This window comes from Uloborus diversus, chromosome 2 (genome assembly GCF_026930045.1).
Source record: "Uloborus diversus isolate 005 chromosome 2, Udiv.v.3.1, whole genome shotgun sequence".
In the NCBI taxonomy this organism is placed as follows: domain Eukaryota; kingdom Metazoa; phylum Arthropoda; class Arachnida; order Araneae; family Uloboridae; genus Uloborus; species Uloborus diversus.
Window position 1 is genome coordinate 154,737,635 of NC_072732.1, and position 144,179 is coordinate 154,881,813.

Genomic DNA, 144,179 nt, shown 5'->3' on the forward strand with positions numbered 1-144,179 from the left:
TTCTATTTTCTTAATTCTTTAGCTTGGATTCTTGTGTTGAATGCGTACTCAGCATATTACAGGGATGTGCCTGCTGCGCCAATTGAGCCAAACTGCTTCGAAAGACCGCTAAATGGACTTTTCTGCGGACAAACTTGCGCTAAAAGTGCGATTTTGCATGTAATGTTGCAGTTCCTTCAACATATTTGGCAGTTTTTGCAGATTATCATCAAGTTAATGCATTTGGAACTTGTTTTTATGGTTTTTATTTTCTTCTATATCTAATATATAGGAGAAAGTATTGTGTTCTTTCGACTTTTGACGGATTCGAACGTTTTTTGCGGTGTGCTAAGTCCATTTCGACCATTTTTGGAAAATGTCCGTATGTCACGTATGTGTGTGACCAGTTTTTTTGTGACCGATCTACAGCAAAAACTACTGCATGAAATCGAACAAATATGTGTCCCTATGTGAACTTGTGCCCATTGTTTTTTGGCGCGAATTCCTCCGAGGGGTCTGGAGCAATGGGACGTTTCTTGAGTTATGCGTGCCTGCTATTCCCCAGGAAGTACCTGGCTGAATCAAACAAAATTTGGTCCTTATGTTGCACTTAACAGGTACAGGTGCTGATTCAATTTTGGTGTCAATAACTCAAACGAGGGTTGAGCTATAGAACGTTTTTGTCGTCAATTGTGACTGCTGTATCTCAAGAAATAATGAACGGAATCAAAGAAAAATTTATTGACAAGAGACTTTTAGAATGTATAAGAGCTGATTCTATTTTGGCGTCAACATCTGAAATGGGGATGGCAAAATCGAACGTTCTTTTTTTCCCACTGTGAGTGCCATATCTCAAGAAGTAATGCTACGTTCTGGATGAAATTTGAAATAAATGTGAATCTATATGTAAACAGGCGTTGGTTCAATTTTGGCGCCAATCACTCCATGGGGAGCTTTTTTTTTTGAGCAATTACGATTGTTTATTGTTCTCACTTAACCGTCTTTGAGGTCCGGTTCCTTTTCAGCTTGGACCAGGGGCGTCTGCTGCACTCCCGCCCACCGTCCTCTGCAGGCTCGGCTTCTCTGATCCTAAGCACTGTCCCCCGGAATCTGCTTCTCCTAGTCGGTGGCGTCCATGTCCTGCACACACATACACATACATCTACGTGCATACACACAGGTTTACACATACACACAACTATACCAATGTAACCACCCAGGAGGAGGGGCAGGCTTGGAGGAACAGGTGCCGTTTCTAGAAACAATAACTCCAATGAGTAGGGTCCTGTCGCAACTCTTGATTGCGAAACACATAATTTAAATTCAAATTAATTTACTTTTTTTTTTCTTGTGTGTGATTAAAAATAGCATTATAATTACAACAATAAGAAAGATAAATCGTAATAGACTGTCGTCTGCGTATTTCGCGTGATTTTAATTGCTGGAAAATAACCAGAAAATCGTGATGATTTAAACTTATTAACTGTTGCCATCTTGTGTTTGTTAACAAATAAATGTTTGTAATTATTTTAAACAAGGCTTTTAAAATAATTTTCAATTTTAATTATTTGCTTTGCTTTTGAGATAGATCGGGAATTCGCAACTCCAACAATCTATAGGGGACGCTACAGCCACTGTTTAATGGCGGATGAAAAAGGTAAAACAAACGCACGCAGTAACGTATAAATTGCTTCTAAGTTTAGTAATGACAGAAATTTTTGATCGTATGTATGATTTTTTTGTTCATCATTCTTTTGAAAAGATACGTCTTTTGGATATTCTGACCCATGTAGAAATAGATGAGAAATCAAAAAGTATTATGAAAGTAAAAAAGTAATGCAAAGCACAGTAAGTTGTTTTGAAGCAGCTATTTTCACGATGTTGAATTCGATCATGGCCCCATTTCTTATTTCTTCGAATCAGGGGCGGATTGAGGCAGAATTCTCGGAGGGGACCATTTGGAAAGATATGATGCTTTATAAAAATTTTGAATTTAAAAATATTAATATAGCCCATCTTTAACTAGAGCATTTTTTAAGGAATTTTCACTGGGCGACACAAGTTATACATAAAGGCTGTAATCTTCCCAAGAATTTTCCTCTTAACAAACGTGTGCAGTGCATATATCGTCGCCTCAAAGTGGTACCCTGTAATCAGTACTGTGTTCTGAGGCAACTGAACAGGACTTCTGGTTTAAGAGGAAGCCGATGGAATCAACCGTGAAGGCCATGTCACACGTAGCGAAATTCGTTCAACCTGACGATCAACTTCGGTTCGACTCAACCACGAGAGCGAATTCCGACCGGAAAATCCCCGTGTGCTATGCTTTCCGAGGTTGAACCATAGACTAATAATAAGAATAGACCGCGCTTTCCCAGACTTGCTGATGAAAAAATTGGTTCATGGATACATCATGTGACTGGTGGGAGGCTTGGCGAAAACTTTGGCGCCATGGTTGCCAGATGGCAACATTATCTATAGTTTGGCACTCGACATGTATTTTAAGACGTAATGTGTTTTCATTATAATTTTTTTTTCCAGGTGCAGAGATTGAATTTTTTTTTTCTTTTAGTTATGCATTATTTTGATATTAGTAATTAGTTTTTGATCACAGTTTTCAGTAACTTTTATTTCATTCGGAACTGCTACATCAGCGTTGGCGTAAACGTAATGGTGTAAACGTTTTGCGTAAACGCAAAAAAATGTACTAATCGGTATCTTAAATTGAAATTTTAGGTAAAAATCTTACCGTTTGCCGATTCTTTTTGGGCGCTTGCATCTTTAACTGCTTAGAGTGTTATTGAAATTGAATAAAGAAAATGCACAGTACTATCTAAACGAAAAACTCACTATATTAACAAAATATTTACAACTTAGAATAACAAATTTACAAATCGGACACCATAAAAGATCATTCTTCCGTGTTCCATCAATTCTATTTATTTTATTTCTCGCGGGCGTTGATCGTCTGCTCGATCAACGGCCGCTGTTGCTAGGATATCCACCAGTCACATGGTTTGGTTCATGAGCAGCAAAGGGTTGCCATAGCTCGGTCTATTCTTATTATTAGTCTATGGGTTGAACGTATTCCATTCAACTTTTTATCTTCTCGACAAAAAAGTTGGATCAACCTCAACTTTCAGCCAATCAGGAGGAAGCAATCCTCTGACCTGTGACGTCGAAATACAACATGGCCGCCTGTAACAACATCAACAACGCGTGCAAGGAATGGAATAAACTGCTAGAATAACTTCAGGTGAGTTATTATTACTATATTTTTGTTAAAAACAAATATAATACGTAATATATCATAAACCTCCACCTTATTATTGTGTTAAAAGATCGATTTCTAGTTTAAAGTCGTCGTAAGAATTTCCTTGCCAAATTCGCCAATCTCGTAGTGTGTAATCTTGCCAAATCAATGAATAAGGTAGGTGCGGGTATTAAGGCCTGTCGGGTAATAAGGCCTAAACAGCGAAAATATAATTTAAAATGGTTGTGGCCGCTCAAAAACGCTATCGTAGATAGTTTACACTCCCAGATGGCACCTCAAACTGGTCGCAACGCCATGCTCAGTTGTTTTGACCAGCGAGCCCAGATTCATTTCCACGGAACGCTTGTAAGACACGAATAATAAAAAATCGTCAGATTGAAATGTAAGTAATTTTTGTAATATCATACTTTTATGCATAGTTTTGCGCTACAGTTATCTGTCGTGAATGCTTCTATCGATATTTCATGTCTGAGGGAAATAATATGATCGAATTATTGTACTTTTTTGTATTTTTTAAAATTCGACGTCAGCGGCTAATAAGGCCTACGAAAGTTGACCGTAGGCCTTATTATACTCCTTTTTTTTGTAACGTAGTTTTTCAGCTGTGCATCTTATTTTGAACCTTTCTCAACATGGTATGAGTGTTTATTAGTAATTGCGGCTGTTTACTACTTGGTTCATTCTTATTTTAGTGCCTACATCACGATGCCCCCCAAACGAGCACTGTGGTCTGATAATGACTTAGTGTCGGCTGTCCAAGCAGTAAGAAGAGGTATGCTGAGCTCATATAAAGCAGCTGTGAGGTATAATGTTCCCAGGAGAACCATTAGAAACCATCTCCAGACCGGAAGTTTGAAAAAAAAACACTTGGTAGAAAATCTATTCTCAGTGATGACCAGGAAGCTGATCTTGTCATCAGAATTTTGAGGTTTGCTGAAGTAGGGTTGCCTGTGACACCACGTATTCTCCGACGCTTGGTTTATAAATTTTGTGAGCTTAATAACATAAAGCATAATTTTAATAAACTTGCTAAAGTTGCTGGTAAAGATTGGTTTAAAGCATTTATGAAAAGACACCCGGAAATATCTAGACGAAAAGCTCAATTTATGAACCCGGCCAGAGCTCAAAAGCTTAACAAATTTATCGTTAATGATCACTTTAACAGACTGAATGAAATTTATGATAATCTGGACTTGAGAAGTCATCCTGAAAGAATATACAACATGGATGAGAAAGGCTGCCGTCTCACAGTTCACCACCAGCAGACTGTTTTGGCAAAGAAGGGGACTAAAAGAGTGCATTTACAGTCTTCGGAACACGCCGAAAGTGTCACAATAGCTGGATGTGTAAATGCAGTTGGTACTGCTATACCACCAATGATAATATTTAAAGGCAAACGGTTGAAGGCAGAATTATATGATAATTTGCCACCGGGTTCTTTGGTAGAAAAATCTACAAAGGGTTACATGACTAATGAACTTTTTACAGAATTTCTAAAACACCTATCTAGATTTAAAAGTGCAGGAAAGTCCCTTTTAATATTTGATGGAGCGGCTTGTCACCTAGACTTAACAATCGTTGAAGTCGCCGATTCTCTCGATATATCATTATACTGTTTACCTTCGAACACCACTCATGAACTCCAACCCCTTGATAAAGCCGTCTATCGATCATTTGAACACCACTGGGATGCAGAAGTTTTATCATTTATGGAACAAAACCCAGACAAAAAGCTCAACAAGGCACGGTTTAATGTTATTCTTTCAAATGTCTGGTCTAAATGCATGACACATAGCAACATTACAAGCGGCTTTAAAGCCACTGGTTTGTATCCATTGAATCCACAAGCTATTTCAGAAACATTGCTCCGTCTGTATTAACAGAAATTCCAGCTCCCGAAGCTGACAAATTTCAAGAAAAAAATTCGCAACCTCGCACCTCCCTCACGCCAATAACCCCAAGGCCTTCCACATCGACAGCACAAGATGAAATAATTAACAGTACCCCAAACAAACCTCCTGGAGCGACGTACGGCATGGTTTACGGTTCTAGTTCGGACGATGAAGAGGACAATGTACCACTAGCTCCACTAAAACAAAAGGCATTTCAGGAGCTTATGCGTACTCCAGTGAAAAATACTGAAAAAACATCAATTTTAAGAAGAAAATCTATTAATTATCGAGGAATTAAAGTCACCAAAGAACTGTTTGATGAATATAGAAAAGAGAAAAAAGCAAAAAATGACGTCAACCCTCAAAGAAAGACGATAAAAAAAATACCAAAAAAAAAAAAAAAAAAACGATGCTAGTTGGTACTGTCACGCTTGTGAGGAGGATAAAATGATTGACATGAGGCCCTGTTCAAAATGCAACAGGTGGTATCATGAGCAATGCGTCGGTTTGACAGCCGATGACAAAGATATTTTTGAGTGCCCTGACGGCTGTTAATTTTTTTTTTTTATTTTTATTTTGAAGATTTTCAGCATGAGTAATGCTTAAGGATGTTACAAATGATCTCAATTACCAATATTAATAGCTTATTTTGACTATTTACGAGTGTTAAAATATTAGGCCTTATTACCCTACCGTAGTATAATAAGGCCTAATTGCAAGGTTTTTTTAAATAATTAATTTTATGTTTGTTTTCGGCAAGAAAGGCCGTTTTTTGTTATTTTCGTGTAGTAATTGAATGGTACTTTAATTAAATTTGCAATTTGCTGATTCGGATCCTTTTCTTTCCATTTTATTCCAAATCTCCCTTAGGTAGGCCTTATTACCCGCACCTACCTTATTTGTAAACAATCTGAAGCAAGAGCAACGGTAATGGTCAATCCAGTAGAAATCACCCAGGCCATGTTGCTCGGCATTTTTGATTTTCCTAATTTTTTTATTAGTTAATTCTCACTATTAGGTGAGTTCAAAAGTGTTGAAAGAAAATTTTTTAGACTCATACTTTTTTTTTAACCCGCCATTTTTAAGTTTGTTTAGTTGCCGTTTTTTTGGACCAAAAACAAGTTTTACGTAAATGCATCTAACTCGGTTAATTTTACAGCTATCAGGACAAAACAAAATCCTGCATAACCAGAAGGATACCCTAGATACGATTTATTTGCAAAATATTATTTAAATGGTGAGAAAGGTGAAGAAAAAAATTAACAATTACAAACTGAAAATTATCATTTAATACGAGTTTTAGCGCTACAAAATTAGTAAAAGGAGGAGAGTCTCAGCTCTAATTTTTTTCATTGTTTAGATATAACATAGGACTACTTGTTGTAGAAATTTTAAACTTGAGAACTTCGTCCTTTTTTTTTTGCAAACTTTTTCAAAAATGGAAAAAATCGAATTTTGGCAACGTTTAAAGTCAAATAAATATCTCAAAAGGGACTGAGTGAAAAATTATGAAACTGATACAGGTAACACCTTTGGCATGAAAATATGATTACAATTTGATGACTGAGACTGAACTGGTACTAGAGTTATAGGGCATTAAAGTTGGTCAAATATTGCATTTTCGCAAAGTTTAAAGCGAAATATTTCAAGAGGGACCGAGTGGGAAAAAATGAAATTAATACAGGTAGCACCTTTTTATGATATGAACCTGTGATTACAATTTGGTGACTGAGATTCAACTGAGTTACAGTGTTACAGTCAGAGTTATGTGCATCAAAGTTGATATATTGCATTGCACATACACAAAGTTAAAAATTAATTCATAGATAAGCTTCACTTTCCAAACATTTAACAGCAACAAAAGTTCCTCTTCTTTAATAAATCAAATTCATGCAATAGAAATGTGCACAAAAAATAAACAAATGAATAAATGAAATAAATGTTTAGCTCCTGTGTCCGAAACATTTAAGTATATACACATCATAGATCGATTGTTATTAATAATAACACAATTTTTGTGCTACAATTTATCATCTTTTGCTTAAGTTTTCTTCTGCATGTAAAATACCAAACACCCGGTTATCGCAACCAGAGACTGGAGGCAGATGTTATCGTTGCGATGACATCTGCCTCCAGCTCAGTTATTCGCTCTTCCGGACTGATGAGTTCTCATAAGAACGAAACTGCAGTCTCTGGATATGATAACCGGGTTGTCTGGTAGATTACATGTGGTTCTGACTTAGCTCTGGGTTAGGGGAGGTAACTTACTGGTGATCAGTTTTCTTCTGACTTGAAATGTTTACTTGATTTTACTTGATGTTCCTTAGAACAGTAATCAGAGAAGAGACTTAGTTGAAATTGGTTGAATATCTACTTATGCTTGAAACAAAACCTTTAAAAAAGCTTTTCAACTAATGTAATACATCTGCATTAATGCTTGTTCTTTAAAATGTAGCTTTTTTTTAACTTGAAGTTATTTCTTTAAATCGTAGACACAGTGAGCTGTTATTGCAAATCATCTTTAGACTATTACTTTTAATATTAAGTAGTACATACATTTGCCTCCCCTGCCCCTAGAAGAGGTAAACGCATACTGCATGCATATTTCATCAAAATGAATAAATAAAATGAAAAATTGCATTTTGACATATTGAATTCAAATTATACTTTTCGCAAAGACGAGCTGTGTTAGGACCCTACTCGTTGGGTTTCTTGCTTCTACTACTGGTTCTTGTTCCCGAAATCAACTTTATTTATATCCGATTCTCTCTATTTTACACAATCAACCTCTGCGAGCATGTTCCTCCTCCTGGGCGGTGGCGTAAACTCACATGATCCTGGATCGGAAAATCAAAATATCCATCAACTGCGTTCAAGTGAAGCAATTGGTTGATTGTTTAAAAGCAGCACACATACCATGCCTATACTTTACGGTAATACATTGATTTCATAGGGCAGTAGCAGTCAGCTGCTTTTTGCATAGCAACGGAACCTGGCAACCGTTCCTGGTGGACAAGCAACCTCCAGTTCGCCGTATTAGCTGCATGTTATTTGCGAGTGCGATGTTATTCTTTTATGCTTTTTCTTTGTATAAAATGCATTCTGAATATTGTCAAAGCCATAATAACGAAGAAAAACGATGAAAAACTGAAAAAATTAAGATAATCAACAATAAGGACCAATATTTATTGAGTAAAAATGAGCTTTCAACAAAGCCATCTGACTTGACGGACTTGAATCCTGAATTATTCGATTTATGGCTTCAGTGCCAATGCATTAGAAGAATTTAAAGCGTACTGAAGTTTAAAAGCTTATTACCTTTTCTCTTGTGGATGTATTTCGGATTTTTTATATGTGAAATTTCGGCGATATATGTACGGTGACTGAAACGATAAGTAAAAATCATATTTAGCATATCGGCGTCTGTCCAAATATTTTTGCAATGACCTTGTTTTGTGCGCGTTTAATTATCTTATACATATAAAATCTGAGTATCTATCTATCTATGTCCAAGCTTCTTCTCCCGAACGACAGTGAACTGACCATCGAACCAGGTATCGATGGATTCGTCATCTTCCCGTCTTCATGTTTGGCTATTTAACATAATCCTCCGATAATAATTGGCGGAGATATCAATTAAAAGCTATTAATTATGATGCTTGGATTTCGACATAAGATCCCTAATTTTTGAAGGCTTTCCTTCATTCAAATTATTATTCAGTGTTTCAACTCAACTTTCCGTAACAATGCTTTTATTAAAATTTGTAGCGTGAAGAAAATCCTTGAAAAGAAACATCTATTGCCATTTTTTTCTCGAACATGAAGAAATAAAATTTGGCTTTTGTTTTAAGACTTTTCCTGTAATCGGAAGATTTAAAATGTTTAATTTTTGGTTATTTTTCCGCAATTTGCCGCAAAATTTTACTGATATTTTTTTTTTTTTTTTTTGTTCAAGCCTGATTGTTGAACACGCGTCACTTCACATAACTTTTATTTCCGAGGTAGACCGTGCAAAGCCGGGCGACGCAGCTAGTATAAATATAAAATTCGATTCATTTTCTAAAGGATTGATTTTTGTTTCGAATATCATATTTTGTATGAAATTGATCCCAGAATTTATGCTAAACTTGGTCTCCTAAGAAATACAAAATTTTTAGTGCAGTTTTTCAAGAGCAGATTACATGTTGAATTGTTAGAACTTCATGAGCAAAAAAAGACAACACACCAGAGACAGATTCAGTTTTCACACTTGCTAATAAAACTGAATTATTGGTGAACATTTTAAATAAATGGAAGAAATTTTTGGCTCTCAAAAACTAAACATGCCTTGACATAAAAGTAGTAGAAAGCATAAATAATAAAATAATTAGTGTTTTTACTGTTTAGAATACATGCTGGATATTGAGTATGTATATTATCTGCAAAGATAAATGATTATTCTGATTTTGAAATATTGAGAAAAACTTCCTTTGCCAACTTTTCAATCCTCTAAATATTGATAAAAGTTATCCTTCTCGTACAACTCAGATTTATAACATGAATTGTGGAGTATATCTGCTAATTTGCGTAGTAAGTTTTCAGTCATGGAAGTTTTTAGACAGACCAGTCATTTAAGGGTTAACTGCCCCCCCCCCCCTTCAGGCTTGTCATTTCGAGTTTTCCAGGGAGGAGCAAGCAATGCAAAACCCTTTTACATGTAAAAACATTAATTTTTCAATGGCCAGCTTTGAAAAATTAATGTTTTTTTCATAAAAGAGTGCAGGTTTTGTTGTTTTCCAATAAAAACTTGCATTAAATATAGCCCTTTGCCCCCTCCCCGAAAAATTCAAAACGACAGGCTTGTTTTTTGAATCTTTACAACAGTCCTAAATAAACTGTTATTTATTGTGGTAAATCAATTACAATTCGTAAAGCAATATGTGATTCCATTTTGAGCGGGATTATTTTTTGTAGTTATTGTAGAAAATTCGTTTTTGATCTCTTAAATACTTGGTTTTAACAAGGCGGGTAGGTGCCCTTGTGCAAGTGTCTTTTAGGCACCTTTATGCTGTGACGTTCAGGAGAATCCAGTTAACACCTGTAGTGAGGTTTTGTCGACAAATATAGCGAGGAAAAAATACAGTTAAATTTAGGTGTATGTTTTGGTTCATAGCTCGAAGTTCTCTCGAGTTCAGTAGCTCACCTGAAATGCTAATGCGTTTCCGGAAAATAAAATACAGTGCACCATTTATACTTATCTTTTTTATATGTTCTTATCAATTATACGTTTTTTAAATTGGTCCCTGCAGAGTCTAATACACATTACCCTATACTTATAATACATTTTTTTTCATTTGTTTGCTTTTTTCATACAGTCCCTTCAAAAAGGTATAAACCGTGCTTTACTGTATTCTAATACTGAAGTTAACGCCACTCTAAATTTCTCTCTAATCTTTAACTGATGAATAATTAATCAAACTTTTATGACTGTCAAAACATAACAGGTGCTTTACTACATTCTAATACTGAAGTTAACGCCACTCTAAATTTCTCTCTAATCTTTAACTGATGAATAATTAATCAAATTTTTATGAATATCAAAACATAACAGGGTACTGACTATATTTCAAAATTGAAGCATAATAATATAGAGGATATTTCACCTCAAAAACTGAAATTTAATTTTTTCCTGCAAAATAATTCTTAGGTACGGAATCGTTAAAAAGGCGTTGAATTTAATATCTAAAACAAATGCATTGTGCAAAGCTATATTTTTTTAATGCGATATCCAAATAGTTGAAGAAAACGGTGGGGGAGAGGGAGAATCAAGGTTTTTAATTTTTGGTCAAGTGGTCACTTTATGGAACTAAAAGGTTAACCAAATTATTGTCTACAGTATTACAATATATAAATATTACACACAAGTAAATAATATGGGCAATTCCATGATAAGGTCAACCAGATGATCAAATTTTCAAAATTAAAATATGTAAACAAATGAGGTGTCATTTTAAAGGTAAAGAGTTGTATATTTTGAAATGCCTGTCTAAAATTTGATCACTTCAGTTATAAATAAGTTACAGCAGGTTAAACCAAGGTCAGCATCTTGAGTATTTTCAAACCATATTTGTAGACTCTCGAAGAAATTCTGTTTTTTCCAAAAAATACATGCTAATATTATGAATTGAGACGAATAACCATTTAAAGATACAGAGTGTTGCTGGTGATGTAGCAAAAATACGTTTATACTTTAGGGATCTATTTTGAAAAACTAACATGATTTTTTATTCAGTGGGATGTAGTAAGTATCTTGTAAATAAATTTGATCATTTTGGAACAGTTTATATTTGGTAAATGGAATTAAAAGCTGAGAAATTTTTCTTCATTTTTTACGTCCGACACCATGGAATTGCCCATATGTAATGTGCTTACTATATTTTTATATATGATAACATGAAGCAGCCAAATTACCACAAATGATAGTTAAAAATCTGAAAAATACGTATTGCACAGATTATAATGCAACATATCCACTACAAGCAATGGCACAGCCAAAGGTAGATCCAGGGAGTTAGAACCCTCTCCGAAATGAGAAAGAAACTTCAAAAATGGAAAATGTCCATTTTTTACATAGTTTTCTTACATAGCACAAAAAAAAAAAAAAAAAAAAAAAAAAAACTTATTGGAGTGCGTAGAATTCCATATACAGTGAAATCCCATTACAATGAAATTTTCGAACAAAAAATACAACGAACAAAATGTGCGGTCCCATTTTAAAACGTATTAAGATGATGTATAAAACATCTCATTTTAACGAAGAAATATTTTTCAAAAATTTGTTCCATGAAATATTTTTTCCAACGTCAGTTTGAATATTTTGTACTTAATGCTGTTTTCAGAAACTAAAAAACAACTTTCACAAGTCGCTATGTGAAAAATCCATTTGTACTTTCAAAACAGAGCCATTCAAGGTGCAAATGCACTCATACTGAAACATGGGTTTATGTGTGGCAACAAAAGCTAGTGTCTATCCAAGCGCTGTCGATTTCTGCACACCAAAACGCAAGGCACCTTGCGAATTCGGAAAGGGTTCTTGTGGTCAGTATAATAACGATTATCAATTAGAATCTTTTATAATGTCTACTGGGACCAAATGTCTCGCATAAAAGAAAATAGCAACACTTTTTGTGATGACGACCAGTGAATAAAAGTTCAGTGTTCAATATTTTAATTTTTTTTTTCAGAATAATGTGTTAATTATATTTTAGTTTTTTGTAACTGTAAAAGTTGCATGTTTACGTATATTAGGGTGTAGGTTTGTAATCGATCGAATTTAAAAACAAACTTTTTCCTCCTTTTTTCATTAAAAAAAAAAAAACCTAAGCATTTCACAAAACAATGATGTTACGACTAAAGACAATTATTCGATAGCGATTATGGGAGGGAAGAAATTATAGGTCCGAGCCTAGGCCGGACATATAAAGGTGGGGTAGATTATTGCAAGGCCGTAGCTAGGATTTTATTTCGGGGGGGGGGATTATAGCGAAGAAAGTTTATAGATAAAAATTCAAAGGGCAGAGGCCCGGTAGCAGATGTTAATTTATTCTGTTAAGTCCTCTCTCTCTCAATTGCCGGACTGTCATCAAACCCGTTAGAGTTATAAAGGTAGGGTACTCTGTTCTAAGGAGAAGAGGTGGTTTCTGTGCCAACTCATTCTTTTTACCTCCCCAACAACTGCTTGATAATTTTTAAGTTATCATAGCTATGGGCTTACAACCCATAAAATTCGACATAATCATAAATTTTTCATATGAGGGGTGATTTTCACTTATAACATATACACGTCAGCAGTGCTGCAATTAAGAAAAAATGTTTGAGGGACTCATTAAAAGAAAAGGTGGTTTCAAACCAATTGACATCACATTTGCATTTATTACAGTAAAAAAAACAAAACAATTATACTACAACTACAGCATTGTGTGTAAGTATAAATATGTATGTAAAAAGGAGCAATAGAAATTTTATTGGAAATAAAAGTTTTTATTTGAATGTGTTCTTTTTGTGCCTTCCATTCAAAATTATTTAATTGATTTTGATGATTTTTGAATGATAAAGCATCAAAAAGTTTTTCTCCCACTATGGGCACTTAAATTGCAGATACAGTGGAACTCCATTCTGCTGGTCTCTGAAAAAGACTGTACTGATAAGTTAAAATATTCCGGATTTACTGTACCCTTTTTCAGAAAGTCCACATGATTGTTTTTCTACAAACAGATCAAAATATTTTTTCAGCTACAAGACACAGAATTTTTTTTAAAGATAAATGTTTTATAGCTGTTTGAAGCCGCTCTGGCATCCTTTTTGCACTGTCTAATTTTTCTTTGTCTGTGAGAAGGATTTCCTCTGACCGTCCATATTCCTTCATGGCAGTTGAGGACTAGAGCTGCTGGTACCCTTCTTGAAATTTTTCCAGCAGTTGGTGACACGTGTCGTCTCATTAAATAACAAAGTCCTTCAAGATCAGATTAACTGAACGCCTTTGATGATAATAACGAAAACAATGAAGATATAATCGAGAATGTCCCCACAGATGATTAAGCAATTCTAAGTACAAAAACTCTAAAGCTATTTACAATTATAAATGCCAACCAAGAAGTGAATTTGTAAAAAAAATGTTAACGAATCGTGCTGTAAATGAAATTGTTTAAAAAAAACAAGTAAAAAGGTTACACATTTCCCCCCTACTTTATTGAATAAGAGTCGATTTTTAAACAATGTGCTCAGATTTTGAACAAGGCCCGGATTTTAAGTTTTCCCCCGCTTGGAACGTTTTTCATCACTGGTTCTACAGAAAGTGTAAAATCAAGTTTTCACTAAACCATAATTTTCTATTCATTCTGAAAACTTAATACAGTTATCTCTGACTTATATGTCAGCACATGGGATCAAAATAAAAATAAGTGGCACATTCATTAATGGAATTCACATTTTAGATCAAATTAAATTTCAAACCAGTTAAAAGAGTTGACACAGATAAAGCAAAATGAACTTAAAATTTTAACACGAACCATGAACTATTAAGTTTGACTTTATTTCTGTCCATGTGGTAAAAATACATTATGTGGTAATCGTATGGTCTAATTTAGCGAGAAACTTTATATTTAGAATATACCACTATGTTGTTCCGTATTTGGTAGCAGAAAAGAGTCCATATTTCTGTTGTCAAATCCAATGCATCCTTATGAAGTGTAAATAGTTCTTCCAAATTTTCATACCAACAAGATCATTCGCAGGGCAGAATTTTAAAGACTAACTCTGTCTCTGAACAAATGATCCAGCTAGTGAAAATTTTCCTTGTGTTTCTGATACAACTTTTTTGGCCCTTCTCATCCGTAGAGAATCATAAAAAGCTTATTAAGCTCGCGGTAGTGTTTGCAATCGGGTACGAGAAAAATTACCATCGTAATGAAAAAAATAAAAATGGGGAACACATAAAAAGACTCAATGTAATTAAACAGGAAAGCTGTTCTGATCAACATAATAAAAAACTATTAAATTTATTAATAGATAAAACATTTCAATTAAGGAATTTTATTCATCTATTCTCAGTACTCATATCTGAGTAACATTAAAATATCAGTAGGGGAGTTACAGTGAAAATATTAAGTGCCTGAACATTAAACAGGACCAAAGCCCCCTATAAATGATCGCTTAAATTTTTATATTAAAAACCGCATTTTTTAAGCGCTACAGGGGCGAAACATTTGCGAGACTGTCCCGGGATTACATTCTTTTTCGATAGAACATAAAGCACATATCCTTTGCCTCTTTTGGGAATTGTCATAACTATACAAACGTTCAAGAATAATAAATTTTTAATAAAGAACATTTAAGCATAAATCCAAGGGGAAATTTTTAACAACATGATCTGTAGAATTGGAGGGGAAATAAAAGAGTCCGGCAATTTAGAGCCTTCGATTCCGACTCCTTTACCCCAAAATCAGTCCCACTCCGGCTCCATAGTCCTGATCAAAATTTCTTGCTTAAGAAACACTATGAAAAACTTAATAGCAGCAGAAAATAATACCTACACTGCAAAGCAAAAGAAATAGTATAGAAGGCAACAAATGTCAAACAAACAATTCCCAAAAATAAAGGGAGGAGGGGGAGAGAGTTCATAAAATTTGTGGAAAACTGTTTATTTTGTGACTTTGACTTATCTAATCACAATGTGATGAGTTTTACTGAGAGGAAAAAGTGCAACGAAGTTCGTTTAGCATGAAATTGAATAGCAACACAACGCGGAGCAAGTCGGTTCAGTGATTATAAAAAAATTTTTAGAATCTAAACATTGCGTATTGTGGTTAAACGTAACACGAAATGTAATGACAAAATTTATGACAAGGCAAAAAAGTTATATGATGAAGGGATGGAAAAAAAGAAAAGCAGAAATAACACCCACACTACAGGCAAACGAAGTTGTGACTTTGACTCGTCGAGAATGCAAATAATTTTTGATGCAACGCAAACGTAACGTAAACATCGTGGATGAGTGAGTGAAGTAAACAAAAATTTAATCTCACTCTAAAAAAGAATCTGTACATAAAATTAACAAAATACTGGTTGTATTAGTCACTTCAACTTATCTAGTATTAAAATAAATGCTCGTCAATGCCAAGAAATTAGTTGAACAGTGCCTAATTCAACAAAAATTAGATCACACGCAGCATTACGACGTAAAAACATGGAAGCGAAAGAGATGCTTTGACAGCCGAGCGAACAGCACGTTTAGTTGTCAGCAGCACTTGGAGTTGGTTTGTCCACCAGGATGACGTCGTCTGCTACTGCCCTATAAAAGCTAGGGGGTACTTTGCCTGTCCTCCTCTCTGTATAATATTCATGTTATATATATGCTTGTCTAATTTGTTTTCATAATTTTAGATTATGGGAGAAAGAATTTCATGTTACTGTGTACAGATGCAGTTATAGAGGTTGCAGTCAAAAACTGTTTGTACCAGGTCGAAGTTAATTATTGTTGAACTTTGAAATGTAATTGAAATTATATATTAATACTTATGAGTGTATGTGTATGTAACTTATTGTAAATAAAGTTTATGTATAAATTTTATGTGTCAGTTTCTCTAAAGAATTGAATACTAAGAAAAATGAACTATTTTTTTTTTCCTTTCTTGGTATAGATTATAAAAGATAATGTTTTTTCAGTATACTCTGTAAAAACATCTATGAAGCATTGTTCTTCTCAAAGAACAAAAATAAAACAACTCACAATTTCTTACTTAATTGAATGTACAATGTACCTGCATGACGCAATTTAATCAATAGAACCATTTTAAGTCCAATGTTTCAAACTATGAAAAATAGTACAAACCTGCCTAAATCAGTAGAAAAGTTAGTATTCTTACGTTCTATGTAACTTATAAACTATACAATAAGTACTTTATACTCTTCACTATTTAAAAATTTAAGTTTTGATTTTTTTTAAATAATAAATTTCATGTGCATGTGTTGGGAAGATAAAATAGAATGGGTCATGTACAGAGGTTTCATATAAAAATAGTATATATAAAAGTACAAAATTTTGTTGTTTCACTTTTTGTGCATTGCTAAAAAGAGTTCTATTTTAACAACTACACTTGGTCTACATTCAATCTTACTAATATTATATATGCGAAAGTTTGTCTGTATGGATGGATGTATGGATGGATGTATGGATGTTTGTTACTCTTTCACGCAAAAACTACTGAACGGATTTTGATGAAACTTTACAATAATATAGCTTATGCATCAGAATAACACATAGGGTAGTTTTCGTCCCGTTATGGGGGGCAAAACCCCCTTAGGGGGGCAATAAAACACAATTTTTGTATAAATTCTCTAATATTGGGATGAAAAAATACTTGCACATATTTACATTATATGTCCATCGAAAGCTCTGATTTTTCTGCTGAAGATAGCACCTGTTCGAAATTTCTAAGTAGAATAAAAAACGAGTTATGAGCGTTTTAGATCCATGTTCGAAGGCTTTCCTCAATTCAATACAGTATTTAATGTATCATCTCAACTCCCTGTCGATAGCGACAATTGTTGTATTGTTGACTTTCTTTGCTTTTCGTGATTGTTCAAGGCTTTTCTCAAGTCAAATCTTGAAGTAAGATTTTTGCACAAGATTGGCAAATAATATATGATTTGGCTGATGATTTTCCATTTAAACGGAACTTTAATGTAATTAATGGTTTTTATTATTATTTATGCTGATTGAACACTTACTCATTATCCAAACAACCAGCAGATCGCCAAAATTTTTGCAGAAAGATTTCCGTAGCTGATGCATTTGGCTGTTTTTTCAACGTTGCTGTTTTTGAAGCCGAAGTCTACGTCATAATGTTTCTCAGCTTTCACCATGTAAACAAAATATCGCTAATCAAAGAATTTTCAAAAGACTTTTTTTACTGTGTTAAATAATCCAGCAACTAAATTAGGCAAATCCATAAACAGCACAAAAACTTCCATTAATTTTCCTTTTTGCACAATTTCAAACAATCACCAAATTTTATTACTTATTTTAGTAACATTTCGGATGAAACTGTTTAGCGTCATTTTATGGTGACCAAAAATATCTCAACATCTGGCGACGATATCTCTGTAACGAAAATTAATATCATATCGTTTTACAAAGTAAGGAAAGAATGGGGGAGCATCATCGAAGGTACCCCGAAACGACTTTCGCAAATTCGGTAAAATCGCACCGAGAGTGAATCGCACCGAGAAATGATTGAAATTTCCCGAAATAACTAAAGCAAGTATAAGGGGATAACGAGCGCAGCTACTTTTTTTTAATCACTTCGTACTTCATTAGCCATACAGAGAAGGTTTTAGACTCCATGTTAAAAAAAAGTATCAACAGATTAATCTTTTTAAACATGAGAAGATTAATTTCATGTTTTTTAAATTTGTATATGCTTAAATATAGTGCTTTCGTTTCTAAATCAATACTACTTTGTTCTTTATACTTATTGCTATTTTAGTTTTATGGGTAAGGAAGAAACTCGATTTTTAATCACGTCAAAAAATGTGTTTTAAATTCTTTCACTTAAAACAGAAAACAAAAGCAAGTAACGATTTTTTCTAATAATTATTACTGACCCAGGCAACGCCGGGTATTTTTGCTAGTAGTAAAATAATAATACTTAGACGAAGTTGAGTTTTTGATAAAAAAAAAAAAAAAAAAAACAGTGTTTAACATGACATTTGTTACACTGTAAAAGTAGTTATAGATATTAAAACTGTTACATCTTGTTTTCAACGTAGTTTTGTTTGAGATTTCGTAGAGATTTGAGGGCCCATCTAAGGAAATTTTTTCTGATTTGTAATCTTAGAAAATGCATTTTAACTGTCTTTCGTAATATTAAAGGCTCGTGTGTGCCCCCCCCCTGCCAAATTTTCGAAATTGAAACTTTAAAAACGCAAACTTATCTGCAATAATGTTTAAAAAAGGGAGATTCGGTGTTCTTTGGCAATTTTTTTTTTTTTTTTTTTTTTTTTTGCTATTGTAGAGCCAAAAACGCAGTTTAATACGATCTTTTCGTGATGAACGTGGATTAGAAATTCGAGGGCCCATATAACAAGAAATTTTTCTAATTTTCAGGCTTAAAGATGCATTTTCATTATATTTGGTAATGGTAGGGGGGAGAGGTTTGAAGCGCCCCCCCCCCCAAACTGTAGCATCAAAATGGCTGTTTCAGACTATTTTTGGTGATGTTAAGGAGGCAGAGGAGAGATTAAAAGGTCCATCCCAGGAAATTTTACCAATTTATAGCAGCGGTTCCCAACCTTTTTAGTCGTGCGGCCTACCAGTTTTGTTGAAAACGTCAATGAGGCCCACTAACTACTATATATTACTTGCACAGTCAAAACTTACTTTCTGTGTGTGTATGGGGAGGGGGGGGGGGGCTTGGCATCTCTTCGTAACTGTCCTTTAGCGTAAATATACCGTATTATGTGAAATACACCGCCAGTTCAGTCATTCCAGCCGTGGACTGCAGTTTCTTGCTTATTAGCGCTCATCAGCCCGGCATAGGAAGTGAATGAGCTGGAGGTGGAAAACCTCTTAAGGAAGCCAAGAGTGCCAAACAAACTGGTAGCTAATATAGAATCAACACTGACGAGACAAGTAACCGATGCAATGGTTCGGTTCAACTCGAAAACTGAAGGCAAGGCATGGTCATGTAATTCTGCCTTAGCCCTGGCTATAGGGTGGTAACTTACTGAAAAAATACCGTATTATGTTTGAAAGTGTATTAAAAACAAGAGTTCTGGAGATGTTAATCCCTTTCTCCCTTCTGCACCACTGGTATAGATATACTGTACAATAACACTTTTCAAAATAATTTTTACTAGCAAAAATACCCGGCGTTGCCTGGGTCAGTAATAATTATTAGAAAAAATCGTTACTTGCTTTTGCTTTCTGTTTTAAGTGAAAGAATTTAAAACACATCTTTTTGACGTGATTAAAAATCGAGTTTCTTCCTTACCCATAAAACTAAAATAGCAATAAGTATAAAGAACAAAGTAATATTGATTTAGAAACGAAAGCACTATATTTAAGCATATACACAAATTTAAAAAACATGAAATTAATCTTCTCATGTTTAAAAAGATTAATCTGCTGATACTTTTTTTTTTAACATGGAGTCTAAAACCTTCTCTGTATGGCTAATGAAGTACGAAGTGATTAAAAAAAAGTAGCTGCGCTCGTAATCCCCTTATACTTGCTTTAGTTATTTCGGGAAATTTCAATCATTGTGGCTCTTGGTGCGATTTTACCGAATTTGCGAAAGTCGTTTCGGGATACCTTCGATGATGCTCCCCCATTCTTTCCTTACTTTGTAAAACGATATATTAATTTTCGTTACAGAGATATCGTCGCCAGATGCTGAGATATTTTTGGTCACCATAAAATGGCGCTAAACAGTTTCATCCGAAATGTTACCGAAATAAGTAATAAAATTTGGTGATTGTTTGAAATTGTGCAAAAAGGAAAATTAATGGAAGTTTTTGTGCTGTTTATGGATTTGCCTAATTTAGTTGCTGGATTATTTAATACAGTAAAAAAAGTCTTTTGAAAATTTTTTGATTGGCGATATTTTGTTTACATGGTGAAAGCTGAGAAACATTATGACGTAGTCTTCGGCTTCAAAAACAGCAACGTTGAAAAAACTGCCAAATGCATCAGCTACGGAAATCTTTCTGCAAATATTTTGGCGATCTGCTGGTTGTTTGGATAATGAGTAAGTGTTCAATCAGCATAAATAATAATAAAAACCATTAATTACATTAAAGTTCCGTTTAAATGGAAAATCATCAGCCAAATCATGTATTATTTGCCAATCTTGTACAAAAATCTTACTTCAAGATTTGACTTGAGAAAAGCCTTGAACAGTCACGAAAAGCAAAGATAGTCAACAATACAACAATTGTCGCTATCGACAGGGAGTTGAGATGATACACTAAATACTGTATTAAGTCGAGGAAAGCCTTCGAACATGGATCTAAAAAGCTCATAACTCGTTTTTTATTCTACTTAGAAATTTCGAACAGGTGCCATCTTCAGCAGAAAAATCAGAGCTTTCGATGGACATATAATGTAAATATGTGCAAGTATTTTTTCATCCCAATATTAGAGAATTTATACAAAAATTGTGTTTTATTGCCCCCCTAAGGGGGTTTTGCCCCCCATAACGGGACGAAAACTACCCTATGTGTTATTCTGATGCATAAGCTATATTATTGTAAAGTTTCATCAAAATCCGTTTAGTAGTTTTTGCGTGAAAGAGTAACAAACATCCATACATCCATCCATACATCCATACATCCATCCATACAGACAAACTTTCGCATATATAATATTAGTAAGAAGGAAGGAAATAACTTTATTGCTATCACTTAGCTGGCATAGCTGTAAGTAAACTCAAAAACCATATATCAAAGTTAAAGCTCAATTGGGTTTTGACGCTAATTTTCCTCTACGAGGGAGTTGATACCTGGATTGAAACGGAATAGTGTTAGTCTCAAATTACTCGCAGAATTCAATGCATTTTGTATTATTATTATTTTTTAAACTGCAATGAAAAGTCTCATTCAAATTGGTAGGTTGTCGAAAAGCCCCTCAAGTGTTTTAATTTACTAGTCTACTAGTTAGTTCAGCAAAAGAGGAGCATTTTTAACTTGAAGCTAATCCTAGTTTCTTTTGAAATTTTCTGTAGAGGTGTTTCTAATTCATTAGATTTCATCTTCAATTATAGGGGAAAGTTCCCAAGAAATATAAAGAATCTTAACCTTAAAGTTCTATAGTGGTTATGAGCCAGGGAGAATTTTTTGAGTGACGTTACATCTAATAAGTGAATTTTTGCAAAAAATGTAATTTAAAACACAAAGAGATTTTTCTCGGTTCAGATTCTCGACTAGTGTCCACGGTCCAGTGAGACGCTGTTCGCGGCCCACTTGTGGTCCGCGGCCCATGGGTTGGGAACCGCTGATTTATAGACTTAAAAACACATCCTAGACTATCTTTGGTAAGGTTTGGGGTTGAAGAGATTCTAAGGTCCACTTCCAAAATTTTTTCAAAATTGAACTCTTTAAATTGCAAATGTGGCCAAATCCATGATTTACAAGTAACTTTTATAGGACCTGCAATTTTCGAAATTGAAGCTCCAGAAACGTATTTCTTGAAGACTTTCAATGATGCTTAAAACAAAATTTAGGCCGATCTTAACGATGTTGGCGAAAATGAGAGGTGGGGGACCCTCCCCTGTGGAAACTTTTACAAGTTATTTTTTTAAATGTGATTTGTAGACCAGTGTTGCCAGATGGTCAAATCCAGATTTCCCCAATTTCCTTCCAACTTTTCCCCAAAAAGCGATATTTTCTATCAAAATTCCCCAAATTCAAAAATTATTTTTTCACTAATATTTTCATAAAATGAATCGACTTCCTCTAATATTTTTGTCTCTTGAAAAATTTTTTTTTCTCCCCAAATAGCCAAATTTTCTGATAAAATTCCCCAACTTTTTTTGTTCTTCCCATTATCGCTTTTTTTTTGTCTTTATCTTTCTTCATCTTTACTAATAATAAAGCTGAAAGTCTCTGTCCGAATCTCTCTCTCTCTCTCTCTGTCAGGATCTCTGTGACGCGCATAGCACCTAGACCGTTCGACCGATTTTCATGAAATTTGGCAAAGAATTAGTTTGTAGTATGGGGGTGTGCACCTTTAAGCGATTTTTCGAAAATTCGATTTTGTTCTTTTTCTATTCCAATTTGAAGAACATTTTCCCAAGCAAAATTATCATAAGATGGACGAGTAAATTACCACGCTATCATAACTTGGAACCGTAACGTGGGCAAACCAATTGGCGAAAAATTCATCATGCATTGTTTGTAAATATACAGAGGAACCGAAAGATCTTTTAATTTTCTACTACGGGCAAAGCCGTGCGCGTGCTACTAGTCGTAAGCGCCTGACCGAGAGATAAGAAATAGCTAAATGTTTTTTTTTCCTATTTGCATTTACTACTCTGCTTCTGTATGTACATTTAAACTATGATTTTTGTGTATCAATCCATGAACATTATTTATCCATGAACATTCTTCATAACACTTATTTTTACCTGTGTCACGTATCAACTAGTTACTCACGCAGAACATTAATGCGAATTCCGTAGCATAATATTCCACATAATGCGAATTCCATAAAGTTAAGCAAAGCTAAACCAACGCTATTTGATACAAACAATGTAATTACTACTTCTTGACGCGAATCTAATTACGAAAAAAATTCTCTCCCCCCCCCCAGGTTTTTTTCCCCAGGTTTTCCCCAAGAAAAAAATTTTTCCCCGAAGAATTCCCCTCAAAACCCATTTCTCCAAAATTTACCCAGAGAGCACCAGATTTCCCCAAAAAGGGGAAAATTCCCCCAATCTGGCAACACTGTTGTAGACGATCTTTGGTAATATTAAGAAGTGGACGAGGAATGGTTTGGAGCGTCCCATATTAAAAAAGGAATGAAGAATAATTACATAGCACTGCATAATGCCAGGTTAAAACTGAAATCTAACTTTAACTTAATGCGCAATAATTAAATATATAACTTTTTATCTGACACTTAACTAACGCACTCCCTTTTCTTTCCCCCATGGGGGAAGTGAACACATCTAACAAGATGAGCCCGTTATGCTAAATGAACCCAAATATTTGGTATACACTTGATATTTTTGAAATTTTCGTGGGGTGGCCATGCCCTTCCTCTGGCATTGTTTCCATTCTTGTTAGACTTCACATGAACTATAATAAAGGTTTTTTTTTTTTTCAATTTAAGCTAGGAAAGAGGGTTTAAAAAACTATACTTAAAACTCCCTCAGTGTGGATTTATGGCTCCCCGGCGTTGTTTTTATATTCTTGTTAGGACTTCGAGGAATAATAAGGATTCTTTTTATTTTTAGCTCTAAAAAAGGTTTTTGATAATTTTTGAAACTTTCTTAGGGTGGCCATGGCCCCCCTTTGATTGTTTTCCTTATTGTTATACTTTTTATGTATTATAAGAGACATTTATTGCAGTTTTGCTGAAAAAAGGGATTTTAACTATTCTTGAAATTTTCTCGGAGGAGGCATGGCTAGATCCGCCCATACTTCGAATCGGTTTATTTTAATTCTCGCTTCTTCATATGTTTCTATTTCTCAACTAAATGACAGAATTCTGTCATGCTATGCTGTGTGAATCATCTACAAAATGCTCACGGATATGTAGTGGCAGTTCTGTTTTAAATCATCATGTTTTTAATTCATTCATCATGGAAATAATTTAACTGATAAGCGAAATATTGTCAAGATACATTATTCTTTCACACAATACTAAAACCATAACCCTAAACAGAAATTTTTGGTGAAACTCTTCCACTGATGACAGCTTTTGCAGAGCAATAAAGTAAAGTAGGCGCAATATTTTAGCGATAAAAATTCCAAGCTTTTATTTTTTTATTGTTCAAATTCATGACATTCTTTCAGGATTTTTCAACCCGTTCTTCGATAAATATTTTCAAAAATGTTTATTTGCATACTGTCCGTTACAGTAAGATGATGGTTATTTAAATAAATTATGTCGAATTAGGTTCAGGAAAAGTAGTAATTTTTCAGCATGACCCTAGTGTCCAGCCAATGTCATTAAGTCCGCTTTTTTACATCGAAATGAAACACTAATATTTATTCAAATTCACTCAGAACAAGATAAATAAAATGTGTACTCACAGTTTTTTAGCAGATATTTTTGAGTTCCGCTGTTGCGATTGACGATTCCAAATGATGAATTAAGCAAATAAAAAAATACACATAATTGCTTGTTTTGCACAAAATGGAACACGTGGAACGCAATGTTTTACCTTTTTCGGCAATTTTATAAATCACGGCAAGGTAAAGAAAGATATATAGAAGAAAGTTTGGTGATGACGACAACGTACTAGTTTTGATTTAGTCCCGATTTTTTGCTCATTTAAAAATCCGATGCATCCACTTTTGAAAAACTCGATCGTTTTAATTTATTACTTGCTTCTGTTCCTTTGCAGGGCCGATCCTAGCAGGTGTGCAGCGTGTGCACCGCACAAGGTCGGCCAAAGCTATAAGATGCCGATAATTTCGGCATCTTATAGCTTCTAATATTGACTTTAACTCGAAAATTTCTAAACCTGTATTTGCTAATACTGTTAGCCGTTCTGTTAAAGACTTAGTTTCGAATTCTGATCTGGTTGTTACCAAAGCTGACAAGGGTGGCCAAATTGTTGTTCTTGACAAATCATCTTATGTTGATAAAACTAATGATTTGATTTCTTCTGGGCCATATGCTGAAATTTCTATAGATCCTAGTGATAAAGAGTTAAAAACTATTGCATCTGCTGTCAAGTCTGTTAAGTCTATTCCTTCAAATGTTAAACGCTCTGTTGTTCCATCTATTGCTAATTGTGCTAGATTTTATGCTTTACCTAAGGTGCATAAAGCTGGTATTCCTTTCAGGCCGATTGTTTCCAATATTGGTACGGCTTCGTACAAACTTGCAAAATATTTAGTCTCTGTGTTTTCTCCCCTTAGGAGTCACAATTTATTTACTATTAAAAATTCTGTTGAGTTTGTTAAAAAAATTCATAGTTTCGTTCCAAATAATTCTTTTATGGCTTCTTTTGATGTTAACTCTTTATTTACGAACGTTCCCGTCGAGAGTTCATTGTTATGCCTTCGTAGAAGACTTTCTGAATTTCATTTCACCAATACGGAAATTGAGGATTTAATTTTCCTTACCCGTAGTTGTCTTAAGCAATGTTCTTTTTGTTTTTAATGGGAATTTTTTATATTATGTTAGATGGTCTGGCTATGGGTAACCCACTTAGCCCCATTCTTAGTGATATTTACATGCATTATTTTGAGGGTTAAGCTGTATCCAAAAACTGCAGTTCCAATTTTATGTTCGGTATGTTGATGATTGTTTTGTTCTAATGAACCAGAATCAGTTTGAGAGTGATGAGGGTTTTATCTATTTCAAACTCTATTGATCCTCATATTCAGTTTTCTTGTGAGAAAGAACGGAATAATTGCATTTCATTTCTTGATGTACTTGTTTCGCGTACTGAAATTGGTTTTGAAACTACTGTTTATCGCAAACCTTTTGCTGTCTCTTTACCTCCTCATAGACTATCGTCTCATCCTCCAAATCAAAAATATTCTGCTTTCAATTCTTTTGTTTTATCGCGCAATTAATATTTGTTCTTCGTCGGAAATTCTTAAAGTGGAACTTAATTATCTTAAAGCTGTGGCAATTGATAGAGACTATCCGCCAACTTTGATTGATTCCATTTATAAAAAACTTTCAAATAAATCCCAAACTAATGTTCTTAACCGAACCTTCATCAGAAAGAATTTGGTTGTTTTGCCATTCTTTCCATCTGTAAGCTATCAGGTTGCTAAGATTCTAAAACGTTTTCCAATTCCAGGTGGTGTTCTCTCCTATTAATAAACTTTCATTCTCTTCTCTTAAAGATCCTATTCACCCTCTTAATTGTTGTGGAATTTATAGAATTAATTGTAGTTATAAACTTGCCTATATTGGACAAGACTCGGCGTGCTTTAAAAATTCGCTTGAAAGAGCATCAAAAATTATGTGAAAAAACAACAATTAAATAAGTCTAGTATTGCTCAGCATTGTTGGGATTCGAATCACTCTTTTGATTTTAACTCTTATCAGATTAATCCAAAAATGCCCCAATTCATCAGATCTTGACTTTTGGGAATCCTTTCATATTTTGAGGAACAGTTCTAACTTAGTTAACGATCTTAGTTCAGTTCCATATTTTTCTAACATTTGGCTCCCATATCTTTAATACTCCCCCTTTTTTTTCCCACTCATTTTTATCTATCTTCCTTTGTTTATTTTTACCTTTTTGTCTTGATTGACACCCCCCCCCCCCCCCCAATTTTCTTCTATTTATCTTTATTTTTCCTTTTTTTCGAATATTTTTTGTTTCTGTTTATTTTATTTCATGGTTTTCCATTCTGCTTTTCCTTTCTTGCGGTTTCACGGTTACTGACAATTTCTTTTCTTTTTGTTTAAGCTTCGGCTTAATCCTTGTCCAATTGAATTCTTTCTTTCTGGGTTCGTAACTAAGAGAAAGCTCCTGGCCTTTGCTTGCATTCCTATTGGTTCCTGATCGGTTTATAACTTTGTCATTGGTGTTTGGCTAATCCGCTGTTTTTATCTTTTAAGCTGCATGCTTATCTGCTCTTGGCTTTTGTCGGATGTCTTTTCATCCATAAGCTCATTATTTTTTGCATTGAAAAAGGCGTTCCCTGTAACGCCGAAACACGTGTCTGCTGTAATTTACAAATTTGTGCTTCTACTTACTTTGTTTGTTCTGACTTTACTATTGGTTTGATTAGTTTCGATTGGAGTAATAATGGAAATTGATGTTCTAAAAACGCATTTGTTTAGGCATTTTTCGACCATCAATTTCAAAACATTTCTAGAGGAAGGTCCCCGAACCAATATCCTTTCACTAACGTAACGATCAATTATTTTTTTAATTAAAAAAAAAACAACCGCCTTAAAAAAAAAAAAAACACCCAGAAACTAAAACAAAAAAATATGGTCACATTTACATAAAGATTTCCTACCCAAACCTATAAATCAGATTTTTTTTTACAATTCCAGTACAAAAAATCAACTACACTAAACACCAAATTATAAAATAAACACTGATTTTAAATAATATACCACAAATTGTTTTAATACCTTAACTAACTATATACGATCTCTTAATTTTTAATCACCTTTTGAAGTCAGCGCCTCCTATAAAACTAGTACCTAACCTACTGAAAATCCACCGAATCCTGAGCTAAAGCAATAATTTAACTAGCACAAAATTAATCTTTAAAACCAAACCTAGTCAGTTACAATAGGTAGTAGTTTAAGAGGATTTCAATTTTGAAAAATTTGGGAGGAAGATCCCTAACCGCTCCTTATGTCTAAACGTCGTCTTCAAAAATAAACCAGAATTGAGTTTTACCTTTCAGGGGAGGATTCTCTCTTCCTTTTCAAAATTTGCCTAATGTTGGGGGGAAGAACCTGAATTGCTTTTGAAAAGAAGTTTTAAAATAAAAAATTCAAAAGTTGCTGACTATTCATCGGGTAATCACGCTAACGTTAACAAAACCGCTAACGTTTCCAAATATGGTCAATTTCGAAAAGTGGAGAGTATTTAAATCCCTTCCCCTAGTATCACTGAATATCTCTTTAAAACTTTGTTTTTTAGGACTTCAATTTCAAACTAGTTTTTGTGGAGAACCCCAGAACCGCCCTGCCCATAGCATTATCGAAGTTAATCTGAAACTGCATTTATAGATAACTTCAATTTCGAAAAAATTGAGCAGAGGAGTTATGAATTTCGCTCTTTATTTATTATTATTGTTTTAATCAATCGGGCGGGCAATTTAAAGAAGTCTCGTTCCTTTATCATTACCATTACCCTAACGTCAACAAATTGCCTAGGGCGTTTTTAAGATTTCAAATTCTAAACATTTTCGCAGAAAGTCTCCTAAATTTTTTCTCCTCGTATCATCACCAGAGACCGTCTAAAACTGTGTTCCTAAGACTACAATTTCAAAAAATTTCCGGGGGAACGACCCCGGAGCCCCCATTCCCTCCCTTGTTAGAAGCGAGAGTTTAAGAGTGCCCTCCTTATTTTTTTTTTTTAGTTGCGATACTGCGTGACAGTATGAAGTCCTTGCCCCACCTGGAAAAAAATGAGCTCCCCCCCCAAGAAAAGTGGAAATTGAAAAAAAAAAAAAAAAACGGGGCGGGGGAGAGGGGAACCGATCTTGGGGTTTGGGCCCCCTCCAAAATAAAAACATATATACGCCACTGGAAACTTCAGTCTCATATTGCTCAGCAGAATGAGTTTGTGAAATGCAGTAAGATCCATGAAAATAATCTTTCTTCTTCCTCTCTTCATCTTAATGTTCTTCAATCAGTGTCATAAAATTTATGAGGTATTTCAGGTAGTTCTCATTCGTGGGGAGAGGGACGAGGTAGACATCACTCTTGCGATAGTCATCCCCGTAATTAATACAATTTATAATATTTTTAAATGAGGGCCCCACAAAAAGTCTTTGACCAGGGTCCCGCAAAACCTAGGACCGTCACTATCCCTACCTGCAATTAGTGCCACCTAGAGTCCCTATATGAAAACGTAGGGACTCGAGGGTCACCAAGAGTCAGCTTCCCCGTAGCATATGTACTTGACTGCTTGGGGCTAGGATTGAAGGACCTAATATCATCTCCATTTGTAGTAATTGACTTAGCAAAAATACTTGGACTCATGGACCAGATCTAGCTGTTGCTCTAGGTTTAGTAACAACAACACGCTCTCTATAGTTTATGAGCCAATAAACTACAAAGGTTACTGTAGCCACTGCCTAATGGCGACTGAAAAAGGGAAAACAAGCTCATGTCGTAACTTATAACTTGATTTTTAGCTTTGCGAATGGTAGTAATTTATCATCGTGTTTAGGGGTTTTCTTTTTCCTACACTATTGAAATTATATTGCACCACAAACTGTCTGAAGTCTGCAATTTACCCCAACGGAGACGCGTGGAACAGAATGTTTTACCCTTTTCGGTAGTTCTGTTAATCACCGTAAGGTAGTGTTGTGTAGAGTAGAGTCCCTAGCATAGAGATATGAAAGATAACCTGTTCTCCTTTTCGAACGCTACCTTAATCTGTTCAAAACGGCTGTCCGCGATTTATTTATATTATTTCTAATCGTAAAGAGTAAACCAATGCGAAAAGAAAAAGAAAAATATTTTTTTTATTACTTTTTAAGTTCAAAGAAGAAGAAGGTGAAGTCAGTGAGGGGGGGGGGAGAGAAAAAAGTAGGGAAGAGAACTTTGACAGCTCAACTCGAGTAAAATGTTTGTAAACAGATATTGAAAAAATTTAGTTTTGATATCACAGAGTACAAAAGAAGTTTTAAAAACACAATAAGTTAATATTTTAGTTTCTGTAAACTAGTAAAAACTAAAGTAATTGAGTCCTTAAAAGTTTTTCGAGATGTTTTTGCACACTTATTTGTGCCCAGAAATTAAATCGAACAAACCCCGTACTTATGGTTAGGTTTTTTATATCCCTTAGTGATAATGGGTTATATTATAGATTTTTGCATTTGATAAAAGTTTTACTGACGTAGAATGAAAATTGAATGTGGTGGTCTACTGTTCACATCCGATTTTGATTCAGGAAATTTAGACAAAGTAGAGTATGTAGATTCGTTTGATGATAGTGAAACCAAAATACCTGGATGTATTACTGAAACTAGTCTGCCGCCTTTATCTAACTACAGATTTGCTAGAAGACCTCCAACTCGTACCGAAACGCCTTTCTCATCTCCTGTTCATGTTAAAAAGTATAATTTGAAGCGACATTCTTTCGGCCCACAAATAAAGAAAACTTTTTCTACCGAATCAGTTTCTGTACTTAATCAATCGGTAAAAGAGTTTAAAGTCTGGACAAGGCCTGACTGTTATGGTACTTCGTTTCAGACGACTTTTAGGTAAGTAATTTATTGAAAATTTAAAGTAGTGTTTAACGCTAGTAAAAGCGTTAGAATTAGAAAAGGGATAATATGGAAAAAATAAAAACTCTCAGAAGATGTTTCTATTTGTTTTAAAAATTTTAATTGTGCTGGCATTTAAAATTTGATTATTGATTTCAAAACCTTGTGGGGGCGCAAGCTCATGTGTGCAGCGTAACTAGAAATAAGAATGACCAGAAAGAAAACCCCTGCTTTTTTTAAGGGGGGGGGAGGGTGCATTAATGTTAAAATATTAATTCTTTTATGTTTTTTGAGAAAACTTTACTATTGAACTGCATTTTAATTTTTAAAAAGTCAATTTTTCCAGAATAAAGCTGGGATTTTTTTTTATTCCCCACTGCCTCAAAATTTCCATACTTAGGGGAAATTAGGGATGGATGGGACACTGGGATGGATGGGACTCCTTCAATTATTCTTAAAATAAACATTGTTTTCGATTTTCGACTTTTCCACTAAATGGAGCAACCATAAAACCATGTTTGTTGCTATAAATCATTTTAGTTGCAGAGTTCTATGAATGTATACCAGAAAAAAGCTATTTTACAGCACCAAAAGTAAATAACTACTTTGTTTTCAAGGTAAGTTTTCAGTCTTATTAATTGATGTTAACATAATTCTTTTTGCTGTTTTATACACCTAATAATACAGCTTTTATAAAGTAATAGTTAAGTTAAACCTAAAAGTAGCATGCTTCTAGTAACAAGATATTTTACTGAAATGTTGTGTAAAGGGAGGGATGGGAGAGTATGGTTTAGGGAGGGATGGGACATCCTTCCCTTTTAATATCTGCAGCTAAATAATTATACTGATTGTCCAAATTTTTTAATATTTTATTTTTGGCATACTATCTTGTTTTGAAATTGAGTTGCAGAATAAAAAGCCATTGAAATTATCAACTTGATATATAAGAATATTATCAACTTCTATGATTTTTTTCGAAACTAATTTCTTTACATTGAAAGTTTACAGTAGTATGACTAAGTTTTGCTTACTCCTGTAATATTTATCAATGTAATTATTACTTTTATGTACTATATAATATACTTTCAATCAATTGGTTAGCTGTACTTCCTTGTAAGAAGTATAACAGTGGTTTCATTACAGGTTGTTTTCTCATGAAGCACATTATGCGAAGAAAAAACATATTGTTTACCAAAATGTAGTGTATTTTTGTAAAATGAAATTTTATATTGGAAAATAACATCCAGTTACTCAAATATAAACCATAAAATAAGTACCTTTTTAATGACTCGTGTTAAAGTTTCAGACTAATTAATTTTGTTTTTCTGATTAGACATTTTAAAACACTAATAAATAAAAATAATTGATGAATGTATTTTATGAATTAAATCGGGCCCTGATAATAGAACTCTAAGAATTTCAATTATGTTGGAAGAGTTGAAAGCAAGGATAATGATGATACCTTTCAAGTACTCTTTATGAGGAAAAATGAAAAAGGAAACTTTATCTTTCCACAAACAACAGATAGTTCTGTGATTGATAAAATAGACATTATTGCCAAGTTGCCCCCACCAAAGATGGTTGGTGGAACTAGTCGAGCACAAAAATTTTTCATTTTATGCTGATTTATTAAAGTATAATGTTAGATAAAATAGATGTTCCCAATGTTCGATAAACCTTACATAAATAAATGACATACTGTCTTTGTCATTTTTCATAATATTTTTGAAAAATATGTATATGTATTTTAACTTCCAAAAATGTCCCATCCCTCCCTTACATGAGGGAGGGATGGGACATTTTTACTGCTATTGTAATTGTCTTCAGAAATGACCATTTTAATAATTACCATGAAATTTATATTTTTTAAATATATTAAAATGTTTCAACTTTCATGTCTGAAACTTTCAGTGTTATACCAGTAGAAAATAATTTATAAGAAATATTTTTGTGAGAACTGTCCCATCCATCCCCTACTATCAAATCATTTTCTAAGTGAGTAGAATGTAGGAATACAGGAATGTAAAGCTCCATTAAAATAATCCACTAGCTTAATAAGACAATATTAGAAGCTCTATTAATATGTAAATTAATTTGCCAAACAAATGTATCATCATTTATAAACAATAAAAGTTTCATAATTCATTTTGAAGCAATATTTTATGCTTAAACCTTGTCTGGGTGCTACTATAACTTGTCTGTGTGACCTTTCTATTTTGTATGATTTTCTGGTTTTCATGTGAAATAGCTGATTCCTTGGCTAAAAATGCCAGCGATCTAAACAAAAATACAACCCCAATTTTGCTGGCACATGCAAATGCTTTTTTGCAAAGTCAAAACTTTTTGCCCCCTTGAGAATCAAAACCCATGATCAAATAACTCATTTTGATATTGACAGAAAAACAGCTGCCACTCTCATAGGACTAAAAACAAAACATCATAAAAACATGAAAATTTCATGAGATAGGACTGAAAAATATCAAAATTGCGGCAACTGTATCAAAAAAAAAAAAAAACTCACACCATGTTATGTTTTCAACTGCCTTACAGTCGCTGCTGGCCTTCATGTCTTAACCTTTTGAGACCAGGCTATCCCTGCAGAAATTTTCCTTTGAAGACGGGCGGTACAGCATATGAACCACAGATTTCTTTTCCTTTGGAGACTGGAAGGTACAACTCTTGTACCATTCGTTTTTCTCCAAACGAAGGAAGGATTAGAACAAGTTTTGGTAGGCGGTCAAAGCATCTCCATTGTAAGGGGATTAGTGATGACTCCTTTGATGAGAACAAATCGCCAAGGGACAGTTTGGCATTCATTTTCGAAATCTTTTCTCTCAATGTTAGAGCTCTCTTGCTTCTTTTGAACGACTTTCACAGTTTCTTGTGCTTTTTAGCAGGGAAAAATTCTGAGTTGAAAAAAAAGATTTTTACTTTTTTTGTTCATATTTTCTTTGTTAAGTTTTATTTTTTGCATTTAATTGAAATGTTTGAACATGTCTCGAAAGAGAAAATATTTATCAGAAGAAGAAATAAAAAAAATAATGTCTGAAAATAATTCAGACGAAGAAAATAATGCAGATAGCGACAATGAATGCGAAAAGGACAGTGGATCCGAATCTTGGAAATTTAAAATCTTCGACTACGAGTCCGCAAACACTGGCGGAGTTGCGAACTTTAAGGGAAAAAGACCAATTCCGACTCCGAGTCTTTGAATTAAAAACTTTCGACTCCCGAATCTAGATTTTTTACTCCAAAATAAGATTAACTCTGACTCCGATTCCGCAGCCATGGTTTGATATTTGAAACAATTATTATTAATATGATTTTATTTTATTTTCACGCTAAATTTTTTATTTATTTGTTTAGTATGTCGTGGAGAAATTCAGAATCCTTTATTTTTCTACACAAAAATATGTGCAGACGATTTTTTTTTTTTTTTTGATAATGAAAACTGAAAACTATTTCTTTCAGTTGACATTTTTTTCAAAAATTTCTTTTGAAAGTATATAAATTACTTTTTGGCAACAGGGGAAAAGCAAACAATTTTTTTATTTTGAATTTTAATTCTTTATTTTAATGAGTTTATTATTTTTTATTCTTTTTTTTCTTTTTGAAAGCGGTTAAAGATTTTCTTGATGGAGAAAAGTATATTAGCTGCTTTGTTTAAAAGGTGCAACTACTTTATTTGTCCGTTTAATTATTTTTACGCATCTATTTCTTTAGATGAGGGAGTCATATTTTATTTCTAGAAATCAGGTTAAAATGTTAAAAAGTTACGTTTGGAAAAATTTGTGATTTTAACTACTTTTGCGAATACTGATCAGAAACTAGAAAGTCGATATTGGTATACGGGAAAGTAGGCTTGTCTAGTTTCGGACGGAACTACTTGTTTATACAATTTCTTTTGCCCTTTTTATGGTCATCTTTGACTAAAGTTTTTCAATGTTGAAATAATTATACAGTTAGAAATAAGTTGCTCTCTTTGTAAAGTAATCGTGTAAAAAAGTATAAAGAGAGAATTTTCTTTTTTAATTTTAAAATTCATTGCTCAACTTTCTTAAATTCACTTATTGATTCTGCAACTTAGATTGGGATTACTGTGAAGTTGAAGTTCTTTAAATTTTAAATAATGAATGGCACTTTCCATGCATGTTATACTTATTTTATAAATACATACAGTAGAAATGCTGAGTAAATCAAACCTCGTAAATTGATAGTAGTGTTAAAATAGGGGTTAGGTTCCATAGATAGAAAAAAAAATCTTCATTCTAGTGATAGATAAATATATATAATACTTAGTGTGTCCTTATTCCGATACATATGCAGGACGTTACATGAATTTATATAGAAAACATGAATTAACTTAATTTTCATAAAAAAGATTTGGTTATGATTCTTTCCGCAGTCATTAATTGTTTTTCTCTGTAGTTCTTTGTAGGATGTTCACCCATCCGTGATCACTCGGGTCATTTCAGTAACGAGGTCTTCCTTCACTAATCAGTCAGAAAGATTGTTTCACATTGTTAAAGCAATGGCTCAAAATTTTCAATTTGAAAGGCTTTTGTTGCGGGTCATCGATGTCAGTATCCTTGTTGGTTTCGTTTTTCTTTGTCACTTCTTAAAGCTTCTTCTCTATCAGTGAGCTCTGAATTGTGTGAGTTTAATAATTTTATTTCTGGAAAGAGCTCTGGAACCAACTGCAAAAAATGCTTCCGTGGCCCAAGGTCGCTTATCAGCACTCCAAAATGCAGTTCATTTTATAATATCTGTAATTTCAGGAGTTAGTATATGAAAGAGGGGAAAATTTTATATGTTTTCAGTGCTGCATCCGCATAAAATCAAAACTCATCCACGTAAAATAAAGGTGCCAAATCTTAAGTTCAAAATCAAATCCGTGTAAAATAAACCTGTGTAAAACATACATCTACTGTATTGCATTTTTTAAAAATACCTTTTAAATTTTTTTTTAGCATTAATGAAACTTTTTGCCGATAGCTGACCAGTATCACGAAAGTTGCCTCTTAAATTATATTATTTCAGGTTTTCTTTGATCGATTTCCTTAGAGACGTACCGAGTACTTGGTAACTACTCGGTACTCGGCCTACTCGGCCAAATTTTGATCAGATACTTGGCCAATGCCGAGTAGTTGCAAAAAATTGAATATTGTCCAAGACAAATATTAAAATTTATAAAAAAGCGCAAGCATATATATAATATTCTGAAATCATTTACAATTCAAATTTAACAGTCAAATTTAAATTTTGAGAATAATGATGTTTATGATGCTTCAATGGAATCAATCTTTATTTTAATGTCCTCAAAGTTAATAAAACTTATGTATTAAAAATTGTTCAAAAAAGGTAAGTATAGAAAATATGGAATTTTGAAATTAAAAATGGATTTTTGCTACAACCAAAAATTAGTTATAAGAAATATAAAAATACTTTTGCTTAAAAAATAAAAGGAAATAAAACAACGTTAAAAACACAGTGCAGACATGTGTTTTGGCATTACAAAGAATTCCTTTTTCAATACACAAAATGAGAGCTCGTGGATTTAAAGGCATCCGACAAAAGTCGGATTTTTTTTGTCGAATGTCTTTAGGTACATTCTTTAGCTCACATTTTATGCACTGAAAAAGATGTTCCTTGTAACGCAGAAACACGTGTCTGCAGCGTTCCTGCATATTTGTTTTTTTTTGTTTTTAAAAATTATTTGAGTTTGGCAGACTAGAACTATAATAGATTGGTATAATTTGTTTTAATTCCTACTTGATTAATCATACCTTTTATTTATTTATTTTTAATTTTAAAAATATTTTTTTTTTAAATTTTTGACATAAACTTTTTTTTTAAAAATAATACGTAATTAACATTCAGCAGGAATTTAGTTTTAAAAACTATTATATGAACAAGGAGGTCTACACTACTATTCCAATAAGTTCAAAATTCATCACATGTGTGTCGGTGGTTCTTCTTAAAACATTCAGGAGATTTCATTTGCACAAATTGTGTTGAACTCTCAGAAATCAGAGTTAGGATGCTTACTTTGGAGGGTGAGTTAGCATTAGGCTGTAGGCGTGTAGATGGGGTAAACACTCCAGAGGGAAAGGGGGAAGTTAGCAAAAAGGAGGTTGGCATTAGCTGTGTGTTAGATAGTGGGAATATTCCAGAATTAAAGGAGGAAGTTAGTAAAAAGGATGTGGGAATTAGCTGTGTGTTAGATAGTGGGAAAATTCCAGAGGTAAAGGGGAAAGTTATTGCTGAGGCGACTGACTGGGAAACAAAGAGTATAATTTTGGGAGATTCAATGGTGCGTGAGGTGGGAAACTCAATAGGCAGAGTTAAACGTAAGGTGGCTAGATGTTGTTTGCCAGGGGCTCGGGTGAGAGATGTAAATAGGGTTGCTGAAAAGAAGGGGGTATTTAATAAAGAGGATGTAGTTACTTTGTGGGTGGGAACTAACGATGTAGGCCATAGTAACAATGATGAGTTTACAAAGGAATGGGATTCCCTGTTGGACAAAGCAACCAACTGTTCGGCAAATGTCCAAGTGGTTGGTTTGCTTCCCAGGTATGGAGTGCATAGGAGTTGGTTAAACCAACAGGCTAGGTGTATGAACCTGGTACTCAAGGAAATTTGCGTTAAGCGTAGTATCAGGTTTATTGATGTGTGGAGTAAATGTAAATGAGATTTGATTGCTAGGGATGGCCTACATCTGAGCTCTACAGGGGTCAAAATGGTTAGTGGTTTGGTTTTAGAGGCTTCAGAATCAAAAAACTAAGTTGGAATGGGGGGCATGGTTTAAGGAGCAGAATTCGAAAGGGTACTAACTATCGGGATTTTAGTAGAAACGGAAATAGGGTGGCTAATAAGAGAAAAGATTTTAACACTTGGGATTCAAACAATCGTGCAGCATTAAATAAAAGTAAGATGGGCTTACTTAAGGTTTTTTATACAAATGCTCGTAGTATTAGGAACAAGATGGAAGAATTGAAAAGCATAATTATAGACGAGAGGTTGGATATTATTGGAGTTACCGAGACATGGGCTACCGAAAGTGATGATGATTTATTATTTATTGCTGGGTATAATTTGTTTAGACAAGATAGAGTTGGTAAAAGAGGTGGTGGGGTTTTATTTTATGTCAGAGACACTTTAATTTGCAATGAATTGTTAATTAATGATAAACCTAATGAGATTGATATGATTTGGCTGGAGTTGATTAGTAATAAGGGCAAAAAACTTCGTTTGGGGAATATTTATAGGCCACCCAACTTAAGCCAAGGTCAAGACGAACAGATGTTTAGTATTATTAGTGACATTTCTAGCAAGGGGTCAGTCATCATAATGGGAGATTTTAATTTTCCAGGAATTGATTGGAATAATTTTTACCATAGTAATAGCAGAGAAGAGGAATTCTTGAAAGTAATTGGTGACTGTTTCTTAGATCAAATTATAACTCAGGGTACTCGACAGGACGCGATTTTAGATCTAGTTTTCTGCGACATGGAAGGCTCTGTTCAGGGGTTATGTGTAGGGGAACACATTGGAGATAGTGACCACAACAGGATTAGGTTTGGGATTAAATTTGATATGCACAAAGTAGAGAATTTTAGGTTTGTGCCCAATTTCAGAAATACTGACTTTGTGGCACTTCGGCAGAGTTTGAAAGCAGTTTTTTCTTCTGGATTGGACAATAGCGATGTGAATCTTCAGTGGGCAGAGTTTAAGGAAAATCTAGCGAATACGGTTAGGGATCATGTTCCTTTTAGGAGAAAGGGTGTCAACACTAAAATTTGGCCAATGTGGTTCTCCAGGGAAACTAAAGATGCTCTAAATTACAAGCAAGCTGCTTTTCATAGGTTTAGAGAAACAGGTCACAGTGCAGATAGGCTCCAATATTGTAAGGCAAGGCGTAAATTTAAGTATTTGGTACGGATTCAGAAAAGAGAGTTGGAGCAAAGACTGGCAGATAACATAAACAGGAATCCCAAGAGGTTTTTTGCATACGCTAATTCGGGGAAAGTTCGAAATAGTCATATTGGGCCACTGGTTGATGAGCACGGAATTTTAATTCAGGACGATAGTGATATTGCTAATGTTCTTAATAACTTTTTTTCGAGTGTTTTTAACGATAACTGTATCTCAACAGTTGACGCCAACAAGACACAAGCTTTAGTACAGCTTGAGGACTTTGTATTTTCCAGGGATGACGTTTTACTTCATTTGAAAAAAATTAAAGAGACTAAGGCTCCGGGGCCAGATAATATTTATCCGAAAATTTTAGTTGAATGTGCAGAGGAATTAGCAGATGTAATCGCAAACATTTTCAATGCTTATAATTCGGGGACAGTGCCAGAGGACTGGAAGCTGGCTAGCATTACACCGCTCTTCAAGAAAGGGTCTAAAGGGAGTGTGGGAAATTATAGACCTGTGAGTCTAACTTTAAACTAAAACTTTAAACTAACTTTAACTTAAAATTTTTGAAACATTGATGAAAATTAAGATAGTAAATTTTCTAGAGACTAATAATCTATTGACTAGTTTTCAGTACGGTTTCAGGAAAGTTAAATCTTGTGCAACTAATTTATTACATTTCTATGACAAAGTTACCATGGCTTTGGACAATAAGAATCCTGTAGATGTTGTTTACATTGATTTTCAAAAAGCTTTCGATAAGGTACCGCATGTTGCTCTACTTAGCAAATTTACTGATATAGGAATAGGAGGGAAAACTTTCATTTGGGTAAAAAATTGGCTGACCGGAAGGAAACAAAGAGTAGTTGTAAGGGGAAATTATTCTAATTGGAGTGAGGTCTTAAGCGGGGTTCCTCAAGGATCAGTGTTAGGGCCTGTTTTGTTCATTGTCTTTATGAACGATATTCACAAAAATATTTCTGGGAACATGAATTGTTTTGCTGATGATGTCAAAGTTATGGGGACTGTAGAAAATGAAGAACAATCGAATCAGCTGCAAGAGGATCTAGATCATATTAGGGAGTGGGCTGATAAATGGGGTATGGCTGTTAATGTTGGGAAATGTCAAGTGCTACATTTAGGGCATGGAAATAAGTGTACAAGTTATTATTTGCAAGGTTCAGTCATTAGTCAGGCAGAGAAAGTTACTGATCTGGGGGTCTTAATAAGTCAGGATTTAAAGTTTAGCCAACAGTGCAGCATTGCTAGCAACAAAGCCAATAAGATGCTTGGGTTTATCAATAGATCTATTTCAAATAAATCTAAAGAAGTTCTTCTGCCCTTATATAGAAGTTTGGTAAGACCCCATTGGGAGTATGCTGTTCAGTTTTGGTCTCCTTATCTTAAGAAAGACATTAATGTATTGGAAAGGGTTCAAAGGCGGGCTACAAGGCTAATAAGTGGACTTTCCCACTTAGATTATGATTCCAGGCTTAGAAGGCTAAAAATGTACAGTCTTGAGCAAAGAAGAGACCGAGGGGACATGATTCAGTTGTTTAAATTTATTAAAACGAAAGATGTTACGGGGCTAAAGTTTAGCACTGAAAACAGGACAAGGGGTCATTATTTTAAGCTATTTAAATCTCAGGCTAACATGGATATTAGGAAAAATTATTATTTTAGCAGGGTAGTGGAACCTTGGAGCAGCTTACCGGAAGAGGTGGTAATGAGCAAAGGAGTAGACAGTTTTAAGAGGGCCATTGATCTTCACTGGGGATTGTAAATTGACTAGGACCAGTCTAGCTGGGCCCAGAGCCTGTTGCTGGTCGTCACTTTTGTATTTGTATAATTGGTGCTTGGTAACTCGGCTGAGTAGTGAAAGGCCGAGTACTTGGTAACTCAACCGAGTAATGAAAGGCCGAGTACTCGGTACTCGGCTACTTGGCCAAAGTGCTACTCGGTACGTCTCTACATTTCCTTTACTTGTCGAAAATGCACTTTATCCTATGCTATCTTTCCTCTTTATCAGACAAGAATTCGAGATCCCTGCTTTGTGCGTATGGAGAAGGTACCTTTCATCTATTTCTTGAATGAGTGAAAAAGGACACAGCTATTTGTATTCTTGTATTTAGATGAGTGGCTAGCTAGTCCCTGTGGAGCTCTGTGGGCCTCGTCGCCGACAGCTGAGGAATTTTCGGAATAGCCCCTAGAGAGCGCGGGGTCCCTGTTCGGCAATGGTTCAGAAAACCTACAGTTCCTTTGTAATAAAAGTGAACATTCTTCAGTAGCGGATTTTAGGAGGGCACAGGGGTCCCGTGCCCCCCCCCCCAAAGAATAAATAAATTTACCAATTTCACTCATTATTTTTAATTGACTTCTTAATGCATAATTATATTTAGTTTTTTAAAAAGGACACAAAACACACACAGCATATTTTGAATAAAAGCATTTTTGTTTGCTATAGAAGTAATATTGGAGTCAGAGGCCAGAGATTTTAATCCTTATTTTTTGAAAACTAATTTTATTTATAAATTATATCAGCAATGAAACAAGTCTTTCATAACTTTAGATTGTTCCCCACTCCCCGAGAGTCAAACAATCTTGTAATTTCAATGGCGAGATGCAGAATATGCGTTTAGTTTCTCATTTTCCTCAAATTTTTACTGAAATGTTAAAAAATATTTTCAACTAAATTAAAACTTGAGTATAAGTATTTTGATTTATTAAGTCCTTTCATGATTGAGTCCTTTCATTTATTTTTTTGGTTTCTTGGGCCGTGGGCCCCTTAGTGCTGTGGAGCCTGCTGGTACGTAGATTTAGGCTTGAGTTTCTCAATTCTTCAATAAAACTTGTGTGTTATGAAACTATGATTTTCTTAATTTCAGATTATTTTACAATTAAAATATAAACTAATTTATAGAAACTCAAATGAGCTATGGGTTAATTAACCTTGCCCTCGTGTTATAATCATTATGACAATGTTCCTAATTAAAACCATTCATTTTATAGCTTCTCAGCAATATTATATTGGGCTAAGTATTTAATTCGCTTGAAATGTTAAAGATATTTTTAATCTACATTCAAAGCACATTATTGCATAATACAGTCGAACCTCCATATATCGAACTTCCACATATCAAAATTTTCTATATATTGAAATCCCAGCAAATTTCTATGTTCATTACATAGAAAAATTGTTTCTATATATCGAAAAAATCTCTATATATCGAAAAAAATTTCGAGACTTTCATAGTTTTTGATTCAACTTCAGGCTGTTTCTCTCATGAAAATTAGGGGAGAAAATTATGTTCACTAAAGGTTGCTGCGAAACTCATAAGGAATCTGGGGTTGAGGGCTGTGTATATAGGTCGTTGTTCCGTTCTGGAGTTCTTAAATTCCCTCAAGTTTATTTCAAATCTAAGTTGTAACTAGTAACACTGTAAAATCAGTTTCAAGTTATTCCTTTTGTCTGTTGATTATCATTCCTAGTCATTTTAGCTTCAGTAAAAATCATTCAAGTTAAGTAGATTGATTTTTTACTTTTCTGTCGATTACACTGACAAAACGAAACAACCCTAATGTTGCGAATCAAGTTAATTACTGAAGAATGAAGATGTACGACGGCGCAAAAATATAATTTTTGTTATTTTTTTAATTATCAACTTTTATTTAATCCGATGCTCGTATAAATTAGAAAATTAGGTTTCATAACACGAAAATTAGCTTTAATTTTAGTGCTTTAGGAGATTTGTACGATAAAATAAGATTGTTTCTATATATCGAAATTTCTATATATCATAGGCGGCTGGTGCCCCAAAAAAGTGGGGGGTGAGGCAGGTTTGGTGGGCGACACACCCTGAAAACTAATTTTTTTTCTTCTTTTGAAGAAAAAAAATTAGCCAATTGATTTTTCACGTCATTATTGATGAATTGACCCTCTTCCAAAAATTCGAGAAACGGACTCAAAAAGCGAGTGGCCAAAGAAGATTTTCTCCCACCAAAATCAGTTCCATTTAAATTTTTACGGAATAATAACATGAAAAAAGCATAAAAAAGGCACTTATTAAGTCAGTTCTTTCTTTAACCACGTGTATAGATCATCAATCATTTTCCAGTTGACCTTTAGTTTTGAACTTAGAAAAGTGGAGGGGCAAAGTCCCTTTACTGTTGAAAGTGAGAGGGCAATTGCCCCCCTTGCCCCCTCGTACGAGCCGCCTATGCTATATATCGAATTTTTTTCTGACAATTTGCTACTTCGATATATGGAGGTCCGACTGTATTTATGTATCTAAAAGTTGATGAAAAGGCCTTAAGTGATCCTAAAAGAAACTTTTAAAAATAAAATCATGAAAGCTTTGGTATGAAGCACTGTGTGCAGAGGGGGGGGGGTGCACTTTTCAATTTCTGGGCCCCCTCCAAAAGTTATTTCTGTATCCACCACTGTTTAATATATATTTAATGTTTAAAACTTTTTCTATTTGCGCTTTTGCGCAACATCGCTAGCGATAAATACAACTTATAAAATACATCGAGTCAATTTTTAACTGGACAGACAAATACAATTAAAATGAACGTTATTGTTATTTCACAATTCAAAAAGATTAATGCTTTAAAATTTATTATTTTTAACAAAAAGAAGAAGAAGTCTATACAGTTTTAGCATAAGACTATATTAAACCCACAAAGTAATGATAAAATTTTAAACAGTGGCACCCCGAACCTACAATTTTGGGACGATGAAATTGGAAATTTTCACTTACTGGATGAAACTTTTAATTTAACTGAATGATCGATGGGGGGGGGGGGGGAGTGCGCGCATGAGTACATACCTAGGTCTAATATGAAAAGACACTAGGCATTATTTAAGAAATGTAAATGTTATTTCAACATTGTAATATTGTCTCGAAATATTACGAGTCAAATAAAATTTCCTGAAGCAGAAACGAGTTTTGGAGGTGACCTTTGTGACCCCTTATTGATGAACTCTTAAATGAAATTTGAATTGGAAATTTAATTAAGAACTAGTATTTGTCTAAAAACAAAAGTGCTGTTTCCTCCTTATACAGAAAATTAGGTATTAAGTAAACCCATTTGCTGTTTTAGTGTTTATAGTTTCGTCAAATATAAGTCATATTTTAAAAGTGATATGGGAAAAATGGTATCACAAGTATATACTTTTGAAAAGAAATTGAGTAGAGTGAGAGTAGAACAAAAAGGGTAAACATAAAGCTGTGAAGTTATTCCGTTTAAACTTATGCAAAAGAGCATTCATAAATTACTAAAAATAAACCACTGAAAATATTTTCGATTATTTTAATAATAAAAAGGAATCTTCTTTTTTTCATATCTCCAAACTTATTCGTATTTCTTGTAATTTTTAAATTAGGTTTGATAGTTTCAGTCGTAGGTATGTAACAACCAGTGGCGCAAACAGGAATTTTGCAAGGAGAGGGTCCAAGGTCAAAAGCCTCCATTCTCATATCATGCCCCAATACGCAGTCAAACATATCGAATTGATTTTATCGATTCCCGAGAACAGAAAACCCTAAAAAATAAACTGCTAAATAAATAATTAGCATTATTTAATGAAATATACTTTTAAAAAAGATCATAACAGGAAAGCAAAATAATTTACGCTCTTACTTTTCTCATAAATAAAAAATCAATCTCATAAATAAAAAATTAATCTCATAAATAATAAATCTATAATTACAAAACTAAAAACATGATTATTACAGTGTATTCTTTTATAATTCTCATTCTGCTTCTTATAGGAATTTTGTCATACGAAAGAGCACAATATTTTTAAAAATATTTTAACATGATAATTTTATTTTTCCACTTATTAGAACTGAAATTATTGTTACCTTTTCCAGGGAACTTTTTCTAGGTACAAAATACATAGAATCGTTATCATTCGGGGATAAAAGCAAGCCCTATGGGAGGGGTTTGTATCCCTGGACCCCTCCCTTGTGTGCGCCAAAGGTAACAACTAAAATAACCTTTCTTTCGCATTAATTTTACTTTCAGTAAAGAAAGGCTTTTTTTTTTCGAAAATTACAAATACAGTTAACTATGGTTAGAGCGAACTTCAAGGGACCGCAAATATTGTTCGTTGTAACGGAATTCAAGAAATATAATGGCAAGTAGTTCAGGACAGAAAATTTTGCTGAAACGGATATTACGTTGTATTGGTATTCTTTGTAATGGGATTTCACTGTAGTTTAACTATATGTCGGAATAACAATATATACGAAACATGTTCTTGCTTTGACTAAGGTTTTCCCAACAAGCAACAGAATGCTAAACGCAATAATTTATAGTTACGTTCTGGTTTGTAATTTACTTAATAAATTATTATAATATAAAAAATTTCAAAATACGCATTAAATACGTTTTATCAGGGGGCGGTTTGGGATAAGGTGAAACTGGAATATTTTTAGTATCTGAGTTCGATTAAAGGATTATAGCATGGATCATGCTTATTCTCACATAATGAATATATCAATATAATATTTAAGCAGTTAACTTGATATCTACTTTCATTTCTTCATTTGGAAATCGGGAAACAGAAAAGTTTTGGGACATGAAGTTTTTTAGCTCGTAGGAAATAGGAATATTATAGACAATCTGAAATCTTTACAGCAAGTGATAAGCATTAAAGCTTCACAAAATTAAGATTCTTATGATGGCAAATCTGTTTCGAGAATATACCATTCGTTAATGCAATTGCAAGTAATTTAAATTTCTTGTGCTAATAGAAGGACAAAGAGGTTCGGTGTTCAAGATTAATTATTTATTCATAAAAAAAGTCAAATTTCTGGTTAATATAGTAATATATTTTGCTTGTATATTCTTTGAAACTCCTGAAAATTATTCCTCAAAAAAAGTTGGGCTGTAAAATTTAAAATTTCAATGTTACCTTATGAGAAAAATTTGTAAAAAGTCAAAAATGTCTGCTCATGCAAAACAAAACAGAAAAAAACAAAAAAACAAAAAGAAAGAAAGAAAATGACGTTATTGAAAGAAAAAAAAATATTGTACTCTCGGGTTTTGGATTTACAATAAAATGAACTATTTTATCACTGTGTATTTATACATCCTTCAAGAATTCCTCAAATTCCAAAATCAGAGCATATATAAAAACAAGTTTTGTAACAAATTAATATGCTGAGTTTTTTGAAATAAATATTACATAATATGAGATAAGAAATGTTTTTTTTTTCTAGCAGCACATTGAATTTATTCTGGAATGGAAGAAACAGAGAAAACTTTGATACTAAAATAAACCATTAATTTTTTATCCAACTTTGGAGAGCAATTGCGGCCAAAAAGTAGGCTGTAACACGAAAGAAGCAGTAACCCTAAACTACAGATAAGCAAGCACTGAAGTTACACGACGTCGCGGTTCAAACACAAAGCTGTAATCTCCCAATCGAGGGGGTATGAAATCTTGGGAAAATCCCTGTCTCCAAAGGGTAGAAACGAAGATTTCAACCCTTCTACGGAAACCCCTCTACGGAAAAAAGGCTAACGGTACGACAGGTGTACCGCCCGTCCCCAAAAGGTTAAACTATCCTACAGAGCAGTTCTTCTCAACCAGTGTGCCTCGGCACACTGGTGTGCCACAGTAAGATTTTTGGTGTGCCAGAACAGAATGTATTTTACCTGCGCAAGAGATCGGATATAAAGTGGCTAGTTCAATTGTTTGTCAAATTACATTGAGAACTGCAAACCAACGGTGAAAAAATTATTTTTCCAGCCTGAAAAGAAATCATATGGGGAATAATCAGTGGTGTTCCCATAGGATATACTCCATACAGGCTGTATAATCTCAAAAATTTTTTTAGACACATAGTTGCCCTCAAGCTTCAAAAATTTTCATATTATGACATACTAGCATTCCCGTACCCGGCATTGCTCGGGTAATGGAATTAGCAGGGGTTAACAGTGCTTGGTGCACCTAGTTTCGAAAATCCCCTATAATAATTACTTATTACCTATAACTTTTTCTAATTTGGGGAGGATCCCGGGGACCCTGAACTCCTTACATATATGCCTTTGTCCTTAACCGATCTTTAACTGTTATTAACGATCCTTTTAAAGTATTGATTATCTTTGCAAACACAGGCCATCCACATTTTATTGATATACCTATGTTTAAGCAAGAACTTCTTTGTATACAACATTTTTAGTTTTTTTTTTCCTGGTGCTAAAATTATTAAGCTGCTTGATGAACTGACTTTGGAGAAAGCTACATAACATTGGCCATGTGAAAAAAAGTCTTCTCTTAAATTGGTCCCTGCTACTTTTAATGTCTGTCCTTGTGATTTATTAATGGTTATTGCAAAGCAAACTTTAACAGGAAACTGTACTCTTCTAAATTCAAAAGGATAGTTCGCCTGTGATGATGTTCTTAAAAACTTCGTTTCTAGTTTTGAAGAAATGAAAGCAATAGACAGAAACATTATGATTTGACTTGAGAAAAGCCTCGAAGAACCACGTGAGAAACAAAAACAATATCAAATTTATAGTTCGCTATCGACCAAAAGTTGAGATGAAGTACTGAATAATGATTTGAATGGAGGAAAGCCTTCGAAAATAAGGGATTTGAATTCAATGACAGGTTTTAATTTCTCAGAAATTAAGAGGTTTTAATTAATTTCTCCCGAACTAATTGAGATTTCGAAAAATCCTTTCTTAGTGGTTACTTTCGTAATCATGCAGACATGCCTGCCAAATTTCAAGTCTGAAGCTTCAGCAGTTTCGGCTGTGCGTTGATATATATATATATGTATATATATATGTATATATATTATCTCAGGACATTGATTTTTATATATTAAGATTAAGTTACGATCGCATACACATATCATGCATAACTAGTGATGTGGATCGGGTAAATACCCAGCGGGTATGTAAATATTTTTTGGGTATTTACCCGGGTATTTACCCAAGGCCTGGATAAATACCCAAAAACAGGGTATTTTACAAAAAAATGCAAAAAGTGAAAGGGATATTTTTTAAAATCTAAATATAAAATAATTGGTAAAACTGACACATACATATGTATTACACAGTTTATAATATTTTTTATTGAAAGACTTGATGAAATTATAAAAGAAACATGTTGTGAAACAAAGAATCTTTCTTTTCAATGTCATAATTGGAGAAATATAAGCAATTTTATGATGAACTTCAGAATTTCAAAATCACAATCTAGGTTAGTCATATCCAAAATTAAAAAAAAAAAGGAAACATGAGGGATGTTTGGAAGAATAAACTAAGAAATTATTAAGACTGTGATGTTATTTATTAATTTTATTGTTGTTTATGTGATAACGTGGCAAATATAGAAAAAGTTTTCACATTAGTAAGCAAAAAAAAAATCAAAATATTGTTTTCTGTTGCCTTGCTCATTTGCATTTGCTCCCCGGTACTTCGTGATGAAGATTTATTCAAACTATTTTTAATACACGCAATTAGTGATGTTGGGTGGGAAGGTAAATAGTTTTTTGGGTATTCATCCGAAAGCAGGGTAAATCCCCTAGTAATTGCGCATTTTGCAAAAAATTTTTGGGTGGTATCAAAAGGTGAGAATTTTCTTTTTTAAACATAAATCGTAAAATGAGAGATTGAAATATAAAAATTTATGTATTATAATTTTTTTAATTAAAGGTTGATGAAATCTTATCACTAAAAAAGAGAAAAACTGTCAGAATTTAGAATGAACTACAGTCGAACCTCGTTAAACCGCCCCCCGAAAAACCGCCACCCTCTTAGTTCGCCAAGAAAGACTGAAAAAAAACCATTTCGTATTGGAATGTAGTACTAATTCCCTCATTAAACCGCCACCTCACTGTCCGCCAACCGCCATTGATTTTCCACGGAAACTATATACTCAGCATGTTAAAATAACTGTTTAAACCGCCATATTGAAAGCAGGACTAGAGAAGATAGACTATACAATGGATACTTTTCAATGCCCTCTATTCAAAGAATGTCAGGCAGTTCAAAGTAGGAGATAAACCATTTACTAAACAGTGACTACGTACACAGAAATCATGCATATGCCATCACTTGCACCTGCCACTTCTTGTTGCCCACAATGTGTTGCCCTTAACAAATTTCCCTAGATTAGTCACCAGGTAATTGTCCAGCTTTCTTTCGCTTTCTGTCAACATTCAGCTCCACCTCTACTTTCTGGCCATTTACCCATTAATCCGTCCGTCCCCTGCGAAGCTCAGTTCCCCAAGGAACATTGTTTTCAACGTCTCCAAGAATTCTTAACCTGAGCTTATCAGCTCTTCCACGTTTCTACTCTTCATTTTGACATTTCGCCTTTACTCAGCTATTCTCCACCCCTTCTTGGATCTGATTTGGGGCTTGGGGGAGGGAGGGGGTGACGCTAAACCTTTGACATCTTATGCAGGTTTTGCAAACGAATGTTGTTTTTCAGCGTTCTGTCCCGTTCTCTCATTTCGCAGAGTAAAAATGTCAAAAACTATCTTAAGCGTGCACGAAAAAATTCTAATTTGTGAGTTTAAGGAAAAAAATCAAGCCGCAAGCCAGCAATCTATTGCCAATCCTTTCTCCGATATTCTGGAAAAAAAAGTTAACCGAAGAACCGTTGGAGATATTCTGCAAGAGAAACAAAAGTGGTTAGGATTAGAGAAATCATTACATACAGTCAAGAAGATAAAAACTGGGAAGCACGAAAATTTGGAAAATGCTCTACTCATGTGGATAACCCAAGTGAATGAAAATCACGGTGCTGTGACTGATGAAGTTATAAAGGAACAAGCAAAAATTTTTGGCAAAGAACTGAACGTTGAAAACTTTTCGTACAGTAACGGTTGGCTCGACCGATTTAAAAAAAGGAATGGCCTGTGTTTGCACACTCATCACGGTGAGACTGCTACAGTTGATGTCACAAAACTTAATGCTGGGAAAACAAAGCTAGCTGAAATTATTGCAGAGTACAACTTGAAAGATGTTTACAATATGGACGAATCTGGATTGTTTTTTGCGATGATGCCCTCCAAAACGATTTCAAATAAAGTCGAAAAAGGTGTGAAGAAGAAGAAAACAAGGATAACAACTGTGCACTGCACAAATGCTGATGGAAGCACCAAACAACTTTTAGAAGTCATCGGTAAAGCGAAAAAGCCTCATTGCTTCAAAAATTTTCGTCCGTAACTCTATGTGAAGTATCGTTTCAATAAAAAGGCATGGATGAATGAAGTTGAATTTACGAACTGGGTGAATGTTTTTAACAACGCGATGAAAATCCAAAAAAGAAACGTACTGCTAATTCTCGACAATGCACCATGTCACAAATAAAAAAAACTGTCTAATGTGAGAATAGAATTTTTGCCACCGAACACCACAGGAATTCTGCAACCAATGGATGCTGGCATCATCAAATCGTTTAAGGCCCATTACAGACGGTTTTTGTTAAAGAAAACCGTGGAGGATATAAATGAAAATCGTAAATGTGATGTTACGTTGAAAGATGCAATTTACTTTGCAAAAAAAGCCTGGGACTGTGTAAGTGAGGACACAATCAAAAACTGTTGGAAACATACTAGATTGATAAGAGCCAATGCAAATGTTGACCAACAGATTTTTCAAGACCCTGCAATTACAGCCTTTAATGAAACATTTCAAGAAGCGAATGAGGTGCTTAGCCTTGAAATTTTTAAACATTGACCATGACGAGCCAATATTTAAAGTGTTGACAGATGAAGAAATAGTTAATTTTTTTAAAGCTCCTGAAGTATCAGACCACAGCGAATCGGATTGTGACGAAGAGGAATCAGAACCAAAAATCACCGGGAAAGAAGCACAGGATTATGTTTAAAAACATAGACTCTACTTCGGACAAAACAAAAAAACTGACAGAGAAATGATTAACAATGTACTCCGTCTTGAAAAAAATGTGGATGAGTTATGTACCCAACAAAAAAAACAAAGCACTTTAGATAGTTATTTTTTTTAACATTAAACTGGTTCATGCCGGTAAGTTTATCTTTTAAATATTTGTGTTTGTTTTATTTATTGTCTTAGTATCCGTTTTCTATTATGATTCCAAGATCAATTGGGAAAGAAAATACATATGTTTAACTATATTTTCTTAAAACCATGCATTTTCAGTTAGCATTAGGGTGTAGGCCAGTTGTAGAGGGTATAAATGTTCCAGAGATTCAGGGGGAAGTTTCAAATGAGGAGTTAGATTGGGAAACTAAGGGTGTAATTTTGGGGGACTCTATGGTAAGGGAGGTGGGTAACACAGTTGAGAGAGTAAAGCGTAAGGTGGCTAGGTGTTGTTTACCAGGGGCTCGGGTAAAAGACGTTAATATGGTTTCTGAAAAGAAGGGAGTATTGAATAAGGAGGACATGGCTACTTTGTGGATGGGAACAAATGATGTAGGCCACAGTAAAAATGAGGAGTTTTCTAGGGAATGGGAATCCCTGTTGGATAAAGCAACCAGCTTTTCAACGAATGTCCAAGTGGTTGGTTTGCTTCCCAGGTATGGAGTGCATAGGAGCTGGCTAAATCAACGTGCGAGGTGTATGAACTTGCTACTGAAGTCAATTTGCGAAAAACGCAGTATCAGGTTCATTGATGTATGGAGTCATTGTAAACGGGATTGGATTGCTAGGGATGGTCTGCATCTGAGCTTTACAGGGGTCAAAATGGTTAGTGGATTAATTTTAAGGGCTTCGGAGTCAAAAAACTAAGTTGGAATGGGGGGCATGGTTCAAGCATCAGGTATCGAGAGAATGAAATTTTTTTGAGTATTGCTAGAAATGGAAATAAAGTGACGAACAAGAGTAATAATGTTAACAATTGTAATTTAGGAAATTTCAGGGTGTTAAATAAAAGCAACTTAGGCATGCTTAAAGTTTTCTATACCAATGCTCGCAGTATTAGGAACAAGATGGATGAATTGAAAAGCATAGTTATGGATGAGAAGTTGGATGTTATTGAAATTACAGAGACATGGGCTACTGAATCTGATGCAGAGTTATTACATATTGCTGGGTATAATTTGTTCAGACAGGATAGAGTAGGTAAAAGAGGTGGTGGGGTTTTATTTTATGTTAGAGACAATTTTATTTGCAATGAGTTGGTCATAAATGATAAACCTACTGATATTGATATAGTTTGGCTGGAGTTGATGAGCAGTAAGGGCAAAAAGCTACGCTTTAGAAACATTTATAGGCCACCTAATTCAAACCAGGGACAAGATGAACAGATGTACCGTATTATTAGTGACATGTCCAGTAAGGGATCCGTTATCATAATGGGGGATTTCAATTTTCCGGGTATTGATTGGAATAATTTTTATCCTGGTAATGGCAAAGAAGAGGAATTTTTAAAAGTAATTGGTGACTGTTTCTTAGATCAAATTGTAACTCAGGGAACTCGAGAGGAGGCCATTTTGGATCTAGTTTTTTGTGACATAGGTAGTTTTGTTTAGGGGTTGAGTGTAGGGGAGCATATTGGAGATAGTGATCATAACAGCATTAGATTCCGGGTTAATTTTGAAGTGTGCAAAGATGATAATTTTAGGTTTGTGCCCAATTTCAGAAACACCAATTTTGTTGCACTTAGGCAGAGCTTGAAAGAGGTTTTTTCGTCAGGGTTGGAAAATAGCGACGTAGGTCAGCAGTGGACGGAATTTAAGGATAAACTTGCTAAAACCGTTGGGGACTATGTTCCATTTAGGAGAAAAGGTGTTAGTACCAAAATTTGGCCCATGTGGTTCTCCAGGGAGAAGCTCTTAATTATAAGCAAGCCACTTTTCGTAAGTTTAAAGAAACTGGTCAGAGTGCGGAGAGGCTCCAGTATGGTAAGGCAAGGCGAAATTTTAAGTATTTGGTACGGATTCAGAAAAGGGAATTGGAGCAAAGGCTGGCAGATGACATTGATGGAAACCCTAAGAGGTTTTTTGCTTACGCTAATTCTGGGAAAGCTCGAAACAGTCAAATTGGGCCTTTGGTTGATGAGTATGGAAATTTAATCCAAAACGATAGGGATATTGCAAATGTTCTAAATAACTTTTTTTCCAGTGTGTTTAACGATAACTGTATCTCAACAGTTGACACTAACAAGACACAAGCTATTATACAGCTTGAGGATTTTGTATTTTCCAGGGAGGAGGTTTTATTTCATTTGAAAAAGATTAAAGCAACTAAAGCTCCGGGACCAGATAATATGTATCCAAAAATTTTAGTTGAATGTGCAGAGGAATTAGTGGATGTTATTTTGAACATTTTCAATGCTTCTTATAACTCGGGGACGGTGCCAGAGGACTGAAAGCTGGCTAACATAACGCCACTCTTCAAGAAGGGGCCTAAAGATACTGCTGGGAATTTTAGACCTGTAAGTTTGACTTCGGTGATTTGTAAGATTTTCGAAACTTTGATCAAAATTAAGATCATGATGTTCTTAGAGACTAATAGTCTGTTGACTAGTTTGCAGTATGGTTTCAGGAAAGGTAAATCCTGTACTACTAATTTATTGCATTTCTACGACAAGGTTACCTCAGCTTTAGATAACAAAAAATGTGTGGATGTTGTTTATATTGATTTTCAAAAAGCTTTTGACAAGGTACCGCATGTTGCTCTTCTCAGCAAGTTAGCTGACATTGGAATAGGAGGAAAAACTTTACTTTGGGTTAGAAATTGGCTTACTGGTAGGAAGCAAAGAGTAGTTGTGAGAGGAAATCATTCTAATTGGAGTGATGTTTTAAGTGGGGTTCCTCAGGGATCAGTTTTAGGGCCTCTTTTGTTTATTATATTTATGAATGATATCAATGAAAATATTTCTGGAAGCATGAATTGTTTTGCTGATGATGTAAAAGTTATGGGGATTGTCGAAAATGAAGAACAAGTAAAACAGCTGCAAGAGGATTTAGATCATATTACTAAGTGGGCAGATAAATGGGGTATGGCAGTTAATGTAGGGAAATGTCAAGTGCTACACTTAGGTCATGGAAATAAGCGTATGAGATATCGTTTACAGGGTTCAGTCATAAATCAGGCAGAAAATGTTATGGATCTGGGTGTCTTTATAAATCAGGACTTCAAGTTTAGTCAACAGTGCAGTATTGCTAGTAACAAAGCCAACAAAATGCTTGGGTTCATCAATAGATCTATTTCAAACAAATCTAAGAAAGTTCTTCTGCCTTTATATAGGAGTTTAGTAAGACATCATTTGGAGTATGCTGTTCAGTTTTGGTCGCCTTATCTGAAGAAAGATATTTTTGTATTGGAAAGGGTTCAAAGAAGGGTAACTAAATTAGTAAGGGGACTCTCAGATTTAGATTATGATACCAGACTTAATAGGCTTAACATGTATAGCCTGGAGCAAAGGAGAGTCAGAGGGGACATGATTCAGTTATTTAAATTTATCAAAATGAAAGATGTAAATGGATTAAATTTTTGCGTGGAAAGCAGGACAAGGGGTCATTGTTTTAAGCTATTTAAATCTCAGGCTAACTTGGAAATCAGGAAAAACTACTACTTTAGCAGGGTCGTGGGCACTTAGAATAGCTTACCGGAAGAGGCGGTAATGAGCAAGGGAGTGGATAGCTTTAAGAGGGCCATTGATCTTCATTGGGGACTAATTAATTGACTATGATCAGCCTAGCTGGGCCCAGAGCCTGTTGCTGGTCGTCACATTTGTATTTGTATTTATGAAGGATAGGGGAAACCTCGTTAAACCGCCACCCTCGAATTTCGCCAACTTTTGGCCCGTCACTAAGGTTGGCGGTTTAACGAGGTTCGACTGTATTCTAAAACTTAAATGGGATGATTGCTTTTTTTTGTAACAAGTTAAGCGTTTTACTTTTTGCAGAATGACTTTTTATATCTGAAATTTGACTATCAACATTGAGTAGGCATATCCAACACATTTAATGTTAATATCATATTAGATTGCTAAGTTTTTTCACACAATAATTCTTTAAATATGTGATCAAAATACATTTTTTTGGCAAAAATTTATTGTTTTGTATATGGTTGGTTAGATATACATAGTGGAATACATACAGAAAAGTATTTTAGTGGAATATAAATTTTTGAAATAAATACCCGGGTAAATACCCATTTTGGGTATTTACCCAGGTATATACCCTGGGTATTTACCCCTAAAAATAAATACCCGGGTATTTTACATCACTATGCATAACTGATCACTCGGAGTATAACCTCAGAAAAATTGATCGGAGCATCACTGGGAACAATAGGTTCTGATGTAATCTATGAGGTGGTCAAAGTACCAATGACAGACGATACTACCTGGCGACAAAGTAATGACATGGGGGATGGGTGACATTAGAAAAACATTGGTTGATAAATTAAAAAGTGCTGGAAGGTTTTTAGTTCGAGCTGATGAATCAAAATGCTTAAAAAGTGCACCAGTTTTACTAAAAAGGACAACCTTCTAAATAATTATATATTTTTCAAAGAACTTTCTCAGATTGCAACTGGTAACGAATTATTTCGTGTTGCAGATAAATAAATAAAAAGCAATGGGACCCAGTGTACAATAAGGTGGAGTGAAAGTATAGGCAAAAAATTTTTTTTTCGAAATTCAACTTCTAATAGCCCGGAAAAGTTGTGGTTTGGTTCCACAAAGAAAGGGCTAAAATATTTTTGCTCTACCTTTCCATCTTGAGGGTCCGCTTTGACCTTGAAGTTTACAAAATTTACACTTTTTTCCTAAAATTCGACTTTTAATGGAAGTAATTTTTTTTTTAGATGCTCAATTTTCGGTGGAGGGAAAGAATTGTGACTGGGTATCATAAAGAATAGGGAAAAAATATTTTAATTTTACTTTTTAGTTCTGTGGGTCGCTTTGACCTTGCATTTCAAAAACTTGCTTTTGTTTTGTAGTGAATTAATCACAACTTCGTTTTTTCTGTACTTAATTTAATAAGTTAAAAAATTGTTATTTGATACTATAAACTTAGAATTCATATATTTATATCCTAGATTTCATTTTAAATATCTGCTTTTACTTTTTTTTTTCTTGAAAAATCTTACTTTTTAAACTACGGTTTTTATAAGTCATTTCTCTTTTCCGTAAATCAACTGTAAATGTCATGAAAGAATTCCAATATCACTATATGAGGGAAAACACTTTTATCTTGCCTATTTATTTACTTCAAGGGAGGCCCTTGAAAGCCTTTACTTTCAGTCTCTGCGTATAGGGGTACTTCGCCTCCCTCTCATTCTTAGCTTGAGGAATGAATTCGTCCAAAGCCATGTGGCATCTGTTTCGCATGTCATCTGAGAAAAAATAAGCAATCACATTGCTTAGCAGAGATTATGCCTTGCCTACATAGTCGAACATTTGTTTTTTTCAAATCAGTGTATGTGAGCAGTTGAGTGTCGATTTGTTAGTCGAGTTGTAAGGAAAATGGCTACTAGTAGCAAAATTAAAACGAGAACTAAATTAAAGTGTCCTGTGTTTGGAATACCCAAAGAGTTGAGTAAGCTAGTTTTGCCCACGTATGAAGACATGATGAAATACTATTTGCATGTTAGGAACCATTTTAAAACAGATGAAATAACGAAAGAACCCACGGTAGCTGAAGTCTCAGAGGCAGTAACTTTACAAATCGAAGAACTGTGGAGGAAATCTTTAATACCTACAGTTACTCACACTCGTGTTCTTCAACTCATTCGTTCATGCAATACCAAGTACAAAGAATTATTAAAATCTATACGAAAACAGAAAAATGAACGTCATCTGGTCAAAATAAAAGCATTCGCTGAGGATGCAAAACAAAAATTGTTTGATATCTCGTCTTGTAAATATAAATTTTCCTCTTGTAGTTGTGAAAAGTACCGCAAAATTCCTGTGGAAGAACAGGCGTTTCTTCATGACCAGAGAACTGTTAGAAAAATGATCATGAGCACTGTTGACCCAACTGCAACAAAAAGACTTTGACGGAAGGCAGAGAGAAAAATCAAAAGACAATGCTCGCCTTTCTAAAGTTGCAAAACAAACTGAAAGTGAAACACCTATGATTTTCGAGTCAACTTCAAGTTCATCAGAAATGGACATGAATGATGAAATTTTCCAGGCTTCTACTTCAAATTTTAGAGCAAAAGTGAAGGAGACACCATGTTCCACGAAGCTACCACCCAACTCTCAACAAATGCGAGTTCCTTTACCAACATTGGCAAGGAAATGTGACCGATACGGTGTTTCAGATAGAGCTGCGGCATCAATAGCAAGTGCTGTGCTTCAAGATGTGGGTTTGATTACAGAACAAGATTCTTCATGCGTGATTGATCGCAGCAAAATCATTTGAGAAAAACAGAAGAAAAGTAGAAAGGTACTGGTACTAGAGACGGAAACTTCGAGAAGTTTTCGTGCTTTATATTTCGATAGCAGAAAGGACATTACAACTTGCAAGTTTAGATGGCAAAAAATACCGTAAAACAGTAGTTGAAGAGCATGTTACTTTGCTTCAAGAACCTGGATCTAAGTACCTTAGCCATGTGACTCCAGCCAATGGCACAGCGATAAACATCACCAGAAGTATAACTGACTATATAATAAGCAATAACATTTTAAAGTAAGACAAAACAACGTTAGAAGAAGCAGAAATTTGTGTTTCTTCTAACGTTGTTTTGTCTTACTTTACTGTTCAGCACAAAGGTATTTATTTATCTTAATAACATTTTAATTGATAATTGTGTAGCTGTTGGATGTGATGGAACCAACGTAAATACTGGAAGAAAGGGAGGTGTAATACGGCTTCTCGAAGTTAATTTCAAGAAACCGTTGCAATGGTTAGTATGCCAACTTCATTCTAACGGACTTCCCTTACGACATCTTTTGAAACACTTAGATGGTAAAACAGAAGGTCCATGCGCATTCTGTGAAATCATTGGTAAAGCATTGGATGGATGTGAACAGTTGCCAGTTGTAACGTTTCAACCGATTCAGGTTAATCCTTCCGAATATAAACAGAAATGAGTTGAGCACTGATCAACAGTACTTATTTGATGTTTGTAAAGCTGTAGCTAGCGGTCAGTGCTCTGAAAATGTGTCTAAACGAGAACCTGGAACATTAGTACACTCACGGTGGTTAACGACGGCAACTAGAATTTTACGGCTGTACATGACAACTGACAGTCCGCCGCTGAACTTATACACATTATCAGAATATGTTATGAAAGTGTATGCACCAATGTGGTTTACCATTAAGATTAACCACTCTTGCAAAGATAATTCTAAAAACCTCTTTGAAACAATCAAAAAATCACGTTATCTCTCTTCTGAATTAAAAGCTGTAATCGATCCTGTGATTCAGCGCAATGGTTACTTTGGGAATCCGGAAAACATATTGATAGCGATGATCACACTTGGTTTGCGTCGAATTATGAATGCAAGATCTATAACACCGATTGGATTGCGAAAATTTACAATTCCAGAGTTTAATTTTGATGCTGAAGACTACCATGAACTCAATCGATTGGCAAAATTGGGAACACACGGAGCCGTCACTTACAAGTAGAATTCTAGATCAGAATTTGAAAGAAATGGTGCTTGATGGCGTACCTTCTGAATTGTTTGATTTCCATAGCCTCCCATGTCACACTCAAGCAGTGGAACAATGCGTTAAATTAGTCACAGCAGCATCGTCTACGGTTTGTGGTGTAAGCAAGAGAGAAGGATCAATTAGAGTAAGATTAGAATCCAGAAAACTTATGCCACAATATAACACTAAGTCTGAATATTGTCAGTCATAAAACTGATCTCCAAGCCAACTTTTCCGCCAAACTATGCGTCATTGTTTGTAGTGTGCGGATTATAGTTTGAATTTGAAGGAACAACAATTTGAGAATTCATTTAGTAACTTCTTTAGTTTTGCTGTGTATTTTATGTGACTGTAAAAAATTGGATTGATAATTTCATACTTTTATATTTAAATTTTGTAATCTATCATATGTAAAAACCACATTTTGGTGCAGTCACAATTGTCAAGCAGAGAATCTTTTACATCAAAAATGCTTTTACTTGTTAGTTTTTTATAATTTTTAGTTTTATATAAATAATAATTTATGCATATTAAAGCTAATCTTTTTAAAGGAATAACTTTTAATACATTTTTCTCAGTGTGCTAAGTATTGTAATGTTATTTAATTTTAACTCGATATTGGGTGATTTTAAGGTATATGATATTTAGTATATTTTATTATTTAAATATTTGAGTTTGGTATGTAATTTACACAAGCGGTCAGCTTTGAAGTGCTTTTTCATCATATTGGAAAATTTTTGGCTTTAATGGAATCATTAGAATTTGTATCAGTTTTGATGCAATAATGGTCAATTTCAAGGTCCGAGTTGACCCTCAAAATATTTTTTGTTATAAAAATGCTTTTGCATGACAAAATATCTATACAAGAGGAAACTTTTCAGCACTATTACTTAGCTTTAATCAAATTTTGATTTTTTATGAAACTATTACAACTTTTGTCAGATGAAATAATGATCAATTTCAAGACGCGAGCGGACCCTCTAGATATTATTTGTCATAAAACTGTTTTTGCATGACAAAATATCTATACAAAAGGCAACTTTTCCGCACTATTGCTTAGCTTTAAAAAAATTTTGATTTTTGAGGAAATTTTTATAACTTTTGTCAGTTTTGATGCAATAATGGCCAATTTCAAAGCAAAAGCGGACCCTCAAGATATTTTTTGTTTTAAAAATGCTTTTGCATGACTAAATATCTGTACAAAACACAACTTTTCCGCACTATTATTTAGCTTTTATCCAATTTTAATTTTTTCACTCCACCCTAGTGTACAACTGCAAAAGCGCTTACAGTGATGGAGCAGTTGCAATTATAGGAAATGTCGAAGGGTTTGTTTTAAATGCAAAAAAATCTAAACCCAAGTGCTCTAATAAGTTTTCCCCATCCTGAACTTCTCTTGGAAAACAATACAAATACAAATACAAAAGTGACGACCAGCAACAGGCTCTGGGCCCAGCTAGACTGGTCCTAGTCAATTTACAATCCCCAGTGAAGATCAATGGCCCTCTTAAAACTGTCTACTCCTTTGCTCATTACCACCTCTTCCGGTAAGCTGTTCCAAGGTTCCACTACCCTGCTAAAATAATAATTTTTCCTAATATCCATGTTAGCCTGAGATTTAAATAGCTTAAAACAATGACCCCTTGTCCTGTTTTCAGTGCTAAACTTTAGCCCCGTAACATCTTTCGTTTTAATAAATTTAAACAGCTGAATCATGTCCCCTTGGTCTCTTCTTTGCTCAAGACTGTACATTTTTAGCCTTCTAAGCCTGGAATCATTATTTAAGTGGGAAAGTCCACTTATTAGCCTTGTAGCCCGCCTTTGAACCCTTTCCAATACATTAATGTCTTTCTTAAGATAAGGAGACCAAAACTGAACAGCATACTCCAAATGGGGTCTTACCAAACTTCTATATAAGGGCAGAAGAACTTCTTTAGATTTATAGTACCAGATTAGCTGAAGTCAGCTGTGGTTGAAGCAGCAGGGTTGTCTGGTTTAAACCACGTTAGTTTAAACCATGATTTAAACTATGGTTTAAACCAATTGGTTTAAAAAAAAAAAAAACCATGCGGTTTTTTAAAAAAATGGTTAAAAAAAAAAGCCGAAAAAAAAATCCATTTTACAGGTTTACGTTGATTTTCCCACACATATTGAAAAATGTAAAATTCCATTTATGCTAAGTTCCTAGCTAAGTTGCAGAGATAAATACTAAAATTGCAAAGTTGCTTCTTCAAAATGTATTACAAGCTTTAATCGAAAAAAAAAATATTATATTTTTTATTTCATATATGTGCCATAAAGCAGATTTCAGTCAACTTCCATCATTATGCTTAATTTGCATGATTAGTTAAGATTTACTGAGGATTGAATCTTTTATTGTAGATGCAATCCATTATATTGCTCACTCCTGTTGCAGGGATGTTACATTTTTGCCCATTTATTTGCACTTTCCTGGAATTTTAACTCTGACTTGTAAGGTTGACCAAAGACGGTGGTTGCATTGCATTTTTCAAATTCTTTTTCCTGGCTTTTCCACCACTCAGTCACTGTTGCAGAAGATATAACGTTTTTGGCAAAAAAAATTTTTTGAAATAGAATTTGCTACTCATTTATTTGTTCTAAAGAGTTTGCATTTAATATTTTTTAAACTTCAATGCTGGATGCAACATGTATGCCAGTAAATAAGCTATAATTTAAGCTATGTTACACCAATTTTTGTATTTTTGATTTGGTTTGTTTTAGCGATAGTCGATATCTTTTCCAAGTCTTTCCAAAATGAGAACGGAGTCGAATATAGAGCAGCACTTTTTTTTAATACTTTGTCAGTACAACAGCAATCAATTTTTTGACTGTTAAATCATGTACTGTTGTACATTTTGCTTTACTTCAATATTTGCGACATTGTGTATATAAAAATCAGCATTATGATCAGAAAGAAAAAATATGAAAATTGATCTTTTAAAAAGATTATGCTTAAAAATATAACTTTTACTTTATTCGATAATTATTCATATTATGTTGGTTTTATAAAGTTTTTTTCTTGGATCTTCATTATATTTTATCTTAACCCGCATCACAACCACTTCTTGAAGTATTTCGTATTATAAAGGGTCTATATATACATGCATACTAATATGTTAATCAAGTCAAACATTTCAATCAATATTTCCCCGCAGAAAGCTATTTTAATTATTTAATTTAGTTACAAGATTTTGTTCTTATCTCTTTAATTAATCAAGAAATTAGGTATAATATGACTATTGAATAACTTAATTACATGGAACCTTAATTACCTTCCGAAAATTAATTGTTTTTCTCGCAAATAGTATTTAAACCAAAAAAACCCGGTTTAAACCAACAAAACCTGGTTTAAACCAAAAAAAAAACTTTTTTTTTAGTTTTTTTGAAAAAAAAACCGTTTTTTTTTTACCAACCCTGTGAAGCAGTCATCATACAATCATGATCACTTAATTCTCATATTTTCATTGCACTTTCTGAAGAGAGTGGGGTCATATTACCACTCAATACTTCTTCACACGAGAGTTCGCTGGCTTTTGAGAAGCAAGGCCCAGCCAAGAGTTTTGTAGTTGGGGGACGAGGTACTAATTTCTGATTTTTTACTAAGAAACAAAATCTACAAATTTGTTGCGAAAGATAGTTTATATGTACGGATAGGCTAAATGGGTTCAAATCAAAAATTCAGCTATGGAGAGAGGAATTAGAACATAGCTCATACATATCCTGAGGAAAATTCTATTGAATTTTGTGGCAGAACATTTGACCTTGATTCGTAACAAAGTATAAAGCACTACATTTTTGACTGGCATAAACGAATACGACTAGGGTTTGTGATCCGATGACGCATCAGCAAGGAGCTGTCTTGAAAGCAAGAGAAAAATACGAGTATTTAGACCTCAGAGGCGAGTTTTAAACTGAGGTTCAGTGAAGTGCTTTTGAACACCTATTGGCAGTTAGTAAAAAGAGTACGTTAAGAACATATATTTGTGATATGGATGTGGGATTATTAGCGTTGACACTTTTCAAAACCAACAAAATATCTTTTCTAGACCTCGATTTAAAAACTTCCTGCGGCTCTTCCCAATATAAAGGTGAAAAAAAAGTGCCACTGTCCTTCAAGACAGGCAAAAGTGTCTAAGTAAGTAAAAGTTTGAGACTTGCTGGCCGTAATAAGCACTAAAATTTAATGATGAACTTCATTTCAATCTCTAAAGATATTCTATAATTAAAAGATTAATTGTTATATCCATATGGAAGTGCTATTTTTTTCTTTTCCTTACTTTGACATGTGATTGAGGGAAGTATTGTCCATACTGACATAAGAAATCTGGTCCAGTGTCCCGCTAAGATCGAGCTTACTATCAAGTGTGCCGAAGAGTCAAAAAGGTTTAGAAGCACTGCTACAGAGGAAGATTTATACTCTAATAGCACTATAGGTATAGACGGAGAGCCCAGGGCCGCTAGACCTGGCCAGACCTAACTTATTTTCTAAGTATCAAAATGTGTAGGACAGAATAGAGTTACATGCAGGGGCGTAGCTAAGGGGGGGGTTTTGGGGTCAAAACCCCCCCCGAAAAGTTAGTCTCAAAAAAAAAAGAGAAAAAGAAGAGAGAAGAGAAAGAAAAAAAAAAGAAAAAAAGGAAAAAAATCCAAGCGATTATATATATATTAAATATATATATATATATATATATATATATATATATATATATATATATATATATATATATATATTAAATATATATATATATATATATATATATATATACATTAAATATATATATATATATATATATATATATATATATATAAAAGTAACCCCCCCCGAAAGTCGGGTCTAGCTACGCTACTGGTTACATGTACTTTCAACATACGCGTGTTTATTAACTTGGTCCGTGGGCCAATTTGCAGGTACGGGGTACTGAATGTACGCAAAAACAGTGCTAAACTAACTTATTTTCTAAGTCTCAATTTTTATATTATGACACTCAGGGAACTATTCCAAAGCATTTTGTAAGCTGCCAGACCAATCGTATGGGCCAAACATCCCGCCAGACACAGTTGAAACAACCTATCAAACTACCAGACGCGTTCCGTGGGCATTAATGGCTGCCAGTGGCGCAACCTTACTTATTTTCTAAGTCTCAAATTTTATATTATGATAATCAGGGAACTATTCCAAAGCATTTTGTAAGCTGCCAGACCAATCGTATGGACCAAACATCCTGCCAGACACAGTTAAAACGTAGCTGTGAGTATGAGCGCGTGAAAAATCAGCACTCAGAGAATAAGTTATCACTGTTTTTGCGTACATTCGGTACCCCGTCCCTGAAATTTGGTCCTCGGTCTAAGTTAGCAGCCATAACTGGGGGACCTGATAAGTTGGACCTGATGAAAAAACGTGAAATGTGGAGAAAACGTAGATTCGGGGGACATAAAATCGGGGTTTCACTGAAATCCTATTTCATGTTTTTTTTTTACTAGGTTTTCTGCTTTAACAATATTGCTTTTTGAAAGCGGACAATATTTTTCAGTGCTTAAGTGCAAGAATAATAGCGTCGCGCTCGTACTCAGAGCGACGTTTTAACTGTGTCTGGGGGGATGTTTGGCCCATAAGATTGGTCTGGCTGCTTACAAAATGTTTTGGAATAGTTCCCTGAGTATCATTATATAAAAATTGAGACTTAGAAAAAAAGTAAGGATGCTCCACTGGCAGTCATTAGTGCCTACGGGACTCGTCTGGTAGGTTGTTTTAACTGTGTCTGACTGGATGTTTGGCCCATACGATTGGTCTGGCAGCTTACAAAATGCTTTGGAATAATTCCCTGAGTATCATAACATAAAAGTTGAGACTTAGAAAATAAGTTAATTTAGCACTGTTTTTGCATACATTCAGTACCCAGTACCTACAAATTGGCCCACGGACCAAGTTAATAAACACGCGTATGTTGAAAGTACATGCTAACTCTATTCTGTCCTACACGTTTTGTTACTTAGAAAATAAGTTAGGTCTGGCGACCCTGGGCTCTTGGACTAGTACTCTTTATGTCATATAACATGGTATATGACATAAAGACATGGTTCTTCTATGGTGCACTGGAATGGTTAGAGTATTGAGGGCAAATTAACAAACTGTTGCCAGATTTGCTGAAATTAGCAACTCTGAAGCTTTCACATCAGGAGAGAGATGGAAGAATTGAATTTTATTTCATTGCACGCCTATACAGTGCCGGAACTTTGATTTTTCGGAGCCGGAGAAAATCTTGAAACTGCCACTTTTACTTATCGTCCTTCAAGATTTTATGTCAAGTTACAATGAAAAACACACAAAAATAGGCTGAATTTGCTTCCCCCTGAAGTTGCGGCTCGGAGCAAGCCTTCTTGCCCCGAATCAGCCCATATCTGCCACAACACCTATACTTGTGTGAAGATTTAAATTAAAATTAAAATTTTTTTTAAGAACCTCCACTTCTAAATATATTTTACATAATATGAGGCTTTACATTTTGTATACACTAAGCCTTTATAATTGGAATAGTTTTTGAACGTGTTATGTTTTATTTCATTTTTTGTAATGGAACCAGAATTCATCAGTAATTTGTTACTTTATTTAATAATTTTGTACAGTCTTAATTCTTTTAAATATATATATATTTTTTTTTCAGAACATGGTTTCATTTTGGTGTTGCTGGTGGACCTCCAGGTGGATTGATAAAAATAAATGTAATGAATCTCAATCGACAGGGAAAGTTATATTTTCATGGAATGAAACCAGTTTTTAAAGTCGTGCCATCTAAAGATGGGTGGAAAAGAATTCCTGGAAAAGTTGATTTCAAGGTAAAACAGATTTGGTATGCTCAGTTAAAAAAATATAGTATAACTTCGATTTAACGATTGTCAAGAGACTGGAGAAAGTTTTTGTTAAGTCAAGGATATTGTTAAATCATGGAACATAGATATTTAATACAGTCGATCCTGGCAAGGGCGCCCATATGCAAAATTGTAAGGGGAGCTCAGATATTTCCCCCATGGAAACTGATTTTAGTGCAAATTAGAGTTATAAAATTTTGACGTTTTTAATAACTTATTTTTTAACGGCTGGAGAAGAAATGTTTTTCCATTTTTACAAAGAAAAATGTACTAAATGCAAGAAAGCTCTAATTTGTAAGGGGGTTTGACTTGAGCCCCCACTTGCCCCCCCCCCCCCCCCCCATATGGGCATCCTTGAATCCTGGACCAGTAAATGTATCATTAAATTGAGGAAATCGGGTATAATTAAATCAAAGTTATACTGTATATGTGTACCCGTGGGCATAGGCAGAGGGGGGGGGGGGGCAGGGAAAGGCTATTGCCACTCAATAGAAGATAACTACCGACTCCCATGCTCTTTCCAAATAATATCAAAGATAATTTAAAGTTATGATTTTGGACTTCATTTTCGAAAATTTCCAGAGAAGAGCCACATAACACTTTTTCTGTCCTAATCTGACCAAAAATAGCAGTATTAAATTTTTTTTTTAGGGAGAGAGGAGGAATATATAATTTTAAGCAATTCTATTCATACTTGGGAGAGGGGAGGCAACTGAAATATCACTATTTTTTAGCTGTAAGTTACCGCCCCTAAGCCAGGGCTAAGGCAGAACAACATGCAATATACCAGACAGCCCGGTTATCACATCCTGAGACTGCTGTTTCGTTCTTATTAGAACTCGGTCAAAAGTAGTGAATAACTGAGCCGGAGGTAGATGCCATCTCATTGAAGCTGAGAGTGCCAACAAACTGGTAGCTAATATAGAATTACCACAGACCAGACGAGTGACCGAAGCAATAGTTCAGTTCAGGCCCGTGTCCAGGATTTCATAAAGGGAGGGGTTGAAACCTTTTCCCTTTGTAACTTACGTTGTCAAAGGAAAACTAACTAAGCGTGTTGAATAGTTCATTTTAGTTCGATAACTAGGCTTTTTTTTAAATATGTTTTGTGTGGTTTTTTTTTTTAATGAAACCTTATTTGTACAGTTGAACATTTTGTAAAAATACACACATTTCTTTTATGCCACCTCATTTTCCTTCTTTTTTTTTTCTTTTTTTTCCATCAAATAACATTGAACAGGAATTTAATGAAAATAAAAATTTTATTTAAAAAAAATGGCTGTTTTGCATAGAAATATTTTTCTAATGCGTGAAACGACTAATTCATCCAACACTAAAGGTGCACCATAAAAAAAAAAAAAAAAAAACTAATAGCAAGCAAAGTAACAATTTTCCCTACCCCTAAGTTTTTTTTTTGGGGGGGGGGGGCGCTACATCATTGTCTAATATTCTTTTAAATAATTTCCCCCTGCATGCTTATAGCATTGCCGGACTCTTCAACCATTCCTCCGCGTTAATTTTTTTTCAAGCACTTAGAAGCGAAAGAGCTTGAATCCTACAATTGAGGAAAATGCTAATTGTTAAGCATGGGGAAATATTAAAGAGGATAAATACTGTATCAGAGTTTAACTCTAAAATTAATTAAAACTTATAATACATTTTGGAAAATCGTTTAATGATTCATTGATTTTTTTTTTCAATGGGAGGGGTTTAACCCCTAAAACCCTCCCCTTGGACACGGCTCTGGTTCAGTTCAACTCGAAGATTGAAGACAAGGCATGGTATATTCAGTAAATTACCACCCACTGATCTGTAGATGAAAAACCTCTTAGGAAGTTAAGAGTGCCACCTTCACTCTTCCAGTTGAACCAAACCATTGCTTCGGTCACTCGTCTGGTCTGTGCTAATTCTATATTAGCTACCAGTTTGTTTGGCACTCTTGGCTTCCTAAGAGGTTTCCCAGCTCCAGCTCAGTCACTTTCCTATGCCGGGCTGATGAGTGCTAATAAGCACAAAACTGCAGTCCTCGGCTGGAAATGACTGAGCTGGCAGTGTATTTCATGTATTTCTGCTTGGCCCTGACTAACGGCGGTAATTTACTGAATATACCATGCCTTGCCTTCAATTTTCAAGTTGAACCGAATCATTGCTTCGGTCTCTCATCTGATCTGTGCTAATTCTATATTAGCTACCAGTTTGTTTGGCACTCTTGGCTTCCTAAGAGGTTTTGCATCTCCAGCTCAATTACTTTCCTATGCCGGGCTGATGAGTGCTAATAAGCACGAAACTGCAGTTCTCGGCTGGAAATGACTGAACTGGCGTTGTATTTCACTTAAAACTGGTAGATGTTTTCCCCTTCCTAATGGAAATCCTGGCTACTCCCATGTGTATCTGTATAGTTTATTACAAACTTTGGAGAAACAAGATGCATTGATTTCTGATAATGTACTTTTTTCGAGGTGCAGTGAATACCATATGCTGGCCAAATATTGGTTTAAAATTTCAACCGAATATTCGCTGATACAAAATATCTGGTTTAATTTTTTTAACTGTAATGTTTGTATTTTTATTTTATGCCAATTTGAGATAGAAAATACTTTTTGTGTCTTTTGTGAAATATAAATGCATTTCCTTTTAACATCCTAAACTTATTGGCATGAAAAGAATGAGTATTAATTTAAAGTAATTAAAAAATAAAATGTATCACTCCAAAAGCAAACTAATATAATAAATGACAAATCTCGTTTTTATCTGACATTTTACATAAATTGTAAATAAATAGTGTCTTTTCTGATAACTGATACTTGATTTGACAACTGATAATCATGGTAATCTATACTAATACACTCTAAGACAAAAAAAAAGTTGCACCATGAAGGAAGTCTTAGAATACAATGACATTTGGAAGGTATGATAAGTGTATATGGAAGAGTAAATGATTAGAAAATGAGAACGATATAAGCAAAATTTATTGAACAACATACACAAAATGGGTAACATTCAGTATGGAGTATGGCCGCCATTATTCCGAATACAACATGCTAATCGTCTTGGTAACGAATCGTACAGGTTCTTAATGAAGTCCTGTGGTAGTCTATCCCATGCTGCTTTAACTTTGTTACGGAGTTCCGGCAGATTTCGAGGTACGGGTGGAGTGTTGACATCTCGTCCCATGGCATCCCACACATTCTCGATTGGGGACAGGTCTGGTGAATATGCCGGCCACTCCATGCTGTCTAGGCCTTGAAGACAAGCTCTAGAGACGGCAGCAATATGGGGTCGAGCGTTGTCTTGTTGGAATAGCGGCCGAACACAGGTGCTCAGGAATGGCAAAGCAACTGGCTGCAGGATCTCTTGAACGTAACGTTGGCCGGTCAAAGCACCGTTAATGAACACTAGAGGTGATTTTGCATCATATGCAATTGCGCCCCACGCCATGACACCAGGTCTCGTGGACGTATGACGCTGTACAATAAACCGTAAATCTTGGCGCTGACCACATTGCCTCCACACGCGGATCCTATTGTCGTCTCCACCAAGACAAAAGCGGAACTCGTCAGTGAAGACTACGCGATACCATTCGACGCTCCATGTCCGTCTTGTACGGCACCATTCCAATCTTTTCCGACGATGCAATGCTGTTAATGGCAGTCGTCGTAACGGTCTACGTGAGCGCAGTCCCACGTCGTGCAGCCGTCGGCAAATGGTGCGACCACTTATTGGCTGATTGATGGAAGGTCCCACAGCCCGTTGGATGTCTGCAACTGTGCTGGTTGGATCGTTACGAGCTTGCCTTACGAGCCTCCGGTCCTCCCTCGGTACGGTTTGTCTCGGCCTCCCTGAGCCTGGTTGACGCTGATATGTGCCTTGTTGAGTCCACTGCCGCCAAATGCGTGCAAGAGTAACATCAGTGTAACCAACGTGCTGTGCTATCCGTCGAAATGACCATCCAGCTTCTCGGAGGCCAATTATGCGACCCCTTTCGAACACTCCTGGTTGCGTAAATTGCTTGCGAACTTTATTTCGAGGCATAATCCAATGTTAAACGACGTAACTAACAAATCAGATTGAGTTAAATTAAAATTGCTGCTCTACTGGATGCCCTTATATAGCTGGTCTTACGCTGTGCTTAGGGCCACCCTGCGTGCGTTGCATGCGCAACCCTAACCTGGAAATTTAATCATTTGCATATTTTAGGCAGAAGAACCATCCCTCCAAATTTCATTCACATCGGTCCACACCTTCTTGGTGCAACTTTTTTTTTGTCTTAGAGTGTATTATAAAGAGAGAGGGCAGATTTTTCTGTTTATATGTTCGAGGTAATCTCCAGAACCACCTATTTGAAAAATTCCTTCACTATATGAAAGGTGCTTTTTTACTGAGTAACATAAGCTGTAATTCGAAAAAAATCCCATAAATAGTTCTCTTTTTATTCCAATTTAGACCCAAACTTCATGTAAATTGCCTATTATTGGCTATTAAAGGGGTGAAAAATTATTTGCACCTATTAATTAATATTATGTATTGTTGAAAAGGGTAGAATTTTCCGCATTCTAAACAATTTGAATCAATGCTCTAACTTAATTGCGGCAGAAGTAATTTGCGTTTTTAACTCGAACGTTTTAGGCTTAGCTGAAATTGAGGCACTACTTTCTTCATTAAATCTATCAATAAAAAGTGAAGGAATTGTCCCACAGTTTTCTTTTTGACACCATTGGAAAAAGCAACATTTTTTACTCCAGATCTCTCTCGACCTATGGTCGAAAAAATTAGCATCTATCTTCAAAGGAAAAAAGTTACAAAAGTTTTTAAATCCATTTCGAAATATGTCATTTTGATTCAAGTTGTCAACCATTTTATTTTCGCGTTTCCACATTACCTTTTTGAATCCATTGTTTATTTCCTTATTTTGCATTCAATTTCTCAAACTTATTTTATTTCATGTTTCCATGGTTACGCTTTTAAAATCCATCTTTTGCATTTCAATTTTTTAAAAATATTTTAATATCTATCTGTAATTTTGCATGGTGTTTTTTTTTTCTTTTATTTAAGCCTGATTGTTGAATATATATCACTTGACACAATTTTTATTCTCAAGGTAGATCGGGCAAAGCCAGGCAACACAGCTCTTAATATATAAATATTTGAAAGCTACTGTTAATATGATTTTATACCTTTTTGTTTGTTTGGAGAAACATTTATTATTGCCAAAAAAAAAATAAACATCCGCTTCACTCGCAAAAGGGCTTGGTTCTGGTCCGGGCTGCGCCAAGCCTGATTGGCGCCGTCGTGCAAATGTCTTTTGAGCGCCTTTATACACTGGCGTCAGGGGAAAATATAGTAAACCTGGAATGAGGTTTTGTAGACAAATATAAAATGGAAAAGAATACATTTGGCATTTAATTTATTCAAAAAATAGTGTGTGAATGTTTAAATTTGGAATATGGTGTACGTATTTATATATATACTTCATATCTCGAAACTATTTTGTGTTCAGCAGCTCCTCTGATATGCAAATAATGCGTTTCGGAAAAGAAAATATTTTAAATATCAAGTTAAAACGCCGCTTTGAATATCTATCAAATCTGTAAGTGATGAATAACTCATAAAACTTTTTATAACCGTAAAAACTAGAAAATAGTTTTGGAGGCGCACATTAGGGAAAAAATCCCTTTTAAAAAGAGGGATCCGAGATTTCTCCACAGAATTTTTTTTTAACTTGTAGTTTTAAAACGCAGTTTTAGACGGTCTGTGGTGGTGCTATGTGGGGTAAAGTTTCGAGGGGCTCCGCGGAAATTTGTAGAAGTTGAACCCTTAAAACACGATTATAGACCATATTTATTAACGTTAGAATGAGGGGTGGAACTTTGGGACTCCCCACCCACCCCCTTTTTTTTGAAAAATAGATAGAAATCATTTTTTTTCCCTCCCTTCCAATTTTTCGAAATTTAACTTCCAAAAACGCAATTGTACAGCTTTGAAAATTTTCACGGGAAGGGGATTGTGGAGTTCTCCCCTTAAAAATGTAAGCAATATTCTATGATACTAGGAGGAGAGGTTCAGAGGATATTCAACTTAAAATTTTTCTTAAGTCATGTTTAAAAAACCTAATTTTTTAATATTAAAGGAAAGTGGTTCAGAGGCCCTTGCCTGAATATTTTCTGAAATTGAAGTCTAAAAGAACGCGATTGTAAGACCATATTTGTTAATATTAGGGCCGGTAATCTTTCAAATTCGAGCTCCAAAAACGCAATTTTAGGTGATTTTCGAGCAGTTTCAAGCAATGTTGTTTGGTATTCGGTAGCTTTCCCGAATACCATATCTGGGAACAGAACTTAAGATGCTCCGTAATGCTTTTGGGGGGAGGGGGGGGGAGATTCAGAGGAGTAGCAGTTTGAAGGATTTCTTAACTTCAGATGGAACTGGAAGAAAGAAAAATAAAGAAAGGAAAAGGAAAAGAAATAGGACCGCGAGGGGGGATGGGTTGGAGGAGTGGCAGAAATAAGTTAGCTGTAACTATTGAAAATTTTTCATTCAAAGATTTGTTTCTAAAAGAAATTAATGTTTTACCCCAACATCATAAGTGTTACCCCAACAGAGCACGGCGCCTTTTTTGACTCTGTCATCCTTGTGTGACGCACGACCTTGTACTTAGGGACGTTGCGGCCCTGGTTCCGGTAGCGTGGTCGCTTGGCCCCTTAAGTGCTGAGCAGTTCAGTCTTGGATTATTGTTTTAAGGCAACCGTTAATGTAATTCATTGTTTTGGCAATTTGTTTTGAAAGAAAAGAAACTTTTCATTTGTTTTTATCCGAGTGAAATGTACGACATTTTCTTTTTTTTCTGACGACGATTTTTGAATGTTTCACGGGATGTTTTTTTTCCCCATTAGACCGATCGATTATGATAGCCTGGTTGCTGGGCAAGTTTCACGATAAACAATAGAGTTGCGGAATTATTTTTGCATTTGAAAAATATTATTTGATGTTTTTTTTTTGTTTATTTGACGAAACATTTTAAATTGCAGTAAAAACTGCTTCACTCGCTAAATAGAGTTTTAAAGCAACTGTAAATCTAATTTAAATATTTGACGAAAAGTTTTAAATTCCAAAGAAACTTAAGTAGTGTTTTTTTTTGAAAAGCTGCGTACGCATTTTATACAAAGAAAAATGATTATTTCATATTAGAGGGGGAGGGGGCGTCAATTTTTCTTATTCAACGGACTTCCATTAAATTTTTAGCACGGGTATCACTGTGCGGATACTGCTTTTGTTATAAATAAAGAATCTTGTAAAATGCATAATTGTTCCTGCACTATAATTTGTCCTCATTAAACTTAGGTTACACTGATTAATTAGGTTGATTTCAAACATTATTTAATGTTTCATGATAATGTAGAACTTTCTAAAACTACAGTATTGTAAAACTGAGTTTCCAGGTGCATTGTAATGCCAAGTGTAATTGTAATACACGTTTGTATTTTTTAAAGTTTTGAGTAAAACCTGTAATAGGTGCTACTATATAGCATGAGCTTTTCTAAATCACGCCAGGACTCCTATACAGCCTACTTGTATCAGTTCTTGATGCATTGTAGATGAGAGTAAGTAGGGTCCCGGTTATCCGCCATGAATGGGCCGGCAGAAAGCTAAATTGCTGGATTTATTGGGGGGGGGGGGGGGGAGTATTAATGATGAAATAAAAAGCACTAAAATGAATGAACAATTCAATTCATTGCCATTGATATACATAAAGAAATTTTAAACAAGGGAGTTCAGGATGAGTGAAAAGAACTAGTGATCTTCATTTGCCTCTGCATCTCTTTTCTTTGCTGCCAGGTTTTGCCATCTCTGGAGCATCATAATCTCAATAACCCTGATTTCTTTTTGCTGTTCAGTGTATGTAATGGCCGCTTCAAAAATTTAAACCCTTCTTTGTGAGTTACTTTATGGGAATTTACAGTCTCTGGTCCTTCAACATTTTCAGAATCTTTGTAAGAAGTGGGACAGTATCTTCATAGGAAACTTTATACTGGTCTCTTGATAGCCATTTCAACCAAAGATGCATCCTCACATCCAGGGATACATTGTATTCCACTGTGGCCAACATATTTTCCTTGGTTTCATGTGCTTTGTTTTCAACAGTTATTTCCTTTTCCGGCCCAACATGTTATTATATGACCTTGAACTTGCTTGTACCATGATATTGTTCCATGCACTTGCAATCCAATAGACAACATCTTCCAAATTTAAAATGATATGTATTCAACTTTTAAATTAAGGCTTGGTCATCTTCAATATCTTGTATGAGATTTGACAGAAACATTCTTTGATAGTTTCTCTTACCTGTTTCCAAAACATCTAGCTCCATTGATCAGGGCCAGATTTAGGGGAGGGCAGGCAGGGCTACTGCCTTGGGGCCTCCACAACAAAGAGGCCCCCACAATAAAATGTTTACAAAATATCCTAACTTTCACGGGTTGAAAATATCAGATATATACATACATATAAAAATATTCGGATATATATCAAAGTATTGGATATTTTCGAAAATATGATGATCTTTTGAACCCTGATTAGGGGCTTCCACTCCTTCATTCCCCCGGGGCCTCCGCACTTCCAAATCCGGCCCTGCCATTGGTTGACAAATAACAGTCACATTAGGAGGGAGAAAAATGGCCCTTATATCCCTATCTGTAAGTTTGTCCGCATCAAGATGAATTGAAGCATTATCTAGCAGTAAAACTGCTTTTCTGGTAGGTTATTCTGGTAGGTAGTCAACTATTTTGTTGCATTAATTAATTAAATAAAAAATGTAAGTACTGCTGGTCAGGGCCTGTTAATGTACGGTCCTGCAGGTCTGTGGATATGGGCACCACAATTTTAGGGGCACCAAAATCGTGTACGTATTGTTTACTTTAAGTCTTAATAGAAAAAAATTATCTTTTCATTTACAAATTAACTTTACAAAAATTCTCGCTTTTCGAATGAATTCGCTTCTCTGTTCTCTTTACCCCCCCCCCCCCCCCCCGCTGGGGTCAGGGTTTCATCATCCCCTCTATTATGTCGGTCAAGCAAATGGCGCCCTTTTGCTTTCGTAAATCATATTGAAAGTTTTTATTTTACTCAAGGCATAGAGTGACTCATCTCAAAAGGTGACCAACATTATGTTATTTGTTTCCTTTCTTTTATTTATTTGCAGAAAATCAACTGTTCAATCAAGTAAATTTTTCTCTTTTGGAAAGTATTACTTTTAAAAGGTGCATATATATTTTCTTATGAGAAGGGCACCAAATTTTTTCAGGACCTGGGCATTACCTTGGCTTGATCAGGCTCTGCTGCTGGTACGGTGGGGTAACAAGGAATTGGCAGATAGCCGAAGGATGGATTACTTGGACCCTACTTTACATATTGTATGACCCCTTCATTTGATTAAATCGCATAGTATTTTCCTAAATTTCTTGGTTATTTTTTAAAAATCGGAACAATTTAACCCATACTACCTATGGTCCTTAGTTTTTTTTTTTTTGACGATAAATTTGGACCTTTCACAAGCTGTTTGGATTATCAGGAATTTCAGATCTCACTGTTTCTGGTTTCTGACAAGGACGCTCATATAGGAGGGCAAGTGGGGGCTCAAGTCCCCTCCCCCCCTAGAAATTGGAACTTCCTTGCTTTTAATACTTTTTTCTTTGCAAAAATGTAAAAACATTTCTTCTCCAGCCATTAATGAAGAATTTATTAAAAATGTCAAACTTTAATAATGCTAATCTGTACTGAAATTGGTTTCTATGGAGAAAATATCCTGTTAAACCATGGGGTAACTATCTGAGCCCCCCTCCCCCTTAAAATTTTGCATACGGGCGCCCATGGTTTCTGAGGCTCCTCTGCATTCAGTTTTGGTTGTGTTATGTTAATGAATAATTTGTGCATATATATCAAGCACTCTTTATGATGAATAAATATTTTACATAGTTATAACCAACCATCTGAACTTCAATGACTAATAAAAAAAAGATTGTTTTAATATTCCCCCCTCCCTTAATTTTCATTCATTTTTTTTGCAATTAAATTGAATTCAAAGTTGCTATTTTAAAAAATTCAAAATTGTAGAAGTGTGCTTAAAATAAGTGAGTACATTTATTCAAAAGTAATAAGACTGAATGATGCACATATTGTCTAAGTTGTAGGTATACTGGCCTCAAAAAGTTAATGTACAACATGTTTTTCGAAGCTCACCATAAAAAAATAGCAGTACCAATAAAATTCATAGTTTGCATGAATGATAATAACGAACTTTAAAACTATTTATGAAGAAAATGTTGCTACTACTTTTATTTTATGGAAAATAGCATATTTTTACGAGTGAGAAAAAAATATTCAAATATCAAGCTTTTGTACTTTTGTGTAAGTTGTGTTGAATTTCAACTGTTGTTGGCAGTTTCGGTGACAATAGTCAATAGAGTTTAGAAAAAGTTTCTGAGACGTCGTTTACTCGATTCGTTAAGTTGTAGGGGAGTTAGATGGATGAACATGGGACTGTCGCGGGCTGATGCTGCTAGACATCTCAATATGTTTTGTAATGATGTTCAGCGACCTTAGGATCAATTCCAATCCAAGGATTCTGTGTCCTAAAGACTTCCAAGCCGACCATGAGCTACAACATGTGCAGAAGATTATTTTCTAGTTCTTTCAGCCCGAAAGAGAAAAACCACTACTGTGCCGCAGCTCGTTACAGACCACTTTCTTACATCGGGAAGAAGAATCTCTGCTACTACATACTACGGTGCAAAAACGTCTTCACAATGCAGGTCTCTATGCAAAACGACCACTTGTGTGTGTTCCCCTCATTGGATCACAGTGAAGGATCCGCTTATTGCTGGGCAAAAGAACATGTATCCTGGACCCAGCAGCAGTGGGCTTCTGTGCTTTTCACAGGCGAGTCCAGATTTACATTGGAGAGTGATTCAGGGTGTCTACTGATCTGGAGGGAACATTGCAATAGATAGCATCAATCTAATGCTGTTGGGAGACCACAGTTATAGAGGTGGTGGAATCATGGTTTGGGCAGGGTCTCGCTCGGTCGTCACACTGACCTGCATGTGTTCCATGGAGGAACTGTGACTGGTCTGAGATATCGAGATGAGATCCTTGATCCAAATGTCTGCCAATATGCTGGTGCTACTGGTAATGACTTCATTCTAATACATTATAATGCATAAAATCACTGAGCTCAGATTGTTGAGGAGTATCTTGAGGATCATGGTTTGAGACGAATGGAATGGCCAGCTCGATTTCCAGACCTGAATCCGATAGAATGTCTTTAAGACTATCTTGGTAGCAAACAGGTTGATGCTTTAAATCCTCCTCCAAGGTCGTTATATGAGCTGGAACAAGTCTTACTTTGTGTCTGGTCTTCCCTTCCTATTCCGGTGTCCGACAACTTAATAAACAGCATGGAAAATCAATGCTGCCAATGAATTCAAGTTAAGGGGAGGGGGGACAGACACATTCCTTATTTGAACCCATTTTTGTATTGTTTCTGCGACATTTTACTACATAACACTATGATGTTCTGTTTTCTTCAAGAATGGACTTTTTTGTAAAGATTGCTTTTTTTGTTATAAATCGTTTTCGCAATACACTTACACAAATTTCTATGATGCATTCAATAAAAAACCATTTAATGCACATACCTCCAAATTTATTGTTTCTACTTTCATTCATTTGAAAGTTAGACACAAAAAACTGGTTGTACCTTAACTTTTTGAGGCCAGTGTAATTTATTATCCCTTATGATTGTGTCTTTAATTTAAAAAATCATGATTAATTAAGTTGATGCAATTATCAGTGCAACTTGTTGTGTTTACTTTGGCTATTTTTGCCAAATATTGAGTAAAATGGTACATTGTTTCATAATTTTGTTTTGTTAGTGTGGGTTACATTGATTCGAAAATTTCTCCTACTCAATAGATTATGTAGTATGTTCATGCGTAATTCTGCATAGTTTGCAAAGGCATGATCTTAGTTATTATTTTTAATGAAATTTGTTTTACACCTGATAAAAATTTGAACAAAAATTAAATGACAATTTTGTTGTAAATAGATACAGTAAAACCCCTCTAATGCGGACACTAATGGGACAATATTTTTGTCTGCAATAGAGGGGTGTCAGCAGGACAGGGGCTAAATAATGTTATTTACGATGAAATCGGAAAATTAAAAATTGTCCATATAAAAGGGATGTCCGCATTTGAAAAGTGCCCTTTAGGACTAGTTTTACTGTAGTATTGCTTAAAAACTGTGTTTAAATTTTTCATTCGTTTCCTTAAATTGAAAAAAATAAATAAATATGTTAGTTTACAATGTTTCATTTTGTTTATGTGTTAAAAATTTAAAACCTTTTCTATATATTGTTGTGCTTTTCTTCTTTTGCAGTGTGGAACTGACGGAAATTTCATGATAAGTTTTTGCCATACCTTGCCATTCGACTGCAGCTCTGTTACTTATTTTGCATTCACCTTTCCTTTTACCTACACTGAGTGTCAAAACATGCTTGATGCAGTTGATGCCAAAGTTGGATCATCGTTATACATTTCGAAAACAAAGTAAATGATTCTTTTTTTCCTTTTTAAACTACTGCACTTGTGCCGCCTTATAGTGTTTCTGTATCCAGCAAATTCATGGCTATAACAGTATAGTTTCAATCAGGGCTGCAGAGTCGGAAGGCCGACTCCGACTCCTGGATTCTGAAACGTCCGATTCCGGTTTATTTTTTAAATTATTTATTTATTTCCAATTTCTCCCCCTCACAGGAAGAGGGAAGAATCCCTAAACATTGATCGAAATATTGATTCTTTTTTATGAACTTTTCGTGTTGTATTTTATTCCAAACCTAAGATGCATACAACGTTAGAAATTCAGTTTGAAAATCAAATTTTTCAATAGTTGGGATTTTTAAAGTAAGATAACTTAAAAACCCCATTTAAAAAAAATGAAAAGGAATAATTTGCTCCTTTTTTAATGTTTAACAAATAGATATGGATCAAATCATGTGCTTTCAATTTTTAAAAGCTGTAACTTATTAGGAAAAAAGCTTTCTTGTAAAATCAAAAAAACCTTTCTTGAGAGGGGATGGTCCACTCCAGGGGACATTCATTTAGTGGATGATGCCTCATGTTAATTTGGAAGTTTATAAAGGATATAAATACTTTAATTCTAAAAAATTTCCCTAATAAATCTTACATTGTTTCATCTATAAAATTTCAACAAAAATAGGGCACTATATTGCGGGTAGAGGCCCGGTACATGCACTCCTGGAGCAAATTTTATGCAAAGTGCGGCAGTATACAGCTTTGTACAAAGAGCTTTTACTATACCTATATTTCTTCTTCGCTCAATTTTTAACTTAAATATTATTGGCTGCTTTAGAATTAACCTTAATATGAAGATGTTAAGATTTAACTGCAGTTATTGAGTGTTGTACCATGAAATCATATACTTATTTTGTTTCACAGATTTTAGTGAGCACTAAGCTTATAGAAAAAGTCTTTAGATTAAAAAAAAACATTAGATACATTTTATCAGATCTTTCGGATTCGTGTTTTTACGCCAAAACTTACTTGAATTTGCCGAATGCTCTTAGAAGTTTCCACTTGAGCTACGGACCCCGACTTGCTCAAGGGATACGTTCCTTTTACTATTGTATAGCTGAGATCGAAGCAAAAAATATATTACTATTGTTATACTATTATTATTTGAAAGTGATTACTTGAAAATGGTAGGCAACAAAACCATTTGCTGACAGTTGCTATTAGTTAAAGAAAGACATAAAACAAGCAAACTAGGGGACGGCTACATAAAGTTCGATAAACAACCAAGCTATCTGGTTACCAATGGCAGTTATTTTCATATTAGGAGCCGTTCATACATATAATCAAACCAATTGATAGTCGGTTTTTTAAAAGAAAATGCAATTAGAGTCGGTGAAATTTAAAGTAAAAAAGAAGCCCGGAGTCGGAGTCGGCATGTTTTCTAACGGCTTTTACCCCGACTCCTTTACCCCAAAATCGGTTCGACTTCAACTCCAACTCAGTCTTCACAGCCCTGGTTTCAATTCTCCTTCACGTTCTACAACACATTATTTGACTTTTATAATGAAATTAGGGTGTTTTGCAAAATTTTTTTAGTCCCTTTTATTTCACTATAAACGGGTGTGACAAGGGCACCGACTCCAGGGGTGCTGCAGTGCTCAAGCACACCACAAAATATTTGGGTGTACCAGGCACCCTCATCATCGGTAAATATTTGGGTGTACCAGGCAGCCTCATCATGGGTATACAGAAGGAATACAATAAATGGAAAATCTATTTTCTAAATGAGAATGAACTCCAGGCTAGAGATCTTTGGCAAGAGAAAGCTGCTTGTGTTTTTTTCCCCCCAGAGCATTTTCTTTTTTTTGTTTCAATGGTAAAAATGCCAAAAATCTTCACCTTATCGAAATTACTATCACTAATTCATGTATTAAATAAGCTTTTTTACTCATTCATATGCTATATTTTATCAAATGCATTTTTTTTCTGTAAAAACGTTCAGCAGTCACTTCGTTAATAAAAACACTTATTTCTGAAAAAAATTCCTGCATTTTCCAAGAAATGTTTATTCTCACATACAATATTACTTCTTCACTTGATAATATTTGAATTATTTGATTGATGTAATTTATTACTCTTTTGCAATCAAGATATTTTTAAGCGAGCAGCAAAATATCATTTGAAATCTTCAAAGAAAAAAAAATTTAATTTCATTTTTAAAAAATCTTTTCTTTTACAGTTCAATTAAACAGATTTTTCTATTAGCTTACATTACTATTGTCCTTGTGGAGGTAGAAAGAAGTATAATAAAACAAAAAATAAAGAATCTTGGATCACACAACCCTTCTGGTGCTACATGCCCTCCATCATGTAAAAGGAACAAATGACTAAAACTCAAACATACATTCAGTCATTGAATTAATTTCTTTACATATTTATTATGATTCTTTTGTGCAGCAGGAGATGGATTAGGAGAATTATATTTATATTTTTACTACGTATTTGTAAATGCTTTATTTGTAAACTGTTTTAAAAGTATTTAACGTAAGTTTTTTTGTTAACCCAACAAAATATTAATTTTAGTACTTCTTACTAATATTATAAATGCGAAAGTTTGTCAGTATGGATGTATGGATGTTTGTTACTCTTTCACGCAAAAACTACTGAACGGATTTTGATGAAACTTTACAATAATATAGCTTATGCATCAGAATAACACATAGGGTTGTTTTCGTTCCGTTATGGGGGGCAAAACCCCCTTAGGGGGGCAATAAAACACAATTTTTGTATAAATTCTCTAATATTGGGATGAAAAAATACTTGCACATATTTACATTATATGTCCATCGAAAGCTCTGATTTTTCTGCTGAAGATGGCACCTGTTCGAAATTTCTAAGTAGAATAAAAAACGAGTTATGAGCTTTTTAGATCCATGTTCGAAGGCTTTCCTCAACTCAATACAGTATTTAGTGTATCATCTCAACTCCCTGTCGATAGCGACAATTGTTGTATTGTTGACTTTCTTTGCTTTTCGTGATTGTTCAAGGCTTTTCTCAAGTCAAATCTTGAAGTAAGATTTTTGCACAAGATTGGCAAATAATACATGATTTGGCTGATGATTTTCCATTTAAACGGAACTTTAATGTAATTAATGGTTTTTATTATTATTTATGCTGATTGAGCACTTTCTCATTATCCAAACAACCAGCAGATCGCCAAAATGTTTGCAGAAATATTTCCGTAGCTGATGCATTTGGCAGTTTTTTCAACGTCGCTGTTTTTGAAGCCGAAGACTACGTCATAATGTTTCTCAGCTTTCATCATGTAAACAAAATATCGCCAATCAAAGAATTTTCAAAAGACTTTTTTTACTGTGTTAAATAATCCAGCAACTAAATTAGGCAAATCCATAAACAGCACAAAAACTTCCATTAATTTTCCTTTTTGCACAATTTCAAACAATCACCAAATTTTATTACTTATTTTGGTAACATTTCGGATGAAACTGTTTAGCGCCATTTTATGGTGACCAAAAATATCTCAGCATCTGGCGACGATATCTCTGTAACGAAAATTAATATCATATCGTTTTACAAAGTAAGGAAAGAATGGGGGAGCATCATCGAAGGTACCCCGAAACGACTTTCGCAAATTCGGTAAAATCGCACCAAGAGCCACAATGATTGAAATTTCCCGAAATAACTAAAGCAAGTATAAGGGGATTACGAGCGCAGCTACTTTTTTTTAATCACTTCGTACTTTATTAGCCATACAGAGAAGGTTTTAGACTCCATGTTAAAAAAAAAAGTATCAACAGATTAATCTTTTTAAACATGAGAAGATTAATTTTATGTTTTTTAAATTTGTATATGATTAAATATAGTGCTTTCGGTTCTAAATCAATACTACTTTGTTCTTTATACTTATTGCTATTTTAGTTTTATGCAGGGTTGGCAAAAACCTGGGGTTTTTTAAAAAAGCCCATGGACCCAGGGTTTTTTGGGTTTTTTTAAATAAAACCCAAAAAAACCCAGCTAAAGTTGGGTTTTTTAAAAGAAATGTGGGTTTTTTTGTCTTTTTTTAGGGAAAATGTGGGGTACTTGTAGCATATTGTAGCGTAAGTATATGGACAAAGTGCAAAAATGATCTTCGGGGAAAAAAAGCTGGAAAACTAGTTAAAATTCAGCATTTTCTGAAGAAAAGTATGAAAGACGAAAAAATCTAAGTATGGTGAAGTTTCGGATTTTTTAATTTTCATTATTACCGACAGTTATGGCAAAGTTACTTCTCGAGTGATAAAATCTATTGTTCGTTTTTAATTATTTCGTTTTTTTTTTTTTTTTTCATTTTACTTTATTGTATTTATTTTGTTATGCAAAACTACTGTAGAACCTCAAGTAGTTTAAATCCCTTTTTACTGAATTCCAGCTTAATCAAGACATTTCTTTGAATTTTATGCTGCTTGTTTTTCTATTTCTGTGTACAGAGTTAGAAATATTCAACTTTTTCGTAAGATAATGAAAATACTGTACCTGTTCTGTCGACCATTTGAAAAATCTGTTTATTTCTAAAAAATATACTTTGTTTATTCGAGATTTGTGATGTGTTGGTTAGCAGAAAATAATTCACATGAAAGCCTTTTAACTAGATTAGTTTCCTCTGTACACATATTGAGAAAATCAGACGTGACAGGAACTTGATCGAGATAATTTGAGTTATTTATTGACCAGTTAAAGAAAAAAGTTAAATACATTTATTTAAAATCTTTGAAGTATTTTTTTAATGCCGTTAAGAGTTAAGAAATACTATTAAAGTTCAAAATTCATTTTTTATGTTCATTGTCTGCGGTGAAGAACAAATAAGAAAGAAGTTTAAATTGTGAAAGTATTTAAATTAATAATTTAAAAAAAAAAAAATTCTCAGAAAATTTTAAAAAACCCAAAAGTGGGCTAAATAATGGGTTTTTTTAAATGGGTTTTTTCAAAAAAACCCATTGGGTCCAACCCAATTGGGTCCAATTCGGCCAACCCTGGTTTTATGGGTAAGGAAGAAACTCGATTTTTAATCACGTCAAAAAAGATGTGTTTTAAATTCTTTCACTTAAAACAGAAAACAAAAGCAAGTAACGATTTTTTCTAATAATTATTACTGACCCAGGCAACGCCGGGTATTTTTGCTAGTAATATATAAATACTTTCATTTAATCTTAAAAGTTTAAAAATACCAGTACACATTTGCTTTGTTTTATTTTGTATAATTTATTTATCTATTTCTTTAATATAAAGTTTCGCATTTCAAAAAGAGCCAAATCGGGCTACTTATTCTATGATAAAAACCTAAAGTAAAAGTTGATGTTTTCCATCAAATATTTCTCTTTAAAAAAAATGAATCATATTTTCTTGAAAGCTACATTTTAAAAATTGTCCTTTTACAACCCCCTTGTTCAACCTCCCCCCTCCCCAATATGATGTCCCACTGATTTTCAAAACCCTGTCAAATTGGGCACGACAATATAAATAAATGGAATTGAAATATTCTTAAATTGTTTTCTGAAAAACAATTTAAAACTTTGCATAAAAAAGTAGTTATCAAATAGTGTGATGGCAAGATTTAATTTTCTTTCCTATTACCTGTTATCTAGAAATTTGTAAAAATAAATTTAAATTTTATATATATTTCTGACTTACGAGATAAGTTTAATCTGAAACTTAACTTTATAATAGAAAAAAAGAAAAAAAAAACATTTTTCTATACAACATTTTGTATAAAGATTATAAACCCACATACTGTATGTATGTATGTACTGGTTCTGCTCATACATTTAGTGTGCTCATTGTATGTAAACAATGCAATTTTTTTTTTTTTTAAAGGAAATTTATTTGTAAAATGTGAAGCAATTTTTTTTTCTTCCACAGTATTTTTATTGTGTATTTTTTATTGTGTTATATTATTTATATTGGAATTTTATTTACAAGTTTTTTGTTTGTCTAAAATAATTTTTATATATATAAATTTTTTTCTTTAAAATTAATCCCTCAATACTTGTTCACTATTTCAGTAAACCACCAGATAGTGCCATTTATTACTGCAGAGAGTTATTATGCAACTCTACTGAAGGAAATAAAGTAGAGCTACTGACAATAACATCTTGCAAAGGCTTGTCAATGGAAAGGGAGAAAAGTTTGCCTGACCTTTTCCCGGACAGCTCCAAACCAAGATGTCATGTTTTCCAAAATAAGAAGGTTTGACAGTTTTTTTTAGCTTCTCTCTTTTTTTTGTTGCCATTTTGTAATCATTATCAGTGGCACACACAAGGGGAGGGTCCAGAGGGTTCAGACCCCTTCCATGGCCCTTGAGTTTTTTTGATTGAGTATGAACCTGTGTATGTTGTACATAAAATATTCCAAGCAAAGGTAACACCAGTTACAGATTTAATAAATGAAAAAAAAAAACAAAAAAACTTTTTGTTCTCTATCTTCCCCAACAAATTGGAATTGTATGTAAACATAAATTGCTCTAGAATGATGATTTTGCTTCGTTGTTTTTCTTTTTAACTATGAGGAAAGTGAATACATTCATTCTTATGCTTTCTGATATTTTAGTTAAGTATTTGTTATCTATAAATTTATTTTATTAACTAATGCTAAGTGATTATTATAATATTATAGTGATATATTTTTAAAAATGTTTTTTTGTTCCCAAAAATTGATAAAATCAAAAGAATATATTTGGATGTGTGTTGGAGTTTAGTATGAGAATGGTGGACTTTTGATCCTAGACCCCAACTTGAGAAATTCCTGTGTGCACCACTGATCATTATTCTACTTCAATTAATTTTTTAAAGTGATTTTGTTTGTTCAGTATTTTTTTTTCTTTTCAAAACTTATATTTGTAATGCTTGATTTTATTTTTTAGATCATCTTTGTCAGCAGTAGAGTGCATCCAGGAGAAACTCCATCTAGCTTTGTTTTCAATGGAATGCTTGATTATTTATTATATTCTAAAGACTGTAGTGCAAACAGACTCAGAAATCTTTTCGTGTTCAAGTTAATACCAATGCTTAACCCAGATGGCGTTAGGCGTGGACATTATAGAGCTGATGTTAAAGGGCTAAATCTTAATCGCATATATATGGTAGCAAATTTTCAAGAGCACCCATCTATATATGCTGCAAGGACGTTGCTTTTGCACTACCACACAAGCTATTCTACAGCCGTCGATCCCACAGTGCCTGTGAGCAAAAGTAATCATAAGAAAATAAGAAATAATCAAACTCACGTGTCTTTAAATCAGCCCAACAAAGATTCTATCCCCTGTGCAAGCAGAAAGTTGCCCAAAGATCTTATAAATCAAATGCATAAAAAGACTGTTCTACGCAAGCATTCTTTACATACATGTGATACGTTGACTAAAAATTTAAACTTTTTTGCATCTGTTCCTGTTGTGGTCCCGTTTTCTTACAAAGGAAGAAGCTCTGTATCTAATTCACCTAATCCTGGAAGCAGTGCAAATTCCCCAAAGAAATCAAAACGTATTTCTACTACTTTCATATCAAGTGAGGCATGTGAGTCTATTTCTAAGGAAAAAGAAACTGTTTTTAAACAAGAAACTGAGTCTTCTTCTGCTTGTAAGGAGTGTAAAGCTTCTGAATATCCATCCAAAAAGGTTTATTTTATGCTTACTTTTTCAGTGTTTTTTTCAATACCTGCTCTTTGTATGTTTTCTTATGCTTAAAATCAATTCTTCCAAGTCAACAAATTGTTATTTTTTTAAAATCTTCTTTTTTTATGGGCCATTCATTAATTATGTAAGGATGATTTTGGCAAATTTTGACCCTCCCCTCTAGCTTCATCTAAGGGTACGTAAAATTTTTCAAATCCCTCCCCCTACTCTTAAGTAAGATTCCATTTTATTTTTCAAAATATATAAAACTAGCAGTACCCGCACAGCGATGCCCGTGCTAAAAATTTAATGGAAGTCCATTGAATAAAAACGCCCCCTCCTCCTCTGACGTGAAATGATCGTTTTTCTTTGTATAAAATGCGTACACACCTTTTTTAAAAAAAACTATTTAAGTTTCTTTGTAATTTAAAACTTTTCGTCAAATCATTAAATTAGATTTGCAGTTGCTTTAAAACTCTATTTAGCGAGTGAAGCGGTTTTTACTGCACTTTAAAATATTTCGCCAAATAAACAAAAAAAGACATCAAATAATATCTTTCAAATGTAAAAATAATTCCGCAGCTCTATTGTTTATCGCCAAACTTGCCCAGCAACCACGCTATCATAATCCATCCGTCTAACGAAAAAAAAACATCCCGTCGAACATTCAAAAATCATCGTCAGAAAAAAAGAAGAAAATGTTGTACATTTCACTCGGATAAAAACAAATCAAAAGTTTCTTTTCTTTCAAAACAAATCGCCAAAACAATGAGTTACATTAATGGTTGCCTTAAAACTATAATCCTAGACTGAACTACTCGGCGCCTAAAGTGCCAAGCAACCACGCTACCGGAACCCAGCCCTTTTGCGAGTGAAGCGGATGTTTTTTCTTTGGCAATAATAAATGTTTCGCCAAACAAACAAAAAGGTATAAAATCACATTAACAGTAGCTTTCAAATCTTTATATATTAAGAGCTGCGTTGCCCGGCTTTGCCCGGTCTATCTTGAGAACAAAAATTGTGTCAATTGACATAGATTAACCTTTAGCCAACGGCGGTACATATGCTGTACCGACAAAAAGTGCTCTCTTCCTACGGCTGTGGTACAACGTCTGTACCAGTCCTTCCCTTCCCCCTCCAGTTACTTCCCGAAGCTGATAATCCTTTCACACACGCCTACGCAGGGAGAAAATGAATCAAACGCACTACACCCCTTTTGGGGGTCTGTCAATCAGAGGCGTTTGGCATAGTTTTGTTCCCAGCGAAGGAATGTGTGGCGAAGTTTCGAAAAAGAGGGGAGAAAGAAAAGAAGTAAAATACTTGAAGGAAAGAAAAAATTTTGATAGCCTTTTTCTGTTTAATAACCCAATAGTAAGGCTTCCTATAATTAATAACAGCATATTTTACTGAGTACAAAACACCTATTTAGTTTAAGCAGTGTAGATATTTAGGGAGCAGAGGCAAGAAACATCATTCTCCAAAATATTTCTTTTGTTATGGTTTTATAAAAATAATTAAACACTTGAAAAGCATATCTTATTTTGCTAACGTTTCGAAAATGAATATCATGTTGAATAGGAAACAACTTATCAATTTGCGATTTGCCACGTTTCATTTATTTCTTTATTTACTTTTTAACTGAAAATTATTTGTAATACCGTTTCAACAAAACATGGAAAACATTCTAAAATCAATAAATTTGAAAGAGAGGTTCAATTAAGAATCTGTGTCGTGAATCTTTTGGTTTGAAAATTGAAAGTTAGACTAAATGCTCATTTTTTTTTTTTTTTTTATTTTATAAAAAGAGTCACTAGCACAGCCAGAATTATCTTCTGGAGGGGGTTTTCTGTTCAAAACGAGCCTTTCATATATAAAAGTTATTGTACTAGGGATGGCAAGAATGTTAAAATCAAGGGCTCTGAGGGGTGTTTTTACCCCCCCCCCCCCCCCTTCGCTACGCTTCAAAATCTTCTGTGATAATTGATCACTTATTGAGTGAAAAGCATAAAAACCTAATTTTGATATTTTAGAAAATATAAATGTATTTCCTTGATATTTTGTCTGTAGCGAATATTATTTCAGTAGAAAGTTAAAAGGACTAAGGATATGCTGAATGAAACAAAATAAGTATGGTACACCGGGGCACATTTACGAGGATTTTTTTTTCGCTGAATTTTTTAATTTTATGGTTCAACTTAGGAATTCTTAAACGTTCTGGCCTTATAAAGCAGTTAAAGTATAAATTTGTGCATTCAGTTTCCCCCCTGTTTGTATTTAAGGGGCTTAAAATGTTAATTTTTAAGTCAAAGTCGGTTGCTCCTCTTTCTTTCTTGCGCAAAAAAAAGAGGTTAAGTGAAAAGATTTATATGAGCACCTGATATATCTTACTCAGTTTTCAATGAGAGTCTAATGTCAGTTTATTTTTTTTCTGTTAATTAATTCTTACATTTAGAACTGTTTATGCCAGTAAAAAATGGAAGAAAGAGGTTGGTTTTCACTCACTTGGTTGTACTCATGCGTATTTTTTTTTTACTTATCTTCTCTTACTCACAAATAACAACGTACTGGGTAGTGAAAATGTATTATAATGATAGTACATAAATAGGAAATGTTGAAAAGAGGAAAGACTTGGAATCTAAAACAAATTTGCCCAGATATTTTTCTTGTGTATTGTGAAGGGAGCGGAACTTAATCTTTCAACAATTACTAGAGGTATTTCAACCACAATTAGAAGAAAGAGTGAATGGGGATATCAGGGGATTTGTAGGCTGTCTCTTCATATTATCTCACTCGACAGTGATTGACTTTGAAACGCCTCTAACAGCTTCATATACAAAAAAGGGTGCCTTGCATGCTCTAAAAGATAGATAAGCGCTAACGTTCTTTATGTAAATGAATACGGTGTTGAAGCATATTCCGCTTGCACCTGCTCAGAAAAGCAAAGCAAGGAATAGTTCGCTATTATTGTGGATTCTTTCTTGGACACACGTATTAGTGTCATCATTTTTCTGAATAGCCAAGCTGAAAAGCAAAGTTGCCTCCCTTGAATCTAAGGTATTCTAAATTGTATTTACAATGGCTTTGGTCTCAGTTGAACGCTATTTACCTCCGCATTTTAGCGCATAGATAAGGACATCTGGCATTTATTAAATCCAGTGGTCTACCTCACAAATAGAGTTTGATATTTATTATTTTGTTGTCGTTAGCCTTAGGTTAGATGAGAAGCGTTATTTCAGTGATTTCAATTTTAAAACTGAACCAAATATACTTACAGAAAATCTAAACCTCTAATGTAATTACTAATTTTATTGCTCATAAAAATTACGTTTTAAGTATGTCGACTTGCTTTTGAAAAACGTGTTTACAGCAGTGTTTTTCAGAGAACCCCATAAGGAACAAGGAGGGAAAAAAATTATTTTCAAAACATTGAATAAGTGATGACTAGCCAAGTATAGTGCCCCACTATAGTAACCCTGTATTGCGGAGAGCTTGGACAACGCCCCCTTTATGCTGTCCTATTCGGGGGGGGGGGAGGAACTAAGAAAGCTTTGAGCCGTAGGGAGAGGGAAAAGATAATTGTATAGTTGCCGTAGCCTAAAGGTTAAACAATTAATTAAAAGAATAACTTAATAACTTAAAGAATTACATAAATAAAAGAAAAAAAAACACCATGCAAAATTACCCTTCCAAACAATGACGACATATATTAAAATACTTTTAAGAAATTAAAGTGCAAAAGATGGATTTTAAAAGCATTACCATGGAAACATGAAATAAAATAAGTTTGAGAAATTAAATTTAAAATAAGGATTCAAAAAGCGTAACCGTGGAAACGCGAAAATAAAATGCTTGACAATCTGAATCAAAACGACATATTTCGAAATTGATTTAAAAACGCTTGTAACTTTTTTTCCTTTGAATATAGAAGCTAATTTTTACGACCAAAGGTCGAGAGAGATCTGGAGTAAAAAATCTCGCTTTTTCCAATGCTGTCAAAAAGAAAACTGTAGGACAATTCCTTCACTTTTTATTCATAGATTGATTGAAGAAAGTAGTGCCTAAATTTCAACTAAGCCTAAAAAAGTTCGAGCTAAAAACGCAAATTACTCCCACTGTAATTAAGTTAGAGCGTTGAAATAAATTGTTTAGAACACAGAACATTCTACCCTTTTTAACGATATATAATATTAATATGTGCAAGTAATTTTTCACCCCTTTAATAGCCAATAATAGACAATTTACGTGAAATTTGGGCCTAAATTTGAATAAAAAAAGAACTATTTATCGGATTTTTTCGAATTATAGCCTATGTTACCCAGTAAGAAAGCACCTTTCATATAGTGAAAGAATTTTTCAAATAAGTGCAGTGGTTCCGGAGATTACCTCGAACATAGAAACACACAAAAATCCGCCCTATCTCTTTATAATATTAGTAAAGATAACGAATGTTGCATCATTGGAATTGTTATTAAATTCGCTATTATTAAATTATTTTTAAAAACCTTTTTATGTTCAGAAATATTTACTAAAAAGTTGGAATCTAGACTGCATGTTTTCTCAACATTTTTTTTTGTTGTTGTGATGCAATACTAATTAAAATAAAACATGCCATACATAGTGCGACTCTTTTATTATATTTTACACTATTCATTCTTTGTAAAACAGGTAAAAAATAGCTCATCCTAATTAATACGTTTTTTACCTTCCAGACACAAATGAAATATGGTCCCTGTAAAACCACTTGACCGGGCGATTTCTTATATAAAATATCGACTTGGAAAACATTATGTAAGAATGGGTTTGACCCTCCCTCCCCCCCTAATTAAGGGTATGTAGAAGTTTTTTCACCCCCCCCCCCTCGCGACCCTTACGTAATCAGTGAATGGCCACTTATTTTTTCAGTGAGAGAGATGGGGGGGGGGGGAATTCAATTTGCTCAGGAACACATTTTCAAAATATTTTAAACAAAACAATCAAATATTGAGAAAATTATCAGAAATGAAAATTATATTAACAAAACAGCTCATGGAAATAGTTTGAATCATGAACGCGATATTTTGGTTGAAAGTTCTGTACTTTTGTAGTTATTTAAAACAGCTCATGGAAATAGTTCGAATCATGAACACGATATTTTGGTTGAAAGTTCTGTACTTTTGTAGTTATTTCAAATTTGAGTGCAGTGAAGAAGAAGAAAATGTCAATATCTAGAAATAATTTTTGCACACAGGTAAAAAATTCATATTTTATGATTCATATGTTTGTATTGTTAGTCATTAATCAAGAAGGATTTTTTTGTTTTATATGTATTTAATGAAAATGGATATTTGAATATTGTTTTGCTAATGATAAAATTAGCAGCAGGTGAGCCGAACAGCTGTTCTTAAATTGTTCACTGCTGCTGTAAGGAGGATATGTGTGCAATAATCATATATTATTGCACACATTTTGGCTTCTTCCTTATTACTGCCTTGATTAGCACTGTAATACAAATTTGTTGTATAAAGTTTTTGTATTTGTTCAACGTATATTATACAACAAATGAGGTATATCAGAGGACATCCCCATCGTCCGTCTCACTCTGACAGTAAGAAAGAAAATAAAAGGAAATTTCTGAGAGTGAAGAAAGTTGAAAAACTACTTTAGTTTTTTTGAGTGTAAAATGGTTCAGGATTCATACTAGACATTTCCTTAAGAAATCATGGTATAAAACTTTGTTGTAGGCCTTGAATGAAGTAGTTTTCTGCCTGATTTAAAATTAAGAAAATTTGTTGTTGTGAAGACCAAGAACAAATACATGTTGGCATTTTGACTCCTCTGACTGAGGTCAAAATACTTCTTGTACAAATGCAGCTCCATTTTGTGTTTCAGCGGTTAAGCTGGGGGTTAAAGTGCAATTTATTAATAATGATACTAATGTATACATTTATGATGTTTTTCAAAATTATTCAAAGTCTAACATTTTTCAGGAAAAAATATTTAAAAAAATTAAAAATCTTAACTATTGGAAAATTTAACATGTTCCTATTATTTTTTATGTGCTATTAAAAAAAAAAAACGACATTGTAAAATTCTATTTATGTCATAAGAAAGAAAAATCAAAATTAAGGAAATGCATCTTTCCTGAAATTTATATTTGATACTTTAAAAACATCTTAGTGAAATTGAGGTTTTGGAAGTGTTGCATATGACGTTACATAACCCTTACTTTTTTTTCTTGCCTACTAAGTTTTTGTTGCTGCACATCAAATTAATGTTTGCTCCATGCTTGTCTGCTTGACTGGATATTTACTTGAAACAGCAAGTGTATCCATCCTAGATTACCCTGGAGAATGATTCTTCTTGCAACTGTGTCGAAGCAAGCGATGCCGATGAATCGTCTTCTTTCGACTACGAGATGATGTTAGGAGAAGGAGATGCGTCCAAGTTATTGAAAGATGTCCCATGCTTGAAACCAGAAGAGAGCGGAATTGCTTATTATTTCGACTTGCATGGACATGCATCTAAGCGAGGCTGTTTCATCTATGGGAATTATTTTCCGGACATCGATAAAATGGTGATTAGCTTTTTGTGTACATATATTTTTCTGTTTTAAATCAAATCAGAATTATTAGTTAGATTAGAATCAAAGTGAATGAAGTGTTTTATGCCATAATTTATATGCTTGCTAGCTTGCTTTGGGTGCTAAACTTTGAATTATTACATAAAATTATCAAGGAACTGTGGTATAAACCTAGTAGCTGCTAACCCTAAGCAGACCTAGTGCACTCCCCAGAGAATGGCAAACATTCTTTCATATGGCACCACTATCGACAGATGTCATCACTTGAGAATTTTGGCCCCAAGTTTCTCCACTAGGTGGAGGCACCTGTGCTCTTACAATGCAAAACTGCCACAGGAACTTAGTTTTGTGAAGAGAGTTGTAAGCCGAACAAATACTCTAGGGCTTTTTTGCATGCTGCATAGTCATATGATATGGGTGCTGTCTATTTTCTACATATTAAAAATCCAACTACTCTAGCCTGCTTTGAAACTGTACCTTTGGGCATAAGAAGCCAACACCTAACAACTATTCTGCCATGGAAAGGTAACGCACAATAACTGCAATTGGTTCATTCTTTATTGTTGGTATGGATGGAATCCAAAACCTGTTTCTTCAAATATCTCTAAAACTTATTTCTGCAGATACCGTGCTTTACCTTCCCATGGCAGTACACCACCCTGTCAGCTACTGTGAAATAAATAAAAATTGAAATTAAAAAAAAAAACTTTTCTATGAACATTAGGTTTCATTTAGAAAGGAGGGAAAATCTAATGTAGGTTATGCACAGAAAAAAATTTTAATCTTAAAAAAAGGTACAAAAAAAAGAAGAAGAAAAAGTTTGGTTTTTAAAAGAGATTTTTCTTGCCTAATTTATCACTGAAGGTAATCGAATTTCGCACACCATGGAAGGTCTGCAAATCTAGTACTGCAGTATTGTTACCTATTTTATTAGTGCTTTCTTTTTCTTCGCAGGTTGACTGCATGTTTCTACCCAAGTTGATGTCAATTAATTGTCCCTATTTTGATTTTTCTGCTTGTAATTTCTCAGCTGAGAACATGTATTCTGGGTCCAACTCAAACATACAAAGTAAAGAAGGAAGTGGCAGAGTGTCTTTATATGTTCTCACTGGCATCATTCATAGGTAAGTTTTTGATCTAGGTCATGTTCTTTGTTCACTCTTGACTGCAAACAATTAAACTATACCTTTGAATAATTGTGGGGAAAATCTTAACCAGCGGCAATGAAAAGTGCAGACTGAAACATGTTTTTGTGCATCAATCATTTGACCTGGAACGTATGGTCTTGTATCTAAAATTTTTAAGTGCGCTAATTTAGAAGTGAAAAAAAAAAAAAATCTATAAAAGCCATGTGGTTCTGATAGAGTAATTTTAGTTCAGGATAATGAATAATATAAATGCAGTTTAACTCTCTTAATACAACCACATTTAATACAAAATTCCTGATAAAACCATCATTTTGTTTGTGAATGAATTAAAATGAAAGTCTCGGCTGAGACGAAGAAAAATTTCTGCCTTCTTCACTGAAAATGTTTGTAGTTGAATACAGTAATTTTTTTCTCTTTTAGAAATTATTCATAATTTTGTGAGGTTGAAATCCTATTATGTATCAAGAAGAAAATATAAAATCTTTTACATAGAAAATAAAGCCCGTGCTCTTGACTGTGGGCATTTCAATTTTCTCATAAAACTATTTTGTAGATTACAATTTGTCCTTTCATTATGGATTTTTTTCATCCCCCCCCAAACAATTCAATTTTAAGAAGCATGTTTAATTTCTTCAAATGTCTTAATAATTAGATTACGATGTGTGTATTAGAGGTAATAAATGGGTCATTCTCAGAAAAAGCAGGAATTTTGCAGCTGATTTTTAAAAAAATAAAATTTTTCCTAATAAGTTAAATACTTAAGATTAAGTTAGATCCATCCTAAAGTAATAATGCCATTATGGTGGTTCAGATCAAGCAAGCAAATATTTTTCAGTTTTTTAAATTACTTTGTTAGTGCCATATCCATGGACAAACTTTGTCCACAGATGCGATGTCTACAGATGTGATAAAAACAACCATTTTCTACATTTAAGAACATGTGCTTTTGAAGTTTTGACTTGAAAGTTGGAAAACAAATATTTTATATTTAATATTATCAGTTCATTGAATTATTGTATTATCTTATCTAGTTATTTAAAATCTGTATGAGCTACAGATGTAATTAGTTGATCTTTACTTTTCATAAATCAAGGACAAAAAACTTTAAATAAAGTCACAGAAATCTCAAAGTAAGCTTCTGTTTCTGTCCCACCAAACAAAATGACTTCTTGAGAGTTGATCCTTCAACCAATACAGTTTAATGCTGCAATCTGGAAGAATTTATTGGCACTTTCTTTTCTGTCCACAGATTTCTCTGGTTACATGCATTAAACTTGCAATTAAATAAGTATGAAAATTAAATTTAACTTTAATTTTTTGAGAAGTGTGTACTAAATGTGTACTTGATCGAAAATATAGCTTAAATAGCTAATTTCTTGTTTGGTGCATGAAATATAAAAAAATATGGAAACAGAAAAAGATAAGTGGCTACAGTCCACGGATGTGATAAATCACATTTTGTGGCCAAAATTTAAACAATAAATAAAATATTTTTTTTCTCATTTCGTAACTTCAATATATTCCATCAGTTGTATTAAAGTGTTTTATTCACTTGAATTAGTTTCTAAACTTTTATTCTTCATAGTAAAAAGCAGGAACACAAATTCCTGATTTTTCTGAGAATGACCCAAATAGTAGTGATTTTTTTCAAATACTGTAGGCTCTCTCTTTAACGACTTCAAGGGACCACAAAAAATCGTCCTTAAGTAGAAAGCGTCCTTAAATAGAATGCTTTTAACACTATAGTGGAGCATCTGTGACCGTGAAAAGCCGTCGTCAAACAGGGAGCCACCTGTATAAGTGAGCAAAGCATTTAAATTTTTTCCCTTGGGTCACTTACAGTTGTTACAAATAACGGTTAATGTAAACAAATTAGGAGAATTTTGGCATTTTGCATTATCCAAGTACAGGTTATTTATATACACTAGTATATATAAATAAACAGAAGTGTTTATTTATATATGCTATCATGGAAAAAGGAAGGAAGCTGGTAAGGAAAAATGCTATAGATGAATTACAAACATGGCACAAGTGTAAATTCTTTTTCATGTGTTTTGACAAGACTTTAATCTCCCTTCTCACTAATACTTTTTGTCCTTTCAATTTTTGTTAAACTTTGAAATATCTTTGGAACTGGCAGATAAAAGCAAATAGCATATGGACTAATGAAAACATGAATGAATACTATTTTTTGCTGATTTCCATTAACACTTATTAGATCTTGCATGGTGCATGGTTTCCTTGTAAGGATTGGAAGTATAACAGATTTCTTTACAGAACTAACTACAATTAAAACTTTGAGAAACATTTTCTAATTTCTTTGTGTTAATCATGAATACTTATTATATTTCTCAATTTGGTTTTCATCAAAAATTTTTTTCAAACTAATTACAACTAAGGTAAACACCCCTGTAGTGGCCATTGCCAGGTTTATATTTGAAAAAACAGGATTCCAGGTTTTCCAATGGTTTCAAACATGAACGAGGTAATACCTTTGCTGGTTTGCACTTTTGAATCCTTTAAGAGACATGAAATACTATTTTTTCAAAAATAAACCTTGAAGTGGCCACTACTTAAGCATTGGCCATGACTGGTGTTTCACCTTAATTGATTCAATGAAAAAAAAAGAAAACTATCAGTCAAACCTTTAATATACTTGTCTATTTCAGCATAAGAAAGCAAGTTTTATTTCCAGGGAGCTTTTATTTTTCATTCAAAAAACAATACTTTAATATTATTGACAATTTGAAAAATAGTTTCATTAGGAAAGTACCAGCCTTTGAACAGTTTGTATTGAAAATGTTATTTTATATGTTGTTAACAGTTTGTAAAACATTTCTTATTTTAAAATATGAATACAGTGAAGCACCATTTATACGTTTTTGAAGGGACTGCATAAAAAAGCGTATAAAAGAGAAAACGTATAATAGGTATATGTTAATATGTATTGGACTCTTCAGTGATAAATTTTTAAAAGGTACAAATGATAAAAACGTGTAAAAGAGAAGCATATAAACGGTGCTTCACTGTATCTACATAAATGTCAAATTTTGATTTCGTAAAAACTTCCTTTTGATGTTCATTTTAGTATCATAAAAAAGTTCTACTTAACTATTAAAAGTTTTTAAAACAAGTGAGTATATTTTTATGTAATTATTATTATTACTTTTTTAGCTATACTTTAGAATGTAACTATAACACATGTCGCTTCACAACAAATCAAAAGAAACCCAAGAGGTTAACAAATGATGTGCCTTCTCAAGTATTTTTTACACCGGAAATTTATCAGCAGGTTAGTGTTTTTTTCTCCTTAAGTTACATATTAAAGTTTTCTTAAAATGTTATCACAGCACATCTCAAAAAAAGTGCAGAAGTAATATATTACATAGAACTTATTTAGTATGTGCGAATACTGAATGGTGTTATTTTTATCTGAACTTCATCTCATATGCCAGGGGCTCTCAAACGTTTTCGACTCGCATCACCCTTTGTAGAATAAGAACTTTTTCACGGCACCCCAGTCCATCTCATTTATGTGAGGTAAGTGCATTAAATAAGGCCACCCTAAGGTTCATAATGTAGTATCTTGCTCATTTATGATTGAACTGGCTCCAGCTTTTGCATACTCACCAGATGACTCATAAAAATTAAGAAAAAAAATAAACAAGTGAAAATTTAAGTTTTAATTATGTTTTTCAGCAGTTTTAACAAAGAAAGACAGTTTAGCCTTATTAGGAACATGGGTTCCTTATAAGAAAAACTCTAGACAAGGATTACTTAACGCAGCGTTACTTTTTTTATACTAGTAACCTACAGTGTACTACATACTAGTAACTACTGCAGGGTGGCGACAGATCAGGGAAATCAGGGAGATCAGGGAAAAGTCAGGGAACTTTATTAATCAGGGAAAAATCAGGGAAATATCAGGGAATTTTGAAAAATAACAAAAAATCAGGGAAAATTGATTTTATGAGGAAAAAATTTTTTTTTTTTGCTTTACAAAATTAAGTACTCTAATTCCCTACACATTTTCTGCCAATTATTTGTTTTAAAAAAAAGTAAAATAAATGACGTGCGATTATACACTGCCGCATATTTGTGCATCTTTTTTACTAAACGTATTGAATCTTACTTATTAACCACAGGATGAACTTCCTAAGATTGCTTCTGTGTCTGTTAGGTTGTTTATTTTACCTAGCTTGAAATTTCCTTATACGCTTTCAATGCTACATAATATAAACAACCATACAGGCAAAGAGGAAACCTTCATTCCTTTGCCTTTATTCCATTGTCTCGAATAAATTAGTGCACTGTAATCACGATTTCAAGAAGAAATCTTTGATTTTTGAATTAAGACCTTAAAACCTTAAAAGTTATTACTTCTTCGCATTTTTAATTCAATTACTAGAATTGAACTTTCGATTAAAAAAAAACTTTGTTTTTTGCTGTTATACTATTTGTTGTCACCGCAGATTATAAAGGTTTTCTTTTCTTCAGACTTAAGGGATTCTTTAATTTTATAACCAAATTGTATTTTTCTTTCATATATTTTGAAATTAACTAATTGATTTTTTTTCTTGCATTTCAAAGTTGTTTGTTACAAAAGCAATCTAAGATTTTTTTTCGTTACATACTGAAATCATTTGAAATAGAGTTAACTTGTGTACTTAAGTAAATATCTTTATTTTTTTATTGTTAAAATGCTGTATTCATTCATTAAAACCTATGTTATTGATGAGAGAAAAGCTCCCTATGAATGGATGTCAAATGGTTTCATCTGTTTTGCATAAATATGTCAATTAGTTATATAAGAACAACTACATTACTTCAATTCTTTCACTATTACTTGTTATTCTTGCAACAATTATTATACTGTTTGAAAACTTAGTTCAAAATAATTTCAATTACTTTTTAGTTCTATCATAAATACACATGTTTTTAAGAGTAATTTTAATAGTTTCTTAAAATTCTTATGCTAAGTGGTTTCTGGAAGTAAAATATTTTTTTTTTAAATTTTCTATAATCTTTCCGTGTAGAAAAATTTAATATACTGTTTTGTAGGGGTTATTTTCCCAAAAAAATTGCTTGATATGTTTTTTAAAACCATTTTATTAAAAAAGTAGCATCTTTTTAAAATATCTTTAGTTCAACAACTTTACACAACTTAAAACGTTTAAAATACTGCATTTTATACAAACATACAATGGATTTCAAGTAGAGCAAAGAAAGAAAACATTATCATTGGTAACGTAAATCAGGGAAATTTGGTGAACCTAATCAGGGAAATCATGGAAAAGTCAGGGAACTTTTTTTCACAATTCCTGTCGCCACCCTGTACTGCCCCGGGGGTGTATTTCATGTACTAGTAATTTAATCCATGTACGAATGAAACTTGCCATTAAGTAAAGTCAGGTAGTTCTCATGTCACGCTTCTGGTATAACTTGTATTACCTGGTTTCTGTTGCCTGGTAACTAGAAACTGCTTGTTGATGTAACTGCTTTATCAACAATTAATGTTTCTGATGACGATGAAGTCATGATCTAGCAAATTTTTACTATGCTACATCAATGAGGGGATAACCTTATTGGTTTATAAGACCTTATTTTGCACACCCACCTTAAATATACATTGATACCATGGACACTTCGCGGAACCCCGCCTCTTCCTATGGCACTCAGTTTGAAAACCCCTGTCATATGAAAGAAATAAGAATCATTTTTCATATAATAGAAGAGTACATTTGATTTAAATGTAATGACTTTGATAAAAACCCTATTGACCGTACACACAGCCATGCCCTCAACAGGTACAAATCATTATTTTTTAAATACAAGATATTTTTTAGAAACTAGAAATTTCAGATAATGATGCACAATGGTTCCTTATACTTGTATTCAAATATATCTCAGTTAAAAGCCGAGGTCTAAAATTTTCGAGAATTAAGTGCAAATGCATGAGTAAAAATGTCTGATTTATGCAAATAGATTGAGCATAATTGCTGCTTTATGATGTGATTGCAGATTTCAATTCGGTTTTCAAATGCAATTGTTTTTTTAAATGGAAAAATGAATTTTATTTTTAATTGCAGTAATTGCAAGATTTCCTTTCAATATTTCATAATTAACTTAAAAAAAAAGTGAAACTTGTCAATTCTTAATGAAGTCAAAGTTTGGCCCTTTTAACCAAAAAAGTTTTTTTTAAATAACTGGGGTGGGGGGAGTATTTACTACAGTGAAACCTGGATATCTCAAATCTCCTTATCTCAAAACCCTTGATCTCTCGGAAAAAAAACCTCCTCAGCATTTTCCATTAAAACCCTTATGTATTTTCCATAGTTATCTCAAAATTTATTTTTCAAAACCCTTGGTATGTCGAAATTTTTGCACAGAAGCAAGTTTTTGTTGTTTTTCTTTGGCAATTTTTGTAGTAAAACTAGTTCCAGAGACTATTGCTTAACATTTTTCATCGCTTTTCTTTGAAATTTTGTGAATAAAGGATTGGGGCAAGATAATAGGTGAGTGTTGGTATGAGGGGGTTGTTGTGTTTTCCCCAGAGCTTAGAATCTTTGCATTTCTCTCGAACATATTGTCTACTTTGAGGAAAGGGGGTGGATTTTTCGTCCATCAGTTTTCAAGCGAAAACGGAGAATGCGTTCCTCATTTCCATCATTTTGCTGTTTTAACTCCTGCAAAATGACTGCTGAGAACTTTTTGAATGTGGGGTTACTGGTTGAAGATAAAATTAGAATATTTAAATTTTTAGGTGAAAAAACCAAGTTGAAATTGTTGCTCAATTCAAAATCTTATCCTGAGTACTTTCGACAATTATAAAATTTCAAATCTAGTAAAATATTGAAGACTACTTTATTGTTCGTAATTCGAAGTGGTCCCATGTATAAATGCATGTAGCGTATGTGTGTGTAATTGTGAGAGCTACTAAGTGTAATTTTTTTAAAACCTTGATAACTCAAAAACTCGACACCTTGAATTTTTTTTAAGTCCCGAGAGATTTGAGACATTGAGGTTGTACTGTATCAATATATTTAAAATTCATAAAACTCAGAAGAATAAGTAACACTTTGTGGATAAGCTTATGCATTTAGATTTCAGTTATCCTTAACAATCCAAAATTTCCTTGTTAAGGATACCTACCCACAGAGTCAGGGCCATACTTAAGAAATGGTTTTTAGGGTTAAAACCCCCTCCCCCAATTTTTCAAACAATGCTTTTTGTTGCACTTTTTTGCTGATAAAATTATTAATACTATTTGATTTTTTATTTACATTTCAATTTTGCGTGATAAACAAAATAATTATCGAATAATTGAAGGACTTGGGGGCAAGAATGTGATGAGCCACATGATGTGAATTTTCATTTGGCCAACTTGGAACTTATAAAAAATAGTTGCAGAATTTCTCAAAAGCATTATGTGAGGGCTGTTCAATAAGTAATAAGACTAAATTTATAAAAAAAAATACAGAACAACTTTAATCTTCATAATTTGCATGGTTTTTTTAAGAATAACTTCTGCGGGACTAAATACATTTATTCCAATGTTCAAAGCCGTCTATGCAGAGTTTAGATATGCTTTGTTGCTTTCAAAATGTTTTCCTCGTACTTGTTTCTTAAGTTGAGGAAACAGCCAGAACTCACTGATGTAAAATAAATCTGAGATTGCACTTGCTAATAATAGCAGCAGTGTTAATCATTGTCTTTGTGATGGACATTGAAGATTGTCCCTCACGTTCAATATCTCACATATTTTGCCTTCCTTCCTTAAAAGTTTCATGCCAGTAAGAAGTACTGACTCTAAACATTGTTACATTGTTGAAAACTTCACGTATCATTATCAAAGGTCTGTGATGCTGATTTTTGCAGACGAAAACAAACTTGAATCGCATAACTTTGTTCCTATGACGCTTCCATTTTGTAAACTCGATGCATCTTGTAGGCGCCCACCAACAGGCTTCAATTCAAGCACAAGATACTCAGAAACATGAGTATGTACCCGCTAGATATCAGTAGCTTTTGTTAATACAGACAACAAACATTTTTCATGCCACAGAAATTAACATTCCAGAGTGGTTTCGCGGCAGTGAAATTAGTCTTATTACTTATTGAACAGCCTACATACATTCTATATTCTGCAATACTAAAACTAGGTATGTTTTACTCCAAAGGACATAATCCATTGTCATGTTTATTTCAATTTTAGTTAAGAGAAACAAAAATTTTGATCATAAAGTCACTACTTGTTTCTTTAAATTTGAAAGTGCCGAACTTTATAATAGTCTGCAACTATAACATATCTTATGACTGCACACATCTATTATTTTGAGTTGTTAAAAATGCATCAAATATTAGTTAGCGGTGAAGTTATGTTGTGTAAACATCAGGATTTTTTCCTTCAATTAATGAATATGTCAGATTTTACATTTGCTCATGTTGATGCCCATAAAGCAGCAGCCCCTCATTTAAATAACCCATTGAAACAAAAATCAGATGCACAAAAGAAATAAAATTTTATTGATACTTTAGATTTCATGAAATATGTGTTTGGTAAAACTCTCCCCGAAACAAAAGTTAAGAGCCACAGGGCCTCTATGTAGTCTGCACCTTGCTTCATATGCTGGAGGTCGTGGGTTGGATTCCCACCAGTGCCTTGGGTGTTATTTCCTCTCTTTGTGCTGTAAATCTTTCCGGTGTTGTCTTATCAGGGCTCCCAACACATTTTAGCCATAAAAAAGAGTAAAAGAGGACCACTTTGAATCAAAAAGGGGACCAAAGAGGACCAGTTAGGATTAAAAAGAGGACCTAGGGAGGACCATTCATAGTTAAACCCAGGGAAGCACCAAAAGGCAAATTAGCTGCCTGGCACTAAATACGTGAAGATAATTCGTTAATTAACCACAATAATGATTTTTAATGATAAATCCTTATCACCTTCTGCACAACTGAATTTTCTGTGCATTGAATTATATTATTTACACAAACATTTGGATTGGGGGGGGGGGGGGTGACAAGCAAGCATGTAACTGACCATCTTACAGAGTAACTTTAATTGTAAAAATAAATTTTCTACTAATTAACAGGTAAAAACTGGCTAATTAAAAATAATCACCTAAGTGACCGATGAATTAGTGCATACCTAATAAAGACTTTTTAGATACAGTTATTACAGTAAACATCATAGCACATAGTAGTTTACAAAATTTTTCACATAATCAGTTTAAAGAGAATTCATTTTGATATAAGATACCGCAAGACAAGAAGATATAGTTTAGAGGCCAGGAGGTCCCCTCCCTTGGTTTTTACACATATTTCCAGCCTAAATATGGTAAGTTTATATATATACATATGAGAGTTTATGACCAAACACCAAAGCAGGAGGTAATTTCTGGCTACGCTACTGACTAACTAAGTTCAAAAATATTAGAGGATTGCAAATCATTTATTAGTATGCTAAGTATCCAAATCATTTCTTCATATGTATGTATTAGTCATTCGGGCACCAAAAAATATTGTAATGTCTTCATGTATATATAAAAATTAGTGAGAAAGAAAATTTTTTATTAAAGTCACCACACCCAAAAATATACAAATGCTGCTCAAGCAATAAACACACTGAATGTAAACTTGAGTCTGCTTTTACTGGATAACTTAATGCAATAAATAATTGTGTAATTTCAGATTCATAGAGCTATATTTTCAAATTGAAAATACTCATTATGAGTATTTAAAAAAAAATAAGGATACAAAGTTTTAGTTTTTTAAATAAATTAATATAATTTGAGGTAGCACATGTCAAAACAGATTCCAATTTTCAAAAATATTAAAATAATTACAAGATACAAAAGGATTGAAATATTGAACACGAGAATCAAATTTTCGCGAAGTATGTTCACTGTTGGCATAATTTCCAAAACAAATATTCTCTAAAACTAAACATGACTGAAATTGAACATAAAATATGCTAGTCTAGGATAGCATATGTGAAAATAACATGTACAAGATGCAAAAAGATTGAAATCTTAAACACAAAAAGCAATTCTTCGCGAAGTTCGGGAAAGTCCAATGCTGCTATGGTTCCAAAAATAAGAAAGTTTATTATCTATTAAAATTAAACAAAAAATAAGCTTATCTATGGTAGCGTATGTCAAAATAACTTCCAACTGCCAAAAATATAAAAACATTAACAAGATGCAAAAAGATTGAAATCTCAAACACGACAAGAAATTTTCCGCGAAGTGCGAGTAAGTTCAACGTTGCTATGGTTTCGAAAAAAAAAGTAGTTTATTATCTTTTAAAATTAAACAAAAAATAAGTTAATCTATGGTGGAGTGTCAAAATAACTTCCTATTGCCAAAAATATCAAAATATGTGCAAGATGCAAAAAGATTGAAATCTCAAACACAAGAAGCAATTCTTCGTGAAGTTCGAGTTCGTGCAATGCTGCTATGGTTCCAAAAATAAGAAAGTTTATTATCTATTAAAATTAATCAAAAAATAAGCAAATCTAAGGTGGTGTATGTCAAAATAACTTCCGACTGCCAAAAATATCAAAATATTAACAAGATGCAAAAAGATTGAAATCCCAAACACGACAAGCGATTTTCCGCGAAGTGCGAGTAAGTTCAATGTTGCCATGGTTTTGAAAAAAAAAGTAGTTTATTATCTATTAAAATTAAACAAAAAAAAAAAAAAGACCAATCTATTATGGAGTGTGTCAAAATAACTTCCGATTGACAAAAATATCAAATTATTTACAAGATGCAAAAAGATTGAAATCTCAAACACGACAAGCACTTTCCGCGAAGTGCGAGAAAGTTCATTGTTACTATGGTTCCAAAAATAAAATAGTTAATTGTCTATTAAAATTAACCAAAAAGTAAGCAAATATAAGGAGGTATAATGTCAAAATAACTTCCGATTCCCAAAAATATCAAAATATTTACAAGATGCAAAGAGATTGAAATCTCAAAACCCAGCAAGCAATTTTCGGCGAAGTCCAAGAAAGTTTGATGTTACCATGGTTCCGGAAAAAAAAGTAGTTTGATATCTATCGGAATTAAACATAAAATAAGCTAATCTACGTTAATGAATGTTAAAATAACTTCTGACTGTTAAAAACATCAAAATATTAACAAGATGCAAAAAGATTGAACTCACAAACGCAGGAAGTAATTTTTCGCGTTGCTACATATCGAACACAAGTTCAGAAAATTGCACTGATGAAACATGTTTGATTTTTTTCAAGGTTTTTTCAAGGGCGTACAAACTTGTGAGAAATTTCGGTAGCAAAATGCTTTGATTTGACGTCATAACTCCTCTTCCAAACCTCTCCATTTGCTAGATTTCTATTTTACAGCGGTTGAAGGAGGAGTAATGACGTCAATCTGAAGCGAAATAATACCAGAAAGTCAGGTTCAATAGAAAGACGGCGCCTTTCCAGCGTGTTCCGGCGTAACAAACGTCAGCACACAATATCTTTTAATGTAATGAAAATTTTTAAAATCTGATTTTTGAGTAAAAACAATATAAAAGCGGACTAAACGGACCAAAATGTTAAAAAGCGGTCTAAAGCGGACTTTACCCTAAAAAACGGACTTTGGCGGGAAAAGCGGACCATTTGGGAACCCTGTCTTATCTGTAAATAGATGAGGAAGTCCGACCTCTCAAGTAAATGGCACCTAATCTTTCCACGGCTTGTATTAACTATGAACGTATCAACAACAATTGAATTATTTTATAATAATATTAAATATAGAAGCAAATTAAGTCACCATAAAAAATGTTTAAATTATTGCAAATTTAATGCTTGCTACTTGCAGTAGTTTACTTTTGGAGTATATAACGAAAGATAATACCATGAGGGGGGGGGGATCTTGGTTTAGCTCAATCAAGTTAAGATTGTACTTTTGATTTTCAATCGACTTTTGTTTTCCTTCATTGCTATTTAACTTGTATTTTTTTTCCAGATTGGTGAATCATTACTAGTTTCAGTATTAGATGCTGTCGGCCATAATCCGAAATCTCAAGTTACTAGCTCATCCTTGCTGTCTGTCCAAGGAGTAAAAGAGTGGTTGAAACAACACGCTATGTCATTAAGAGGGAGGTGTGTGCCTGGCTATGTGAGCAAGTATGCTCCTGTTGCAAGAACTAGGTCTCAAGAGAAGTTATCCGCTAGTGCAAGCGCTTTAAAGAAATCAACAACTACTTTCTCTACGAATAAAGGTAAGTCATACGTGCATAGTGATGTGGATCGCGTAAATACCCAGTGGGTAGGTAAATATTTTTTGGGTATTTACCCAAGGCCTGGGTAAATACCCAAAAACTGGGTATTTTACAAAAAAAATGCAAAAAGTGAGTCTAACATTTTTTTTTAAATCTAAATATGAAATAATTGGTAAAACTGATACATACATTATGTATTACACAGTTTATAATATTTTTTATTGGAAGACTTGATGAAATTATGAAAGAAACATATCGTGAACCAAAAAAGAATCTTTCTTTTCAATGTCATAATTGGAGCAATTCAATGATGAACTTCAGGATTTCAAAATCACAATCTAGGTTAGTCATATCCAAAGTGAAAAAAAAAGGAAGCATGAGGGATGCTTGGAAGAATTTACTGAGAAGTTATTAAGACTATGATGTTATTTATTTATTTATATTATTACTGTTTAAGTGATAACGTGGCAATGTTTTCCATTGCCTTGCTCATTTGCATTTGCTCCCCGATACTTCATGATGAAAATTTATTTGAACTATTTTTAATACACGCAATTAGTGATGTAGGGTGGGAAGGTAAATATTTTTTTGGGTATTTCCTCTCAAGGTAAATCCCCTAGTAATTGCACATTTTGCCAAAAAAAAAAATAGGTGGTATCAAAAGGTGATGATTTTCTTTTTAAAACATAAACTGTAAAATGAAAGATTAAAAATATAAAAATTTTTATATAATAATTTTTTTTTAATTAAAGGCGTAATGAAATCTTATAAAAAAAAAACTGTTGGAATTTAGAATGAACTATTCTAAAACTTATATAGGATGGCAGGATGATTTATTTTTGTAAGGGGTAAAGCAAAGGGATTTAAGTTTAATTTTGTCACATAGGTGGCGCTAGCGCAACTTATCTTCGATTTTTCATAATATCATGCTACTAATTAGCTTTGGCTTTGATTTGTGATCAGTTTGTCCAAAGCCTCCTAAATACTAAATGCCTATCACGTTTGCTTTAAAAGTGATCCTAAGCCGGTACACAGACAACGCTACCTGACGTCAATACATGAATGGTGTTGGTATGACGATGGATCCAAACAATTCAAATCAAATTGTTAATTGGTTAATTTTAAAATTTAAATTCAGAAGTTAACCAATTGTTTTCTCCACTTTTAATTTCTAATGCTTTCGACCTTCGATAGTTGGCAGTAGCCAGAAGACCGAAATTATGCTTTCTGGGATCATTTTGCTCTATGTTAAAAGAGAGAATGCGATATGCATTTAGTATTTAGGAGGCGTTACTTTGTCACTCACTTTGTATTTGTACTGGTAAAACTTTAAATTTTGCTTTAAAAAGTGAAAAACAAAAAAGAAAGATGGGGACATTGATTAGGCATATCCAACACATTTAATGTGAATATCATATTAGATTGCTAAGTTGTTTCACACAATAATTCTTAAAATATGTGATCAAAATACAATTTTTGGGCAAAAATTTATTGTTTTGTATATGGTTGGTTATACATATACATAGTGGAATACAGACAGAAAAGTATTTTAGTTGAATATAAATTTTTTAAATAAATACCCGGGTAAATACCCATTTTGGGTATTTACCCGGGTATATACCCTGGGTATTTACCCCTAAAAATAAATACCCAGGTATTTTACATCACTATACGTGCGCAATCATTAACATTAAATTTAAATGTTTGTGATTAACATAATTAAGTTTTCTTCTATCAATGTCTTCTTCAGATAATTATTTTCCCTTTTCTTTATCATTTTAGTTTTGAAGGGCTTCTGTTGTTTGAAATAAATATGCTTTGCTTACGTTTTGAGAGGAAAAACACTGCAACATCTGAAACATATTAGGGTCAGTCAATAAATAACGAGGCAGAGGCTATATTGATAACAGATTTTATTGGACATTCTTCAAAAATACTGACCGAAATTATTTCAGCACTTATCCCTCTGGGAAATCAGTCCCATAATTCCGTGCTCATAAAAGTCTTTTGCTTGCTGCTGGAACCAATTACGCATGCACTGCTTAACATTATCATCCAAATGAAATCGTTGTCCCCGAAATGCCTTCTTTAGTTTCTCAAAGATGTAGGATCATATGGGGAGAGATCTGGACAAGAAGGGGTAGTTCAAGACTTCTCGCTCAAATTTCCACAAAAGTTCCTTTTTTGCATTAGCTGTGTGTGGTTCCGGTGAACTTTCATGTGCTGTCATCCTGTTGCGTAATAACGCTAGACCACACACAGCCAATGCAAAAAAGGAACTTTTGCGGAAATTTAAGTGGGAAGTCTTGAACTCGTGGGGTCCTTATAGTCCAGATCTATCCCTTATGATCCCACATCTTTGGGAAACTGAAGAAGGCACTTCAAGGACAACAATTTCATTCTGACGATGAAATAAAGGAGTGTGTGCCTAATTGGTTCCAGCAGCAGCCAAAGGACTTTAATGAGCACTCAATTATGCGACTAACTGCCTAGTGGGATAAGTGTTTAAACAATTTCGGGCAGTATTTTTGAAGAATTTCGAATAAAACCTGCTTTATAGCCTCTGTCTTGTTGTTTATTGAGTGTCCCTATTAGTAGAGTCATTCCATGTCAAGTGACCTAGTGTACCCTACTCGATCCTCTCCGATTTAGATCAAATTTTATGGAGGTGCAGAGATGCCTTTTGAAACTTACATATGCAAAATTCCAGCTTCCGAGATCCAAAATCCTGAGGATCTATGATTTCCTGAAAAAGTGATCCAAAATGGCTGATCAGCTTTTTGTACCAAATTGCCATGCTAAATTTGCAGAACATTTTATGACACTGGAAGTCTTAAATTTTAAGAACTGAAAGTACATTTGGCTGTTAATACATTCAGTTATTTTTGTGAGTTAGAGCTCATTAGATTTTGTGTAGCACACATGTAAACTCATGAATAAGTTTGGTGGGAAAATTTTGTCCTGAATTTTAGGCTGTCATAAAATTGGGACAAAAATAATTCAAGGGTTCATACATTATGGTTCAACTGTCGGACCACTTGTTTTTTTAATGGTTTACAGTTCCAGAGCTTAAACATCAGTTTTTTAATGATGTTGTCATTTAAAGTGACTATCAAAATCAGTCAAGTGAAAAATTGCATATTTCCAAATATCTGTAACTCAAGTTTCCCACTTTGCATCTTTTTTTCATTATTACCATTAGAAAGAACAGATTTTTTCGTATCAAAATAAGTTTTTTTTCGATGGTGTTCTTTCAGATAAGGATAAAAAAAAATGGGCTCAAAATTCTGTGTTTCGTAACAAATTGCATAGTTTTAGCCGAGGCTTCCTAAAGTTTTATCACACTAGAAGCCTGAAATTTTAGGAGCTTAGAGTACTTTCGGTTGTCAATTGATTCTAGTATTTTCTTGACAAAACACAAAAGAGAACTTTTTTCCTGGATTTTGGGGTTGCTATCAATTTTGAACAAAAATAATTTGTACTTTGCAATTCAGTTGTTGATATTCATGTTTTTAATGGGTTAAAGATGCAGAGCATTAATATTGATTTTCTAAAAGATATTGTCATCCACAGTGGCTATCAAAATCGCTCACATGAAAAGTAGCCTATTTTCAATTCGCTGTGGCCCAAGTTTGTCACCTTGTGTCTTCTTGTCGTTGATACCATTATAAAGAACATGTTTCTTTTTTGTTTTCTTTCTGATAGTCTTCTTTCAGATAAGCAGAAAAAAAAAAAAAAAAGCTTGAAACAATATTTGTCGCTCACAAGAAAATCTTATTCGACAATGAATAAAGAATGGTGATTGCCATGAAAACCAGTTTATAGTGATTTTGAAACTGTTATAATTCAGAAATAGTTTTTAATTTTTCTTTTAAAAAGTTGATTAGAAAATTAAATATGAGAACAGAAAAACATCTTGTTCTTTCTGATGTATTAGTCAGTTTCCAAAGCATGATATTTTTCTGTTTCTATCATATTATATTTGCAACCGAACTTTAAAAAGAAAATAAAAAGATCTATTTCTGGATAACAGTTGCAAAATCACTATTAACCAGTTTCTATGGCAGTTGCCATTCCTAATTCGTTGTATAACAAGATTTTCTCGTAAACGACAAATATTATTTCACGTGTTTTTTTTCATGCTTATCTGAGAAAAAAACCCCTTATTTTATACGAAAAAATATGTGCTTTCTAATGATACCAATGAAAAGAAGATGCAAGATGATAAACTTGAGCTGCAGTGCATTGAAAATAGGCTACTTTTCATGTGAATGATTTTGATAGTCTCTTTAGATAACTATCTTTTAGAAAATCAATATTTACACCCAGCATTTCAACCCATTAAAGCATGTATATTGATGAATTGCTAAGTATGAGCTTTGAATTATTTTTGTTCAGAATTCATAACAACCCGAAATTCAGGAAAAAAACCTCTCCTATGTTTTGTCAAGACTTTGCAGGCATGCTACGCAAAAGTTAATGAACTCATACTCGTAAAAATAATAGAGCATATAGACAAATAAAAGTACTCTAAGCTCTTAAAATTTCAGGCTTCCAGTGTGATAAAATTTTGAGAAATCTAAGTGACATTATGACAGGCAGAATTTTGAGCTCTTTTTTTTTTAATCCTTATCTGAAAGAACACCTCCAAAAGAAAAAAAAAACATTTTGATACAAAACATTTGTTATTTCTAATATTATTAACGAATAGAAGATGCAAGGTGATAAACTTGAACTACAGCGCTTTGAAAATGGGCAATTTTTCACTTTAATGATTTTAATAGCCACTTTGTATGACAATGTCTGTCAAAAATAGATATTTAAGCTCTGCAGTAAACCATTAAAAACAAGTGTTCTGACAACTTGACAACAATCACCTCGTACAAACCCTTGAATTATTTTTGTACCGATTTTATGACAGCTTAAAATCCAGGAAAAAATTTCCCAACCGTGCTTTTTCACGAGTTCACATTCGTACTACACAAAATCTTAAGAAGCTCAAACTCACAAAAATACTTGAAGGTGTTAACAGCCAAACATATTTTGAACTCTTAAAATTTCAGGCTTCCAATTTGACAAAATTTTTTGCAAAGTTAGCCTAAACATTGTACTTTGCAATTTGGCACAAAGAGCTGACTGGCTATTTGGATCACTTTTTTGGAAGATCCTAGATTCTCAGGATTTGGATTTTGGAAGCTGAAATATTGCCCAGGGTGTATCAAAGCAATCTCTACACCTCTATAAAATTTATCCAAAGCGGAGAGGATCGAGGGGGAACAATTTGAAAAATTAGATCAGTTGATGTGAAATGACTCATTTGTGCAATGAAAAGAAGATCAGTAGTTTTATACTCTGCAGCAAAAAATTACAGAAGGCTGGAAATAGCAAAAGGTTTATATTTTATAACCTTCTTTTCCTACATAAGAAAACTAGAAAGTATCTGCCACACTGTGTCTGAATCTCAGAGTATTGTCTCTTATTGCTTTTCATTGTGGTATCTATGCAATTTGAACCACAGCAATAGGGAATAGTACATAAGAGGATCTGTAGCATCACTGCTACTTGAATTTTGACTTTTGTGCGGCCTTGATGTTATACTTCTCCAACAGCTTCCCAATGTAATCAGCGACCAGTGGGGAAAAATGGCCACAATAGACTACCCCTCTTTCTATTCTGTGTTCCATTTCAATTTTTATGAAATAACAACATTGAGAAAAATATTAACTCACTTAAGTCAATTCTATCTTCTTTGAGCATGTAAATTGCTTGACACTTATCCTTTTTTCGATTGACTATATATTTTGAGCTTAAAAAATTGGAGAAGCAAGGCCTCTTTACTTTAAAAAGTGAGAGGGCAGTTATCTTCTCTCTCTCTCTCCCCCCCTCCCCATTATGAAACACCTATGGGTTTGAAGAAAACAATTTACAATAAACACCTGACACTTGATACCCTCGGCGACCACCCGCACCTACCAATTCTGGGTTTATCGGTTGTAAATGCTCAGATAAATCTGAGCAAGTGAGTCTCTGAGGAAGTTGGTTTAAATATATAAAAAAATTACATTATCTGTTACAATTTTGATATGCTCGACAAAAATTTTGGTAATTTAACATCAATATACGTAATAAAGTAAACAAAACCAATGCATCAAAGCTTTACAATGATACAATCTATACATATAATAAAATAAGATGTTTGTGTGTGTGTGTGTGTGGCGCGCATCCCGGGAAAACGGTAAGGCCTAGAAAGATGAAATTTGGTATACAGGTGTAGTTTTTGCTGAAGTTGTGCACCTCGGGCTTCGATTTTTGATATTTTAATTAGAAAAAAAGTTATTTAATGTTTTATGTGATTTTTAGCCCTTTTTAGTACTTTTAACCTCACAGAACCCGAACCAATCGCGCCAGACAAATATTTTTGGTACTATAGTGTCGGAAATTTAGTTTTAAATATGATGAACAAAAAAAGTTTGAAGATAGAGCAATGTTTGTATTTTTTATGAATTTTTGAAAAAACCTTTAATTTACATGTTTTTCTGGGTTTTATTTTTTTCTAATATCATCCTGCGAGAAGTATCAAAGCCTCATTTCTGAAATTTAAGTTGGTAATAGTAAAAACATTTCGCCCTCTTCAGAAGAAAAAAGTTCTTAAAAATACGCAATAGTTTTTTTTTTACAATTTTTTTAATGCTGAACACATCATGTCCTTTCACGCATCAGTCGAAAAAAGCGTTCTTCAATCTTTTATGGCTGTGACGTCACTACTTGGGTTTCGATTCGATATTTACGATGGAATCTTAATCGCAAGCAATGTTAATCTTTTTTTTTTACTATATAGCTTACTTCTATATTTTCTGACGTGATGACCACGTGTTTTTTCGGCAGCGCTTGCTTTTTTTCTTCCCCTTTTTTTTTTGTTTTATTTAGGGATTGCATTTATTTCTTTTTCCATCCCCCCCCCCAAGCTGGACCTTTCGCTGTATCTATATTACGTTGCATTTCATAGTTGTGCGCATTACTTCAATAAAAACAGCGAGATTTTTTTTATCTTTGTCAAAAGCTACTTTTTGCACACTAAGGGGAATTTGAGCTTTTTTTTTTCTCTACTTAAATAAAAAAAGCGGTTTTTTAAGTGTTCTTTGTTTTTATTAGGAAATGGGTGAGGAGGTCAAAATAAATAAAGATGGATAAGAAAATGTAGAGAGAGATTGTAAAGGTAGATAGCCGCCGAAGACGGCAATCTTGGCGTAAAAATGTGAATGTCACAAAAAAAAGATAGAGATGGATTGATTAATACTGCTGCCAAATTTATTTAAACAACCGCCGAAGGCGGCAAACTTGAAGTAAAAAGGTAAATGATAAGTTAGCCAAACAGCCGCCGTAGGTGGCTGCTTGCACATTGGATGTCAATGCCCCCTCCCTCCCCCACATACACCATGACTTTGAAAAAGCAATGCTTTCACATAAAAGTGGAAGTGCTTTTTGTTTATTTTTCGACAAAATTTGCATGAAGAGTACGTCGTTTGTGTCTCCCTTCCCCCTCCTTTAAAAATATTCCAAACGACGAAACTGGAGATAGATCTAGAAAATATTTTATTCAAATTATTAATGATATAGATAGATATAGATTGATTGACACCGCCACAAAATTTAAGCAGCCGCCGAGGGCGGCAACATTGGCGTAAAAAAACGAATGATAATACTGATTTATAGAGAAAAACATTGATTAATGTCGTCGCTAAATTGTTTAAGCAGCCGCCGAAGGCGGCACCCCTGGCGTAAAAAGGCGGACCAGCTGGTCGCCGCAGGCGGCTAGTACATATAATAAAATAAGATGTTTGTGTGTGTGTGTGTGGCGCGCATCCCGGGAAAACGGCCTAGAAAGATGAAATTTGGTATACAGGTGTAGTTTTTGCTGAAGTTGTGCACCTCGGGCTTCGATTTTTGATATTTTAATTAGAAAAAAAGTTATTTAATGTTTTATGTGATTTTTAGCACTTTTTAGTACTTTTAACCTCAAAGACCTCGAACCAATCGCGCCAGAAAAATATTTTTTGTACTATAGGGTCGGAAATTTAATTTTAAATATGATGAACAAAAAAATTTTGAAAATAGAGCAATTTTTGTATTTTTTATAAATTTTTGAAAAAACCTTTATTTTGCATTTTTTCTGGATTTTATATTTTTCTAATATCATTCTGCGAGAAGTATCAAAGCCTCATTTCTAAAATTTAAGTTGGTAATAGTAAAAACATTTCGCCCTCTTCAGAAGAAAAAAGTTCTTAAAAATACGCAATAGTTTTTTTTTTTACAATTTTTTTTTTATGCTGAACACATCATGTCCTTCCAGGCATCAGTCGAAAAAAGCGTTCTTCAATCTTCTATGGATCCTACGTCACTACTTGGATTTCGATTCGATATTTACGACGGAATCTTAATAATAGCAAACAATATTAAACTTTTTTTTTTTACTATATAGCTTACTTCTAATTTTATGACGTGATGACCACGTGTTTTTCCGGCAGCGCTTGCTTTTTCTCTTTCCTTTTTTTTTGTTTTATTTAGAAATTGCATTTATTTTTTTCATTCTCTCCCCCCCCCAAGCTGGACGTTTTGTTGTATCTATATTACGTTACATTTCATAGTTGTGCGCATTTAAGTTACTAAAAGCAGCGAGATTTTTTTTTCTTTGTCACTTACTTTACTTTGTTACTTTTGGCACACTACGGGGAATTTTGGAGATAACTTTTTTTTTTTTTTTTGCTCTACTTAAATAAAAAAGCAGTTTTTTGAGTGATCTTTGTTTTTATTAGGAAATGAGCTGGGAGGTTAAAATAAATAGAGCTGCCGAAGGCGTCAATCTTGGAGCAAAAATTAGAATGGCACAAAAAAGATAGAGATGGATTGATTAATACTGCTGCCAAATTTATTTAAACAGCCGCCAAAGGTGGCAAACTTGAATTAAAATGGTAAATGCCAAGTTAGCCAAACAGCCGCCGTAGGTGGCTGCTTGCATAGAAAGGTGAATGGCGTAAGAAGGCGAACCAGCTGGTCGCCGCAGGCGGCTAGTAAAACATAAATGACACTAGAGAGTTGTTGCTTTACAAAAGATAACGTGTTAAAGTGCAAAAAAAAACTGAATTTAAATGATATTAACTATTGAAAATAGAAAAAATTTGTGTATTAGTCAACCCCTTGAAACGTGAAGCCTTCCTTAGCCAAGAGCCTGAAAATTTTACAATAAGCAGATGTGGAGCTACAATTCCTCCTAGGGGAGCTGAGCTCTTCTGAATTAAGTTAAACCTTTGTGCTGAAAAATAAAATAAGAAATAACAACTTCAAAAAGCACAAATTGCAGATTACTGCAGAAATGTGTTTCCGGGGTACGAGGAAGGCCTTTTTCAATGCAAAAGAAATGAGCTGAGCTTGTGGATAAAAAGACATCTGACAAAAAGTTAGACAAAAGTCCTGTAAAATCTGTATTATTCCAGGGGAGCCATAGCTCCCTCTGTTCCTACGCCCCTGCACATTACTTCTTCCTTCAATGTGATATTTATAAAGGATTTGTCTTACCAGCACTCCAAAGAGAATCCTCCTCCAGCAATGCCAACCTGTCGTCCAACGCTTCGGATTCCGACAGCCGGAATGCCAGGGTGACTCGTTCTCGGACACTGAGGGGCACCACTTCTCTGCTGTCCTCTCCCATCTCCCGCAAGCCCTCGTCTGCACTCCAGAGAAGACACACATTCGTCCAGGAGGGGAGCCAGAAAGTGTTCCGAAAACCCGTTGCACCATCCTCTAGCAAGGCCTCTCCTTCTTAGGATGCCCATCCACACAGAAATTTATTTATGTTACTGATCGTCTTTTGAGTGCAATGAAGTACCAGGGCTCCCAATTGGTCACTTTTTTAGTTTTTAAAAGTTATTTAAAAAGAAATAAAAAAAATCTGGTCTCCCTTTTCCTTTAAAATTTTAGTTTCATTCTGAATTTTTCCTGCGATCTCTTTTGTGCGTTTGCATTTTCTTACTGAAAAAAATATTAATAGCTTCACATACTGCAATAATTTTCAAGTTTTGAATTAAATGGTGTAAACCAGGGTTCCCAATAGGAACGGGAAAATGGGTGGGTGAATCTCGCCACTTGCTAAAAGTTGAGTGAGATTTGAAAAAACTGAGTGAGAAAATTTATTTAAAGAATTTTTTATTCCATAAAAATTACAAAGTTCCACATTTACAAGTAAGGATTTAGCACCGCCTATTTTTGCGTTCATTAAATTTAGTGGCAGCTACATCATATGGAAAGTTCTCCAAGTCTACACCTGCATCAGATATGCGTATTAAATTGCTGAGCGTTTTTGGAGCAAGTCTATTTCGAAACTTATTTTTGATTCTATTTTGGGTACTAAAGGATCTCTCAACAGAGGCTGAACTTATGGGTATCACCAAATAAATTTCCATTAATGTTGATGTGTTCGGGTATGTATTTTTGTATTTTCGCGGAAACAGTTCTGCCACTTCACTTAGGTTTAAATCTTTGTAACTATTCTTCAGCATAACAGAAACATCTTCATATTCTTCAATCAGTTTTTCGCAATTTACGTAAGTAACAAAATGGTTTCCTAACGATAGCACTTTTGCTTTCATCTCTTCATTGTTAGCAGATTTTAATAAAAAAGGGTCAAAGGCGCTAAAGTTTTGAATAATATTCATAGATTCTTCTGGGAATCTTCTATCCATACTTTCTTTCATTGAATTTATTAATGATATTTCAGTGGCAGTGAGCTGATCCAGTGAGGAAGCTGAAATTATCTTTTTATTAATCGTTGAGTAATAACCTTCGCTAGCACCTTCCATTTCTTCCCTATCATTTTCTTCATTTACGATAATATTGTGAATGAATCGCTTTTCATTCACGCCTGGACTGTGTTTTAAATTTTCTAGTGTATTCCTGCAGCATGAATTTTGGGCATGACAATAGATAAATCTGCTGAATCTGATTGAAATGCTTTCGAAAGATTAGTAAGTATTGGTAGTATATCGTTCAAAATGTGTGTTATGTACACAAACCTAATATGTCTTACGGATCTCAATAGTCCAGGTGCTGTTGGGTCATTTCTCTCCGTTTGCGAGTCCAAATAGACCATGAGCGAGTCCAAAGTTTTATATAGAACTTCTACAGCTTTATGTAGCGACAACCAGCGAATAGAGTGAAATGTTACATATTTCACTACCGTTTCACTTACTAATTTTTGAACAGCTGCTAACTTTGCTGATCGGACAGCTGAAGCATTGAAATATGTGAATATTGCTCTGACTGTATCGCTATAAGAACGAATGCTCTGTAAATTTTTGACAGCATCCTGCATAACAAGAGCCAGTCTGTGAGCTGTACAATGTATTGCAATTATACAGGGATTTACCTCTTTCAAACGAGCAATCAAGCCTGCATTTTTTCCCAACATAACTCGCGCACCATCGCAGCCCAACGCAACCATTTTTGAAATGTTGATTCCTTTTTTATCCAACATTTCTTGAATAGAAAACATTAATGTATCAGCTTTACCATCCTGGATAGAAATATTTTCCAAAAATTCGCATTTTACTTTTCCATTCGTTACATATCTAATGTTAATGCCGCGATGTTTTTCTTTGGCCAAATCGCACGTTTCATCACAAATTAATGAGCAAACACCCACTTGTTTCACTTCTTCCAAAAGATTATCCTCAATCACCTCAGCAATGCATGAATGAAGTTCATTCACAGAATCACTGTGTTCATATCTTATTTTGGAATTTTTAACATCACATCCTTGGAGTTTTATGAACTGTTGAAGATTACCAAACAGCGAATTTGGCAATTCATTGACTGCTACGAACAGCACGCTTTTTAAACAAGAAATTAAAAATGATTTATTTCTGTTGTCTAAATTTACCGTAGCTACTTGCATATCTTTTTTGCAGGATTCTGCCTCAATGGTTTGCAAATGTTCTTTACACATTTTATGGCGATCCAAAGAAGTTGTTTTATACGAAGTACAACCCTCTGAAACAAAAGTAATTTGAATAAAAATAAACGAATATTCGGATTTATATCTATTTATTACAAAAAGTTTCTGTTAGTGTATCGAAGAAATTCAAACTACGAGTAAACTACCAAATTTACAGCTATAAAATTTAGTACACAGTTTGTCTGAGAATTTATTTATTTATTTTTTTGTAATATTTATCATTTTAATGACATTTTAACTTTCGGCGGACAGCTTAATATCAAAAAGTAAATAATTTCATTTTCTTAATTTTATTTTTCAGATGCAACATAGTTAAGACTATTAAAATTTAAAATGAAATTTAAGTATACAACACAACTCTACGTATTATTGAATTTTATATTTCTTGGCGGTTTTTTTATTTATTTAGTTTTTAAATTTGTTTATGGACGTTGTTATTTTAAGGATAATGCAGTTATAAAAAATATTTTTAGGAATTTTTGTTTTTGGATGATTGTTTAACATTAACACTATTTTCTACCTTGACACCAAGTGCGGATCCAGAGTAAGGGTGACGGAGGCTTGCTCCCCCCCCCCTTTCATAAAATCAACCAAATACAGCCAAAAATATTATTTTGGAAATTTGAATTTCTAAAAATTCCCCCCTTACACCCCATCTTCTTTCGAATGTTCCTTTTATGCCCCCTCTCCTCCCCACCGCCACTCTCTTCCAACAACAATATCACTAAAAGCAATCACTGGATCCGCCCTTACATGATACACTAATTAACAGAAATAATGTCACAAACTCACAAACAATACATGTACAGTAAAAGCTCGTTCAAGTTAACTGAATTCCTACTTCTATCATTTTTTAAAAATCTTATGGGAACAAATTTCTCCTCTTTAATTTCACGTCGTGTTGGAAACGAGCTAAGAATCAAGCTTAGCAATATTTCAAGCATTCGCAAAATATCCCTGCAAGATGATTCGGCGATTCTCTTTGAAACAGTTGTTTTAAGCTTTAAATACAAAATGTTTTTTTATTTTTCCAAATAATAATAAAATTCAATGATTGAATTAAAATTTGGTAATGTACAAATTTCGTACTCATATAAAAATATTTTTTTTTTTTTAAATATATATTATAACTCGTTATTTGCATTTCCTTATCCAAGAATAAGAAAAAAAATTTAGGCCATTGGTATACTGTTAAATTTTTTTTTTCGTTCATAGTTGCAATTTTTATTTTAAAAATAATTTTTTTGAGCGACTTACAAAATATTTACTGATAAAATATTAAATCATCACTTTGGATTTTGGTAAAATTTGGATTTCTTTTGGATTTAAATACAGGACAAATAATTGAGCTTTTACTGTAATTATTAGATGAAAAAATTAATAAATAAAATACTTTGAATTTACCTTTTGCAAATGGATTACGCTTCTTGTGGGCTCGGCAAAGTTTACAAAACATAAGGATAACTCCATTTTTTTCTTCCGTTTCCAGCCAATCATATATACTTTGCCATTTTGGTTGATATTTGTCAAGCTTTTTCTTTTTTTCCGGTGGCATATTTAATTGATCATTTTCTTTCTCACTATTTTCCATTTTCTTTTTATTTGAAACATTAGAACTCGCAAGTAGATACTTTTCCATTGCTAAGGATGAGTGAGAATATTTTCCAGGCGAAACATGCACAAAGCACGTTTGCTAAAATGATCTCCCTAGCCACTAGTGGGTGACCATTGACATGTTGGACAATTGCTTAGTGATCGATGGGCGTACCAAAGATAGTAAAAGTAGAAGATTGGACACTGCGTGAGTGTATTGCCGAGAAAACAACGACTTCTAATAATGATGGTATGACACAAAAGCTAACATACAGGGAAAGTGAGCACGCGTTTGGCGCCAATGTTGAATTGGAGTTTCTCGGAATTGGCTCAGAAGTTGCTTGGGTTGCTATAGCTTTTGACTAGGAATTCCAAGAAAAAAGAGGGGCGCAAGGTTTGTTGAGGGGAACACATGACCACAGACACGACGGGATACTAATTACCACCCCGATGTCCGATCAATGATAGCAAGATAGTTTGTGATCGTTCTCTATTCCTGGCTTTTTTTCTGAAGAATGGATGCCAGATGTGTGCAGTGGGCATTTGCTTTGTTGAAATCCAACTGTGCAGTTAAATTGCGTTTGGAAGAAAAGTACACTTGCGGAATTGATGGACTTTTCACTCCCAAGCATATTTCACTTCTATCTTTTCTTCTAATATTATACATAAATAGTCCAAAAAATAAACATATTTAATTTTTCAACATTTTTATCGGATGGTTGTGAAAGCACATTCACCTCCCCCCTTAGCCCTTACTTAACCGTTGTGCAATGCATGCTGTAACTTTTTAGTTGATGAATTTGACTCCCATCTGCTCACTTAAATGCCTGTAAAAGAAGCGTTCCCGAAACTAAAACATAAAGCTGACGCGGAAACTATGACTTTTTCCAGTATTTTATTATTTATAGTCATGACAAAGCGAGTGCTTGTTTCTGATGAGATGAATTGAAAGAAATAATATAATAACAAAAAAAAAAAAAAAAAAAACGACTCACGGAATGCAAATGTCACAAGAATATCTGAATTAGGGAAATTAAATTGCAACCATCTGATTAACTTTTTGCATTAGTGTTTGTGAAAATTCAAATTAAAGCGAAACATAACGAGCTGAGAAATTACTATAAATTAAAGAAAAAGATTAATACAACAATGACTAGTGATACACAGGAAATAATTGCAGTTTTAACTTTAATAATTTGTTGCCTGGGACATACATTTAAAAATCTAATTTAAAAAAAAAATAGATTTTGAATTCCAACAAATCATACAAAATTTATAAATAGGTAAACATTTACATGAAAAAAAAAGTTTTTTCTCAAAAAATCTGACGTGATACATAATAATCTTTCAATCAATAAACATAATTGAAAAGTAATTTCAATTACAAAATGGTTTTCAAAAGTAAAAGAAGCTGCAAACAGTCAGTAAAAATTATGCAACTACTGGTGAACAGCAAAAGTTGACTTTTATTCAGCTTTGTCTTGTGTGTGTGTGTTGAAATTTTTTTAAATGAATTTTTTATTTTTTTATGGTAAATTATAATTTTTAATTCAATTTCTGAATTTTTGTGTACATGCAGTAGAAAAACACGTGAAGAATGAATATATATATATATATATATATATATATATATATATATATATATATATATATATATATATATATATATATATATATATACGAGTATATATTTAAAGTCACAATTCCGAACAGCAAATAGCCGCTGAACATTTTAGTCATTGGAGTCCGTTTCATTAATTTCTTGTTGTATATTGGCACTTTTAATTAAATTGCAATTGAAATGAATCTAGCAGCAGATCCTATGCCCAATATTGTAGAATGAAGAACTTTGCTTTTATATAAATTGAGCGGTAGTATTCCTTAACGCCATATCCAAATGTATACCATAAAAATTCCTGGTATATAATTCTCTATAACAAAAGGATTTTACTCGTATGATTTTGAAAAAAATCTTGTGATTCTCACAAAAGTGATTTATGTTAAAACTTTTTTTAAAGTACATTCATATGAATACGAACTGAAATAAGATTAATTTTGATTATTGGCTCAATATGTAGTTCCAGAAAAATTCTTTAACCATTATTTTCTTGTAGCCCAATAGTTACTTCAATTAAAATGACATAACGAATCTCTCTCACCTAAGGAATCTTTGTCTAAGGAATGCCTAAGGAATCATTTATGTTGTAAGTAAGAAATACGCAATGAAAAAATAATCTAAATTTAGAACAGCAATCTTAGGAGATTCTCCTCAAATATTTTGATTATTAGCTCAATATGTAGTTGAAGAGAAATTATTCCACCATTATTTGCTTGTAGCCCTATAGTTACGTTGAGAGAAACTTCATAAAAGAAACCAGGTCCGGATATATAAGTTTTTGGTCCCCCTACAACAAAGTCTGTAGGGCCCTTTCCCAGAGGTTTCTCTTCTCTTTTTTTTTTTCAATTTTTCGTTTCAATTTCTTAGGTAGTTGGGTTGAAAGTCTAAAAATTTCCAAATATAAGAAATCATAATAATAATAAAAATGCATTGAACTTTTTCAGAAATCACATTTCATTCAAAATTAACGGATGAATGATGAGTAGAATAATTTGGGTAATTTTTGAAACGTTGAACAAAGAAAACTACGTGCTAATTTTTTAAACAGATAGAAACATTTCGCATGTGTTTTTGTTAAACAGAGAGAATAATATGGATTGCATTATATTTTTGAATGTTTAATATTTTTGATGTTTTGTAAGAAAAATAAACCGCATTTGATTTGTAAGAAGTTAATTTTTCTAATTATAGTAAATGTAATAAGGTATGAATTAGAAATTTTATTAAGTACTAAAATTTTTAGAGCATGTTCATGCATGAAACATTTGCTTGACTCAAGTTGATGACTACTGAAATTTCCAGAGGCGATTACTGTGGTCATTTAGCGAGAAACATTTTGAAGTAATGTACAAAATAAAAGAGTGTTAAGACTCCCCCCTTACCCCACCACCATTTTGAATTTTGTAATAAAAGTGGACATTGTTATTAATGCAGTACTTCTGCTTAATACTGTTATTAGTATTTAAATTATTGATCGCTAAATAAATGTGTATAAAATGAACACAAAGATTACAAAACATCATTTAAGTTTTTAAATAGTTTTGGGGTAATGCTAATGCAACTACTTAATAATGAAAAATTCGAAACCGAACAGAAAAATATTGTCAAAACAACAAATTCGGCCTTCCAATTAAAACATTACATTTATTTGCATTATTAAAGGCTGTGAATTTAACAGATTTGCATTTCGTAACGTTTAAATTAATTAGAGCATGAATAAAATATCCCACCACTTTAAATTTTTTCTAATGGAGTTAAGCCTATCGAACTGAGTCAATCATAAAAATTAGCCAATAATAAGGATTTTCTTTGTCGTTATTTAATGTTTTAAAATCAATATTTTAAGACCGCTAAAATCTTCATTCCCGTGACATTTTCCTTAAATCTTAGAACGCTTTCAGTAAAATTTAACCATTTGATTCACTCTGTTTTGGAACATTCAAATGAAAGTATTAAATTACCCGATTTATTTTACTCTTTACTTATTACAAACTAGGTAGGGTGTCCGAGAAAAACGGAAAACATCGGATAGCGGTCAACAGAAAGAGTTTTGGAACCTCTCTGTTTAGTTACAACTTGAGTTACCCGTTTGTGGCAGAGAAAGCAACGTGCAGGGGCATGCAAGATGATTTTCTTCTGCTTCTCTTATGTTCTTTATTTTGCTCTTCTATCTTTTAAGGTTAGAATTACTGCGTGAAGGAAAAAGTGTGCATTAAAAATTTTTTTATTTATCGAACAGATTCTTTTCTGCTCAATAATGATTAAAAATGAGTAAGTTATGATATAGTGCTTTCAGTTGGTTGTGATTAGCATTCAATCAGCAATAAGTTTAAAAGAGTCTTGAGTATTTGAAATTTTAAACTCTTTTGCTTATAATATTCAATTTTATCTCTCTCACACTGTCTTTTTCTTTTTTATCCGCTACTTCTCGACCTAAAAAATTAATTTGAAAAAAAATAAATAAATAAATGAATGAAATAAAAAAAATAATTTAACAAGACAAAGATATTAGTGTACAAACACGATATCGAATGCATAAGTATATGAAATGAACGGTTTTATCTCAAGATCTTTCTATTTTGATTCTTTGAAATCAGATTTTATGGTAATATATAATTTTTAATTTAATGTTTGTGATAAGCTGATTTGTAGGTTTCGTACATGCAGTAGAAAAACAGTGAAGAATGGGGGAAAAATACGAAATTAATAAAGTCACAATTCCTTCCGAACAGCAAATAGCCGCTGAACATTTTAGTCCTTAGATTCCGTTTCATTGATTTCTTGTTTTATATGGGCACTTTCAATTAACTCTTCATAAATTGCGCTTAAAATGAATCAGCAGCAGACTCGATGCTTAGTACTGTAGAATGGAGAACTTAGCTTTTATAATTTCACGTTTCATTCAAAACTAACGGATGAATTATGATTAGAATAAAATGGGTAATTTTTGAAGCTTTGAACAAAGAAAGGTACGTGATAATATTTTAAACAGAAACATTTGGCATATGTTTCTGTTAAAAAGAAAGAATAATATGAATGGCACATATATTTTTGATGTTTTCTAAGAAAACGAGCTAACTGCATTTTAATTTGTAAATATTCAAATTTTCCATTTTTCCAAAAAAAAAAAAAAAACTTTTTGACAGCAAAACACCTCTAAATTTCCGAAATTTATCAAAATTTCCCAACCCTCTTTCCGTTTTTTTTATTTTTAAGCGTTTTTCTTTTAGTTTATCTATTTATTTATTTATTAATGTTTTTTATTTATTTATTTATTTTTAATAGTTATTATTATTATTATTATTTTACTAGAAAAGTTCTGTTCCAATGACAGACCACATACACACACAAACTGATTAAATAAATGAAATAAAATGTAAACAGAATAAAATAAAAGTAAATATTTCAAATTAAAAAAAATCAGGATTTTTTTTAATTTATCTATTTGAAGAAATATATTTAGGAATCTCCCCCTCCCCCCCGAAATTTTTTTTTCATGGCGGAATTCGCGCCATAATTCCCCCCCCCCCCAGACCCCCGGTGGGCACCCCTGTTGTTCAGAATAAAAAAAAGTAATAAGTTTATGATAATGTCAATCTGTGATAAAATCTCATTGTAAGTCAAACTTGAAATGCGTTAAATTAGTTGCAGCTTTTCCAACTTTAAGCAGCATATTGTAATAAAAATAACGCACTAATAGCAAATTATAGCAACCGAATTCGCTGTTTTATTTCAATAATTAATATTCTTAAGCATCTAAGACTTTTAGTTTATAGCTTTTTCACATTCGCGAACAGATGAGACAGTAGATATTTTCGGAATCTTATTTTACAAACAGCTACTCTCTTGTGCTTGACGACACTCCGCTGGCGACCCTCCCTCCGAAAAACGGCTTGAGGCTTAATTACTTTCACCACCTCTAAAGACGCGGACGACACTGCGTAGTGAAAAGAGCAGCGCTTCCGTATTGGCGACGTATTGCCTCTACGACACCTAAACGCGACTTCCGCCAAAATTTGGTGGTAAAACTGGTTATGAAGAAAAGAGATACGTTGTAGCGAGAGGCTGAAAAATTTGTCAGAACTTTCCGAAATCGCTGATTTAAAGGATTTTTTTTTTCTTTTTTCTTTTTGTGGTTATGTGGCCTGATAATTCGCGAGAATCTCGCACTTTGATTAAATATTTATAGGCGCGAGAATGTCTCGCATCAAAATATTTTTTATGCGAGATTTCGTTTGAAAGTGCGAGATTCTCGCGGTCTCGCGCTCTATTGGGAACCCTGGTGTAAACTATTGGTATGTGTAAAAAATTCATCCAGCATATATTCTTATTCTATGCAAAAGTAACTCTATAACAAAAGGATTTTCAGGCTATTAATCAGCAGGGGGCGGGGGGGGGGGTGAAGGAGCAACTGTTTGCCCGTGCCTGAGCCTGAAGTTTGAAAGTCCGAGATTTTAAAATAAGGAATAAAATATATTTCAGGACGTAGGGGTAAACAGTAGGGGGGGGGGGGAGCATAAAAGTCATTTGTGACAGGCCCCAAAACTTCTATGCACGCACCTATTAATGAATAAAAAATAGTGAATTATAAAAAAATGGTGAAGTTGCCAATTAATCATTGCATTCCTTCTTTTAACCTTTAAAAGTTTAGAAAAAGGCCCCCTTTTCTTTGGAATTAAGGTCCCTTTTTTCGATAGGGACCAACTGAAAGTCTGTTGGGAACCCTGAATTTTGCACAATAGCTGCGACTTTCATGGCCGGTGTAAATGATGTGACTATTTTCAGAGCTCATAGGCTGTGGCCCATCTAAAATGTTTCTATCTGATGTTTTGTCTGACATGTCTTTAACTTCTTCAAAGCACAAATGAATTCGAAGGAAAAATCTGTACCACTTAAAAGAAAATGTTCAAATCTGTACCACATGAAAGGAGAAGACTGTGTATGCCTTGCCTGAACTAAAACCGTGGATTGTAACTTAAATAGCAACCCGTCTGCTATCTTGGGGCTAAATGAAGCTTTCTGTCTTTATCTGTTATGGTGAAGTAGCGTGTTTTGCTCCTTGATTGTGGATTAACATGGAGTTAATAAGGAAGCAAAACACTCCACCATAGCAGACATAGGAAAAAAGCACCGTTTAGCCTTAGCTACTTAAGTTACGATTCGATTCGTGACTTAAACTGTCATAACCAGACTGTTGGTATGTTTTGTGTAAAGCAAATGTTTAGATCTTTAAAAAAAATACACATTCTAAAATAAGCACACTTAAAGAGGGTTATGCCACTTACCTGTTGGATTCTTACAGTTCCAAATATCTCTGGGACAGAATAGAAGTACCAAATAAGAACAGCAACAAGACTTATGAAAGAGATAGTTGGTGTTTTATTCACCTGTAACAAGATGCAGTGAAATTAATGAATCACTACTATCAACCTACACAAATGCACAAACGATGAAAATGAATGAAAGAACGAAATGAAAGAAAATGTCCAAGTTAAACATGAAAGTAAAAGATCATTCATGTCTTGACTGACCGTATGAAAGGAGAAGGCTGTTCATGCCTTGCCTGACCACATGAAAGAAAATATCCACACCTGTGCCAGATGAAAAATGCCCCTGTTTATAAAGTCAGACATGTCTGGCTTATCCAGAGTACAAATGAATTCAAGGGAGAAGTCAAACACTTGGAAGAGGAAACTTCATAGACTGTCCACTGTCCAGCAAACTGCTCATATGGACAGTCTTCTCTTTTCATGTGGTGCAGCTTTTCTTGCGAATTTTGTGCTCTGATGATTCCTAAGACATGTCAGGAGAAACATCAGCCAGAAAGGTTCTAGTAGGACTACGGTCTGCAAGCCCGAAAACTATTTGTATTATTAAGTTACTCTTCCTTTGCAATATTTGTATTTGAAATTTTATATTTAATGTTGGATAAAAGGATAAATTTAGATTGGTTGAATGAGTCAAATATTACTTTTATAAGTGGAATTCTAGACTCATGTTATTGATATTTCTAGCTTTGTGATTTAATTTGAAATACAAAGGTGTATTTGTGGTATTTGTGTTGTTTTGAACAGTGCGTTTAATTTATATTTTTTGTTGAGTAATTAATTTATGTACTTAGCTGCATTGTGCTTGCTGTTTGTGTTACATGTATAGCAGAGGTATTCTAAATAAATATTTCTATCTATGATTGCCTCTTTTGATTGAGTTCATTTTTTGATAAGTTTAAGCAGCTATAAAAGTGTATGCAATTGAACTCTTATTTTTTCCTCATCATGTGCTCACTTTTCATAAATTTACAAGCTTCCCCAACTTTCATTGATTAATTTCGGCATTCTTTCTCGCACTATTTGACTAATTTATAGAGGATCTTCGAATCTTCTTGCTTAACATTAAATTTTTTGTAAATGTTTATTTTTGCTCATATCACTTTCGCTCATTTCAACGTTTGTTGCTCATGCTGTTGCTTATTCCAGTCTTTAAAACTATTTGAATATTATTTCCTGTAAGAAAGGTAATTTGACATTTAAACTACACTTGGCGGCAAACCTAAGCTGACTGTGTTAGAAAATCTATCTAATCTTAACATATTTGTCGAAGTATTGTTTTACAAACATTTCTAAAATTATAACAGGAAATATCCAACGTTGTTTAGCACAAATAAACATTACATATTACAATTGTTTCGGGGTTTCAAGGAACCCCTTTTTCAATTCAAAGGAAGGTGTAAGCTTCTAGATGTAAAGACACTCAGTAAAAGGCTTTTACTGGGGGGTCTTTACATCTACAGGTAGAAGCTTACACCTTTGAATTGAAAAAGGGGTTCCTTGAAACCTCGAAACACGTGTATTCTGTAATCTGTTTATTTGTGATAAACAAAATTGGATACTTCCTGTTATTCCTCGGCACAAAGGCATTTATTTATTGCTTATATCAAAAGTTAACTATCTTAATTCAACTAAAATATTGCTTTGCAAACATATCTAAATAAATTAATCATAACTGAACTTACGTGTATTGAACAACCACAGAAGCCTAGAATCCAAACAGTCTCCTCCTTACAGTGAAGAATAGGAGTGTTTGCACAATGGTTCGGGGCTTCATCTCATGGGTTACAGCAGGTTCCCTTGTCACCTTACATGGACGGGTCACTAGCGCTTGCTGTCAATCTTTTGGCCGACTACAGGCATTCCACAATGCAGACATTGTTTCTGTTTGGGGATTTCATAAATCAAGATAACAACGCCCTGATTCACCGAAGTAAAACTATTTAGTCATGGTTTCGGGAACATGAGGATGCAGTTACCTAGAGGGGGGGGCAAGGTCATCTCGTTATTAAGGGGGGGGACCCCTGCAGTTGTACACCTTCCACGGCCTGCCCAAGCACGAATATCATAGAGTCCTTGTGATCTGATCTGGAAAACAAAATAAGATCCAGCTATCCTCCTCCTGCGTCTCTCCGAGAGTTAGAGCTTGTTTTAGCAAGAGGAATGGTACAACATTCCATTATCCAGAACTTGCAGGTATCCGTTCCAAGGAGAATTCAAACTGTTTTAACTGCCAAAGGTGCTCCCACTAAATGTTTGATACAAAACACTTCTTTTTGTGTTTGTTTTCCATTATTTTGTTTATTTGCACTAGCTTGAATTTTAGCTACAAGAGCATAGAAAGTATATCTTGGAAGTGATAACACTGGCATCAATAAATATGTAATATTCAAATCTATCGAATTACAAAATCAGTCTAAATTTGGAAATGATTAAAAATTAAGCTTAATTAACTTCAATTAAGAAAAAACAATGAATGAAGAAAGCTGCAACATTTTTTTTTGAGCAATCACGATTGCTTATTGCTTTTATTTGACTGTTTTGATATCCTATGATTTTATTTTCCCCCGCCACCCTCTGCAGCATCACCGTCGATCAGCCTCCTCACGATGCTGCTCCTATAGCGAAAACCGTCTCCAGGCTGCGTCAATATCCCACACTTACACGCATACATACACACACGTACACACAGACACAAACACACACATACACACACGCACGCACACATACATCCAGACACCTACGCACAACTACCCACACACTTTTGCCTGCACACAGACACAAACACATATGCTACACACAGACACAAACACATATGCTACACACACACATACACATTCCCACCCCCCACCCCCCACACTCATACACAACTACCCACACACTCATACCTGCCCACAGACACAAACAGATGCCTACACACACATACCCTCCCCCCCACACACAAACACACACACTCGTGATTGCCAAAAACAATTTGAATTCAAGAGGTCAAAATTCAAATTATTTTTTTTTTTTAATTTTTTTTAAAGAAAGAGGTTGGCACCCCTCAGTGGTAGATAAGTCTCTTACAGAAAGTTTTTTGCAGCGGCTGGCCGGCATTTCAAAAGGAGTAATTTTCAACCATTTTGTAAATTTTCCAAAATTAAGGGCTAAAAAATGCAATTTCAGACCTTTTTGATCTGATCAAAGGGGTTTCAGGGTTGACACGCACCTGAAAAACCTGGAATTGTCAGTGAAAATAAAAATTGCCTCATGATTAGGGAAATGTCAGGAAATATAACAGAGTGTTGAAATTTCTGGAAATGTCAGGGAATTTCTTCCCAATTTTTCCCTCTGATGAGTGAAACTGCTGCGCCATTTGGGCAAAGATGCTGCAGTACGGTAAATGTCGCATTCCGGGGATATATATACGAATTTTCCTGTTAATTGGGAGAAAGAAAATTCAAGCTCATTTTTGAAGACTATCTGATAAAGCTACTAAAAGGAAAAGAAATATCCATACGAAAATTATGACGCTCTGATTTAATATTAGGTTTTATTTTCCCTTTTCTTAAAAAAAAAATCCAATCCACACATAGCTAGAAATTACTAGTATTTTCTGCGCTGCATCTGTGGTCTTATTAGTATTTTAATAGCTTTCATTCTGCATTTGTTTTCTTTTTCATGAAATGAATAATGGTTATAAAAATTTGAAGTCCCAAAATTAAACTCTCTTTTTTGAAACATGCCAACATTAAAACTGGCTTTGCCGAAAATTGCTTAGTGCATTTGAGATTTTAGTTCTTTTTTAAAAATAAAAAGTACCAATTGGAAACTGCTGATCTTTTAAAGCATTTGTAATCGATGTTACTACATTTTTAGTTTACCTTAAGTTAACCTAAATATTGATTAAAATTATTGATAATTTTTAAAAGCCAGCGGCGTAGCGTAGGTTTCTGCCGCCCGGGGCAGACACCAAATTTGCCGCCCCTCTTACATTCTCATGCTAAATGCCCCCCCCCCCCCCCAAATGACAGTTTTAGTATTTTACAGAACGAAAACAGGATTTTATTATCCGAAGCATGTTTTACATTTCAATGCAATCTCACTTCAACAGGAAATATTGTTGATCGAAATATTTTTCAAAAATTTTTGCATTATGAGCGATAATATTTTTCTTAAATCAAAACATTTTAAACGTGATCAAAAACTGTATATAAATACTGGTAGTAATTCTTAAACCCTTTATTGGAAAGAAAAAGAAACAAAAAAGTGATTATAAATTACCTGACATACATATATTTATCCTTGATACATATATTTATACTTGAAAAGATTTTCTCTTCTTAACCTAAACTATTAATTTTCTACTTTTCATCAACGGAAAATCTTTAACAACACTATCAATGTCAATTGTATCAGTTTGTTCTGTAAAATGTTATATAAAATGACTCCCTGAATTCAAGTATGACCACTGTTTCCCCCTACCCATCCCATTTTAGAGTTTTAGAGATAGTGCCACTTCCTCCCCCTCCCAATTTTTTTTCTTTTTGACTTTTAAAGCCGTTATTTTTATTTGGAGTGGGAGAGGGCATTATGTTAACCGTTAACATTCTTCTGAGGGACTAGAGAAAGTAAAAATTAAAAACACATGAACATTTGTCGCAAGGAGGGACCTTCAAGGTGGTACCTAAAATATCCTAAAATATTTAAAAAATCATCAAAACGATCTTTTTTTTTTCTTTTTTCCCACAATTTGTTTACGATTGTACTTCTCGATGCAAAATCAAATTATCGGCTTCATTTCTATGTCCGAAAAAAAAAAAAAAAACAAATAAAAATAATTCTTTAAGTACCGTATGTTGCATGTGAGTCGTTTCACAGAACTTTAGTTGCAAACCTTCCCGAATTATTTATATTTATTGAAGTTACGATCACACATATATTGTCCGTTTTTCACGAGAAGGCACTTCGCCCCGCCTCCTCGAACGCAGAGTTCCATTTTACGCGGGGGTGATCAGTAAGCAATTCACGCGTTCTAAATGAGACAACCAGATAGCCTTAACTTGGGCATGCATTTCAATGTGCAAAAAAGTCCTAGAGTCCTTTACATTTTGCTTCACTTGTCTGTTGTCATTTTAGTTATTACATTTTAAAAACTGCTGCTTCTACAACAAAATGTTCTTGTGATCCGAATATACCTTCTGCTGGAAACAGCAGAATATAATCATCGGATATCACGTGACGAAGGAGGAGTTAAGTGTCTTCTCGTAGAAAACGGAATATAATTAAGATTTCGAATGAAATTAAGCATGCCTATAATATAGCATTAGTATCTTCCGTATATAAATAACAAACTCCAAATTAATATGTTCAGGGTAAACTCGGAAAATACCGGACCGATTTCGTTAAACTTTTCAGTTTGCCTAGGTTAGTGCTGATGGGAAGGTTTATAGACCTTTCCGAAAAAAAGTCGATGAATAATTCGTTTTTTATTCGAAATTAACGTTTTGGACCCAAAAACGGATCTTTCTTCCAGGGGCGGATTGGGTCCCCTAAGAGTAGGCCAATCTTGACTCCCAAACCTGAAGGGCGCAAAAAAAGGGGGGGGGGCATAGATTTGAGGACTCAAAAAGAAAAGGGGGAGGAAAACGGGGGCCGTCAGGTTTGAGAGAGCAAAAAAAAAAAAAAATAATAATAATAATAATAAAACAAAAAGTCGCTTATGATTAAGGGCTCTGAAAAAAAAAAAAAAAAAAAACCACTGACGCATAAGGTTTTTGGAAACACGTGGCGGCGCACTCACTCAGTTAAAACAATGACCAGGGATGTTCCCATAGGGTTATGCTCCACATACGCCGTATACTCAAACACAAAACCCCAGGTGCAAACCACCGGGGCTCGAAGTAATTTTGCAAAAAATTTCACGGCTATAGGTGCTATGAACTCCTGGATGCTGGCACTCCTCAGACTTCGTTTCAGAATTTCTTTGAAACCTTACTTTTATTAACTAATAAAGAAATAACGTATGTCCTCAAGCTTCAAAAACTTTCATATTTTGACAAATGATGCATATGATCGTACACACATATTGTACGTAATGGATTACTGGGAGTAAACCCTCAGAAAAATTGATGAGAACATCACTGCAATGACTGCTTGCAGGGACGGACTGGCCTGCGGGCTAATGAACGTCCTCAGTAAGACTTCGTTTTTTTTTTTTTTTTTTGGTTCTTCGGCGCCCTCAAACTTGTCTGACGGTTTTTACGCACTCAAACCTGTGCACTTTTTTTAAACACTAAAAACCTTTGCGCCTTTAAACCTCAGCTCTTTCGTTTTTTTACTTTTTTTTTGTGACCTCGAACCTGTGCGCCATCTGTAAAAGTTTTTGCTCCTTCAAGCGTGTACCTTCGTTTTGTCCTCCCCCCTTTTTGCGCCCTCGAACTTGTGCACTCTCGTTTCTTGTTGCGCCCTCAAATTTGCACCCTCGGGCTATTTCTTTTTTACTCCCTCAAATTTATCCGCACCCTTTTTTATTTTGCTCCTTATTAACCAGGACGGACTTTTGTAGCCATGGTTAGAAATCGTTTCCGTTCATTCAAGGCTTAACTTAAGCATAAAACTTAACTCTGCTAACTCCACCTTCCACCGGCCTCCGCGAGCGAGACCAAACCTGGGTAGTGGCGTCTATGCCCTACACACGGACACAACACATACACATGCCTAAACACACACACATACGTCTACACACACACACGCCTACCTACACACACATGCCTAAACGCCTACACACATACACTCGTAAATCTTTATTGCGCGAAACATAATTTCAATTCAAGACGTAAAAAATTCAAATTTTTTTAAAGTTTTTATATTAATTTGCGTCCTTGAACGTGTGCACCTTCGTTTTTTTCTTCATTTTTTTCGGCCTTTAACCATCTGTGTGCCTACGTTTTTTTTTTTTTTTTGCGCCCTTTGTTAGTTAGGGTTGGCGCCCTCTTGGGGGCAGTGGCGGATCCAGAGGCCTGTTTTTTGGGGGGGGGGGGCGATTTTATCCATGGGCGATTGGTCCATAAAAAATTTTGGGGGGGGGGGGGGGTCAGAGAAGTCACGGGAGGGGGGATGTGGGCAGCGCCCTTATTTATTTATTTATTATTTTATTTTAAATTTTATAAAATTGGGCTATGGTATTTTTGTTGTTGGTTAAATGATCGTCTCAAAAAAAAAAAAAAAAAAAAAAAAAAAAAAAAACCTAGGGACACGACCTGAAATCTCGAGACAAATATCAACAGTAGACTTCCTTCTTTCGATTCAAAGCTCCAATTTAATCTTCATCAAAAAACGTGACAAACATTTAAAGTACCCTTATTAAGTCAATTCTTCTTTCTTTAAACACGTGAATCGATCAGCACCAGCATTTTCCAGTCGATCTATAACTTTGAAGTTAGAAAAACGGAGGGGCAGTGCCCCTTTGTTTTTGAAAAGGAGAGTTGCCCCCACGAGCCGCCTATGATTCCATCCCATCCGTTCTTACATGCGCTCAAAAGTATCGGACGCACAAAAGCTATTTCGTTGCGAAGATCATTCATGAGCTTTTAAATTGAGTCTTACAAATAAAGGAAATACATTCCCTTATATCGCCATTTTTTATATATTTTCTCTCATCCTATTATGGAATGAAAGAAAATACCATTCTAATGTAACGTGGGATTTTCAGAGATCGATATGACATGGATTTATGAGGCATTTCTATGAATCTCCTCGGTAATACATTTTTGAATAAAAATAATGTCTAATGATTGCCGAAAAAATGAAAACAAGCAACTACCAAAGTTCACTATAACTACAAATAGCGGCAGTAAAAAACGCGAAACAAAAGTTTAAATAAAGATATATCGAAATAAATCTTGTAACAAAAATTGCTTATATGATAGAACCAGAAGCAAATAAAGCGGTTAAATTTCGTTATACAAAACATAATTTTCCACTATTTAACCAGTATTAAAATAAATTTAGGATCAAAATAAAACGTTTTAAGTGTAGTTTACTTTTGTTTGAATAAGATTTTACTAGGAAATGCGAAATACAAGAGACAGAAAAGATCTTTTAACAATTAAAAAAAAAAATTGATCTGTTAAAAAACCATATTCTGTTACAGCATTGTTAAATTACACTTAATCAGTGGCGTAGCAAACTTGGATGTCAACCGGGGTGGTAATCTGTGCTATCACTCCTCACCCCTCCCCATCAACCGAAGGCGAAAAAAAACCTTATTCAATGTTCGATGAAAGAAACGAAGTTCATACAATATTCATAAACAAAACGAAGTTGTGTCCCCCCCCCCCCGAGAGGGATATCATCCGAAATAAACGTTTCCCTCGTATTGATACCAATGCATTTGAGAGATTATAAAACATATGCGAATTTCTGTTGGTATTTATATTTTTCCGTTGATATTTACATTATCATCTCTTACATGCGTTTTGGGTGTCTCCGCCCCCCCCCCCCGCCCCACTCCATATGAGTACCAGCCGCCTCAAATGCCCTTCTAGTGAGAGCAATATGTTTGATAGAAAAAAAATATTTTTTTTTCATGTTGGAAATAAAATTCAGAATTGAAACATCGAAATTTCTCATATTCATTTTAGTGTCACACTCTAGGGGGTGTCACCCGGCTTAGCCCCGCCCTGCAAAATAATTTTTAATATAAATTGAAATGTTGGGGAATTTTTTTTAGAATTGAAGCATTTAAATTTTTCAAAAAAAGTTGAAGATCAATTTCAGGTGCCACCTGGGGCAAACCCATCCGCGCCACCGTAGCAATGCTACTGACTTCATCAACTCACATTTATATATAAAATAATTAAATTTATCAAATAAATAAAGGAGAAAAAAAACCCGTATTTTCATATCAATCAACTAAAAAACCGCAAATTAAGGGAATATGTAATACCCCCCCCCCCCCGGAGCAAAAATAAAACGTATGTATGGCACCAGTTATAAATATGCAGGAATGATTACACCTTCGAACGATATAAAACAAACGCTGAGAAGGAAATACGCTTTCAATTTTTAACATTTATCATTTAAATTTTGAGCATAAATGAAAAAAATTTAATGTATAAATTTTGAATTTGAAAAAAATTAGATTATTCTTCAGAAAGTATTCAAACAAAAACGATTTATTTTGGTATGCAACCTAATAGTAAAAAAAAAAAAAAAAAAACACGAAGTCTGTTGGGGGGGGGGGGGCGATGGCCCCCCCTGTGGATCCGCCACTGCTTGGGGGTCCCAGCCCGCCCCGGACTGCTTGTCAATGTTTGTGATATTTATAATCCTCTTCAATGAAGTTGAACTCTCCCTTCTCGTCTTACTATGTCAGTTCTAGTGATAAATAATTCGCACACATTTTAGTATCCAGTATTTCGTACTTGTGGCTCAACGAGAAAAATTTCCTGAGACAATTTAGAACTGAAGAGTTAAAAAAAAAAGTTTTTGATGTTGATTTAGTGAGATACAATTCGCCATTCCTAGCAAAGCGCCGTCTTAAACAAAAAAAAAAAAAACTTTTTTGATTTTAATTTAGTGTTACAGAATTTGTCGCCCCTAGCAAAGTGCCGCCCGGGGGGAGTGCCCCCTTTGCCCCCCTCCCTACGCTACGCCACTGTTAAAAGCATTATTTGGTTCATAAAGAAGGTTTATTTACATTAAAAATATGTTGTATTGGTATTTAACAACCTAAGTCAACATTCAATAACCTGGAATTTTTTTCTAAAAGCAACTGGAAAACCTGGAAATGTCAGGGAATTCCATTCTTGAACTTTTATGGCAGCCCCGGCACGCACTGGCTGTATGATTTTTTTTCTTCATATTCAATTTACTTTTTTTTTAAAAACCTTTTCTTATGATTCACTAAATTGTTGGAAACATAATTTTTAAGAAAAATAAAATGAGATAAATGTTAGGTGAAGTCAACAACATTTGCAATTTTTTGAACTGGAGGAAAATTTGTGTTGCAAATATGACTTTTTTTTTCTAGAAAAATTATTTGGAGTTTTGTGGTGATGTATGCAGAATCGCAAAAAGTTAATACCGCTATCCCAGTATACTGTTTATACAGATGGCCAATGCGAATGAAATAGAGGCTGACTCTTCGTTATAATCTGAAAAGAGGAATATACTAGGTTGCTTATAATTGGTTTTTTGGCGCTCTCGCATATTATTAATTATTTTAAACATAATATTATTCTGCTTTAATTTTTGAATATAACTGTTTATTCAATGGATAAAAACACGATATAAACAAGAGCAAAGAAGATCGTTCTTAAAATGCCTTAATTTTATTTTATGTTAATGAATTAATTTTTACTATTATTTCGTTCTCTTTAATCTAAGAAGATATTTCATTGTCCTATTAACGATAACAGCGATGTCCACGAGGTAAGGGTGGATGGCGCTGACTGCGCCACTGATTTTTTTTTTTTTTTTTTTTTTTGTGGGAGGGGGTATTTTTCTCTTTTTGGGAAGCTTTCATTCTGGGGGGCACTCCCTAGCATTTGAGGAGGGGGTACTTTTTCGTTCTTGCAGCGGGGGGCAATCCTGTTAAACGAGCATGTAAGCTTTAATTGTCACAGCAATCGCATATTTAGGTGCTATGTACTTATTTTAATTAAATTTAGTGTGATTTTGCGCATAAATTTAGCACACTTAAATAAATCATGGAAGAACGTGTCAAGTGATATTTTTTGAAGAAATGAGGGATTTGCGGTGGAATGAATACGTTTTAATTACCTTTTCCAAAGATATTGTGTTTCTCATTTTTCTTTAGTCCTCCAAATAATGCTATTGTTACAAATTCTGTAAATAGTAATTATTGTAGGAACGTAACCTGTAAATAGTTTCCCGTAATGAATATACAACCCCTTTTTCATTCGGCTAAAGTATACGACCCCTATTTCCTTTTTGTTCATTGATAAAATTTGATAACGGTCTACTACTTTACAGAAGCGTGTGGAATATTTGAGAAATTTCTTTTCGGTGTATTTAAGCCGTTAGCGATATATAAACAGTTAGTTTCGATTGATATTTCGAACTGAGAGCATTTCTGCTCTGTCTATAGCGAGGCATTTCGCTGTGTTGTTTTCGTATTTGGAAGTAAATACGTGTGTAAACGTTGAGTTTACGGTGTTGTGTGATAATTGCTTTATTGCTGATGAATAATTTAGCAGTTGTTGAAGATCTTTCCTGTACATAGTGTAAATAAATTTCCTGTGTTTTATCAAGAACTGTGTCTTCATTTCAAGAAAGTGGAAGTCGCACCGAATCCGTTACAATTTGGCGCCCAACGTGGGGCTACTTCAGGACTTTCTTGCAGTAAGTGTGACTTTGGACATTTTTTTTTTCATAAAGACTTTTTAAATTTGGACTTTATTTTTATGGTGATTACCCGCGCAATGGATGAACAATTAAAACAACTTCTTGACGCAATCACCTCTGTGAAGAATGATATGGCGGCTAATCAAGAACAATTGAAAAATGATATGGCGGCTAATCAAGACCAATTAAAAAGTGATTTGACTGCAAGTTTTACTGCAAATCAAGAACAATTAAAAAATGAATTAGCGACTAACCAAGAACAGTTAAATAATGATTTAACTACTAAAATTACTACAAGTCAAGATGAAATGAAAAGTGACTTAACGTCGATGAAAACCATGATGGAGAATCAACTAACCGCCATGGCAGATAAAGTCGATGCTCTGGAAGAAAAATTTGATACTGTGGAAGAGCGTATCGCCAATGTGGAAAATTGGTTGGAAGAAGAAGACAAGAAATTTACCTCATTTAAGGAAGAAATGATTAAAGACATGGAAAGGAGATTGGCGACCGCGGAAAGCAGCTCTGTACAGTTTGGCGCTCCCACATCTGTTGCTAGACCGTCCATTAAACTGGCCACATTTGATGGGAAAAGTTCGTGGCAGGTGTACAAGACCCAATTCATGATAGTGGCGGAAGCGAACGGATGGGACTCTGCTACCAAGGCCTGCCATCTTGCAGCATCCCTGAGAGGTGACGCAGCGGACATTCTTCAGACCCTTTCGAACAGCCAGCGCCTGGATTTCGCCTCCCTCACATCTGCGTTGGAGCTTCGCTTCGGTGAGAAGTGCCAGAAAGATTTCAGCCGACTCCAGTTGAAGTCCCGTTTCCAGAAAACTGGGGAAACCCTGCAAGAGCTTGCGGCGGACATCGAGAGACTGTCTCATCTTGCTTTTTACGACTGCCCTGCGGATGTTCGAGACAACCTGGCACTCAACTACTACATCGACGGGGTTCGAGATCCGGAAATCCAGAAAGCTCTACGGATGGCGGATGTCAAAGACCTGAATTCTGCCGTTGTGTATGCGATGAGATACGAGGCCGCCCAAGAAGCAACCCGTGTGGATCGCCATCTAATCCGGACTCAGGAAGCTGATGAGTCTGATTCCAGGTCGTCCCACCTCGCTGAACTTGGGAGACAACTCGGTGACTTGACAAGACATTTGAGCAGCATAACAGCCCAAAAGAAACAAGAGCAGAAGTGCTGGAAATGCGGTAGTGAAGGACACCTGCGAAGGAGTTGTCCGGCTCGCCAAGCTACGCGAGGGAAGGAAATCACCACCACTAAAGCTCTGCAGATTTCCTCTTCTGGTAGTGGCAGTGATGGACTTTTCATTTACGCACATGTAAATGGGAACCCCTGCAGACTGATTGTTGACACTGGAGCCAATGTGACAATCATTAGGACAGATGTGGCTCGTGAATTTGGATTGAAACTGCTGTGGACATCGCCACGCGTAAGTCTCCAGACTGTGACAGGTGACAAAATTGAGATTGACGGTAAAGTGGACTTGGAAATAGTGTTTGGGAATGCCACCTACCATCATACGGCATTCGTCGCTAATATCACGGACCCCTTCATTCTCGGATTGGACTTTTTGAAGAAATTTGACTTCACTCTCGACTTCAAGACTAATGAGCTGCACTCGATTAGAGAAGACATAGCCGTTTTCCCTGCAGAGAGTGATGTAAAATCCGCTCATCAAATAATAGCTCAAACAGATTTATCGATTCCCTCAAGGTCGGAATCATTAATACCTGGCTCCCTTGAAGAAAGCAATAGTTTTCGATTTGGACTCATTGAATACCCTAACCTAAGCAATAGCCTAAAAGGAGTACTGGTAGCATCTACGCTTGTGGACCTTTCTAAGGATGTAATTCCTGTGAGAGTCGCTAGCGTGAGTGAAAGGCCAAGGAATATCCGAAAAGGTGAAGTGTTGGCAACTTGTACTCCAGTAAACTGCATCATTAGAAGAATCAATTCCCCTGAGACTGTGTCTTCTGAGTCCTTGACGTCGAAGTTAATTGGGAGTGCGCCATTATCGAAAGATCAAAGAACTGCTGCGGAACAATTGGTGGACGACTTCAAGCATCTGTTTTCATCTACATCGGAGGATGTTGGCCGTACGAATTTAACGCAGCATAGGATTTACACTGGAGAACACCTCCCTATTAAACAGCATCCAAGACGACTACCGTTCGCCAAGAAGGAAGAGGTTGAGACCCTCCTGAAAGAGATGAAGGAGAATGATGTAATCGAACCGTCATCCAATCCCTTGGCTTCTCCCATCGTCTTAGTCCGAAAGAAAGATGGCTCCACCAGATTTTGTGTCGATTACCGACGGCTCAATGAAATCACCAAGAAAGACAGTTACCCTCTTCCACCGATAGACGACACCTTTGACACTCTTTCCGGACACAAGTGGTTTTCGACCCTGGACTTGAAGAGCGGCTACTGGCAGGTTGAGATACACCCTGATGACCGAGAGAAGACAGCGTTTACAACTGGACAAGGCTTATGGCAGTTTAAAGTGATGCCCTTCGGCCTCTGCAATGCACCAGCTACGTTCGAGCGTCTTATGGAGACAGTGTTAAGAGGACTTTCCTACGAATCCTGTCTGGTCTACTTAGACGATATCATCATCGTGGGACGCAGTTTCGAAGAACATCTGGCAAATCTTAGGAAGGTGCTGCAGAAGCTTAAGGAAGCCAATCTGAAGTTAAGCCCGTCCAAATGTAATTTGTTCCGCCGGGAAGTGAACTACCTTGGTCACATCATCTCTTCTGAAGGTGTACAAACCGATCCAGAAAAGGTATCTGCAGTCAAGAGTTGGAGTCGTCCCGAAGACATCCATCAGCTGCGAAGTTTCCTGGGGCTCTGCACGTACTACAGGAAGTTTGTAAAGGGTTTTTCCAACATTGCACGACCTTTGCATAAGCTGACGGAGAGCAAGCAAAAGTTTGAATGGTCCAAAGAATGCGAAGATGCATTTCTACGACTGAAGGAGGCTTTAACATCCACGCCTATCCTCGCCTATCCTCAGCCTGAAAAATCCTTCATCCTGGACACTGATGCGAGCAACGAGGGCATCGGAGCTGTTTTATCCCAAGAAATTGACGGAAATGAACATGTCATCGCTTACTGGAGCAAATGCTTATCCAAGCCGGAGCGAAATTACTGCGTCACCAGAAAGGAGTTACTGGCCATAGTAAAAGCTGTAGAACACTTCCATCATTACCTCTACGGCCGAAAATTTCTGCTTCGGACAGATCATGCCTCATTAACTTGGCTTTTGAACTTCAAAAATCCGGAAGGCCAGATAGCCAGATGGATACAGCGGCTCCAGGAATATGACATGGAGATCAAGCATCGAAAAGGGTTATCTCACGGTAATGCCGACGCTTTATCAAGGAGACCCTGTCCTGAGAACTGCCACTATTGTTCCCGAATCGAGAAACAGTATGGAACGACTAGCCCTACCGCCTATCAGGTGACAGTGACTCCAACATCATCAGAACCTGATCCATGGAGTGATGACCAAGTTCGAAAAGATCAACTTGAAGACCCCGACATAAAACCAATTTTAGAGTTCATGGAAAGTGACAGTCGACGCCCTAGCTGGCAGGACGTTTCCATCTTCAGTCCTGCAACAAAAAGATACTGGGCTTTATGGAACTCACTCCATTTACGGAACGGCGTGCTACACCGGAAATGGGAATCTGAGGACGGCAAGACATCTAGGTGGCAGTTACTACTTCCCCGATCCAGGATTTCAGATGTTCTGAAAGAAATACATAGTAGTGCGACTGGAGGACATTTTGGTGTCTTGAAAACCCTCAATAAAGTTCGGGAGCGCTTCTTCTGGAGCAAGGCGAAGGATGACGTGGAGAAGTGGTGCCGTTCTTGTGACGCCTGTGCTGCTCGTAAAGGATCGAAGAAGAGAAGCAGAGGGAAGCTACATCTGTACAACGTTGGAGCTCCTTTCGAACGAATTGGGATCGACATCCTGGGTCCTCTACCAAGAACTGCTGATGGGAACAAATACATTCTTGTTTCCATCGACTACTTCACCAAATGGCCGGAAGCATATCCCATTCCAGATCAAGAGGCTACCACCGTAGCAGAGACTCTAGTCCAACATTGGATCTCGAGATATGGAACACCTTTGCAGATTCATTCCGATCAAGGGAGGAATTTCATCTCTGCTGTGTTTAAGGGCCTATGTCAAATTCTCAGAATTGAGAAAACTAGGACAACACCACTACACCCACAATCGGACGGCATGGTGGAGAGATTTAACCGCACAATCCTGAACAATCTCTCACTTATGGCATCCAGAAATCAACAGGATTGGGACAAGAAGCTACCTTTGTTCCTGGTGGCCTACTGCAGTGCTGTCCACGAGACTACCGGATTTGCCCCATCTCAGATGCTCTTCGGACGAGAGCTTCGGCTACCTTGTGATCTCGTCTTCGGTCGTCCTCCGGATGCGCCTGCATCGCCTGAGGAGTACATCCAGGATCTCCAGGCCCGGTTGGAAGACGTTCATAACTTCGCACGAGAGCGAATCAACATCGCGGCGAAGAAGATGAAGACCCGATACGACACAAGGTCTACTGGACATGAATTCAACGAAGGCGACAAGGTTTGGTTATGGAATCCCATCCGACGGAAAGGTCTGTCACCCAAATTGCAGTCGCATTGGGATGAACCCTACAAAGTCCTCAACCGACTAAATGACGTCGTAGTGAGGATCCAAAAATCACCTAATGCAAAACCTAGGGTTGTACATTATGATCGGTTAGCCCCATACTATGGCCATAGTTCATGAGTATTACGTAAACAACCATGGTTGATAACATAAAAGTTGTAGATAATTTTTGCTTTTAATGTTTAGTAATATTTCTTGTTATTATTGTGTTTTCTGTATCTGTTAGTTATTAATTAATGTGTATAATTGTGAACTTGTGATAGAAGTTTGGCACCCTTTCTGGGGATTGTACTGCCCGGGACGTGCAGTCCTTAGGAAGGGGGCAATGTTACAAATTCTGTAAATAGTAATTATTGTAGGCACGTAACCTGTAAATAGTTTCCCATAATGAATATACAACCCCTTTTTCATTCGGCTAAAGTATACGACCCCTATTTCCTTTTTGTTCATTGATAAAATTTGATAACGGTCTACTACTTTACAGAAGCGTGTGGAATATTTGAGAAATTTCTTTTCGGTGTATTTAAGCGAGACCCACGTGATAACAGGCCAGACAACTCCCCTCCCCCCCGCTTCGTTACGCCACCAGTAGTCGATCTTTGAACTTGGCGCGAAACTTAAAAACAGTGCAGTTTACCAGTAGTGTTGCTTGCTCTGGTTGATATAGATGAAATAGGAAATATGTAACTTCGGATGCATATTTTTGAATACAATTCTGTTGGATTTATCTCTTCCTTCCCACGTACCGGAATGTAGAGGCAATTAAAAAATATATGTATAATATAAGTCTTAAGTATCTGCTGAGTGAAAAGTGAGTCAGCGAGTTCCGCTGCCGAACAACCTGCATGTAAAGCAAAAAGCTGGACGCCTCATGGAATAAATTTTAAAGTTCGGAGGTAAGTACTCTTTTCTCAGATAAACAAATTTACATTTTATGCAGTTAAGATTTCTTAAGTTTTCCTCCATTACACAAACAATTGTCAGTTTCCTTTCCGATATCTTTGTCTGTAATTTGTAATTTCAGCATACTGCTTTAATATTTGAAACGGTTAACTTGCAACTTTTTATTTCTTTATTTTTTCAACTTTGAACACGCATTTATTCGAAATGGATTTTCCAAACTAACAATATACATATGTCAAAATTTTCTGCGAATATACTTGTTGCTATCAGAAGCGTAACTTGGTGTTGATATTCAGTAAAAATGTAAACAAGTTTATTGAAACAGGCTTTTAACTGAACTAATCTTATATTTTCGGTTTCGATTAAATTGTTTTATACGCTAGCATGTGTTATTTTGATCAAAAAACATTCCTTGATGGGTTTCCGTAGTTCTGAGATAAAAGATTAGATTTGAACGCCGGAGGTCGTGGGTTCGATACTTAAACATTTCCCCCCAACTACGCCCCTGCAATGTTATTCAAACAAGCTGGTTCTGTGCGTAAATTAAAAAATATATATATGGTTTTTTTTTCACTGTTGTCTTTAGGTTTTATGATATTTATGCACACATTGTGGTTAAGTTAACGGTATTCATAATTTCTGGGCTTGCGAAAGATTAATTTTGAGCAGTGGATACACAACGTGTTTTTGCCAAATGCTCTATGCTTGTTTGTTTATGCTTAAAAAGGGCAAAATGTCTTGAACTACATATTTTTTGAACTCCTTGGGTTTTCTGTTAATAAGCTTTCAGGAACTCTGAAACTGTAACATAAATTGAATTAAAGGGCTGTCTATAAAGTATGTTACAAACTTTTGAACAAATCCCCCCCCCCTCCTCCTTGTTACATGTAACGCTGTTCAACATGAGCATATTGTTATAAACAACGCGTGATGTCACACTTCTTGTTATCCCCTCCCTTCCCCCTGTCACAAAACTGTCACATTGATTTCCTAAAAGAGCATACTTAGCAAAATGTTGATCTAAATTTAACATATATGAGGTTTTAAGTATTAAAGAAAGTTGTTAAAATGGTCATTCTATGAAAAGTTTTTTGAAAAATATTAATTTGTCATCAATTAATGCTTTTTAAAATAATTTTTCAAAAGCCTAAAATGATGAACAATTAAAGCCCCCCCCCCCCACACACAAGAATCATTAGCAGCAGAAAAAGCTAAAAATGGGAAAGTAGCCGAATTCCAAAAAAAAAAAGGCTGTTTAGATATTGAATACATTTTTTGATATACAACATACAGTATTCATGATGTATCATTCATTCTTTAATTAACGTTTTTCAAGTTGAATTCCTGTGTAATTTTTCGAGAGTGCCCACCGAAGGGGGGGGGGTCGGAATCATAGTCTCATAGTAATGATAGCTTTTCAACGGCTATAGTTATAAATAACTGTGCCCTTGAAATTTTAAGGGAGATGGAGATGTTTTGGTTTTTTTTTTTTTTTTGAAGGTTTCATAATTGAAGGGGGTAGGGCACCGTCTACTTTGGGGATGGCACCCAAGCATTCACGTCTTTTTAAAAGCATAAATTTGCTCAGCTAAGTTAACATTAATAATCTGGTATTATGTACTTTAATTTGATGTTATGTCTTTGAAACATATTGCAGTCCTGTTTCCCGTTTACTTAAGTAAAAATGTTTATTTATTTTTTAAAATTTCATTTAATTCTTATTCAAATACAATAGTAATATTATTTTTTGTTTTGCTGTAATTGTAAAATGAAAGTTCATTTATTTATTTGAATACTTCTTAAGACTTA

At 34.3% G+C, this 144,179-nt stretch overlaps 1 protein-coding gene across 1 annotated transcript; it reads left to right on the top strand.

The window, feature by feature from the left end:
* The first annotated feature begins 29,920 nt into the window (after positions 1 to 29,920).
* On the top strand, positions 29,921 to 114,898 carry LOC129217437 (cytosolic carboxypeptidase-like protein 5). The gene is made up of 10 exons (XM_054851734.1): positions 29,921 to 30,282; positions 64,460 to 64,631; positions 77,097 to 77,266; positions 83,311 to 83,494; positions 84,168 to 84,917; positions 91,231 to 91,467; positions 92,428 to 92,597; positions 95,796 to 95,913; positions 104,600 to 104,855; positions 114,432 to 114,898. Exons 1-10 carry the CDS (start codon positions 29,921 to 29,923, stop codon positions 114,674 to 114,676), a joined length of 2,664 nt encoding a protein of 887 aa, XP_054707709.1. The 3' UTR covers positions 114,677 to 114,898.
* Positions 114,899 to 144,179: the final 29,281 nt, after the last annotated feature.

Excerpts from the sequence above, each read along its gene's own strand:
- LOC129217437 (XM_054851734.1), top strand. The coding sequence starts at position 29,921 with ATGAAAATTGAATGTGGTGGTCTACTGTTCACATCCGATTTTGATTCA. Across the intron at positions 30,283-64,459 it reads TCGTTTCAGACGACTTTTAG|AACATGGTTTCATTTTGGTG; the intron begins GTAAGTAATTTA and ends TTTTTTTTTCAG. Across the intron at positions 104,856-114,431 it reads TACTTTCTCTACGAATAAAG|CACTCCAAAGAGAATCCTCC; the intron begins GTAAGTCATACG and ends TTGTCTTACCAG.